Source organism: Melanotaenia boesemani, chromosome 2, assembly GCF_017639745.1.
Source record: "Melanotaenia boesemani isolate fMelBoe1 chromosome 2, fMelBoe1.pri, whole genome shotgun sequence".
Classification (NCBI taxonomy): Eukaryota; Metazoa; Chordata; class Actinopteri; order Atheriniformes; family Melanotaeniidae; genus Melanotaenia; species Melanotaenia boesemani.
The window spans coordinates 34079458-34189217 of NC_055683.1; the positions used below are offsets into that span (position 1 = coordinate 34079458).

General features: G+C 38.9%; 1 protein-coding gene across 2 annotated transcripts; it reads right to left on the bottom strand.

The window, feature by feature from the left end:
• Positions 1 to 35635: 35635 nt before the first annotated feature.
• mybpc2a (myosin binding protein Ca) lies at positions 35636 to 107992 on the bottom strand. Of its 2 annotated transcripts, none has more exons than XM_041970422.1 (29): positions 107884 to 107992; positions 90731 to 90766; positions 90540 to 90545; positions 80599 to 80682; positions 80322 to 80470; positions 78925 to 79042; positions 78637 to 78685; positions 70423 to 70479; positions 70176 to 70345; positions 69783 to 69915; positions 62367 to 62491; positions 58881 to 58986; positions 55795 to 55964; positions 52809 to 52974; positions 52211 to 52317; positions 52075 to 52104; positions 51787 to 51923; positions 51383 to 51542; positions 50194 to 50298; positions 49866 to 50054; positions 49592 to 49726; positions 49167 to 49334; positions 45014 to 45102; positions 44100 to 44295; positions 42667 to 42806; positions 40139 to 40298; positions 37204 to 37340; positions 36293 to 36479; positions 35636 to 36016 (listed from the first exon to the last, which is right to left on the bottom strand). In XM_041970422.1, exons 1-29 carry the CDS (start codon positions 107903 to 107905, stop codon positions 35982 to 35984), a joined length of 3366 nt encoding a protein of 1121 aa, XP_041826356.1. In that variant the 5' UTR covers positions 107906 to 107992; the 3' UTR covers positions 35636 to 35981. The 2 variants fall into 2 exon arrangements, with proteins under 2 accessions (XP_041826356.1, XP_041826365.1); XM_041970431.1 differs by having other exon boundaries at positions 90731 to 90763; positions 107884 to 107936.
• Between the last annotated feature and the right edge of the window lie 1768 nt (positions 107993 to 109760).

The following is a 109760-nucleotide window of genomic DNA, read 5'->3' on the forward strand; positions in this document are numbered from 1 at the left end:
AACAAAATAGCCACCGTGACTGCTCTTCGTAAAGACACATGCAGACAACTGGCATCTGTGGAGCGAAGACGATAACGTGGAAAAGTGTTTGGGTACATTTATTTTGGTCTCGACTTTTTCTTGTAGCCACAGAAGGTGTTTTCCTTCTCATTCAAATAAACAGGGTCATTTGAGGTGAAAAATCTTTATGATCTGCTGCAAAAACATGGCATACGGCTACAGCTTCTCGTCTTTTGGTACACAGTGGCACTGCGGTATCAATGATAATGATCATAATGATCATAATGATAACAAACATAGCTTTATTTGTCACAATCATTATTTAATGATCAACTCTATGTTCCAATACTTTGCTGTAAATTTGCTAATTTCACAAGCTAATTAAGCAAAATATCTCAAATCTAGATTTCCTGAAACATTCATTTTCAACCAATTTCCGATCTTGATAATGATGATGATGTGACACACTATTGTTATTGCGTTATCATTATTATCATTCATATGACTATTATTGTTACTAGTGCCTACAGATAACTGAGAAGTCATATTTTCCATTTGTATATGACTAACAAAGAGCCGTGGGATGGATTTAATGTGCCACTAAATGACTCCACATCCATCAGCAGGAAATAACCCGGCCCTCAAAATGGCTTCCTCAAGTTCAACCCTCACCGACTCCTCTGATGTCTCAAGTAGTCAGGGACACTTGTTTTATCAGGCACTAAAGACAGGACATGAACCTTTGACGAAGACTGCACCTTTGCAGAGGATTATTTCACAACTGTATCTCAGTGTTATCATGTATGAGTGGATTTGATGGCAGCAGGGAGCTAAATGGACAACAGGCAATGCTGAGCATTTTTAAAGGTAAGCAACACAGTACGGTGAAGAAGGTGGAATATAGTACAGTAGAAGCTGGTGGGTGGTGTTTTTTTTTAAAAAGAAAAAGGACACTGAAATGAAAAAATATAAAACCTTATAGAGCTCTTTTAAAAAAAGAAAAAAAAACCCAAACTATTAAATGTTTTTCCTTTTTTGTTTATATCTAGTTTTATTTTTTGTTTGTTTTGTTCTTTTTTAAATCACGTGTTATCTTTATTGTAATATTGTTATTGTTATTATAATTAGCTAATTACACTGGTTATAATTATGAAAGATGTTCTGTTAGCAGAGGTCACTATGAAAATAAAAAAAGAAAATCATTTAAAAAATGGCACATAAAATGGCAGTGGAAGTCTGTGAAACTTGGTGGATCCCTCCCCCTTTCTGTTATGATCACCTTTAATTGTAGTCTCACTGTTTGTATCCCTCTGGCTCCGCTTGAGACAAGACATAGCGAATGTGAAATGGTCAGCACCAGATCCTTTCTTTTTCTTTCTTTTTTTTTCTGGCACAGGGGGATAGGAAGGACCTTGCTCTGGTTTACAAGCTCACTCACACTCGCTGTGTACTTTTTGTGAATGTCATTGCCATCACAGTGCTCAGTGTGTCAACGCCTCGTTGCCATGACTACACACTCAGACTAATCAGCGTCTCGCGAGGCACCCCTCTGCCCCCTGTCAGTTGCGTTCTTCTGAGGTGCCGTATCTCAAGGAGCCGGCCAATGTTCCTTCAGTGGTAGCAAATCAACCTGATCATTGTAACCGTGTTCTCACATAAAACTCCCCCCACTTCATCTTCCACCTCCCCAACCCTCAGCATCCTGCCATCAGGTTTCCCTGGCAACTGTTGCTGCTGCGACAATGCTTAAAAGGCAATGCAATGAATGCTAAACAGATGAGAACAGACAATATGGAACTTTATCTGTAATTTTTCCCGTTTCGCCAGGTAATTTGCCCCCATAATGTTCCCCATTTGATTTGTGTTTTTCATGCCAACAGCTATATTTCTCACAGGACTAACTTTCTGTCACCAAATCATGCCATTTGCATGCCCCCCCCCCATGTCCCCTATGTATTTAATTTGCATAGACCCCACACCACCACTAAACACTTTTATGCACCTTACTCTTGTGATTAACACTCACACTGTGCATCACTCATTAACATATTCTTCTCCCAGCACAAGGGATCCATATTCCCCTCGCAAGTTATTTACATATTCATCTGCCTCTGTGTGTGCAAATAACAGAAATTATCATGTGGGCATGCTTGTGGGTAAGACTGCAATGTGTCTGTGTGTGTGGTTGTGTATTAGTTTTAGTGTACATCACTGGCTGAAAGCAAGGACTGTTACAAAAGCTATTTACCCCTAACTCCTCAGACACTGCACACCCTGCCTATTGCCTGTAGTAGCTCATTGCTTCGGAAAGCGTTGTGTAGCCCCTATGGCACCTGTGAAGTGGCACAAACCAGAGGCCATGTTATTGAGGCTTGGTGTAAGAGAGAGCAGCGGTTGAGCTGAAGACACACAGTCACAGTGCTGCAGTGTCTGAGTCACAGAGCAGTGAACACGCTCCCAACAATCTAATGGAAATGCTGTGTTTACTGTGCAGGAAGGGACCCACTCACTCAACCATTCAGGGAACAGGTGAGAAATCACCAGAATGTGTGTGTGTGTGATGTTTTATTGCATATACAGCTTTGGATTATATAAAAAAGTGATAAATATAAATTTAAAAAATGGAAAAGAGCACCTGTTGTACAAGGCAACAAAATCAATACTTTTTAAGCTCTTTATGGCTAAAGATGGTCAGCATTTGTTGATGCAATTCAGCTTATTTTACATGTGTGTGTGCATGTGTTGTAGTGTTCAGGTAGGCTTCTGCCAGCTTGGTTGCATAAGGAGGGTGAGCAGGAGGAGGGGCGGTCAAACCTCCATTTTAAAATCCCCAGCTCTGTCTATCTCCCTCAGCTTCAGGCTACTTTTATGATCCTCTAACTGACACTTTAAATAAAAGCAGAATTCTTTTTTGTAAGTATCTGCTACTTCTTTGCTGTCTTTTTCTCCATATTAAGCTAAATCCAATCCATGAAATGTCTGTTCAATCAAGCCCACCCCTGCTTTTCACAAAAGGTCAAGGGCACAACAAATTAGGGGTCAAGGGTCAAATCCAGTGATAGCTTTTGCTTCCCTACCACCTTTAGCCAGCTAACCAAGGTTAGTTCTTCATACTATGCCATTTATTGCCATTATTTTGACCTTCCTTAGCTGTATAAGAGAACAGCACCTGTTGGTGAAGCTTAAGTGATTTTTAATGCGCTTTTTCACAGGCTGCATTTGTGGTTAATCACCTTAGCGGTGATGTGACTTTTAGTAATAACGATGCACATGAAATGATTTGGGGGCTTCTCTCTGATGGTGAGCGAAGCTCATGTAGTCTCAGACATGAGCGCATTCCTGGTGCAATCTGCTGCTCGTCGTGGCCAGCCGTTTTTAAAGCCACAGCCATATTTACACTGCTCCCCGAGGGAAGAACTGCACACTTTAACCTTAGCGTTACAAGCCCTGTGTGAGCTCCATACTGCTTAATTTCTTTTCTGTCACCCCTCCTTTTAAAAATAGCAGTGAAGCGATAGCAGGGCGTAATGCATTATTGATACATATGGTGTCAATGATGCATGTGCTAAGGCACCAGTGCTAATTTTTTCCACATTGCTGAGGCCAAGTACATCAAACGGGTTGTAATTTATACTCGTTGCGACTGCCATTATTTTTCGCGTAGCCATCAGGACGGCCCATGAGAGCCAAATGTTGCAGCTTGTCTTCTCACATGATGGCTGCTGTGATTCTGTTAAGTGCAGCAGTGTTTATGTGCCACTGTGTCACCAAGTCCTCCCTCCTCACCCAGCAGCAGCAGCAGCATCCCTCTCTCACAGAGCTTTGTTATGCCTCAATTGTGGGATGTTTGGCAGTCAGGGACCAGTTTCATCACCATCACACTGGTCTAAGGCAGACTTGATGACACCGGTCCTTTACTGCCCTGGTCATCCTGTTCAGTCACATTATGAGAAAATGAAGAACTTCTGTTTGTCAGCTGTGCATGGACATTGTGTGTGTCATCACTGTGAAAGTGAAAAACCCTGCCCCGAGCCACCTAACAATCTGACCACACACTCGTATGTGTACGTATGAGAGCTGCACACACACACACGCACACACACACAGGCTCTCTGACACTGAATGACTGAGTGATTTATTGATTGAGGGGGAGCTTTTTTTCCCCCTACAGTTTGCAGCAGAGTGCAGTAGAGGTTAATGCAAACCTCTCAACCGCTACCATTGTGCTTCAGTTCACACGTGCTTGCTTTATATCCTGTGAAGGTGTCCTTAATTTGAGAATGGCCAGGACATTAGCACATGGCTTATTTCCTTGTTGCCTTGGAAACCATGTCTCTGGTCACAAGATGTCCATTTTGGTTGCCTTGTAAGCTCTGAGAGACGTGGAGACGGGAAGCGCTGTAGATGCGTGGGGCCTCTGACGTGAGAGTGATGAGTGGTGCTTCATCCCAGATGAGTATCTCCTCCGTGTCACTCAGCTGTGGGTCAGGGGGCCTCTGAACTGCAGCTCAGAAGAAAAGATGGAAATTCCACAGCCACTAAAATAGTAAAATGGGACACGCTCACAGCCCATGTAATTGTAATATAGTGCTTAATGGGGGTAGTGGAGCTGGAGCACTGCTTATCACAGAGTTTCTCATGAATGCTTTATAAAGTGGAATATCATTGTAGCCATGTACAAATCTTGTAACTCCAATTTTCCCCTCTTTTTTTCAACTTTTGCTGGGACTGAGCAGCCGTTTGTGCTAGTGAAACTACTTCAGAATTCTACGGGGGGAAAAAATCTTGGTGTGACAAGTTAGAAAAAAAAGAAAAAAAAAAAGCTTGCTTTTCTTAGATCTTGAAAAGCTGACATTGGGGGCTGTTTTCACCCGACAGCCTCCATATTGTGTTTTCAAAATAGAGATTTGTGTTTCAAAAACAATCTGGGATGTTGCAGCTCATGTTGGGATTTGGAAACGTACTTTTGGAGCGACTTCATGCCCGGGAGCTGCGGAAAGCTCCCCTCCGGTTTTGTGATATGTGTGAACTCTGGGACATGAATTGGAATGTTCTGAACCAGCCTTAGCTATTAAAGGATGTGCTGACCCAGCAACTGTGCTCCTCTCAGAGGAGTTTCCACACTCCCTGTTATCTATCCATACTGTTTATGAGAATATTGGCTCTGCATCACAATCATTCTCTGCAATGCCTGATTTTTGTCACCTTTTAATGCTTTGACTGTAAATTTAGGTCTGGTTTGACAGCATACAGGATGGGCATATGTTCTGTATACAAGCTGGTGCTTTCATAATAGAGCTGTCTAACTCTTATCTGTCTGTTAAGGTGGCAGAAGCCCCAGAGGACATGAGGTCAAACTTCTGCTGGCCATCAAGTGCACAGGTCAGAAGCTGTCTAGTCTCAGAAAAGTGAAACTAGAGCAGAAATTAGACCTGACCCAGATAAGCCTCCCCAGCTGAGCTCTGAATCAGAGCTGCAGCCTTTTCTTAGTAAAACAAGTTTTCACAACACAGGAAACAGTTGTAAACCGTCATCAATATGAAATAAACTTTTACTTACAATATTGATTTTTCTTGGCCCTTTTTTACACCTGCACATGTCAGCTAGAGACGGATGCCACACTTCTCATTGTTGCTTTTTTTAAAATCCAGTCTGCCCCTTAGTAGCCTCATTTCATGTCTGTGAACATAGCTAAATATATATATTTTTTCTACCCTAAATGACTCACCACACATGGCGGTCCGCTTTCTAATGTCCTAGAGCCTGCCTACCATGCAACAGCTTCTGTCACCTCTGGCTTCCCCACCCTCTGAGCCTGGAGAAAATAGAGTGACAAGGGAGGATGGGCTGGCAGACATGAAGATGGAAAAAGGAAAGACAGACTGAAAAGAGAGGGAAATGACAGGAAATATGTAAGATGGCACATAAAGAAATTTTGTCACTCTGTATCTTTACAGTTATTTTTTTACATGTAGTTTGTGTCCTTGGATGTGCGTAACACACGCATTAGACCTGACTGTGCAAGGTTTGTTCTTTTGCCATAAGTTACATAAGTATGGATATTTACATATATCTGAGTGGGTCTCCTGTGCACTGTATATGTGTTTGTGTGTCTGAGTGTGGCAGAGATAAAGACATGAAGGAAGAAGGGCCACCGTGGTGCTTATATGTCACCCAGCACCAGAGGGGAAATGAGTCCTCTCTGTCCCCGACCCAGGGGAGCCAGAGAAAAAGCACGGCTGACTACTCCTGCTTCTTTGCCTTTTTCTCACCCTCTCCCTTAAAAATGTAGCTAAAGCCTCAGTAACAACCTCTACTTTTCTGTCTGAGTCACACACACACACATACACACACACAGGCATAGTCTTATGCTCACTTGCTCACAGGAGTACGTCTTGTATTATCCCCCTTTCCTCCTCCCATGCATCTCAACCCCTTCTGTTCTCCTCCTCCACTCCTCTCTATCTACCTCATGCTTCCTGTTTAACCCCTCCTACCTCCTCCTTCTGCCATTTTTCACCCCCCTGCAGCTAGATGTCAAGTTATGATTCTCATCCACACAAACACACACACATATCCACACTCCCCCCATGTTCCCGTTAGCCCCCTGCACCACTGCGATCCTCTCTCAGGAAAACAGAAAACAAACCAAGGCCTCTGATATTTCCTTCCCTCTGTTCAATTAAACATGGCCTCCATCTGCTTCTTTGTTTCACTTTGCCATTTTTTTTTATTCTGCAATATTGACTATGGTTGTTTTTGTGATTTGTTCTTAAGACTGTGTTTTAACCTGTTATAATCACAGATGTGCATATTAACACTGGAGGAACATGTCACAGGGGTGTGTCTCTTTGTGTGTCAGCTTGAAGGAAGGAGGATTTGTTCTGCTTCAAGGTTCTGTGCCAAATCTTTTTCAGAACATTCAATCTCTGTTCATGTGCCATACTGAGAAATTTATGAAATAAAAATACTGTTTTTTTTTCACAAATGTTGAAGTGAGATTGTGTTACTTATTTTTGACTGCAGAAAACAAGCCCAACAAGTCTCGTCTCTGCAGGTGACTTTGTCTTCAACGAGCGTTAATGAATCCGTGAATTCATGTGTTGTCCCATGTGACTTTGTTTATTTGAGTGTCCTCGTCCTTCAGTCTGCAGCAGCTCTGTTGCAGGACATGCATATGTGTGTGTTTTGAAGGGAGTGTGTTAGAGCCTAGTTTGACACTGAGGGTGCGGACCGGCTGGCTGCAGGATGCTTATTGTGACCCAAGCCGCTGACCTACGCCTTCGCCCTACGTCTGCTCGTGTGTGTCTTTGTGTTCATGTGGGTGCATGTCTGTCAGTGTTGTTTCGTGGGATGTTGTTTAGCCTGCGGTGAACACTTAGCTTGTGCTGGCTGGGGGTTTGCCAAGAGGTCAACTTCTGAATGGTTCTGACTCAGGGTTGCAATTATTGGCTTACAGCATGTGTGTGAGTGTATTATTATTATATGTGTGTGTGTGGATGCAGGGCTAGGTTCTAGGGATGTGTTAACATTGATCCCTTTTTTTCAAACACTGATTCTCCGTTAATATTTTGGGTATATGTTGATTCAAGAGACTATTTTGACATCATAGCTCGGCTGGTTATCTGTCTGTCTGTTGACAACAAGGCATTGAGCTTTGAAAGAGAGAGATTTTTGCTCAATAAAGTGCTTTTCCAAACATACTGTATGTCTAAACTTAGCTGCAAACATGCTGACAGCTGAAAACAACTAATGATAGAATGCACACAATATGTGAGAGTTTACCATCATAAAGAGAGCGCAGTGTCCTTACTGGGCCAGACTGTAGTACTGTACATGTCCAGGATGAAACTAATAATGGAATCTAGAATAAAGCATAATCAGTCATTAATTACCAGGAGTGACTTTCATTGGAGGATGTAAAATAACTACACATTGCACAAAGATTAGGAAGATGATCAAATGTGAACAGGATGAAAAAAGCTAAATAAGCTATAAATCTCATTACCCATTTTTTACTTACAATACAACATATAAAACAAATGTAGACTATTTCATGAAAAATACTAGCACATTTTATTTGATGGCAGCAACACCAACAACACAAACAAAAAACAGTTTGGAAAGGAAAGTGGTGGCTGGAGAAACGTGTCAGGTCAGTTGGCAACAGGTCAGTAGCATGAACGAGTGTAAGAAGAGCACCTAAGAGAGGCAGAGTTTCTCAAAAGTAGAGATGGGCAGAGGGTTAATCTACAAAATAACTTGTCCACAACCTGAGGAACAATTTCAGAACAATGTTCTTTACAAAATGGAGAGGATGCTAAATATTGAATCGATCGGATTTTCAGCCATGTGAAAAAGGGACATGACCGACAGTCAGCATTCAGGAAGCAGTGCATCATAAACAGGTTTGGTTCTGTCATGGAAATCACTGCATGGACTTAGGAACACTTAAATAAATCAGTGTCTGTGGGCACAGTTCAACATGCCAATCCCAAGTGCAGATTAAAGCTCTATTATGTAAAGAAGGATCTGTAAATGAACATGCTCCTGGAACACCACGTCTTCTTTGGACCAAAGTTAATTTAAAATGAAATATTCTTCATCAGATGAATAGACATTTTTAATTATTTTTGGAAGTCATGGATCCAGGGGAACCCTGTAATCGGTGTTCAGTTCTAAAGCCTGTATCTCTGATTGGTTTGAAGATGCCTTAGTGTCTTTAAAAGGTTAACATCTGGAAAAGAGCCATTAATGCTGAAAGGTGTACACATCTTTTAGAGCAACATATGCTCCCATTCAGACAATGACCGTTTGCAGGGAATACCTTACATACTGTATGTCAGCAAGACAATGTTAATCTGCAAACTGCATCTATTACGACAACGTGGCTTTGTGGAAGAGTCACAAAACAAAAAGATACAACAAAAAAGACCCAGAACTGCTGAGTAGCTAGAATCCTTTATGGCTGCTAGAATGGGACAAATTTCCTCTCCCAGAAGTCCTGCTGTTGGTCTCCTGCTGGGAAGAAGACGGGATGGTTAATGTAGCTCTGTTGGGATTGTTTTGGAGATATTGCTGCCATCAAATTCACGATGTGCTATTGCTTTTTTTGTTTGTCTCTATATATATAAAATAGTAAAACTGAAACACTTTATATGTGCAATTGTGAATTAAATATAAGTTTATAACATTTCAAAATGATTGCATATTGTTATTATTTACATTTTTCACAGTTTTCCAACTCTTTGGAACATAAGCTGGAGATATGCAAGATAAGACATATTTGGAGATACATTTTTATTAAATATTTCTTTTTTTATTCTTCTACCACTCTGTAAGATTTCAAATTGGCATATATTCTTTTTTCTCCACCAAATTATTTGAAAGGTTACAAGCTTCTCATAAGATAAGCGATTTTACTACATAAATATTACACCGGTCTTTTAAAATCCAACATGATTTTGAATATTAAACTTCGGTTTGCAAGTGATTTAAAAGATATATATCAAATATCTTGTTAACGGGTCCAGTGAATTTTCCCTCTCAACTTCTCACAATGCTTTTTATTTCCAATAAACATTGAAATGATTCAATGTCTCATCAAAACTTTAAAGATGAGAGTAAAAGTCCAAAAACTAAAAACAGAGTTTTGTGTCAGAACTTTGTCTTTGCCTCTTATCTCTTACATTAAATACATCTCAACTCTTCAGATTTATTTGGTTTTCCTGTATGTGAAACTTTGCATCACAAAGTTGTGGCTAGCTCTGCCACCAGCAGCTACAACAGAAACATACTGCTTACGCTGTTGATGCTTCAGAGTAAATAATGTAACAGACTTCACTGGTATGCCCATGTTAATGCTTGTGTACTTGGAGGTTTTTATTATGCAGGACTTTTACTTGTAGTCAAGAAAAATATTTTATTATGAAGTAAATGTTTTACAGTGTTTGGGCCTATTCGAGAGGATAGCATGGCTTTCTCTGTGCTGATATCTAGCTACATTCAAGGCACGTTCACACCAGAATGTTCTGCATCTAGGATAGTCCAACCAGGAAATGACTATGTGTGGTGTTATTGATCCACAGATGGAATCTATGTTGTTCTCAGTCTTATGTCTCACAAGGTCCCATGTTTGAAAAGTGGAGCATTTAGCTACTCAATCTAAGCACCTCTCCTTTCTACTCATCTGGACTTTACGGCTTGTTAAATGATAGACTTGACAATGTCATCTCCTCTGATGTGGAAATGCTTAAATGACACATTTCCCTCACCGCTTGCAGAGGATGTATTTTACTGGCTGAAATTATGAGCATATCTAAGCATGTGAACAAATGACAGTTGTTACCATTATAGTTAGAGGACTTGTTGCAGAGAACTTAAAATAAATGAAGAAATCAGAGTATGTTCTTACCATATGGGACTGTGCAAAATAATTGATGTGATCAAATTGGTGTAAATTATCTATGATGTATCACAGGTCCTTGTTCAACTAACGTCATGCCACCAACCTCTCTGTTAGCTAGTGTAGCAACTGTCTATACAATTATTTTTAAACACAGTTTTGCCAATAATGAAAGTTAAAAACACACAGTTTTATGTAATATACAGTTTCATATATGTACTTTTCTTTAGTTTTTTTAATTTTTTGGTTGTGGTTAATGGACTGTACTTCTATAGCACTTTATCTACTCTTACATTACATGTCACATTCACCATTCACACACAAACTCATACTGCACTTCTATTGTTATACACTAAGTATTTTCTACTATCACACATTCTTACACCAATAGGCACATCAGAAGGCAACGTGGGGTTCAGTGCCTTGCCCAAGGACACTTCGACATGTAGTAAGGGGAAGCCTGTTGAAAGGTGAAGGCTCTTCCTCCTGAGCTACAGCCGCCCAAACAAACTGAAATATCTGGAAAAACTGAATAACTTTTAATTGACACAGTGAAACAAGGAAGAGAAAGTTATGACTAGAAAGGGGGCAGCATTAAATAAGTAATTAATTTATCCTGCTTCTGTTTTGATGGTTGATATAATTATATTGAATTAATTTTTTTTTTCTTATCTTTGTATGTATGTGTTACTTTTGTCTTTACTTATTTCTTTTTTATTTTATTGATTTAATCAAGTTGTTTGATTTTAGAAATTTGTCTTTTCTGATAGTTTTATTTGTTATTTATTGTTATAAATTTATTTTATATTTATTTTATTTTTTTTCCAATTTTTTTTTACTGTATTTATTTTGTTTAGATATAGTATAAATTCAGGCGTTGTTTTGGACTCTGCTGCTTTAACCAACCTGTTCCTCCACAAACATCATTAACATGTAAATCTTCCAAAGCTGCTACAACTTTTTTTTTTTTTTTTGCCAAAAATTCTGTAATCAGATTATTGTAATCCAGTTACACATTATGTATTTCTCCTCCAGCCCTTGTGTGGGTGTGTGCATGAGAAATACCAGTGGGGGACAAGCTTCTTCTTTTTTCCATATCTGTGCACAATCCCTGTTAAAATGTACAAATGTGAACCATCGTGCAATTTCTAGCACCGTATCAAAATTTGTGCTCTGTCCACGTGTGCATGAACCTATGTGCATGATAGAAGATTATCATTATTGACTCTTTTTACAGAATTCATTTGTTGGAAGTTCAAAATGCTGATGCAACACCACCTCCATTATATATATGCTATCAAGGGTGCAGCACAGTTGCACTGAATAGATTATCCAAAACCACCTCATAGTTCTCATTTTCACCAACACTAGCATCTATATGACTCAGGGGTAGACAGGCAACTATGTATAAGATTAGAACAGACCTCATGAAATTCAGGGCAATTTAGATGTGACAAACATTGAGGCTGAAGCATGCAACTCAGTTGCGAGGCTTTATTCCTCTCTCAGCTCTAGTTAGGTTAGAATAGTTGTGACGGAAGGGAAGGGGAGCTGGGATTGGAATAAAATAGAAGCTGATGGGAGGACAGGGGTGATGATTTGAGGTAAAATAAATAAATAGGATAGGAGTCTAACAATGAGCAAGAAACAAGATTTCCTGTTGTCTTTTTTATGCACAGGCCAAATCCTGCAGTTGGCTGAAATGTAAGTGATACCCCCCCTTCAGGGGCCTGTCACCTGCCACTCTCCCCCTCTTTGCTGCCATTTGTTTCTGGTTTTCTGCTCTGGTGCGCATGTTATGTCAGCGCTGCTGGCACGTTTACTGCAAAAGGTGAGTGTTGTGTGGAGGTCAAGGCTACCGTTAGTCCTGGCTGTGAAGGTCAGAGAAGGAAAAAAGGTGCCTCTGTCTTCTTTAATTTAGTCTCATATGATGAACAGCCTATGTCACCCTCCCACCACCCCCAAACACCCTCCTTCTGCCATCAACACTGTCCCACTCTGCAGTGATACAGTTGTAAAGTGTAACCTTGGAGACAGGGGCTAATCATCCATCCCATAGCCACCCTTTTAATCTGTCTCCCTCCACCTCACCTCATCTCTTTACTCCACTCCTCTCATCCACCTCCCACGTCTTCTTCACCTTTCGCCAACTCTTCACTGCAACAGGCTATTTAGACATTTCCCTGGTTTTTACAGTATTTATCAATTATCTGCTTACCATTTAACCTCCCCTTCTTCCCTTCTTCCCCATCATCTTCCCCTCTTTTTTGTTTGTCCTGTGGAAGGACATTTGTTTTCCTGTGAGTGTAGAGAGGGATCGACATCCACAGATGAGTTATTGATTAGAAAGAAGGTTGCTGGAGCGAGGTAACGCGACTCAGAGAGAGTGAGAGAAGGAAGACAGGATGACACATGCAACCTATGACACATTCTGCATAGTGTATCAAAGCACAGTACTCATGCATGCCAATGTAACATATGTGCAACGTGTTGTTTACACACTGTTACATGCATACAAGGTTAACAGTGACACAGATTAAGTGGATTCAGCAACTAGGTGGACTCTTAAAAATTTGTATTTACTCTTGATCTTAGGTTGTAATAAAGTCTTACAGATTAATCAGGTATTTTTCTTCTATTGGTTTTGGGATTGGGAATAAACATTATTAATAAAAGTATTGCATTTTACACCCTACATAATTCTTTATCTTATAGCTTTCAGAGAGAGTAACCCAGGTTAAAGCTCAAGTTTACACATTGCTTGTCATTCACACCAAAGGCAGACACAAAAATTTATTTAACGTTTTCAAGATGCATGAAGCCTGTGTTTGTGCAAGCATTAAAGACACTCACTGATCTGAATAGAAAAGAAATATAAGGATGAACTTGCTGATTAAGGGTCAGCTAGACTTTTATACGTGGTGTGGCTGGAGCAACAAGACTTTATCCGGTGCTTCATGTAGGAAAAATAAATTATTCTGTTCCTCTCTTTAAAACACACACTCACATACACTAATGTGATGACAGTGGTTACATCCTCAGGATCCCAGTGATAGTCCTGCAAAGTTTAAAAAAAAAGTAAACGATTGGTTGTTGAGAAAAGTAAGGAACACATGTATGTGCACACTATTTTTTGATGGGATCTTTATGTGCTCTGAAGTAGAGATGCTCTGAGTTGGTGTTCTGTTCCACCTTAAAATTCCAGTGCAACTAGTTTTATTATCATTTAAACCACTTTCTGTAATTTGCTGATTTGTTTGGCTCTTCGCTGCCAGGCTCAGTCGGCTCTCAGTGGACATTTTCTAGAGTAAAATCTTGGTGCAAAAAGTGGAATCATTGATTTGGGCTTTGCAAGGTTCTAGATGTTGGTCAAGCTGAAAATAAAGCAATTTATTTTTTATTCTTGAAAGGCAGTAAACAGGAGATCCCATTTTCTATGTGAATGTGACATATCTTAAATGCACTGTTAAACACACCATAATGAAATGAAAAACACACACATTTTGGGCCACATGTCTCACATAGCAGCCCAGGTATGTCAAAGGCAGTTTGCGGTTAGATAGAGCAGAGAATATGTCATCCCAGGAGGAGGTCAAAACATGCAGCAAAAAACACAAGATGTAATTTATAACAAAGATCTACCAAGAGACAATATTTCATGCACAGCTATCCATGAAGAGATGTCTTTTTTTTTTTTTTTTTTTTCCTGAGAGCAAGCATATGTTCTGTCAGACACCGGTAGAAACATCAACTCGAAGCCGCTGTGTGTGAATGTGTGCATTAAACACAACTCTTTAAAGAGGTGGCGGAACTGCCTCTGCGGTGCTTCAGGTTTGCAGCATGTTGACTTGTGATGCGACACCTTCACAGTCTCCAATCTGAGCAGTAGCAGTGGGGCTCATGTCCACACACTTGTTTCCACAGAGTTGGCATCAAACAGGACTCTGGCAAAAGAGATGAGAACAGATGAGAGGGAGGAGTATCTTGGACCATTTTATCTGAAATTCAACTTTCCAGAATGCATCACTATCTAACACAAAATGTCTTGCAACCCTGCAGATGAATAGTCTTCTCAGGTTTCTATCGAAGATGACTGGCATGCGCACAACATGGAGTAGAGTCAGCTTTGTCTCACCCCTCCCACCCTCACCCCTTAGCTTGCTCTGACTCTACTCCTCGTCTCCTGGTTACATAAAATTGCTGTGTTTGTTTCCCCCAAGGTGAATTGACTGGCTTTGAGGTGCACAGTGCAATGTGAGCGTGCTCTTGTACATTCTTTTAATGCAACTTTCTTTCTGCACGTGGTCATTGCTGCCACCGCCTCCCTTCCTCCCAATGCTGCAGCACTAAATGATTCAAGTAGTTGCAGTAATCACTTGAGGCTAAGAGGCAATAGTTGAGGTGAATCTCTCTCTCTCATTTTCTCAAAGTCTCTTCAGTGTCCTCATTCCATTGATTAGCCACAGAGGAGTACTGACAGGCAGCTGCCACTGCAGTCCTGCAAGACTGCTTCTGTATGCTTGTGTGTGTGCTCTCTGGCATGTAAGTGTGAAAAGACAGTAGGCACGAGGGCATAGCCTGCAGTAGTGCGCGCCTACAGATAGGAGTGAACCGTTCTTATTTACTCTACTACCTAGTTTATAGAGTAAGCTCCTTCAGTGAGTCTGTGAAGCAGCTAGCTGTCTGTCTCCCCAGCTTGGCTGCCTCGAAGCCAGAGAGCATACTTGCTTTTCAGTGTAATAGATCTTTTTCATGGCAGAAATAGAAAATACAGACTGCACTCCACTTAGAGGAAGTTAAGTTTTTCTACATATTCTACAGCTAAATAAACATGCAGGGGAGCAGAATTGAAATGCACCTATTGTTAATACACCTGAGCTGCTTCTACTACTTTAAGTCTAAATGCCTGCTGTGAAAAAGGTCTGTTGTTTACTTTGAACGACTCTTGTTATCGGATTCCTCTAGTGGGCCCACCAGCAAACTCAGACCATGCAGAACTTCAGAATTCGCAGAATGTAAATGAAGCTGGTTATAAAAATAACAGTAAATAAGAGTGGTCGTCCTATAGCCCAAGGATTGCCGGTTTGATCCCGGCCCGGTCAAGCTCATGTCGAGGTGTCCCTAAGCAAGACACCAAACCCCAAATTGCTCCTGGTGGGTCATGGTTGAGCACCTTGCATGGCAGCTTCCGCCATCAGTGTGTGAATGTGTGTGTGAATGGATGAATGTGGCATACATGTAAAGCGCTTTGGATAAAAGCGCTATATAAGTACAGACCATTGACTATTGACCAAAGGACAAAGGATATAGAAAACAATCACATTGAAAAATAAGTGTATGAGCTTCACCATCCCCACAAGAAGATTAGGGAATTAGTGGGTATAGACACACTTATTAACAGTTTTGTTACCAATTAACCCACCTGAAAAAATCTTACCAGATATGATATCCTGATGTTCCCAGGAATGAAAGTAATTCCCGAACAGCAATACAGGAGGTGACGCTGCTGTGAGATATTTAAAAAAGATTTAAAAAAAAAAAAAAACATAGCATAGATAATAGAAAAAAGCTCTGACTGCTGACCTTTCCTTGTGCTCTTGCTTGAAAATAAAAGAACAGATACACAAAAATATTAACTATTAACTGTCTTTTCTCTACTCTCCTTCTTATTTCTCTTCACGCTTTTTCTGTAATTCAAAATAAATTTATAAACAATAATTTCAATAAAAAATATGATTATCAAGAGGAGCCTTATACCCATAAAGCACCCTTGGCAAAGCAAATTTGTTCGGCACGACACAGCAGCCAGACCATCATTCGACTTGTTGAGATGCTGAACAGGACAAGTTAAAAAAAAAAAAAAGATTTGTTTTGCTTGTGAATGGAAACCCAACGAATGGACATGTTTATGTAATGATCATAGCAGCCGAACAACAGCTGCGACAAAAATAAACAACACTGGATGTTTGGTCATATCTGACCATACATATCCTCTATTATTCACCTATTTTTTTCCCCTATTTCTTCCAGCTTGTGTACATTTAACATAAATTTCTGAGACCCAGCACAACCAATCGGTGAATAAATGCAGGCTATATAAGGTATCCATCATAAACACCTGTATGAATAAAAAGCTAATATAATCTTGGCCTGAGTCACCAGACTTTACAAGCATTTCTACCCCCCTCCCTTCCCACAAAAGCACAAACTTTTAACATATGCAAGGGATGTTGACCATGCAGGGGCACGCCACCTCTGCTCCTGCCCTGCACATACCGGACCTGTTTACGCATAGACCGTTGGCGGCAGCCACGGTGCCTAATGAGACAACATTATTTATAGTCTGGTGTGACAGCAGTGGCCTCACCATTAGACTGATAATGAGTCACTGGGATATTGATGGATGCTTGTCTATATTGGTATTCACCAAGGAACCAGTGGCACTTCTCCGGGTTGCTGTGGATACCAACGTTGCCTGCTAAATGACCCAATAATAATAATGATAACAATGACAGCAGTATGGGGAGATAGAGTTTTAAAACCACAGGGAAAAAAGGATGCCGGCCCGAGTGTGAGAGTAATGAAAAAGGAAAGGGAGCTTTTCAGATGAAAAGAGGAAAAGAAATGTGGGGATGGTGAAGATGAGTTGGTGTGGCTGTGTGTCAGAGGTTTGGATCGGGGGGTGGGGGTTGGGGAGAAGGGGGAAGAACGCTCAATCGATGATCAGTGAAGCAGCATTAACGTTGTTCACACATCCCCAGCCTAACCACCACCCCAACCCCTCCACCCAAACACCCCCACCACCTCTTTTCCTCTTGCCGCCTCCCTTCCTTTCTTGCTGCAGCGTTGCCATGGTGACCAAGAAATGTGGGAATACCTCTGTCCTTCAGAGAAAAAAGAAGAGAGAAGGTAGAAATGGAAAGAGACAAAGGGCAAGTGGAAGGAAGGATGGAAGGAAGGAAGGAAGGGAAGAGGAGGAGGACTAAAGATGCGGGGGAGCAAGTAGGAAGAGGAGCAGACATCGCTCACTGGCTGGGCGTGCATTAAAAGCCTTGTTTAGCCCTTGAAGGAGCAGCAAAAGTATGAAACATTGTGATCTCACACACTCGTGTACACACATAAACAAATGTGCGTCAGAGTCGGCGCTCCACTAAAGCATTCAGCTCCCATCGCTGCCTCCAGTTCCCTGAAAGAGAGTTAGTGGAAAGTGGTTTTGCCAGTCTGTGTGTGCAAACATACATACACATACACACTTTCTCAGCAACACATGGAAGGTATAAAAAGGGACGAAACTAATAAAAAAAAAGGCATGTTTTAAACAGATAAATCTATTGACACACATTCTCTCTTCCTACGCACACACAGTAGTGATTGTGATCACACATATGTTTATCAGTAGAAAGCCAGGCTCCTATGTATTTACCTGCTCTCTGCTTTGTGAGGCCATGGTTACTATGACAACCCATCCAGACCGAAACAGCCTCAGTGCTTTTTGCTTTCCATTGCGTGGTATGTTTTTTCTCACCTTGTTTACCCCAAATTTTCTACAAAACCCTCCCTGTCGCCCACTCACACAAGTTGCCGATGTAGCAGCAAAAGTGGTCTCCCTGCTTCCTTTCCTCCCCTTTTCTTCCACCCCTAACTCTGCTGCCACTCCTGTTGCACCCTTCTCCCACATTGCTCTCACCTTCATGCCAACCTGCTGCAAAGATCCCCCTCAAATTCATTTTATTGGCAGCTAGCATTTCCATGGAAACATCTCAAAACCATGGTAACTATTTAAACGGAGCCAAACGCTTTTAAAACTGCTGCACTCATCCCCTCACTCTACCGCTTCTTTCCCTCATACTGTTTTTACCCTTCTCCTTTTTCTCCACCTCAGTATACCTGCATTCACATATGTACATTATCTGTACATGTGTTTGTGTTTGTTTGTGTGATGTAAAGTCCCACTCTTTCTGCAGCTCAACATGCAAAGATGGTGCACCTGCCTGAGCTTTGATGGTTTTTGGCTGTGCTGTTCATGTGAGCCGATTGCCTTCATGTGTGCTTGTGAATGTTTTGCAACCTGTCCATGTGGACTCTGCAAGAAACTTACATGATTACGGGTGAGTGCCTATTGCCTAGGCTTCCTCTCTTTTTTCACTGCTTACCTTGAGCTTGTCCTTTCAAGTGTTCCAGAGGCGTGCCTGCCTGTCAAACTTCTGACTCCTCCCGTGGGATGCAGCCTGATGATGTGAACTGGAGTAAAACCAAATTCACTGCACCAGTCACAACAGCAGCCCACTCCTGACTAACATGATAGACTCAACAAACATCAGGCCAGATATTGACAAAAACAAAACAAAGAATGGTTTGATTTCTAAAAAGCTTCAGAACTTAAACCAAAGTGTGCCTGAAAAGAGCAATTCCATTGATAATTCTTACTCATTTGGCACCTATTTTAACACCAGAACACGTAAATTCATCATTTAAAAGTGTAAGACTTTGCATTTAATGAGAGAGGTGTACTCCCCCCCGAGGGAATCTGTTCAATGTGTTTTGGTACCAGAACACCTAGTGGCCAACGGTAGAATTACACTTTTAGGCACATGTCTCAGCTTCATGTCTGACCATGGATAACTGTCCATTTTTTCTTTTTTTATGCAGTCAATGGTTTCTAGTGATTAGATAGAGGAAATTTAACCTCCTCTGTTGAAATGAGGCTGGAAAACAGAGTTTAACCTTTGAAAACCAACTGGAAGGAAATTCATAACAGACTAACAGTTTTCAGCAAACAGTCAACATCTCAAGGTAAAAAAGAGCATCAGGAAAAAGTTAAGTCGCTACTGTAAAAATCATCAGTTCTCTCAAACTTTGACAGCAGAAAACATGTTGGCCTGGTGGTAAAACTGATGAACTTGGGATACTGTTCAGGTTTAGAATGATTCGATTTTAGTTTTGTGACACCGAATACTCTGGAAAGATTAAAACACAGACAGACTACCTTTATAACAGCGAAGCACATAAAGTGATTAACCTGAGATGCCTTTCTATCAATGACTAAAGTATAATGCATAAAAAAATCAAGTCAGTTTAACCTTGTTAACATAATGGCTATGGCTGAGGATTTCTGCTCCGAATCTGCAGAGCACCACTCAAAGTCTCATAAAGGAGAGGTTGGACAGTTCATATATTCTATGCAGAACGTTAACAGTAACTGGATGGTGCTTTGTGACTAATGACATAATTATAACAGGCTATGTGTAAAAGTTAGCACAAACAAAGTGGGGAAAACATGAGAGGAAAGCTGGGTGAGTAGCTGTGGGAACCAGTAGCTAGCCAGAAAAGGTTAGCTCATGGCCATCCAGGAGATGGGAGCTTGCTTGCTTGATAATTTAATATAGTATCATTCTGACACTTCCACTTGCAGATATCGTTGTTTTAGCTTTTTCTTGTTGAGAATAGCTCTTTGGTTTAGATTCTGGTTTAAATGCCTCTGATTTAATACTGGGGTCATTCAACCAATCATCCAACTGTAATATTTTAATACTATTTTGCATTCTTCCTGGCCATATAGTACACAGGGCACATGGCAGGCAGAGCCCTCAGCTGGTGGATGGAGACATGGGTGAGACCTAAATCAATGGGGGAAAACAATGGGCCACACCTGAAAAAGAAAAACCCTTTGTAACTTAAAAAAAAAAAAAAAAAAATCCTATATATGAATATATTGGAGATTCAAATGTGCTGGAGTTAAATTTCATGTGCAGTATTTGCTGATTCATTACCAGCTGTTATGTCCCTATTCACAAACAACATAAAGTGTCATGCATCTTTTATTATGATGCAGCTTTTGTAAAAAAAAAAAAAAAAATTAAAAAAAAATAATTCTAACAGTTTTTATTTAGTTTCCAAAAGAGAGCTTGACTGAACCCCCTGACGTCTGGATCTGACTTATCTTTTTTTTTTTTTTTTTTTTAGATAAATATCAGAGTTGTTTCTGTAAGAGTGGGGCTTTGAAAGTGACACTGATGAGTGAGCCAAGAGATGTGAAGAAAGCATTTGGGCAGAAAAACAACTAATAACACTTTGTGTTATTTCTCTTGTGTGCCAAAAAGGGACGGAAAAAAAAAGGAGCTATAACTGTGAAATTTAATCTGTCCTATTTTTTATGTTTTGGTAATAATTTATATCTCACCAGAGCTCTGATGAGTCAGTAGGCTTTGATTTTATCTGAAAGATCTTATTGTAGGGCTGTGGTCATACAAGCATGGGGAAACTAAAAGCATCACTCTCAACATGAAACTGCGCAGACAGAATAATTTAATGATAAAGGAGGAAACGCAGATGTAGGGGAAGAAATCTCTTTATTTTTTAAAAATTGAGCTGCCCATAATGTTTTCATCAAAGAAAGCCATGAGACATGTACAAAGCATAATGAGCTTCCTCTCTTTTCCTACTTTACCCTTTAGTTGTTACAGTATGTACTTATTTTCTCTGCTTGCAGAATTTTCCAACGTTAGATTCCTTACAATAAAGCATTGCATATTTTTCTTTTGCAAGTAAAGTAAAATTAGCGTAATTGTTTTAATGAAAAGGCCCAGAGGCATTCTTTTTTGTCTTTGATAGCAGATGAGTCCCTCTCACCTCAAGCACAAGACTGTCCCTGAATTCAGTGTGGAAGAAAAAAGCAGAGAAACGTAACATATTGTACAACAAAAAAGGACAAAAAACAATATTCTGAAATAATAAAACAATTACAAAACATAATGCAGATGAAAGCATAGTCATATACATGAGTCTGTTCCCTTAAGACCTGCTCAGGATTTGCTCAGTGGGAAAAAAAACAATTACAGTGCCATGAAATGAATATAAGGTATACTCAGTTATCCGAGTCCTTTGAAGATGTCTGAGTACGAGTAAGCAAATCTAATTCAACAGCGAGGGTTTGTTGCAGAGAAGCCTATGAGGGGAAGAAAAATCTCCCAAAGTGCAGAGATTAGTAGGCTGTACTGCCAATTTCTTCTTCACTGGGGAATCATGTGTGTGCATGTGTGTGAGTGTGTGTGAGAGGTGGATTGCAACAGACCAATATGGTCTGTGACAGTCAGAGGAGACAAACTTCCACATTTGCAGGATTCCTGGGAGCTAATGATGAGGAGCCAGCAGAAGTGAGGACATTACGATCAAATGCATGCAGAGAGAACATAATGAACAAATTCAGGGGGTTGACAAAAAAAAGAGGGAAACACCCTGACAATATGTGAATATCAAGCAGCTAATAGGAAGGACGACCACAGCTGGTTTCCTTCATGACAACCCCAGTCTTCCCTGTGATGTTTTCTGCTATTTGCTAGGCCACATGCGGTAGGATCGTGGAACTTGTTTACAAGGGGCAAGAAAGGCAAAAAAACATGAGGAAATCGTCAAAGATCTGCTGACTTTGCTGCTTTTCAAAACATTTTCAGAAAGAAAAAATGCACAAAATGCTTTTTTTTTCTGAGAAACATTATGTCTGTGAATTATTCTACATTTTTTAGTGAACCTTTAACTTGTTTTTACATTTCTTGGCTTTTTTTAGTGCTTCTTTCTGTCCCCTACCCTCTAACTTATCTGAGAATCAGTTTTATCAATGCCACAAGTAATTTGTGAGCCCAATCAAAATCATCTTAAAATCATTTACACTTCTTGTTTTGTTTCTATTTTAAAAGTAGTCAAAGTTTCACTTTCATAAGCAGAGGCAGATTTTAACATTTAACATTTCTAGCTGACATTTGTTTGATTGGTATTGTTAAACATTTAGTTATTTTTTTAGCCATTTTGCAACCACAGGCACTTTGTTGTGCCACCAACACAGAAGTCCATTTTGGATTTGTTAGAAACTGGTTGGCGCTGTACTGTGTTGGATTATTTTGCAGTTTACTGCACTTACACTTTCATACTCACTGTTTCCTCCATGCAGTAGAAGAGTGTTGCAAACATGGTCACGTCCTGTTTACAAGCATCTAACAGGACTATGATGTCAGACCATGTAAACTAAGCTGATGATGACATACTTACAAGCTGGTCAAAACTCAGTGCAGAAAGAGTTTGATGAAAGAGTTTCCCAAAAGTAGATTTTCATGGACAGGGACACTTTTTTTTTTCTTTTTTTTTTGCAAGAAGCCTGACTATGCAAAACACATACATGTGCATTCAGTCTTCAATCATAATATTCAGCGAGTGTACTTAAAGACTTCACATTTATCTTCATATTAATGCAATGATTCATTAATGCTGAATGTAAAAAGCTTATGTACCAAACAGACATGCTCATAACATGCTTTGTTAAGACTTTGCAGACCCCAGCCTGGCTTTAGGTGAAGGTTTCTTTAGGCTGGAGTCAGATTCCAGGTGCAGTCCGTTTTGGGTGAGTTTAGACTGCTTTCGACTGTTTTCATGCATGCACTGTCCATGTGTTGTATGCCCACACAGGAATTGCCTGAAAGGTGTGTACATGGGAGGGATCAACTTCTGCAGACAGTTGTACTCTGTTGAACCTGTTTTCCTGCCAGCAGCATGATAAATGACATAAAAGACAGCTGGAGCTTAATGTATTTATTTCTTACTGATGGTTTTATAAAGTATTTTCATGAAAACATAATTCAGTTCATTTAGATTTTCACACTGGCACTGAAAAAACTTTATAAAGATGCGCAAAGAGTACTCAGCCGTAAGTTACTTAGCGTTGACTAAACCAGAGCTACATGATCCAGTTTATATAAACACAAGACAAAAGCCGCTAGTTTATTTTAAAGTAAGCTACAGCATCAAAATGTGGAGAACATAACCTGTCTTATTTTGTACAGGAAGATTTAAGAATGATAGAAAGGGAGATATTTCTGTTTTCTTTGTAAAGATTGAAGTCACAGGTAAGGCTGAGTTAGACCCCAGCCATCTCCCAACATGGAGGTAGCAACACAAGTCGTTGTGGTCAGACACATGGATCCAGTCCACCACTACTAACAAGCTATTGATCCCCCTACTACCACATCAAGAGCCACATACTTCACCCAAAACAACCAATTGTAATTGTAAACATTTCCGCTTGGTGATCCAGATTATCAGTGTAAAGATTTTTTATTTCTCATTTCTCTGCAATGTAACCACAGTTGTCACAGCAGTGCATGTAAGTGTGAGTGTGTGGTGCCCTCTGGCCACTCCATGTATAAATGTCTAGCTCTACCACTGGTGCAGAGACTCATTCCTCTCAGGTTTCCATGTTTAAGCAGTGATTCAGACTAGCTTGAGTTGGCTTTGAAAATGAGTCACTTTATCATAGCAGAGGATGAACCGAATTCTGATTGGTCCATTATTTACAAAAACTGTAAAACATTTTTTAAGGCAAATTTGTTGTCTTTTGGTGTCATTATCAGCTACAGTATGTAATCACACCTGCAGAATGTCAGAGTGGAAAAACATAGAATCAAGCTAATGATGCTTTATTTTTTATTATATGAAACTTTAATCTATTTTTTCCCCTCTCTGCAATATAGAGAAGTTATTGCCTTCCAGGAACAGCTGCTGCTCTTTTCGCCAATACATGTGGACAAGGGCTGAGAGTCACTGGCACATCAACATCACTTTGCTGTATGACCATTTATGGGTTGTCGTACAGTCTGCTGGAAGGCAGACCACAAAGACTTTACTAGGAGAAAAATACATCAAGCAGGCAAATTTTTCTTGAGTTGTGAGGCATATAAGTCTTGTCATCTGTTTGCCCTGTGTCTCTTAGGGAGTGTAGAAATATCCAGATAGAGCAGCATTAGAACCTAAAGCAGCATCTGCTGTGAGAAATTTGTTGTGTGTAACGTGCCTGAGCATATCCCCAATGCCTGTGCATGACTGACAGTAGATACTATTGCAGATCCACCATTATGTCTTACATCTGACAGATTTGACAACCACAGAAAATCTTTTTGTTTATGTTGTGCATGAATCTTTTCTATTCTGAAGATCTGCAAAGCTCCATGTCTCGTTCAGATCTTAAATAGATACTTACTGGGTAATTTTAGGCTGTAGTGTTTTTAATTATGTGCCAGCCGTCCTATTAACTGCCTGTCTCAAACACTGTTTGTCTTTATCAGTGCAGTTTTACCTTGTTTTGCATATGTTTTCATGATTTGCAGACTGTTATCTTTTTCACACTATGCAGATGGATTTACATACACAATATGTGACTCATTTGTGTGTGCCAACACATTAAACACCTCCACACGTACGCATGCATGTGTGCGCCCACACATGTTACTTATGAGAACCTTCTGTTGGTTATATTTATTACCAGAACCTCACATTGCAGCCTAATTCAAAAATAACATCCTAAACCCAATCCTTTAAATTTTACATCCTTTTCCATTTTTTTTTTTTGTCAGTTACTTAACTGTTAATTTTTTTTAAAAGACTGTGAAAACAGCTTGGTAAACAGAGCTAGAGCAGTGTACAATGAAAAAAAAGTGAGTTTTAATTTTATTTATCATTAAGTAACCAATTTTATGATCTAATGGCTGCATCTCTGCTCCCACAGTTCATACAGAAGATTCCCCTTCTAGGGCAAAAACATAATGAATATAGGGTACTATTGCAGATAAAGTGAAAAAAGAAAACACAGAAATGTAGTCAGAGGACCTTGTCCACACAGCTAATGATTTGTCTTGCTATCTTGCAGGGCCCCAGTAAGACTATGTAGTTCTAAAATCTTTGAACTAAGTGAATTTTTGTATGTGGCATTTAGGTTAATAATCTAGTGATACATTTGCACACATTCATCAGTGGACTAATCAGACCTGACTGAGAGTTATCAGGTCCCAGTTTCTAACAAATAAGCTTAAGACAGTGGCTTGTCCCTGAATCCTGTGCAGTGATTTCTCCCCTCTTGAGCTCTACCAAGATCACTTGTTTTGTTATTTCAGAGCTTAGCACAATGCCAGGTCTAAGGGTCGTGACTGCAGTGCTCCCTGGCAGTCATAGTTATTTACCAATGTCCACTCTCATCTTCCAGTCACCTGCTGTGCCCAGGAGGCCTACCTGGGGTTTAGGCTGAGGACTTGGACTTTCACCTGTCCTCACAAATGCTATGTCACACCTCAGTGATTGGAGGTGTTTGTTTTGGTCTGTGGTACTGCAAATGGCAACCATCTACAGCAGGGGTGCATAATATGTCAATTGCGATCTACTGGTCAATCGTAAAGGAAGTGTGGTTAGATCACATGACTTTAAAACAATTGAGGATGGATGATACGTTATCATCAATCCGCACTATTACATTTGTCACTTGACTGACATACAGGGCAGCCAATCTGACATTTGATTACTTTTTGACACACGGGTTGCCACTTGTTTAACCGCATAAGCTTCTGCACAACTTTAGAAAGCTACCCTCCATTTTATTTAAACTAAATATAAGAAAAGGTATAAAAATTAATGCCATAGCTGGACCAAGTAAGAAGCCTTAAACCTACCACTTCCATATAGAATGGGAGGAGGATTTTTTTTTTTTTTTTTCACTATGTCATATTGTAAATGTGTTTGCCTTCTCTGTCAGTTCTTTGCTATTCGGAGGAAAGGAAATGTGGAGCGGCATATTCGGACTGTTCACACAAACTACTACACTGACTTCCGTCCGAAAAGATAGCCGAGAAAGAAATATGTTGTCTGGACAGCAGTAATTTTTTTCACATTTGACCACAAAAGTTAAATCAGCCACCAAACCATCATTCCGGGGGGAGTTCACTTAATTATTAATTACAAGAACTCCTTCCAGACAGAGAAATGATAAAACAGGCATTCGTTGAAGCAGATGAAGTTGTATTGTGCAACATGGGTTCTTGCATCAAGGAACTCCAAGATGTATTTTTAAATTAAATTCAAATTCAGTTAAACAAATACTTTATTTATCCTAAAATTAAATTAATAATAATAATGACAATAATATTCAATATGAATTAATAATAATTTAAATTCTAATAATATAAAATAAACAAATTTGTACGTTTGTATGTTTGCATTTTTAACCTATCTGGCCTTAATGGGTGGAGCTTGACATGTTGCAGCCCAGTGACTGATTGAAAGAATTGTTACGTCCCATGCGAATCGGGACATGCCAAGAAGAACACAACTGCTTTATTGCATTATTGCTATGTCTGTGGTTGTCTACTTTACTCTTTCATGGCCTAGATTATTTGTAGGAGACCAGTCTATATTGTCTAACTGGTAAAAATTACCAGCACATCCTGATGAATGAAGCAACAGCTAAAGCTATAGCTTTTCATAACCCCATGAACTTTTATTCATCCCAACATAAGATTTGCAAGCTACTTTTCTTGTCATGTTTTTGTAAATATTTGGCTTGCTCTCCTTTATTTATGACTTCACAAGGAACAATGACATAACCTCATTCCGTTTCATGAGCTGAACAAACAGCCAAAATGCAGACGTCATTGGCAATGTGCATCCCACACACTCTGACCTGCAATCAGCCAGGTTGATCACCACTTCATTTTACACGAAACTAATAAGATAGTCGTAGCATCATGAGAAGATAAACAATATGCTTGTGAGCTCAACACAAACCAGAACAGTTTAGATTACAACACAGAGGGAAGGTGATTGTGTTCTCTGGCACGAAGGCCATTGCACCAGCCGGTCTGTACATGGAAAACAGGTGTTTCCTTTGTTTCTTTTGAATTAAGGCTGACAATATTGCATATTTACCTTCAAAGACATCTTATGAAGCTCTATGGAGGCTTCTGGACATTTTCAAAAATGGGATGATCCACACAACAATGAAGGGATTGTTATTTAGAAAAAATACATTGGCTTGCTTGCTTCCCAAGTGACCTATACAATGTTGAGTACCAAAAAAAAAGAAGCCAAATAGCCGACCTAAGGGTGCTAAGGGTTCGATTTAAATAGGCTCTGAATCATATCAGCTTTTTGCTTCTGAACTCTAATTGTGCTGAACCTGACAAACATCTTGACAAAAACTTTCCTCTCCAGACATTCAACAACACTAAACCACCGTTAGCGTCAACAGAACCATCAGACACAAGCAGTCATGAAGTTATCACTGTGAAATGTGAGGGCAGTACTCTCCTTTAAGACCTCCACTTCCCTGCAGATACATTGAGCTCATTATATGGGTCGTGAGTCCAGGGAGGGTTTTGGCTCTTTAATCAATGAATACAATGACACAGGGTATAAGTCACACTGGCTACCAATAGAGCATAGTATGCCAACTAAAAGGAGAGATGAAGACTAAATGTTCATGTGTGCAATGGTTTGGATGTAGATGTTTTGAGGTGAACATGTAGAGTCTAATTAGTGATTCACTTTATCCACTTCATTCACATCTTAAATCAAGAAGGCATTTTCACTGGGTTCACAGTTTTTAAATAGCTTCATTTTAATTGGCCTAACAGTATCTGATGTCTATATACATCAGACACACAATATCCTTTTATTTGTTCCAGGATTTTTGACATTGGATGTAGGTCATTTCGGTTTGGAAAAACCTTTCCTGATTTGAGATATCTAGCCTACTTTTGTTGCTATAAATTCATTACAGATTAATTGTAGACATCTGATATTGAATTAATTAATATTTGGTCTCTTGTTGCTCCGTTCAGAACTTGACATGGCTGCTTGAGCTTTCTGTTTCTACATATTTCTGTTTATTGTTGTGTAATGTTCTTTAACCTGTCACTTCACAAGTGTCTGTCCCTGGGAATTCAGATTTAGAATCAAGCTACTGTACGCTGTGTGTAGATCAGATGAAATAAGTGTATGGTCCAATATAAAATGTGTGTGTTCTCCCTCCGTTTCATTTAGTTCCGATACTGTAATTACACAGATGAGACTCACTGCAAGGCTCTTTCCCTCCAGTGGTCTCTTTTTCACTACAAGTCTGTCATTTCATGTATAATTACTCACATAATTATAGTTCCCTCAATCCTACTGTTTCAGGAGGTCTGTTTCTGTCTCTCTGGTGTTTCTTGTCTTTCTCTTTCATGAACATTCACACATCTGCACGCACAGATATGACAGTACTTCCACCCTCATGAATCTGTCCTGCTTTGGCTTATACCATTTGCCAGGCAGTTAAAAAAAACTCTTGTCACTTTTCTTTGTTTTCATCTTCATCTCAGGCACGCCTGTTCTAACACCGAAAAAAAAGGCAGCACAGCAGATACAGTGCAGAAGAAGAAGTCAGCAGTTTATTCCTGAGCTGCCATGCTTCCTCATTAATTATTCAGTAAGACATCACAAACTTAAAGATCCTTAAGGTGTGTCGCAGGGAATGAGGGGAAACAAAATGCTCTATTAATATTATTATTATTTTTTAGCTCTGTTTTTTTTTCTTAAATTGTTCTGAACTGTGTGAAAAGAAACGGCACACACACATACACAGTGACAGCAACACTGTAAAGCAACACCTTCTCATGTTTTAAAAGTTTATAAAGGCTTGCGGATGATGCCAGTAGATACAATTAATATGATTGCTTAGCAACTGAGCGTCACTGGTGAGTAAGGGAGGAGAGGGTAGAGCTCAGGTGGAGTATTGAGGTTACAGGCTCCCTTTCTGAAGGATGTTTTCCCCAAAACCTAACATGCTGCGTATCTTCAGTGCAGCTTTCATGTGTCAATCAACAGAGTAACAGATCACGCTGCGACTCGGGCTAACTGACAATAAGATTATATCAACATTCTCACGTACACAGGCCTGTTGAGTCATTTACTGCACAGCAGAGTTTAAATTTTAGGCTTTGTACAGCACTGCAGGTTTGCCGAGCATCCAATCATGACCTACTTTTAGGTGTCTGGAGGATTTCCCTGCTTTATCTGACCATGTAGGCCCTGTCTTATGGAACTTTAACAGTGACAGTTCATTTTGGTATTAAAATAAAATTAGACTTAGAAAAATTCAAATTTAAAATAAAAGAGAAAAACTGGTATTGGTAGTAAAAAAGGGTTTTGAGACAAAAAAAAAATGCATTGAAAAATAAAGCAAAGACATTAAAGGTGCAACATGTAACAAAATCAAAGGTCAGTAACAGAAATTTTAAATGTAACATTAAAAACTGTGTTTTTATTGGGATCTTATTTCTTTACTACAATAACTGTCTACTTGCCTTGGGTCCACATTCATGGAAGTTGCCATATGTGCCATCATTTTTACTACAGTTTGGGATATGTAATACTTTAAAAAGCACATAAAAGAAGACATGTAGTACACATGTAGTTACCTGTTGCACAGTCATTGCTGCACCTGAGGCCACTAGATCCACTCAGATTAAAACATGTTTCTGTCTGAAAGGATTTGGCCATTGATGGCCACCGTCTATTTACAACTGCGCTTGACATTTGAAGTAATTTCTATGCTCATTGTTCAGTCAAGGTGATTTTCAAAGATGGGAGGGGGTTTGCAAGGCACTCTACTTTAAAATAATCTGCATATAATCTGCAAATAGCAGTGAGTTTCTTTCTTTCCATGCACAAAACCCATAGTGCTAAACTTTTTTTTTTTTTAGTTATGTTATATTTTCATCGATATTGACATTTTAAGAAGTCAATTGATCAAAACTTCTTTCATGGAGGCTGTTTCCTGGATTCTTTCTCAGTTTCCTCAATTCTTCCTTACAAACCACTCCATTAAGGTCTAAAACAATATCTACCATTTATTACCTTGTGATTATACCAAAATATTATAATGTGGATTTCTGCTTCTGGGTATCTATTAGGGGACAGAAGACAAGTACGTTCAACAGGATTTTGAGCAAAGTTTATATAATAAATCGAAGCAAAATGTCTCAGAAACTGTATGTAACAAATATGTCATGCCAGGTTCTTATGGTTCAAAAAAGTGTCCATGGTTGAAAGAAACTGGTGGCAGCTCTTTCAGATGTAGATGGTTATACAAGAAGACTAATTTACAGTGTTTCATGTGCTGGGAAAACCCTCATGTACATTGTTCCACTCAACAGGACCTTGATCTTACTCCACTGCCCTCTGATGCAACTGAGTTTAAAAATATGCCAAAGGCTTAATGCCAAGTCTACAGTGAGAGCATGCCTCTGCATATCCTAGCTATCACTGTCAAGGGTTGCATGGATGGAGTGGGCAGCTGGTGAACCTTAAAGCCTGTTAGGCTTGTCCTTTAGAGGTTCTTCTGACCCACACAGGATTGGTTCTTCATCTTTCTGCCGTGGCAGGACTTCATCTCTTCTCCAGTAGCTGGATCCGAACCCCGTTTGGTTCATCTGCTGGCGTTCATTGGAACCCTCTTACCAGTGGATTGTACCTTAGCATATCTGCGTATGCTAAGGTCGGCGCAGCTGACATAGATGAAATGTGCTCTTACACTTAAGCGTATGGTTTTACATTTTCTATTTTGCAGTAACGACACACATTCAGCAAGAAACTCCAGAAATCCAAAAACATGTAATTACAAACCGAACAATTACAATCGCTAGCAAACAAGACCTTTATTCTCAACGTCTTCACGTTCAGGGACTTGGATTTTCTATTTGTGACTGAAACCTGGATAAATGCTGTTAAGTTAAGCACACTCTCTGAACTTGTCCCTCCTGTATGTAACTTCTTAAATTCTCCATGTAAAGGTGGTCGGGTTGGATTGTTTAGGTTCTGTTTATAAAAATAGTTTTAACTGCCCGCAGCTATCAACAGAGGCTTACTCCAGCTTTGAACTGCAAACAATTCAGACTGATCTCTTACCTCCAGTGCTGTGCACACTGGTTTATCAACCTCCTAAATTTAACAAAGATTTTATCCAAGACTTCCGAATTTTCTTGTTTGAAATTATGCCGAGATATGACAGAGCTTTAATTGTCTGGGAACTGTCCCTATTAATCTGAAATGTGCAATTGTTCAGCCTTTTATTGAAAAGCCAACCCTGGACCCTATGGTCCTTACCAATTTTAGACCCATCTCAGAATTGCCCTGAATTTTAGAAAAAAATGTTAGAGAAAGTTGCTCTTAACCAGCTCCAGAAGTATCTAACTAATAACAATCTAAGTTTTTCAGTCTGGTTTTAAAGCATTTCACAGCACTGAGTCTACATTCGTAAAGGTTTTTAATGACCCTTTATTCGTTTTGGATGCTGTTGACTCATCCATTTTAGTTCTTTTAGATCTCAGTGCTGCCTTTGATACCATTCACCATTCATTCATTCATTCATTCTCTGTATCGCTAAGTCCATTACGGGTTGCAGGTAAGCTGTAGCCATTCCCAGCATTAACAGGTGAGAGGCAGGGTAAACCCTGGACAGGTCACCAGTCCATCTCAGGGCCAACACATAGGGACAAACAACCATTCACACTCGCACTCACTCCTAGGGAGAATTTAGAGTAACCACTTAACCTAACAAGCATGTCTTTGGATAATGGGAGGAAGCCGGAGTACCCGGAGAGAACCCATGCATATACGGGGGGAACATGCAAACTCCACACAAAAAGGCCACCGCCCTCAAGGTTCAAACCTCCCCCCATACCGTTCACCATAGTATCCTTATTTCTAGACTGGAGCACTCTGTTTGCATAAAGGGGACTACTTTAAAATGGTTTAAATCATATTTAAGTGACAGGTGTTTTTCTGTTAAGTTAGGAGAGTTTTCCTCCTCTTCAGCTGCCCTCACCTGTGGGGTCCCCCAGGGGTCCATCCTTGGTCCAGTCCTCTTTTTGCTGTACATTACACTGTTAGGTTCTATCCTTAAGAAACATGGGGTCTTTTTTCACTGCTATACAGATGATTCTCAAATTTATGTTCCCCTAAAGCATAACACCTGATCACCACTAGAAGTTTTATTGGGCTGCCTAAGCTTGGATGGCACAAAATTTCCCGAAGCTAAAAGAAAATGAAACTGAAGTCCTGTTATTTGGGCCTTCTAACCCCCATCTTAATCAGATCATCCGCCTTGTACCCCTGTAACCATACAAAAGAACACCAGTTAAAAACTTAGGAGGGATTTTTGATCATATGTTTTTATTTTATAAACAGATTAATTCAGTCATCAGAGTCAGCTTCTTTCAGCTAATGCTAGGTACACACATAAAGATTATCAGGCTGTTTTTGTCCCGATTTTGCCTCTTCCCAACCAAGGATGGCAAAAACCCGATTATCTTAAGTCTTAAAAGATTTTCCTATAAAATTGTCATTTGGTCTGAGGTGTGTTACGAGCGAATTCGTCCCAACAATTGGCTCTGAAAAGGGTCGTGGCAGGCAATCGGAAGTATTGAACATGTTTAATACAGCAAAATATCTTCCATGTGTGTAGAAAGCCAACGACTCCTGAGTTGTGACTGTGTAGATTGTGAGCGAGCTGACTAGGGAACAAGGAAACATAAATAGACTACTGTAATAGTCTTTCTTCAGGTATAAGTCGGTCTGTGTTGTCTCACCTGCAGCTTGTTCAAAATGCAGCTGCTCGACTTTTAATTGAGACACGTTGATGTGATCATATCACACCATTTTTAGCTTCTCTGCTCCGGCTTCCAGCCCCTTTTAGAGTGGATTTTTATATTTTATTGTTTCTTTTCAAGTGTTTAAATGGGCCAGCCCCTCCTATTTTTTCAACCTTTTAACACTACCCACTCCTTGCAGAACCTTGAGATCTGCTGATGAGATGCTTCTGGCTGTCCCAAGGTCCAGGTTAAAACCAGGGATGACAGAGCTTTTTCTGTTCTTGGCCTGAGACTGAGGAATCGCCTTCCCCTTCACATCAGGACCTCACCAACAGTGGATGTTTTGAAAACTAATTTAAAAACCCATTTTTATTCTTTGGCTTTTAACTCAGACTGAACATTTGACATTTTGTCTGTTGTGTTGTTTTTCTGGTATTTGTCTGTATCTGCTTTTGTGTTGTTTTACTTGTTGTTTTCAAATTGTACAGCACTTCGGCCAACATGTTTTTAAACGTGCTTCTAAATAAACTTGACTGTTGTGAATGTTTGTATTATTGACTGTTTATACACAGACCTGGTATAGACCTAAGTGCCTGGTATCAGACTGAAGGATGAAGATCAAGATGTGAGCCTGGGACCCAAGAAATACTACAAAATCAAGATTAAGAAGGACATTGTAGTATCAAAGCAACACTCAAAAATGTCTGCCCTTATAGTCATGCATTGGCCTACTGGACAAGGACACAAACCCTGTCTTTTATCAGAGAGCAAATTTAGAAATAAATGTGTGATTTGAAAACCACTGTTAGAAAAAATGCCTGGACAACACATTTGATATTCACTAGTAAGAGCCTTCACAAATTAAATAACTTTTTTTTTTTTGTTTTTTTTTTTGATAACCCTATTGCAGAGTATTTAACATTGGGTTCAGGACCTCAAACATTTTCTGACATGCTGTAATACTCAATGTTTTCCACAGGCAACCAGCAATTTTATGTGCTGTAACAGAGCGTGTGACCTTTTTTGTTGTGTAAATGAAAAGCATTGTTACAAAATTAAATACTGAGTTAAATAAAAGACTGTTTCACTTTTGAAAGGATGTCAGTAAATAGATTTGAGTATGTCTTATGATATGACAATTTAAATATTTAAAAATTTTCAAAACTAAAAATAATTTATGTCATTTGGAATACAAGTGCCCCCCCATTTGGAGGAATAAACATTTCTGCCCCATATATACGTATATATAAAACTTACTATAACTATATAATAAATAACTATGTAACGTACTACACTCATAACATCACAGATGTGATGATGTAGAAAAAAAAACACATTTACTGTTAAACCAAAAGCAAAATATCTGCCCTCTTTCATCCAAATGACCTGTTTATCCATATCTCTCTCTCTTGCTTTTCTCCCTTCGATGCGTTCAGTAAAACCTGATTGCAGTTCTTCTTCTTCTTTATATTTTTTTGGCAGATGGTAAACGATTGGTGCATTACTGCCACCAAGTGGTCTGGAGTGTGGACCATAATGTTTCCAATAGCCCAAGTTGTCAAAACTTTAGTTTCTGTGCTACATTTCCCAATTCCATGCGCCTACCCCCTGTCATGTTGCCATGCACTCCCCCCCCCCCCCCCCCCCCCCCCCAGTTTGAGAACCACTGCCTTAACCCATCTTTAACTACATGCTGCAATGTAATGGAGGGTTGGGGGAGTTGTGCTCAGAGGTGCTGAGTGTTTCAGTCTGAGTGCTGGCACAGTTTAGAGACCTCCTGGTTCAGTTTGACTCAATGGTGCATCAGTAATATAACAACTCTTGGAAAGCTGCCACTCACAGTTACAGCGCAGACCCTAATGATGGTCAGTTGTGGTCTGTGTCACTGTGCTCTTACCCCCTCTGCTGGAGAGACATGAGAGACCAGGACCTGATGCACTCAGTGGAACAGGTCTGGACTGTGAATAAGTCTCACATCTTTGCAAGAGATGGCAAGACCACAATATTATTATAGGAAATTCTCATTTTTTACTTGATCTGTTTTCACATCTTCCTCCATCAGATGGTCGAGGTGAGGTGTTTGAGTGCGCGAGGGAACTCTGGTTCACTTGGGACACCAGTCTGGGTTGCAGCACATTGCTGAGGCTTTAATTTGGTGTGTGAGGTGAGCTGCAGAGGACTCTCCCAGCAGAGATGGTGCTGTGTTTGTTTTGCGGGTGTGTAAATTAGCGGTAATTCGTTTGCTCAGTAATGACGTGGGAGAGCTAATTAGGGCAATGTTGATGGGTGCATTAATTAGTCTCTAGTGTGTGATGCTAATGAGACCCTGATTTGGAGTGTGTGTTTGTGTTTGGAAGAGTGTAAGCCATGTATCTGTAAAGGCCTACCACTATAGGTCATGCCATGAGGAATGTAGTATTAGAGCATGTGGGAATGCAATACAAAGAGATTGTGTCTGTGTGTCAACACACTCCATGTGTGTGTGGAACTGGCATTAGGGCTATGTCTGTGTATAAGAGCCTCTTTAATCCCAGTTACTCCATGATGTCTTCCATGCCTGGCTGAATATTGATCCCTCCACTGAACCGTCACAGAGCCAAGACGGGCCTCCGGCTCACACATCACACTTGTAACAACACAGTGAGGAAGCAGAGGTGTGCAGTCGGTCAGTCACACTGCGGCAGTTTCAGCGCTACAGCTGCATCACAATCATAAATTCATACTAAAGCTATAAAAACGTCCAGGACACACAGAGAAAGAACAGACAACACAGGGAGTCGTAATGGATGAGAGGCTGTTTTATAAGTGTGTTCAGTGACAAGTCCACTTCACAGATAAGAAGGATCCATCTGTGTGTGGTCACAGCAGGGGAGTACTACTACACCACTTGTGTGGCTTCTCTCAGTAAGGATGTGACAAGGTGGCAGCTTGCTGGAAAAAAATTATGGCATATTCCTGGTGTGGCATTTGTCATAGCAACAATGAAAGACAAGAATATATGGAGGGAAGGAGGAAGGGGGTGGCTTTAGAGCCTCACCAGTGATCTATTCTAATCATATTTATTCATGACTATCCCGTTATACATAATCCATTACAATTCCTGTTCAGCTGCATCGTCTGCTGTTTCGTGCTGTTGCTCATTTCTTCGCTTCCTCTCCTTTCTCCTGTAGCACTGTGAAGAAGAAGAGAAATTTAAATCAGCACGAGAGGCCAGTAGATCATCCTGTTTAAAGAAGCCGCATCACGCAGTCATCTGTGGGTCTGGAGCTTTAACTGCCAAATGCAATACGGTGATTTAAATTTAGAGCAGGATACGGCTCTGATGAAGTTTCGTAAGAGGAGCTCAGGGAAAAGGAAAAGGAAATACAGATTTGACATTCTGAGCTTCATTGAGACTTTTCTTGCTAACTACCATGGTGCAAAAAGAAGTAAAGTTCAGGCAGCACACCTCGAACCACCAGCTTGCACTCCACCTCGTCTTCCCCAAGTTCGTTGACAGCCTTGCAGGTGTACTTCCCCCCATCAAACAGGCTAGGCTTGCGGATATTCAGAGTCAACACACCCTGGTTGTTCTGCATCAGGAACTTGGGGTCACCTTCAATCATTATATTGTTCTTCATCCAAATGATCTTTGGCTAAGGAACAGTGTGTTGGAGGAGGAGAAAATTGGCGGGATGTAGGAGTAGGGAGGAGAGGGATGGGGAGGAGGCGGGAGCGCATAAACAGAGCGAGAGATGCAGGGAGGGGAGCGAAGGCAGGAGGGAAGAGGAAGAGGTGAAATTAGGTCAACATTTGGGCTCGACAAATCTTTGCCGATTCGGTGGGATAAAAAAGAAATGTGTCTCCAAAGATCTTTCAGCTCCGCCTCTTGTTCTAGCTTCAAACATAAAAATACATTCCTGCTGCAAAGGCATCAAAATCCTCTCATTGTTCTACACTCACTGTTTGACACTTAAAACTTGTACGCTCGCTCTAAAAAACACAAAGCATGAAATCTGAGGCGTACCCTTGCAGCATAGCTACCAGGGGCCAATACAGGTAGTATGTGCAGGATGGAGTTATAGTGCTGTAGTGGGCTGCATGCTTATTTGCAAGGCACAGTTTAGGCATTTTTTTCACTTTGGGCTTCTCCTTCTATGTAATCAACAATGACAGGAATGTGCATCATACTTTTCCTGCCTTACTCTCATGTGACTCTCATTTTACCCCATATTTACTTAACATTTAACTAGAGATGCTCAGAGGCAAGTAAATAATTTATATACGTTTTAAACAAATGTTTCTGTTTGAAATCTAGAGTAGCTTGAAGTGAAACATTAACCCTTAATGAGAGGGGCAAAAAGTGGGTAAGTTAAATACCTTCGGGTTGCCACGAACGGCACAGCTGATAGCGGTGGTGTAACCTGCAATCACACTTCTGTCCACCAGGGGAGCAGTGAATTTCGGGGAGCTGCTCATATCCTTCTCTTTGTAAGGTGAGCGGTTATGAATCAGGCCTGCAATAGAGGAGAAGTCTTTGAGAACACAGATGCTGCAGGATGCAAACCCCTGTGTACTGCAATGCCAGTAAATGAAAATAAAATGAGTTACACAACCCCTTTTGCACAGAACACTGAGCTTTATGTGCTGTGCTTTAGGGCTGCTTTTCATTACACTAACCTATGCTCCCTCAAATCATCTCATTTTCCCTTGACCCAGAAATTGTTTTCCTTTACAGCATCTGTGAGGATGTTCAAGTCCTTTAAATAAACACTGAGAGAACCAAGGAGAGAAGAGGCTTCTGAAGGAGCTCAGTACAAGGAAGCAAGTGAATTTTATGGGGTGTGCTACTTCTCCTGCAGCCTCAAATTGCTTCTTCACATCCTTACTGGGATTAGCTATAATATGAAAAAGACAATAGAATGAAGGAAGAAGCACCCACAGTCTAATATGATGAATATGTGAGTGGAGGAACATAAAATTAGCCTCTTTGCTCCAACACTGGATAGTCAACCTTATTAGTTATTCATATGTTGAAATAAAATGTATTTCCTAGAGAATATTGTAAAAGATAAAGTCCAGATTGCTAATAATTAATGCTGTACTGGAAAAAAAATAGTTATGTATTTTAGTTTTTATGTCTCAAATTCAACCTCTTCTGTACAAGTAATTTTTTCACATGCTGGGAAGCACCAATCCTAACATGTAGAATACCAAATTAACAGGGAGAAAGTCAGCTCTCTACCAACCTTTGCCATCCAGATGAAACACACTTTAAACCCCAAGCAATAATACGGGCTTGTAAACATGAAAACAGTCTATGTTTGACAAAGGTGTCAATCATGAAAGTACTTTAGCTGCTAGTTAAAAGCTCCTAAAATGTCACTTTAACTTTAGGTCTATTCATTTTGGCCAGAGATATTTTCTATTTCTTTTACTACTGTTTTGAATTTAAATACAATTAAATGTAGACATTACTAGAGCTTGAATTTACAATATCAATGTCTGTGTCTATTATTTGATTCAGTCGCCCATTAAAATCTGTTTAAATAAAATTGTGCTTTTTGGCGCAACTATTGTTATGCGATTAAAATTTGATTAATCGAGATTAATTAATTACAAAGCCTCTAATTAATTAGATTTTTTTTAATCAAGTCCCACCCCTAACAACTGGTTTTCCATGGTACTTGAGAAATGTTAGAAGGCACATTTGGGCACATTTATTGAAACACATATTTTTAGCTTCTACTTTAGAGTGGATATTAGGTTGGTAATTAGTTACTAGATAAACTGGCTACTATCCTATGATTCAAAGGTTATTTTTACTCTACATATAATGAAGGGGGGGGGGGGTCTAGGCAGTGATAAAAAAAAAATATTTTGTACTGTGGCCCAGGTGAATTTACTCTGACACAGTAAAGACTCATTTATGCTCTACACTAAAGGCGAATTCAGAGCCTTTTGTGTGTATTTTGGTACGTTTGTAAGCCAGCATGTGGATGCGATGCAGCAAACGGAGTAGTACCACCAGAAACCATGGGGGCAGTGTCAAGCAGCATAAAAGGAACAAAAACACGTAGGCACAAAATGTTTAATGGCTAAGCAGACAACTGCTTTAAATCTCTTTCGGAGAATGTACATGATCACGATCTCCTCCAACGTTACCATGTTTGTTATTGTCCAAACTTGGAGGTGAACTCTCAACTCTACACTCCCTTCTGGTGGATCTACTATCTAACAACCATGCCAGGACACATGGGAGTATGAGAGTAACATCTGAAACAAAGGTATTTATATCTCGTTTCTGATACTTTTGTAGTAATCTCACATTTCTTGGCTTTCTTTTGAGACTAAGATTCTTCGTGCAGCCCATGTAGTTGTGAAAAGTGATACTTCATTTATTTTGGGTACGATTCTTGACATGGATCTTATGTTTCATTGTATTTAATGGTGAATTATTAGTAGGAACAGAAAATCTTTGCAATCTGAGCTTTGAGCAAGAGCACCACAAACAGCAACCACTTAACAGCTGCAATGTAATGTGGCAGGGCAAATGTAAAAAAAAAAAAAAAACATTAAATTCTTGCTTTGCTAACATGGTTTGGATCTCGACTGCAGTACTGCTAAAGGGAAAATTTACTTAATTAATCCAACTTTTCTATCCGATCTATGGTCACACACCAAGTTAGATTTGTACAAGGAATGTCTAAAGCTTAATTAGTGGCCTCATATAATCATTCGCTGCTGTTGTTTTGGGGTTGTTTTGCCTTCAACATCTTTACCACATCCCACCACATTGGTAATTTATCACAATCAGCAGAATATCCTTCAAATTATCGAGGCAGGGAACCGACTTTTGTTTTATCCTGAGGTTATGTGGGCACTGTGATCAACGATTATCAGACTGTTGTCGAGAACACAAAAGAAACTGGCTGGTGGGCTGCAAAATTTTCTGGTAGAGTAAGCAAATGCAACAAACACAAAAACAGCGGCAACATTTGGCTGGTGGCAGGTGTTAATTTCCCAGCCTGGTTGCTTTCATAATCTGCAGCCAGTATTAGATGCTTTTTAACACATTGTCAAATAATCCTTCTTTTCAGTATAACAAGTGAGAGGTGATTTACCTTTTATGTACGTGTTGCAGCTCGTTCTATTCTTCTTAGTTTGTTTTGTACTTTTGTATCATGTCCAATAGTTTTCACTTCATGTTTAAGCTGAATACAGTGTGGCCTGCTGCTCTGCATGCGTTAGATGTTCCTTGGAATCAAAAACAGTGTGTGTTACAGTGTGAAGTGGTCTTCTGGGATTTCCTCACCTGTTTTGGTAATGACAGCGGTGTTCTTGCTAATGCCAGGATCGTCGCTGAGGCCGCAGATGTTTTCGCTGAACACTCGAAAGAAATACTCGTTCCCCATGACCAGGTCGGACACAGTGCAGCTGGGCCTGTGGTTGTGCTCATACACCGTGAACCACTCCTGATGTGAGAAAGACAGAGACAGAGAGGATAAGGAGAGGTTCAAAGAGGGTTATAGCTGAGGCTGACATCTAGAAATTTAAGAAATCTCCAACCCCCCAGCTTTTGTGTTTTTCAAGTCCACATTCCTGTTGAGTCGGCCGGTGTATTATGTCCACTTTGCTAGAACCAGGTTAGACCCACGTTTTCCTTCAGAACTGCTTTAATTCTTGGTGTCATAGATTCAGCAAAGTGTTGGAAACCTTCCTCAGTGGTTTTGCTCCATATTGACATGACAGCATCCCACAGTTGCTGCAGGTTTGTCAACTGCATCCATGATGAGAATCTTCCGTTCCACCACATCCCAAAGGTCCTCTTCTGGATAGATATCTGGTGACTGTGGAGGCTGTTGGAGTACAGTGAACTCATTGTCATGTTCAAGAAAGCAGTTGAGATGATTTGAGCTTTGTGAAATGCTGGAAGTAGCCATCAGAAGCTGCTACACTGTGGTCATAAAGGGATGGACATGGTCAGCAACAATACTCAGGTAGGCTGTGGTGGTTAAACCAGGCCACGCTGGTCAAATAAGAGACCCAAAGTGGGCCAAGAAAATATCCCCCAGACCATGACACCACCAGCAGCCTGAAGCATTGATCCAAGGAAGGATGGATCCATGTTTTCATGATGTTTCCACCAAATTCTGAGCCTGCCATCTGAATGTGGCACTGAAATGGAGACGTGTTAGACCAGCAGCGTTTTTCCATTTTCTATTGTCCAGTGTTGGTGAGTGTGTGTCAATTATAGCCTCAGTTTCCTGTTCTTAGCTGACAGGAGGAACCTGGTGTGGTCTTCTGCTGCTGTAGCCCATCTGCTTCAAGGTTGGATGTGTTGTGTGTTCAGAGATGCTATTCTGCATACCTTGGTTGTAACCAGTGCTTATTTGACTTCCTGTTACCTTTCTATCACCTCCAACCTGCCCATTCTCCTCTGACCTCTGACAACAACAAGACATTTTGGTCCAGACAACTGCTGCTCACTGGATATTTTCTCTTTTTCAGACCATTCTCTGTAAACCCTAGAGATGGTTGTGTGTGAAAATCATAGTAAATCAGCAGTTTCTGCAATACAACCATACCATGTTCAAAGTCATTTAAATCTCCTTTCTTCCTTGTTCTGAAGCTCAGTTTGAACTTCAGCAGGTCGTCTTCTAAGTGTGATTGGCTGATTGGACATTTGTCTGCCAATAACAGTGGTTTTGTCAATATTTTGGTGAACGCAAGTAAAAGTAAAATGTCACAATCAACCAATTCCTCAGAAATGTCTTCACCAACTAACACTGTACCTGTGTATGTGTATTTAGATGCTGAGCAGGTAAAGCAAGTTTTTAAAAGGCACGTGGCTGAAAACAGCTGCCTACTATAGCCAAAATAATGCAGAGAAACATTAAAGAAAAACTTTTAAAACATGAACATGAACTACAGTTACAATCAGTTACAGCCGTTTTATCTACACAAACTGATGATCATAACTTAAATATTTTAATCTATATGACATCTGTCTGAATTCAGACAGTCCTATGTGTTCCAGCGGGGTTGTTGTAAAATGCACCATTTATTTCACCCAGTTCATGTGTCTGACCAAGCAGCAAACCCAAACAGCAATTGCCTCAGCTGGCAGAAATATCAGCCAACATTCGCACCTCTACTGTCAAACTGACTGCCCCTAAATTTGGAAAGCGTCCATATTGTAAACTTTATGTTAAATTCTACTAAGACAGCAGAAAGCAATCAGAGCAATCGGCTCTGTCATTCCCTCCACTTTACATAGACAGTTGTTTCATCTTTTTTGAAGAGAAGGTATTAAAAAAAAACAAAAAAACATCAACTGAGTGAGTTAGCACCAATTTACATTTATGAAAGTCCACTTCAAGTGGCTAGTTGGACTGCAAAGATGCAAACATTGGCTGACTTTTCAGTCCTCTACAGGGCTGCCAGCCTCAGTGTGATAATGTGCTGACTTATCATTATCCAGATCAATATCTGGATTTGGCAAGTATATAGCCACTTCTAAGACTTCTCAGTGCTCTGAATTTTTCACACATTGAAGCACATTAAAGCATTTGTTTCTTTAACACTTTTGACAGACCAGTTTCTCTTTTTTTTGTCTTGTCTATTATCAGATTTTTCTCATTCAGTATTATCTGCTGTGTCTGATCCTTCAAAAAAAAAAAAAAAAAAAAAAACATTCCTGCATGGAAGAAGAGGAAGGCAGAGCCCTGTGGGTGTCAAAATCAAAACTCAAAAAGTAAAAAGGTCAAAGTTTTTGGATGAGTTTTCCATATTACCAACATGGCTGTTTGTGGTACCACTTGTTTCCTCCTTAATGCATACCTTAGTCTTCTTGTCAGATTTCTGAACGGTGTAGCCGATAATCTCACAGTTCCCATCATCTTTGGGTGGCTTCCACTCCAGTGCAGCGTTGAAGCCCCAGACATCTGTGACATGCACAGCAATGGGCGGCCCGGGCTTTTCTGGTAGGATTTTAGAAAGATAGAGTTAGAGGATTTTCTATGAAACTAGACAGGTTTGTTAGAATGCGCGGCTCAATTGTAATGAAAAGAGTGTTCAACGCACGCCAAGCCAGCTGAGATAACTCATCCCTGCCTAGATATAAATGCAGCTGAGAGGCTCTTAGACGTAGAGAGGGAGGGAGAAAGGTACAAACAGATCTGGAGCAGGGAAATCCCACAGAGAGAAAGAAATCAACACTCGAAGCAGAAGAGATTTGACAGATTAGAAAGATTGACAGATTAGCAGAGCAAAAGACAAAGGATGAAGGAAAGCTGGTGAATGCATTACTAGAAAAACAGTTGGCACAGAACTGACAAGGAAACTACGCTTTGTATGGTTGGATGGGAGAGAAGAAGATTCTTCTGTGTGGTCTACATGATTCACAGCGAAGCACAGAAATACTGTACAACATAGTGAAGTATTTGTCATCAATCTTGCTCTGCGCTCTCCTCTACGGAGTACCAACACTGAGAAGTACAGTTTCATCCCTTCTGCTCAAACAGTACGGGGACGGATAAACTGAAAGAGGTGGGGGGTGATCAGAGCCTCTCATTAGCTCAACCTTCTCAGCAGAGTAAGTGACAGAATGGCCCTCAAAATCCAAACCTAATCCAAGTCTACATGCAAATAATCTCAGCAGAGCCCCGTTAAATAATCCACCCAAAACTCCCCGACCCACAGAGAGGGAGCCGTAAGCTGAGGAATGAGTTGGCGGCCGCAGTGGCAGTGCAGGAGCCAGGATTATGTGCGAGAGAGGACTGAGCTCTTTGATGATTTGCTACTTTGAGTCGCAGATCCCCATGGTGTATGAAACGAGGAATTATCATCAAATTTAAGAAAAAATCTTGGCATGTCACAGATTTAAGCCCAAACCATCATCTTCTTCCAAACAGGTTATTAACCATGTACCTTTTGAAGTCCAAGAACACGCGTGGTCTTCTAATCTTTACTAGAGAACATGCAACAGGATTCTCTTTAAGTGAGGCCGGTTCATGGTTTCTGCAACCGCAGCTTATACAGGTAAAGTCGGCTAATTCCATGCATGGGATTTATGAAGCGGAACTGGAAACTTCAGGGGATAAGGTGACTCTCCCCCAACCACCTTTTCCACAAATAAGGCCTCACACATGAAAACATCATTCACTAACAACTGCTTCTAATGTCCTGGCCTATTAACATGCTTAATATCCAGACAGTCCACATGGTCACAAATTTTGCACAGCACACCAAAACCATGAATTTGTGGGACTGACCTACAATCTGGATGTCTAAGTCAGCACTGTCGGACATGTTCTCGATCTGAACAGTCAGAGTGTATTTTCCAGAGTGTGTTCTTTCTGCAGAGCGAATGAAGAGGATGGTGTCCACCTCACTGGTACGAGTTCCCACACTTTTGTCCTCGAGGAGAACATCATCCTTATACCAGGTCACCACAGGACGAGGCTTTCCCTGAAGGTGGAAGGAGAAAGGAGACATGGTCAACAAAAAAATTCAATAGCCCGCTAAGATAACAGAGCAACACCTAGCTACATTTTTTCCCTCACAACCAGCATTTCACCTTCTTTTTCCCGAGGTAGCTCACTTTCTTCTTGTCTGTTTTTATCTACAACAAGGGGTTCCCCTTTGCTGCTTGTGGTTAGCTTCTTTTCAACAGTGCCATAATTTGCAAGTTGCTGTCAGATGCTATACTTCTCCCCGTGCCCTTTAAGCGCTCGCTCTCTGTGTTAAGAACAACATTTAGAGAGCTGATTTGAATTCCAGTAGAAAAGAAAATGCTCTGTCAGATTGCAGCCATCGGGGGATTCTTAAAGGGATTCTTGCTCTATCTAAGACACACAAACAAAATTCATTTGGACGTGCTATACAAATATAAGCAACAAAAAACTGGCTATCTGTTGTTTTTGTGCCCAGTTGAAATTTTACCTGACATTAACCATGTTTTCTCCATGTTTTTTGTAAGCCGATGTAATCTCTTGTTTTATGTGATGGATGAAGTGGCTTATAAGCGTCAATTTAACCGTTTCTAATATATTAGGTGTAGGTGAGTGTGATTTAACCACCTAGTACAAGGTCAACATGAAAAGCACCTCTAAACATCGTGTATTGTTCACACTCCTCCTGTAAGTATAGAACATAAAATAAAAACAAAAGCCATACTTGGACTCACCTGGAATGGAATCACCAAGTTCACCTTCTCGCCCACAAGTTTGATGAGTTTAGATCTCAGATTACGAGGAAGGCGGATCTTTGGATTCTCTGTGTGGTAGACAGAGAAGGACAAAGAAAGGATTAGTCCAATTTATGAAAGAGTTGGTGATACGATTGTTTATGTTTATGTTATTGCTTGAGATATGAATTATCATCATATGGAAATACACAGTTTATTCTTTCTTAGACTAAAAAGGGGACCCAGCAGGTCTTTGAATTATCTATAATGTAGTCTATGCTACAAAACTGCCTTGTTTCCTTACTGATTATGAACAATTCAAGCTGATTTCACATTTACAGAGAATACTGAATATGCTACTTTTAATTTGGCTGATGGAAAATATCTGAATTGGAAAACTGAATGTGATGTAATTAAGTTTATTCACCACTTGAAATTAAATCCATTCAAATGGTACCAGACAATACTAATGACAACAGCCAACTAGTTGCGGGTCATAACACCCATGAAGCACCTTCACACTGGTTGCACCCCTTCGTAAAACACACAATAAAGTGAAACTGGGTGGCTTCAAAAGAGTCTAAGGTGTAATTTTGACAAAATAATTTCATGTTTCTAATTTGAACAGAATTAAATAGTTTTCAATTTGCATTAAACGTCACACTTATTATTTGTTTTTATGTTAAGATAACATGATTCAATCTAGCCAGACTGTGGTCATAGGTCTTTATTACAGGCGGCCTCATGATTTGTGGATTTTATGCATAATTTTTAACCATCTTGGAGAAATGGTGGCAAAGAACCAAGCAAATTCAGTTCTCGTCTGTCTAAATGAAAGCTAATTTACATGCATAAAGTCATCCTCCATTTGTCTGTTATTGTCAGCAATTTTTGTTAATAAGCAGGCTGTTGCAGCCATATTAGCTGTCTAACACATACAAATGGAAACATTTAATCTACTAAATAGACTTTGAATAACCAGAAAAAATTCAGACAAAAAAAAAAAAAATCAGTGTAATTAAATGCTTTGTTTTAGAATTAAGTAGCATTGATGGAGTAACCTAATTTACATCAGTGGAACATTTTATTATTATTATTATTATTATTATTATTATTATTATTATTATTATTATTATTGTTATTATTTAACATAGTTGTTTTATTGTAAAATTAGTTAGATCATCTCTATTAAATCAAGTTAGGAACAAATATAGTACATTAGTTAAAAACAACCTACTGAATTGAGTTAAACCAAAACAATTTAAAATTGGACCAAAGAAAATAAATCAAATTGGATAAATCAGGAGTACATAAGTTGAATCATGATTAATTAAGTTAGTTTAAAGCTGGTAATATACTGGCACACAGAGTAAAACAAATACAATCTCAAAATATTATTTCATCAGTTTTTGATATAGACAAACATCTTGTTTTGAACAAAAGAGACATAAATTCTAAATTTAGGCAGTTTTATCAAGAATTGTAAACATCTCAGGGTGGGACAGACAAAAAAAAAATTTGAAAGTTTCTTTTCCTCAAGTGAAATCCCAGCTTTGACACAGGATGGGAGAGCACTTTTGGAGGATGACATCTCTAAAAATTAAATTTAAAAAGCAACCAGAAGCCCCAGGACAGAAGAGGCTCCTGGAAACAATGGGTTTTATAGTAGATTCCTTAGAGGATCAGGCCCCTAGATTACAAATAGGTAGGCTACCTGAAAGCAAGAAGACAGTGGTTATCACGCTTTTGCATAAAAAGGGAAGAGTTCCACAGCAGTGTGGTAATTATTACCCTATATCTTCAGTTAATATGGATGAGAAAATTCTCACTAAAATCTTGGCAACTAGAAGTGGTCCCATTTCTAAATCATCAGGTGGGGTTTATTGGGGGCAGGAACTCTGCAGGTAACCTTTGAAGACTATTGCACTTTATGTGGCTGATAAGAAATGATGACACATCAACTGCTGCCTTTTTATTAGACGCTAACAAGACGTTTCATACTTATGGAGTTAATTTTTTTTTTTTTTTTTTTTTAATGCTAGAAAAAAAATTGGATTTGGCCCAATATTAAAGCAGAGGGTGCAATTAATGTATAGGGATCCATTAGCCACAGTCCTAACTAATGGGGTTATGTCACCTCAAATCAGGCTTATCCATAGCATCCGACAAGGATCTCCTTTGTCTCCTCTAGTCTTTGCCATATTTCTTGAATCCCTGGCCATAGCCCTGCGAGCTAATTCAAATATTCAGGGTGTGAAGGCAGGTCAGGGAGAACATAAGCTTTTACTGTATGTGGATGATGTTTTTATTAGTATCCAGTGACCATAAATCCTCAGTTCTGCTAATTTGCTCAGTTATAAATCTGTTTTCAGACATCTGGATACACTGTCAACTAGTCAAAATTAGAAGCCATGCCATTATCCAAAATGTGCCCCACAGATATCAGACAAAATTTTAAAATGCAGAAGGATGCCAGAAGGATTAACATATTTGGGCATCATTTAAACAGGCTCAATTTAGCAAAAATTATTTCAACACCCAAGATGAATTGCATCACTTCCATGCTACTGCTATATTTGCCTTCCTCACTACTTCAAACATACAATAGGATGATAGAAAAGTTTATCTGGGCAGGGAAAAAACCATGTTTAATCAGACCAAGTTATAGTTAAAAAGACAGGCCAGTTTTCTCCCAAGACCCGGTACTGGCTTTTGCCAGAGAGTTGTGGAAAGTTGCACATCAAATAACAAAAACCAATCCATATTTATCACATCCTCCATATGGTATAATAAAAAAACAGTTAATAGATAAGAAGAGTTTCTTTTGGGATAAATGGATTAAGTCTGGTAATCACATTCTTGAGGACGTGATGGAAGATCCTGGATTCAGATCCTCCGATGAAGTTAAAAATAAATATAATCCGTGTAATTCCAAATTTTGGAGGTCTCTACAAATCAGACATTGCATTCTCTCAAAAAAAGTACATATTCAGCACGGTATGACTGAAAACCAGGAGATTTCTCATAAAATAAGAGATTAAAATAGGGGAGCTTAAAAATTTTATGAATTTATTGAAAGTACACAAGTAGCAAAGCTTGACGGCCTAAAAGTTTGACCTGGCTCAGGAGATTCCAGGAGATGATTGGAAAAAGCTATGTGCTTTGTGGTACTGTTACTCACATGAAACACAGTCTCAACTCATTTGCTGTAAAATATTAAATAGATCCTATTTGACTACCCAAATTGGAAGGACTGAAACTCAGAAATAGTGATAGATGTTGGAGATATAATGAAAGGTGGGAACTCTGGTGCATATGTTATACGAGTGTGGCAAAATAATTGACATGTGGAATGCAATAATTCTGTTCTAAAATAAAATGTTGGGTACACACTTGATCAAAACTCCCTCATTATGTCCTCTGGGTTTACGACCACATAATATCCAAATGCCAGAATGTTGAAAATCGTGTGTGTTTAGCTATGACATCAGGGTGCAGGTTAATTTTACATCAATGAAAATCCCTGACTTTGTCTACATTTAAGGAATGGATAGAGGTTTTAAGCTCAAGGACAAGTTATGAATGGGTCACCTACAGAGTGGCTGGAAGGGAAAATATATTTATATGGGGCCTATTCCTAGCTCTGTTGTTGGATATGAAAGAACGACACTACCTACCTCTGCATAACCTTGTACTTGGTTCAAATACAGGATGTGTAATACTATGCTGAACTGCTTAGGCAGGTTGTTCTTTTGTTTTTGCTTTGTGATCGATGTTTTGTGCTGTAGGTCTGGCTTGATTTGGACATTTTTGCTGGACTGTAAATTCCTTTAATTTTTTTTATTTTTTTTATTTTACGTTTTTGTTTGTGAAAAAGAAAAAGACTGGGCAGATACTGAACAGTCATTTCTTTGTTTGTTTGTTTGACCGAAACGTTAATTAAAAAAAATAATAATAATCAAGTAAGTTTGACCCAAGTGCATTAAGCTGGAATAACAGAATTGCTTAATGTCAAAATAACACAAATGAATCGTGTAAAAATCCTATCAATGATTATTTTGTGTTCATTCAAAGATTATTTTTTTAAGTGTAGTTGCAGAATTTCCTTATAAAAACAATAATTTTTCCTGCACAGTTAACATTATTCTCTGACCAGTTATCTCTCTGATAGTGACGGCCTGAGAAAGAGTGGCATGGGGGCTTTGTCCAGCGATGTTAACAGCTGCAACTCTGAACAGCATCTTCTCCCCAGCTGGAAGACCCTTAACCCTGTACTGGTTCTTTGTCACTAGTTCCTCATTAGCTCGCACCCACTGGTCACCTACAGGAGCAAGAGATCAGAAAATCAAGAACAGTCTCTGCTAAGGTAATCAGGGTTTAGGTAAAAATAGCTAATTGCTACCGTTGCCATGCTCACCAAGCTAAAAGCTTACACAGTCTTAAACTGCATGTGGCTGAAAAAAGCTGTGGTTTTCTGCTCAGAATATGATTTAATAATGATCTAATACTAGTATTTACAACTCATAAATCTGCTATAATGCGTTTAAATAAAAGAATATCCACTTTACAGATATTTACTTTCTTCTACGCAGTACTCAATGATGTAACCATCGATGCCGCCTGCTCCAATTTTCTCCGGAGGTCGCCACTTGAGTGCACAGGTAGTGTCTGTCACATCTTCCACCATGAGACGAGTGGGCTCGCTGGTGGGGGCTGGGAGAGTAAGAGATAATTAATATGTTAATACCCGGTATAAATGGGATGGGAAGCTAGGTTAAGCTGCCTAAAAATGAGCATTGTGTGAAAAGCCTCTGTTAATTAATCATTCTGCTAATGACATATGGCAATGCACCAATGGGCATGAAGGGCTTGGAGTTTGCAGTGGGCTGAGAGATGCCGATGCCGTTGACCGCATACACTCTCATTTCATAAAGCACGCCTTCAATCATCTTCTTAGCTTCATATGTGGTGGACTCATAAACATCAAAGTTTAGCTTTGTCCATCTGGATGAGCCAGTCTTCTTCCTCTCCATCAGATATCCTGCAGGACACACACAACGCAGTAAAAATGTCTCATGTGAAAATATTAATATGTTATAAACAAAGACTAAAACTGCTGTTTCCTCCTGGGAGGGAAGACATCAGATGTGAGCTTTAGATGCTGCGTGTTTCAATTGTACCTTTAACGGGAACTCCACCGTCAAATGAAGGAGGGTCCCATGTGATCACAGCAGAGTCCTCGCCAACTGATGCGCATTTGACATTCTCGGGAGGGTTTGGCACATCTGGAGAGGCAGGTTACAGTTGGAAATGGAAAGTGAGAAAGAATGAAGCACATAGACAAAAATGAGAGCAAATATTGCTCTGAGAGTGTGAGGAAGTGTTCTTAAATTAAAGAGCAAGAAGATGTGATTTAAATAGTCACCATTGCATGAACAGTCCAACTGTTTGTAACAATGTTTGGATATGAAATTCCATTGGCCACCCCTGTGGCCATCACAAATCTGATAGGTAGCTTGTTAAGTTTATTAACATGGACACCAAGGTAAATGCATATTGTCTTGCTTTTATTATCATCTATATTATTTTTTTTGTTATATGCAATTTTTAAGTATTTTAAGTATATGTTTTCTTTTTTTTAACTTGTCCTGTCCAGCATGGTAGCAGCAGAGGGATGGTCTAGCTGCTGTGTTGTGCTGAACAAACTTGCTTTGCCAAGGGGAGCTTTATGGGTATAAGGCTCATCTTGATAATCTGATTTTTGCATTTAAATTAAAGTTTATTTTTTTTATTTATTTTGAATTACAGAATTTAAATAGTATTGCAGGACCTGACTGGAGGGGACAGAAGAACAAAGAAGAAGCATGAACAGAAATGAAAAGGAGAGTAGAGATAAGAAAGAGAGATAGAAAAGTTAGAAGACAACGACGCTTCAATCCACCATTGTTTTTTTATAATTCTATTTCAGCTATTATTGTTGGGTCTTTTTGTGGTCTTTTGTGCTCTGTAAACCACTTTGGGTTGCTCTTACACGTTTGATAAAGTCCTATATAAAATCTAAGAATTTCATAAAATAAAATGGAAATAATGATAAAAGGAGACATCAAATGTTGTAGATGTATTTGTTCAGTAGAGCCAGGGTTATATGGCTTACCAGTGTGTGAACTATGGGCGGACCCAGTATGATAGAGATGGGGTTTTAGGGTTTGGTTTATAGCCACACCCTTTGTGAAATCTGTTGTCTGGCCACCTCACACTATCTTCTGTCTTATCTTGGCCAGCCCATTAAAAGTTTCCTAACTACGCCAATGGAAAAAGAAAAAGAAGTGAAAGGAGAAGAAAAGGTAAAAGTGAGAAAAAGCCACTGACCCACAATCTTGACAAAAAGTTCAGCCTTGTCCTCGCCAGCAGGGTTAGTCACGGTGATAGTGTAGTAGCCCTCATCTACTTTCTCTGCCCCCTCTATCACGAAGCTGCTCAGGGTCTTCCTCGTCTCCAGACGGACTCGTCCCTCAAGCTCAGACACCACCTACCATAGAAGGCACGACAGAATGGAAGGACATTGCTGAAAGGGATGGTTTCACATTACGAAAGCTACAGCAATGATTCAGGTGATTCAACCCTCCCACTGCACAGAGAAGAATATCTTTCATTTTTCCTTGTGCCTTTCAGTCACTAAAAGCTGGATGGTCTTACTGACGCACACACATGGACAGTATCTGACGTGTGTTTGTCAGAGGTGAATAATGAGAACCCTCTTCAATCTTTCTCACTTCGTCTCCTTTCATCCAGCAGACAACCGGGGCCGGCTCTCCTGTGATCTCAACGTCAAGTCGAAGTTTGTTTCCTGCCACCACGGTGATGGTGTTCTTGCTGCCAGTGCCGGTGTCCAGGTGGATTTTGGGAGGATCTTTCAAGGGATAAAGAGAAAGATAATTTAAAACTAATTTTCCAGGAATCAGGAGTAAAGCTGATATCCAGCTACAGATTATAGAACAATGTCAGCACATTCAAATAACATTTATTCTCATTAAAGAGGATAAATAATCAAATACATTTACCTTGTCTGGGAACATATTCAATCTTTATTTCTATGGAGAACAACACACAAACAAGTCTGTTTTAATTGTTGTTGCAATAAGTTAATGATCAAAAAACACTCAAATGTTTAAGATTTTGTTTGTGCATTACTCTCACCCAGGAAGTTGAGTTTGGCAGAAAGAGAAATTGCATAGCCATCCGGGACAAAGGTATAATCTCCTGCGTCTGAAGGCTTTACGTCATCAATCGTCAGCTTATGGGTCCTGGAGACATAACCAGATGTTACCAAGGAGACAACGCTAGTAACTGTATGACCTGCATTTATGTAAAAGACAGTTGCCCGGCAACATACTCCATGAGGTAATATTGCAGACTGAGGAATACACTAAATAGTTTTCACCTTGTGTGACAGCAGTCGCCTTGGCTTATCTCCTGCCACAGGCCATTCTGATGGAGGGATTACTGAGAGAAACTCCAAACCCTTGGGATGTGTCCACTGTATGTGAGTGTGTTTGTAAGTGTGTGTTTAGAGGTTAGAGCCTTACAGATTGCAGCCTAGTCAAAAAAATAAAAAAATGAGTCAAACAAGTAAGAAAACCCTCTGGTAATGGTTTGCCAAGCCATGTGGCAGACAGTGTTTATGACTGTATGTGTGTTCAAATGTGTGCAACTGTGCGTGACGGATGGAGGGCTTAAAACAGCAGCTTTACGAAATACAAACACAAACCCACCGCAGGCTGATGAGTGGTAATACCTTCCAATGTGCGTCATTTTGATGCGATCGCTGGCTTGGACTTCAACGTCGTCCTTAAACCATTTTCCTGTCACTTTTTCATCAGAAACCTCACACTTGAATACAGCCTGTTCAGCTGCCTTCACCGTCAGATCAGCAATGCTCTGCAGAACCTCCAGCTCCTTATCTGGACAGATATGCAACATATATAGCAACCTTGGCTTGCAAATATGTCACAATACAGCTTATTTACATTATTCTTAAATGCCAATGTATGCAGGATAAAAAATAGTTTAGTAGAAATCAAAAGATTTAAAATCAAATTTTAATCATTTATTAATTAATTAATAAATCTGAGGTGTGTTCTTTTTCACTTTCATTCTCACGTCACTCTCACTCTTTATCACATGAAAAAGGCTGCATCATCTACATACAGTGAATAGTGACCAATATAAGCAAATTGTCTTGAGTGTTATAATGACCATTATAGTAGGTAACTTAGTCCTTATCACCTCTGAATGTAGGCAACGATTCTTCTAAACAGTCTTGGTGATGATTTAATTTATGAACCGGAGAGGTTGTGCATTGGCTGGGGCAACATTCTTTCAGATTGAGTTTGCGTTACTGAAACAAATCGGACCTTTTACAAATTGGTGCGTTCCAGCGGAGCCATGGCTTTGTTACGACCTCCGCGGCAGGTCAATTCACACCAGGATCGTGTCAGACACAGAGCGCCCCCGAGTGCAGTCCGCCTAACTGGATCCGCGAGATCATGAAATCATAGGGGAGTTAGAGAATCTTCTGATTCTCCACTGCCAGGATAAATGTCTCATCCTCTATGATGAAAAAAAAAACAAAAAAAGACTGAGACACCCTGACTGAATAATAACGTAATGTTTACATAGTTCAGCTAGTGCAAATCTGCGTGGGGGCTGTTACTTTGAAAATTACCGGAACCTTTTACACTGCTCCTGTGTTTGATTTCCTATCTGGCCCTACCTGAACAGCTGAGCTTGACATGTTCCAGACGCGTCATCATAAATAGACTCGGCACGTATGTTAACCAGAAAGCCACAACAAGGCGCTTCTGGAAAGCTTCTGACACTCAGTGCAGCGCACCCGGTGTAAACCAAACCAGTGACTAAAACGGCTGCAAATATGGAGGCCGCACCACAGCCGTAACGCTGCAGACACACACCCAGCGGAAATAGGCCTCAAGACTCCACACCGAGATGGAGCTAATGTAGTTTTAAAAAGGTTTCTCATAAAGACGGAATCACTTCAACACGTGTGTCCACAAAAAACATAGTACAGCATACATACAGCATAGTCTTTTCGGACATGATGAAAGTCTTCTTAAAACAGTGGTTCTCGGTTATTAAGTGTGATTTAATAGAGGTACAAAACTAAATCAGCCAACCACATGATTTTTATAACAGATATGTGGTTTTTGCACAGTTTTGAATTTCAATCAACAAGAAGTATTGTGTTTCTTTCAGACATGTACTGGTCATGTTAGCATCCTAGTGCTTTTCTGTAGTGATTTGTTACAACAATTTTATTGAGTCAGGTCTAGCGCCATTTATATTTCATTTTCAGCCAATCTGAACTGCATTTTATCACATTAACTAACAGACTCACAAGTGATATTGGTCTTGATTTGGCCACATTATCTGTTTCTCAAAGGAATTTGACAAACAACAATATTTTTTCTATTTGATACTTTTCTAACATTTTTTCTACATTATCTGTAGTTACATACACAGATACCACCGGATCACTTGCACGACTAGGCACAACTGAGTCTAGTTAAGCTTACACATGTTGCAGTTAATCAAGCTCCAACTGCATTATATTGTGTCCATTTTACTTTGCCTTGCATGATTTTGGTTGGACTATCATGTTTGCACGCATTTTAAAATCCATATTAACATAATAAAAGACATACACACTAGACGAGAATGAAGAAACTGTCCCAAGATGGAGTGAAGGATAACATCTTTTTTAGAAGAGATAACAACCATATTCATAACAAAAAATATTTCAAATATGAGATAGAAGTCAATCAGCAATTCAACAAGGTCAAACATGAAGAAAAGTAAAGAAAAGTTTCAGTTATTTTTGTCACGTTTTTAGTGGTGTTACTCAGATTATCTATTTATTATTGCTTAGGATGGATTTAAAGCTAACTGGCTTTTGATGATGATTTGAAATGACCATACAGACAGGAGAGCAGAATCACCCTTTGAACTCACCAAGCTTTCAACATGACATAAAATTAGCATATTTAAGAAAAAAAAAGCAGAAACAATTCTTTTAAAGAAAGTTTTCATGGCTTCCGCAATCTCATTTAGATGGACAACATGCTGTCAGATTATTTAACTATACAGCCCCAATTTCACATTTCTGTTTATTGGATTCACAGTGAATGTGACTAGGCACTATGTCCTCTGTAATCTTATCATTTAAGGAGGAGGACAGACAGACATTTTCTTACACTATAATCAATTAGGAGACTCATCTGGCTTTCGAGTATGCAGCAACTTAGACAGCTTGATAGCTGAAGCCAGATATATTAGTGTTGGAGGTGTAGAAGAAAATTAGTATGACGATGTGCGATGAACTTCTGATACAAGGGATTAATGAAGTAATATTAATTATGACATGAGTAATGACTAATTTATTGCTTTTCACGCTTGTCAAAATGGAAAACATCAACATGTATTCATTAAATTTTCTTTAAGTTTCTAACTAGAGAGAGAGAATTTCATTTTAGTAAATTTTAACCTGATTACCCACAAATTGCTGCTGTCACTGCTGCAGTTTGAGTTTACAGTGCCAGCTAAAAGCTGTCATTTAAAGACAGTTAACATTACTTATTGAGGCATACAGCATTTATATCAAGTGATAACTTTCCAAGTCTTTTTTGTTTGTTTTATGTGCTTCCCAATACATTTGTAATTAACCTTGTTACCTAAAAAAGAGTCCATGCCAAAGGGAAAAGTACCTTCAACCTCCAATTCTGCCTTTGACTCTCCCCCGTTGGTAAAGGCGTAGTACATTCCAATATCCTCTTTAGTTGCTTCATTTATGATCAAAACGTGCCTCTTTCCATCCTTTTTGAACCTATACTTTGAACCTGCTGTTTCTCTATTCAGCTCAACTCCATCTTTCATCCTGTAGAGAAAAACACGCACGTATCAGTTACACTTCACAAAGAAAAAAGGAAGAGCTACTGATTGACATGTCAGCAATATTCTGCATGCCGTCAGATTAGTGAGGTGTGTTGAGCTAGAGTTTTACATGCCAAGAGGCTGTTCTGTTTTAAAACTGGCAAGAGCGTCATGACTGTTCCTGCAGAACCTTCTCCAGAGATTATGTTGACAGTTTTGGTTCAAATTGGCAACAAAAAGTGCTGCACTTTTGCTTATTATTTTCATAAAGGCAAACATATTGATCCATATTGCCATTGCATTAGGTTGCATAGTTACAGCAACACAAACTGTATTATATTACCACAGAGACATTATGGATTCAGCTGATGAAGCAGAAAATGTATATCTCATAGATTGTTGTGGTCCTGATACGCGGCCACGATGCTGTTGCTTCTAGAACACAGAACAGAGGACTGATTAGTCTACTGGTATCACAGATAAAATTCAATGAGCTGAATTAATTTCACCAAGAAGCGATTTCTACATATCTTCCATTAATGTGCAGTGTCAGACTTTAATTAACTTATATTTTTATGGATAAAGTTCAAGTGGTCTAATGTGCAGTTGTAATGTTACAATTAACTGGCAGGCTCTGACAGTGCACTGATTGTTAGCCTATATTAACTTTATTATTTGCACAATTAAGAATTTTCTGCCAACACTTTTCTCTTGCCGTGTTTGCAGCATAAGTGCTGCTTTTTGCTGTAATAACTTTATTTATATCCTGAACAGCTCTCCTTTACAGCAACCTCTTCTCTTCTGGAGTACACCACACCTGACTGATTCATTTTACACAGAAAAAAAAGAAGGTAGCAGCCATATAAATCAATGTCAATTAAAGATATGCAGTTACAACTATAATGTGCAAGTAGAAGTATTAGTTACAATCTTGACTACCCTCAAGGCTGAAAGCATCTTTAGCTTCTTGATTATTAGTAATGTTATCCAAACTAAACAGTGCACAAACACATTCTTTTAAACCAATTTTTTTTATTTATTTATTTATTTATTTTTATTTTTTTAATGAACATGTTTTGTTAAAATATCTTTTGAATATTGGGTCCATAGGAGAAGGTCAACCAACTCAGCCGTGTGCATGTCTGATTAGGCCAGTTAGAACGAAGAGAGTCCGATTATTAATAAAAGAAAAAAAAAAACTGAATTCGTTGCACATGTTTCAGGGATGTGAGGCGTTTTGTACTAATAAAAATGATGCAGTGGATAAGTATTTTGTCAAATATTACCTTGGGCACTGCATTCAGAATAAATGTAAGAATAAAAACATTTTTAATGTAACAGAATTTTCCATTTGAAAAAGAAAAATGTGCTTGTAGACACATCTGTGCCATATGTTCATAAAAAGATGAAGATGCTTTCCAGTCAACATGATCTGCCGTCAGCATGGCTGGAATTACAGGGGAGCTAAGGGGAGCTCGACTTCCCTGAAAGGCAGACGAGCTCCCTTTAAAACACTCACCTGAGACACTTAAAAGCTCTGAAAAATGGCCCACCTTCCGGTTTTACTTGATTTTATCTTTCACAAGAATCTTGATGGTGCTTAAAGAATAGAATTAATTTGTCAGCGCTGTGTTGATTCATTCATTAAATTAGATTTCCAGAACATATTTCTTTCCTATTTGAGGTGATTTTGCATTGATCCTCTCTGTGACTGCTCATGCTTGGCAGCGCTGTATTGGAATTATTGGATTTACGTAGCCAACCGTACTACTCATTTGTGGTAGTTATTGAATGGATCAGTGAGTTTCTAACTGTGGAAAACTCTGCTATGAGCCACGCAACCAGCATTCACTTAATTTGCTTGCTTTTCAAGGTCGTTAAAATAACTTTCCGACCCATTTTCAATTTTTGCTGCAATCGTTGAGGAAAAAAATAAGAGCAAAATTAAAAGTTAATGACAATAAACAGCAAAGCAACAGAGAAGAATACATGGCGAAGGCTGCAGATAGCTTTATTTGACTGTGTGCTTTATTTAAGTTAGTTAATTATTGTTCACCTGTTTAATTCAAGTGATTTGTGGTCCTTGAAGCTTTGTGTATAATAAGGCAGAAATTGTTAGACTACATGTATATGAGCTCTGTTGCTTTTTGCTTGCTGTAATTTAAACTACTGAAATTCTTGTTTGATTTTTTATCAATATATGTTTCTGAGCGTATCAACTGCATCCAATAGAAGCAGAAAGTTTTTTGCAGTAAACCTGTTTTTGTGGAACAAGACTGCAAGTAAACACTAAACTTTCACCAAATGTAGATACTTTTAAATCCAGGTTAAAACATTTTTCCCATGTGCCTTTGCATTATATCTGCACTGACTTATCTAGATTGCTGTTTGCTTTTAATAATTTTAATTTAGCTATTTTATATGATTTAAACAGTTTTATTATGATTTTACACATCCTTTTAATTTTGCCCCAGTATGATTTGGATTTTTTTTTGCTGTTTAAATTTCACTTTATATGTTTTTTTTTATTTAAAGCACATTGAATTGCTTTTATGAATGAAATGTGCTATATAAACAAAATTGCCTAACTTTTGTTTGTGTTGCTGTGTACTAATATATGCATGTGCATGCAAAAGCTATTTTGTAATTTGAACCTTATAATAATAATTGTTAAAATAACATGAAGCATTAACTTTGCATATTTGTCAAACCTTTATTTTGTAAAATGTTGGCCGCACTTTTTAATGTTTTTCTTTTTCAATATACACCAAAAAGTTTTTTTTTTTTCTTTTTTTGATGTTTTGTAAAAAGGGTTATTTGTAGGCTGCATGTTAAAGTTTCACCATCAGACTTGTGATTTTGAATTTCACACTTATATGACTAATATCACTGAACCTACTGTATCAGCACATCAGCTCACCATTTGACGCTGGCTCCTTCCTCAGACACCTCCACTTCAAACTCCACCTTCTCACCCACCACAGTAAGAACATCATCCAGCAGTTTGGTGATGGTGACTGGAGGCTCTGAGGACAAACAAATAGATCCGAGTCATTCATTAAAAATTCACAAATTTGTTAATCTGGTGCATGAAAAATCTTCATTTCCACTAAGAAACAACATCCCCAGAGTTGGGGGAGAATTTAGCTAAATATTTGCGTTCTTTAAGTGATGTTGACATTAGTCGTGTGTTCCACCCTTCAGTTTTAATGTTCCCATAAGGATAATGTAAAGAACATGGAAACCTTAATTTGCACTTGAATAACATCACAATATACTCCTCAAGTCTTTATCAAATCCTCCAAACACATCTGTCTTGTGGAGGTGGAAGGTACCTCCAGTCTCCTGAGGTGGTGGGAGTCATATTGTGTAACCACATGGTGTGACGCTTGATGCTTTGCTAGCCTCAGCTATTTGTCATCGTCAGCATCCAGTCCCCCCTCCAGACATCTCTATTCCCTCAGCTGGTGAGCCCACAAACTACGAGCCACAGTCACAGCACCACGAAAACATGAACAATATGACTGCAGGCCTTGCAAAGGTTTTATGCAATGAGTTTGATGTCTTCTGTGCAACTTAGGGTTTGTTCATTTGAAAATCAAAATATTTATTTTGGAAATGCAGACAGCGTATGCATGCAACCAGTTCGGAGCTGAGGGTATGCTACATGTTAAATTTTGATCAGTGGAAAAATGACTTGAAAGAGAAACAACTTTATCATGCTGGGTCAAAACACTGGGTAGTCAGGGGTACTGTAAACACACTGATTGCTCATGTTGGGGTGTGTTGTCAGTGGTTGAAACTTAATGTGTGGGTTGCTTCGGCTTAGTTTCTTGCTTGTTATTTCCCCAGAAAAGAACGGTTGTAACTTTTGTAATATGTGTAAAGAGATTATATTTCATCTCATTATATCTTTGCATAATACTGTAAGTTTTGATTGGTTTTAACAGTTTTAATAATAATCAAGGCTATCAAAAAAAAGTGTGTTAATATTTCCTGTCAGAGCTTCACATCACGTCATAAAAAGACTCACTTAAAGAATGCTAATCTCTATAAGTTCTGTAATAAAACTGACTGATTATTGTTTGTACACAAATTTCACATGCACTTATGTGTCACTTATTTCACAAAGCTCTGTTAAGTGTCACCTTTGATGCTGTGTTTGTGGGAAACTTGTTCACCAGAGAATCACTTCATACCACAATGAAACACATTGTGATTGCTAGTTTTGACTGGCTGTCATCTGCCAAACTCCCCACTGCCCTCACTAATGTCAAGATGAATCAGCAGTGAAAGGCACTGCTGTACGTGTTTGCAAACAGTTGCATGAATGATATTTTTATGGACACAAATACATGGACACACAATTTAGCTGCATGGGATTGGTGTCTGTGCTGAACATCCTACCCTCAAGTTCAGTTTCTGAAAAAAGTAGAGTGGGCAGTAGTAAGCACTCAGAGTAAAGCTCGAGATTAAAATAGAACTAGAAGACCCAATTACATCTCTTAAAACAGAACAAACACTGAAGAGACATGACAGACATGAAGCAATTAGCTTGATTACATAGGCCCTGCTCAGTCTGATAAAATAAAATAAAATAAAATAAAATAAAATAAAATAAAAATAAATGCATATATCAGAAGCTACTAACATATTCTACAAGAAACCCTAACTATTTTTTAAATCTTAGTTTAAACTATAACCTAAATTCCAGAAAAGTTTGAATGTTTCCTAAATTTGAACAGAATAAAAACTAAAAGACCTTCAAATCACATGAGCCAGTGTTTAATTCACAACAGAACACGCATAAGAAAACTAAACTAAAGTGTCTGTGTAAACTGATAAATTTGACAATTTTATGCACAAAATAAGCTCAGTCAAATCTGATGCTTGCTACAGGTCTAAAAACAGTTGAAAAGGGCGCATGTTTAACATGGTGTAGCATCTCCTTCTCTTTTCAGAACAGTTTTAAGACATCTGGGCATCAAGGTTGTGACTTCCCGGAGCTTCCGTGTTGGAATTTAGTCCCATTCTTGGCTGATAAAGTTTCCAGCTGCTATTTAATGATGTGCCAAATGTTCTCAGTAGGTGAAAGATCTGGACTGCAGTCTGCTATAGTAGCTGCATGACACAAGGTCTTCCCTAAGAATAGACATAGTCTGGACAGGAACAAATGTTGCTCTAAAACCTTTATTTACTTTTCAGCATTCATAGTTTCTTCTCAAACATGCAAGCTGTCCATACCGTATGCACTTATGCACCTCCATACCAACCGAGATGCTGGCCTTTCAACTTTACCATGATAACACACTGGAAGACCTTCCTCCTCTTCAGCCCAGAGGATGAGGTGTCAATGATTACCAACAAGAATGTCAAATTTGGACTCATAACACTTTCCCACTCTGAAACAGAATCTTAGCCCGCCGGTCACAACGGCGCTTCTGGACAAATATGCTGTGCTGTGGTTTTGGGACGTATTCCTGGGTCCATTTAGTGATTTCAGTGACACTAATCGTGCCAATGAGTGATCTGAGGTCTGAGGGCCCGAAGACCACGGGCATCCAATAAAGGTCTTCAGCCTTATCTCATATGCACAGAGGAATCTCCAGATGATGAGGGTTGCAAAGCCTTTGCAATTTGACATTGACAAACATTGTTTTTGAAGTATTCCACAATCTTTTTATGTATGGTTTCACAGATTGGAGAGCCTCTGCCCATCTTTACTTCAGAGAGGCTCTCGACATCCCTTTTATAGGTAATAATCCTACAGACCTGATTCCAATTAACTTTATTACTTACTAGATGCTCTCCCAACTGAATCTTTTTTTTTTTTTACCTTTCTTGCTTTTTCAGCCATTTGTTGCTACTGTAACAACTATTTTTAGACCTGTAGCAAGCATCACATTTGGCAAAAGCTCACTTTGTGCCTTAAATTGTCAAATTTCTCAGTTTAGAAATTTTTTATGTTATACATTCTGTTGTATATATGTACATGTATATGTATATAAAATATTGGTGGATGTGATTCGAAGGTCTTTTAGTTTTCATTTTGTTTAAACTTAAAAAACATTTGGGTTACAATGAAGTAATTAAAAACGACATAAATCACTCAAAGTCTATGTATGTCAGCACATTTGTACTGTATATCCAGCAAAGGTACATGAAAATAAACATTTACTAATTCCCTTGCCATGCTCCCATTAAAAATGAGTGAGCAGACAACAGAATGCTGCATGTTGCTGTGGTTGACATATAAAGCTCTGATATAAACAGACAACACCACAGACACATAAGGGAACAGAGCTGACAAGTCTCTCAGCACACAAATGACAGTATTTGCTAAGCAGAGCAGAAAAACCTCTCCCTCCAGAAAGACGGATTCCTCCAAAGACAGTGACTCATATACCTTTGACAAAAACCTCAGTGAAGCACTTCTCCTCCCCAACCACGCACTCGTATGCTGCGTCATCCGACAGGTTGCACTTGTTGATAGTGAGTGACCGCTTGTTGCCCACGCTCTCAAACACATACCTGTACACACAGGGATGATGGGGGTAGATTATACAAGGAGAATAGACAACAATGAAAGAAGAGCGAGAGAGAGAAAGAGAGGAAAAGGTGAAAAAAGACTGCATAATAAAACACTGAATACAGCAAATAGGACAAAATCAGACGCACGTTGCCTGACGACAACAGTGACTAAGCCTTTACACTAAGCATCCACACTTTTTTGTGAAGGACCTTCAGAGTTGCGCAAACACAAACTCCCACGCATATACATTTAGTTTCCTGTGTAAACATAGCAATGCTGCCATGTTACCCAATGGAGGACAGTGATGGATAAAAATTACCATGGTAACAAGCTGTGAGCATAACTTGCAGGAATAATTACAAAGTTTAGGCGCTGTAGGATTAAATCTTTTTAATAAATGTGGGACTTTTTTTTTAGAAAGGATTGTAAGGACTTAACAAAAAGTTGATTCAAGAGTTTAACCTACTCAGTTATTATGTTAATTATCTTGTTAGTTTGCATTTTGGTGCAATCATACATATTTTCAAATCATCTCATAAAAAAATCCCCTTGGTAACTGTTTCTTCCTTCTTTCTCAGATTTTCTTCTAACATTTGTGTAATTTAAAGGATACAAAACCCAACAACTGTTCTTTCTTTTATTTCTGTGGTACATCACTTGAGTGTTGGTTTATTAATCTCAAATGGTCGCGTCAAAATCCTTGATATTTTTTGTGTATTTGATGAGTAAAAATACATTTTTGGCCTAGTTTTGGTTTCTATCAGCAGTTTGTTTGAAATACTGCAAAGAAAACTAGGGTTGTATGGGAAATATCCTAATCCCAGTGACTTTTAGTCTTGTTAGAGCTCAACGGTCTAAGCGCAAAGCCTGGAAAGACCTCCTTAGAGGCTCAGTTCAAGCTAAATAAAAGTCTCCTCTGCCATACTAACACCCTTAATCATAACAGGAAGGGGACTGCATTACTTTTTATGAACAGCACGAAGATTCTCAAAATAGCAGATGGTGGAGACACTGAAAAAATACCACTGGCAACAGCTGTACCTTCTTCAATAAAACACCAAAAGAAGTCTTTGAAGGAGGAGGGGGAAAAAGAACATAGCAGAAGGCGATGCAGAAACTGGATAAAGCCCAGTGGGCTAAAGGGCCTCAAAACTAACATAAATCTCATGTTAGATATGTACCACAGTCTGAGCTGTTCCAATAAAGTTTAAATTTAACCCTTTATCAAACCATCGGTGCACAATATCTTGCTGGAACTATGCTTTAATGAGTAGCCACTGTCATAAAATGTACTCTAATGATTTAACAGTTGCTCTTGATCAATCTGCCCTCCTATGCACTTTATTCCAGAATACATAATCTACAATATTCCAGAAAACATGCAGAAGGGATTTTCTAATAAGGAATCCAAAGTAATCTGATGCTCATATGCTAAATGACAGGACATTGTTCGTGCAAAATATGTTCACATTACCATAGCAGATATTTCATTTGCTATTAAACAGTTTCATTAATTTCAACTGTCAACTATATTGGAAAGGAACAGAGCGACTGGGCCCATTTACATGACCATCAAAATCTGATAAATGGGAGTAATCACAAAACTGTGGTAATCAGATCTGACGGGTCTACATGCACTTCAGAAATATGACGTTCTGAATACCCTGATCTACATTTTTCAAACCATTATCAGATTTATTTCAGAGCATGTGTATGTGTTGATATAAAATTCAAACTTCCTGTGATTTTGAACACATCTGTTGAATATGGTTTTAGCATTAGCTGGACTAGTTTTTTCTACAGTCCGACAGTTTAAGAGCGAATAAACCTTTGTGTAACATTGTGTTTTTCTTTTGTGTTCCACTCACATTGTGACCACATTGCTTCTGTCTGTCTTTTTAATGTCTTCCATTAAAAGCACAATTTTTGTACATGCAAAAAAAAAGCAGGTGGAAAAAAATAATAAATCAGATATACATGTATTCATGCACAAAGACATCAAAGTATTGGGGAGAAATCTAAGTGTGTTCATCTGATTTCTCTTAAATTAGATAAATGCCATTATCTGATAAAGCATATCAGATTATGCTGTCTACAGTAGTAGCGGTTTAAAAGTTCCCATCCAAGCTGAAAGCCAGCCGAATACCTGCCGGCTTCCAGCCCAGTTCCATTCCAGTTCCAGCCAGCTGCCTTCCAACTTCCAGCCGCCAGAGAGGCCCCCTCCTTCTCCTGGGAGTGTCGATGTTTTAATCAAACTCCACCCATTCCTTGTAATATAGGGTAGACCCAGAAGATGGCGCTTCTCTCACAGACTTCTCATCGCCCGTAGTCTGTCAGATTTTATCTGAATTTACACTGACCGGCAGAGGCGCCACTCAAAGCACCTCTGATGGCCAGTCACAATTCATAAAAATGCATAAAACTTAATACATAATCATCGTTTGACGTGGAATGTGAAATTGTAACATGCTTGTGCGCTGCCAATTGTTTTATTCAGAAATGAATGCTAGTAGGTTAATAAAACCTTTCAAATACTGGATCACAGCCCCTAGCTCTATTCTCAATAGGATGTATTTATCATACTGATTAATCTTTTAATATTAGCATTATTAACATAGACAAATCAGATTTGGATCAAGCAACACAGAATCTGTTTGAGGTAGCTAGGAAGGGTTATTTTATTCTCATATTATTTATTTCACCTCCATAAGAAGACAGGGCGACAGATAAAAGCCCCACGCAGGATCGGAGATAATTTCTTCCACTTCAATGTGTCTAATCACGGGGGGACATCCAACACTCGCTGTGCTGCGACTTCCTGCTCGCCGGGAATCCCGATTACGTCACCCCTCCAGGTGGGCTATTCCCCGACACGCTCTGATTACCATTCCAAAAGGTACTGTATGCAGCCCCCAACTTGAACATGCGCCTTCTTCAACATTCGCACTTGCTCCAGAAAATTACCATCTCTTAGGCTCCTCCACCACCACTTTGACTGTGGATTGATACGTAAATGAGCCGCAATGAGGCAGCTGAACAAGTGACCCAGTTTTGTGATTGTTGCACATTGGGTAAGAGTGGTCAAACGAGTCCAGTTTGTGTTGTCATGCTACCAGAAATTCAGTAGGCTAGTCGGTCCTAATGCAGTGAATTTCCATGTTAATGTTGCCAAATTCAATAGCATAGCAAGAGATGAAAAAAGAAACAACGATATTTCTTCAACATGTTAACCAAAATATTTACCTCTTAAAGCATAAACCAAGTATTTACAACAAGCAGTGTGCTTTTTAACGTTAACGTGTGCCATAGCCTACTGCACCGCTGTTCCTCCTTCCAAGTCTTCTTTTTTATTATATTGTTGTTTTATCATCTGAATATACTACAACAACACAGAGAAAATATATGAAAGTTTATTTTACGCTGGTATTTGCGCAGCAGAGTTTTCTGCCGCCGGATTTGTAGTCCAGGAACGGAGAACACAGCTGCTGCCAGGAAAGGTGGATTACATTTTGTTAAAGCACAGCAATCTCCGAGTAGCCTATTATAAATACCCTCTCAGTGGCAAAATAAAACACACTGGTCTGGTTTAGTCTTCACTCTGAAATGGTTCAGTCAGAGGAATATAAAGCTGTTTTAAAAATGTTGAGCAAGCTTAAAATAAACATTCATAGGCTATCTATGTGTTTTAGATTAACACAATGATAAAACAACAATAGGCTATAATAATGGAAAAGAAGCAGTGCAGCATGGCAATGATGCGTTAATGGCTCGGGTCGCGGGTTAAACATCAGTCTGGTTCGGATTTAAATGGAATAAATACATTGGTGACGAGTCGGGTTCGGGAGTCATTCTAACGGGTTAGAGCAGGTATGCGTAGCAAAACAGAACCGTGCAGGACTCTGCTCTAAGTAGTTCGGACTTGGTTGACCTGGAACCATTTGACAATAAAATCTGGAGCCATCCTGCAACGCGCTCGCTTAGGCGTCCAGTTAAACCGTGTTTATTCAACCAGTCCCTACTTCCTTGCATTCATTCTTTCCTCATAGCCTACGTGCACATTTTTTTCAAGATTGTTTATGTCAGTTTTGTTTTGGAAAATGAAAAAGGAGTCTTTGCGCAGAACTTATAACATTATTCTAATCTTGCCACTTGCCTATTTTATTATTGTGTATTTTTGTAATAACATGTAAATTCACTGCATAGGAACCAACTAGTCTACTGAATTTTGTGTGACAACACTAACAGAACTGTTTTGACAATGCAACAATTACAAAACTGCGGCTCATTTACTTATCAATCCATAGTCAAAGTGGTGGTGGAGGAGCCTTGGAGATGGTAATTTTATGGAGCAAGTGCGAATGTTGAGGAATTTAGCCTTTGTTCAAGTTGTGGGCTGCATATATGCAGCCCACAACTTGGTATACCTTTCAGAATGATAATAAACAGAACAAGACACACCAAACCAGGAGCTAAGACCACGAAGTTCAGCATCATGCTTATCTATCTTTGGCGTTTTTACACCAACATTTTTATACACTGGATAATGATAATAATTATCGATTAAAGTCACGGATAAAACTGCTGTTGTTAAAACACACCCATCTCTTACAAAATCTAAAATGTAAAACAAAAAAAACAACAAACAAAAAATCTGGATCACTGTAGAAAAATCTTTATTCATTGCTGATCATCTGGCCATTGAAGCGTTTTTATTTGGAATTGGGAACAAATATTTTCCACCCTGTTATATTCTGTTCCACTCTGTTATGTTCCATTCCACCCTGTTAGTAAGGTGTTTTTTAAATTTTTTTTTTTTTACTAAAAACATTGAGGACTGTGAACCTTGTTGCACCATATTAGGAAGTGAGGAACATTAAATTGATTTTGCTTTTCTGTTCCCAGGTCAAAAGGAATGTAATTATCTCTCATTTGAAATACTTGATTATGCTTTCCTTCTTGCCTTTGTGGAAACAGAAACGTGATAATCTCTCACTTGAAAGCAAGCTGGGCGTACAATAGTGTGATGACGATGAAAACTCACATGACCAATGCTCAATAAAGGGTACATGAAAATGTGAGAAATGGTCAAAAGCACAAATACCGTTTGTGGTGAGTGAAACTATACAACACAGTCCACAAGGCTCTTTTCAAGCACACTCCTCCCCCCAAGGAGTATGCTTGAACAGCTAACGGCAGGTAATGGCTGTGTTTACAAATGTAAAGGTGCTAATTGTTGGCCATTGAATTGTTAATTTCAAACCGGGCAGCCTTTTGGTTGTACTCTGGGCATGGTAGAGGGATAAGAAATCTCTGGGTTTTCTAGTGTTAAACACTGGAAGCGCCGCCAGCGGTCTTTTGATGACCGCCAGTCATGCTATCATGCTTATAGTGTATTAAAAACTAAACGGCTGAACCTGGTATTTTAGGACTTTTATTATATAGTTGTTGTCTATAGTTTTACCTGCTTACTTGTTTGGAAAAGTAAACACATCAATATTTACGAGCAGTTTAGCACGTCTAAACTTCCACAGAGCCGCTCAGGGAGACTCTTTCTCAGCCAAACTGTCGTATATAACAAGGCTACGGACTTGTAATAAATGCCCGCCCTACTCTGCTTCTGATTGGCTGTAAGATCACAAACCCTGTGTGATGATAGGCTGCTGGTTCCTGTCATTCCTACCAGCCTTTGCGCATGTGCCTGCTTCAGACAGCAGGCAGGCAGCTGTCCCACCGCTGAGACACAGTTGTATGACGTTTTATCACGTTTTATCACTAGATCGCTATGAATAAAATCCAGGGACACTTCATTTCACAGTATAAACCATTTATTTACTTATCTACTTAGGATAATAGCACTTTGAGGCCTAATTCAGAATATAGGTTGGGCTGGGTCCGGACTTTTGTGATCCCTACTTTACACATTATCAGTATTATGTTATTTTTACCTGCCGATATTACGTTATGATTTTGTCAATATTCAGTTATGCAGCAGCTGTATCAACCCCCACTGTGAATAACTTACGTTGCAGTCAAATGACCGCTGGCAGCGCTCCTCGGGATGTTTAGAAAGCTCGCTGCTAGTGACATTCACCACTTAGCCGACTTGAGGAGGTTGTGCTTTGCCTCATAACACCATTAGCTACACATGTCGGCTTTTTTGATACATTTATTTGACGCCATTTTCAAATCAAATCATTTTTTAAATGTTGGCAAAAATGCAACAAATGAGCGACACAGCTCATTATAAACTGTTTAGAGAGCAGCAAGATCAAATCACTGCTCCTCCCCGTGGACAAAAGAGGGATTGCAGCTGTTTTTTTACTTGGGCTGCTTAGGGGCAGAGCCTCGCTGACGACGTCATTGCGGGGGATTACATTACCCCCACAGACCTGTGAAGGATCGGCCAAGGATCAGTCAAGGACCAGTCAAGGACCAGTCAAGAACCAGTCAAGGACCCATCATGGAAACAGGGGAACTTTTAAACCGCTACTACTGTACATAATCACTTGAATAATCTGGTAATTCTAGAAATTAGAGAATGGATGTTTGTTATGCATGTAAATGGTCTCACTGGACGCCACAGTGATCACCATATCAGCCTTTTTGGACTTGGAAGTGTTGAGAAGATGAAAATGAAAAGTGCTGACACCCCGCTTGTCCAAACTGTGTGTCTTTGAGGCCATTTATCTATCAAATTTGGCCATTAATATTTTTTAATTGGCCACCAACAAAATGATAAAATGACTGAATTTACCAAAAACAAACCTAGTAATATGCTAAAAACATATTGGCACTCAATTTCATGAGAAATTTTTTTTTTTTTTTATTAAGAGTCTATTATTTTTATTTCTCCTCTATTTGACCACATAGAAAAAAAAACTCATTGATATTAGAAATCTCTTTTTCAAGAGTGACCTGGCCCAAAAGAGACACCATACTTTGGAATAAGCCCCTAGCAGCTGCCAGTGGTGTTCCACTTACTTTTATACACTGTCTAGCAGTCCTACATTTACTGCTTGCTGTACCTTTACTTACTTATAAGCACATTTCAGAAAATAACAGACATAAATGCAGCACAAAATGTCATAAGGACAGTGTAAATTTTTATACCTTGTCAAAGGGAAGTAAAGCCCCAGAAATGTTCAATTAATAAAGTATAAATGTCACCAGCTTTATTCACCATTTGTGGTCTGTCTGTTTCTTTTCTCATGATGTAAGCAAACAGACTGAATAAACCTGCCATCCCCTCAGTATTATTCATGTACATACAGACAGTATGCAGTGGCTCACTTGGCAGACGGTTTGATTTCCTGTCCATTTTTAAGCCACTTGATAGGAGTGTTGGGGTCAGCCACTTCCACTGTGAGCTGGATCTTTTTGCCCTTGTCCACTGAGTAGGCTGGATCCAACTTCATCAGGAAAGCTGAGAAGAAAGTTACATGTTAGAGTTTGAGCAACCTCGCTTTAACAGCCGCATAATCCATGAGAGCTAACCGGCTGCAATCATATGCTGCTATACATTCCACCTGTCGTCCCCGCTGTAAAACTTCTCCCCTGAGGCATTTATATGCTGCTAGTATTTACAGCCTGCTGCATAAAAGATCTCATTTCCTCTTGGCTGTCTCACTCCTTGTGCCCAGTTTTGCCTTGTAACATCTCTGTTACCTCTACCATGCTCCTCACCCTCACTCTTCTTCTCCTCCGCCTTCATCTTCTTCAGTCTCTTCAGCATGCCCCTCAGGTCTGTGATACCATACTGAAAGGCAATCTTCTCGTAGTCGCAGGGCTTGGCAGCCTTTAATATTTCCCATACATCCACCTCCTCTTTTGGCCCTTCTGCTTTCTTCTCCTTTCTAAGTGTTAAACCGGACAAAGAATCAAATTTGAGACAAAAGAAGTTAGAAAAGTGTGTCTCTGGAAGGTGCCTTACCTTTTCTTGAGCAGTGCACTGAAGTCCAGGTCACCAGCATCCTCCCCTGCATCTCCACTGGAGTTAAAAAAAAAAAAAAGATATAAAAGCATTTATATTTCTTCTGTCTATTTTACTGAATTCAGTAATAAAAATGATGATTAATACAGTACCACAAACTGTAAAAAGATAGATATTTTAAACACATTAACAACAAAAGAAAATGAATAAACACAGATGAACACACCAATAAATTTGTCTCTACTTACAGCTTACCCCTTTTTCATCCTGTGCTCAGGCAGATGCAAAAATGGCATGAGTAAGAACATAGAGCAGACGCGTTTGATGAGGACTACAAGCTACCATCATGCCCTAAATTTAAGTGACAGACAAAAATCACAACAGACAAGCAACACATAAACAGCAGACATGACAGAAATAAACGACTGTAAAAGCAGCATAAACATAATTACCATCTCGCTGCAGGAGGAGCAAAACAAAACAGTTTAGTAAGAGGGAAACAAAGGAGACAGATGCTTTGTCATAAAGGCCGCTGATTAAGCAAATAAAATTTTATTATAGTACATAACATTCATCAGCCACAAGAATGATTTAGTTACTTAATTTCATTCATTTATTTACGCTGCTGAAATTTTAATGAAATGGAGAATGATGATGAAACTTCTACATTTTGGCTTGTAACAAACACACTGGTGTTGAAGAAGCTGTCCTATTTTTCTCTTTTTAAACCAAGCTTTATTTTCCTCTGTAATTGCGAGGGAAATATTGATGGGCACGAAAATCTTTGCAATCATACTGAAGAAGACCAGCAACCGCTAAAGAGTGGTTGAGAGAGATCAATGCACTCTGGTTTAGGAAAACACGTGAAAACTGCATGAATATACTGCAATATAAGTCAAATAATGTGTTTGACACCACATGCACTGGAAATACTGGAATACAGCAACAAAAAAATGAGCAACAAGCAACATAAACAAATCTTTTTTAAAGCACAAAAAAGTGACAAATCGGACTGGATGCATTTTTTTCTGCAACAGTTTGTGACATCTAAAGTTATTTAAGTTGACTTCTTATTAGTAATGTAGCAAAATTAAGTTTAATGTAATTAGCTGCTTCTTTTTGTTTAATCAACAAATGAAGGTGATGACACAAGTGAGGTTAAAAGAACTGAAACACAGTCAAAAAATTCTAACTACTCAATATTCTTATGTTAGACAACATGGGGAGTAATGAGCTGATTGACTGGCTCCATGTGGGATTGATCACTAGTTCCAGCTTGACACACATCTATTGGGATCACATTTGGTTTCCCATTTGTTTGTTAAACCCAAATGGCCTTTGTTTGTTTTGTCCATTTGGAACATATGCCCATTTTTCTATTAGTGATCCACCAAGAACCTACATAAAGAGCCCACTTGGTTTATTCCATGTAGGCCCTGTGTAGTTCACAGTAGCAGGGCTTAAACATTTAATCAAGCGTATCCCATGTTACAAGTCCCGCAAGGGCCATACTTTCTAAAATATCAAACAATCTGACATTGTGCGTTGCAAAATCAAGCACTTTTAGTGGAATTGGCCTGATGTGTTGCCTTTTAGCGGTTGCCAGCAAAGATGCTCTTGCTCAAAATAGCTCAAATCAGAGAGATTTTTGTGCCTACAGGGACTGGGTTGAGTTTTCCTTTAAGACAGATGTGCCTAAAAGTGAGATTACATGCAAGTCTGTGATATAATCATCAGTGAATGGTTTCACACACACATCAGAATAAAGTTTCTTGAGTAATATGTTGAGAGCAGCTAGGGGAAACTATGTCCTTGCAATATTCACTTATTATTACCCCTTATATGCACATTTGCAAGTAAAACATGATGAGAAAAACGGCACGTGGTGTTGAGTCATCCGTCATGTTTAACAAGGTGACAAGTATTGTGCATGGCACACACCAATGAACATCTACAGGATCAAGCACTTGTTTTCCACTGTGAATGCTTTCGGCTGCTCCTTCACAAGGTAGAGTGTGGCACGGCTGAGGTTCACTGATCTCCTTAGAGGCCGAGATAAGTGCCAATAAATTCAAAGCAACTCTGAGTGATCATGCTCGTTCCATGGATGAACGGGTCATCCAAGGATAACTTCCATCCAGGTCTTTCTGATGGGAGTAAATTCTCCCCGAGTGATAATGCCCTCATTCACAGGGTACACATGACCACCGAATGGTTGAGTGAGCGTGACAATAGTGTTTGTTGTGTACTGTGTCCACAACATTTGCAATTTATCAATCTACATGAGCACTTTCTAGACTTTCTGAAGCTCTGTGGCGGACAGCCGCCATCATTTAACATCAAATGATTGAAGCAACCCACTGTGGGATGTTTCATGAAGGTGCACAGTTAAATGGGGTCAGGCAGTTTAAAAGCGAAGCACAAAATTAGATGACAAAACTTTCAATGTGACAAATGCATTTTATCTAAATTTGGAGAGACAGAAAAGCACAAAGGGATTAAAATGTGTTCTCATCAGTGTAAAAGCAAACTTTGAAAGGAGAAAACACACAATGTATTGACTTTCACCTGGAAGAGGCTTTGACCCACCTAACAGCATCCATTTTTTATGTTGCAGAAATACAACCACAGCATGCTCCCTCCCTGGAATAAATGTAAATAAAGTTAATGATCAGATGATTTGAATTGCATTTTATTTTAGCCCAAACTATTTTGTCATTCTTTGTTATTTAATACTATCAGGACATGTAATCTTACTACTTAAATGATTAGAAACTTGTTAAGAATAAATGTAATGTGATATTGTAAGAATACAACCTGTAAATGTTACCAAAACCCCATCAAAACACTCCCAGAGCACAGTGTCAGCTTGCAGTATGTATTCCATAGGACATTTTCCCTTTCAAGTCCTTTCAGCTGGCCTACCAGTCAGTAAAGACACAACAGGAGGAGGAAAAAATAGCCTGATATGCCCCAGGCACAAAATGAGTAGCTTGGACTATTTTTGACTTGAAATATATGTGGAAAAAAACTGTAATGTTAAAAAAAAAAAAAGTAAGCTAGCTACACTGCTGACTGAGAAATTTCAGACTATAATATGGTTTAGATTTATGAGGGATTCAGTTACGCTTTTTCTAATGAATCTAAATTACACATTACATTTGATAAGACTATGTTTAAACAAACTATGTGGGGATCACAGCGGAGGCAGTGTGGGGTATCTTCCCCAAGTACACTTGGACATGTAAACTAGGGAAGCTAATCCCTAAACTAGACAGCTAATCAGTTTTCCATAATAACACCTTTTTTTGTTGTTGTTGTTGCTGTTTTTGTGGGGTTTTTTTTTGTTTGTTTGTTTTGCTTTGTTTTTTAGTGTTTAGTACATTTATTATTTGTACTTTATGTTTTTATTTGAAAGTTTATTTGACTGGGACCGTGCACAACAACAAACATTAAAGTCAGACCAGACTGAGTAGAGATGCACTGCACCAGATTACAACATACTAGCTAGTTTCCATCTGCTGTCCCTGTGGCAGCCCAAAGAGAAATTTAACCATTTAAAGATAGAAAAATAGAAAAAAATAAAAACATAAAAAAGATTAAAAACAGTTTAATGAACAACCTTACTTAATAGAAAGTTTTAATCTTACAAACAAGCACTTTTTGTATTTTATTATATTTTAAAGCAAATAGTCAACCCTGTTGAAGGAGAGAAATATTTCCTCCTTTAAACTGAAGTAAATCAATGACTGTCTCTAAATATCTTCCATCAGCACCACCATTGTTATACTTAGTGCTGTGTTAAGTTTAATCAAACTGCAAGTGTTACTTTAAAAGTCTATTTATGCACGATGCAGAAGAAGGAAATGCATTTGGTCCGTTTTCAGGAAGCTTCGCCATCCCTTGCTTGACGTAGGAGACGGAGCAATACCACAGGAAATCAGAATCAGACTCATGTGTCATTATACATGTGACGTGAGGGCAGTGCTGAGCGGAGTAGCTGACATGCGACCAGTGAAAGAAACAAACCAGAGAAGAAGAGGAGAAAGAGGGTGAAGACGAGCACAACTGTAGAAATTGTATGAGCTTTGGAAGAAAGACTATATGTGGGTGTTTAGGGTGTGTTGGGCAGTTAGAAAAAACTTTATAGAGATGCATTACCGCTACCAAATGGTGTTGGAAACTGACGCCAGATTACGGGAGTGAACTCTGAATTTAGCATCGCCCGCTAGTAGAGGAATTAACTTAACCATGGCAACGCAAAAGAAGCATTAAAGTATGAGGACGGCAACGTATGATAACTCTTGAAACCGACGTTACTATTTACGTACGTAAGGGAGCATAAATGGGCCTTAAGTGTTCTTGCTGTGTCTTATCAGAAGATGGGGGTTTGTTTTGCGACCTGTCATTTATTTGGCAAAAACACTTTGAAGTCCAAATGAAGAGATTATTCTAATAATTTAAAAGAGCTACATGTCTTACTATTAACATTTTCATACCTAAGCAGTCCTCAGCACAGGTATGTTTATACTGAAGGGAAGTTTTTCAAAAAATGCAGGAGTGGTGATTTGATGTTATTAAGGCACTGACAAAAGGATTTTTGATTGATATGGGAGCCACTGAAGAGTGATGTTGATCCTACATTTTGCAACTAAGTGAACAATAAAGCAAAATAATAATTTGCCATCACTTTGATTGTGGATACATAACCTCACAAAGAAGAATGACTGGATGTAGTGCAATAGATTTATGGATTTAGGGATTTATCTAAAGTCTTTGTGCTTTTTGCATCACGTTTTGCCTTCTGTGATTTAGACTGGTGGTTCCTAACTGATCCCCAATGGGGTCCCCAAAGAGCACAGGGGGTCTGCAAGGCTTTGACTGTCAAAACCCTGTTGGATTAAAGCCATGTCCTCACAGAGACGAGTTGAGGTGTGTCCACTTAAGTTTTTATTATATTCTATTTTATTTTATTCACATTCTCCTGAACATCTTCAATGACTATGTGTACAAACAGCTTTACATTAGTAAACACATTTTTAGCTATGTGCTAACATAGTCAAACCAAAGGCTGACATCATGTGTGTGTCTGCTATGTGGCTTCACGATGTGTCTGCACCAAGTTCTAAATCTATTTTCTTTTTATTTCTCCTCCGACTGGGCTACATGTGGAATCTCAACCCAGAAATTGTTTTATGTGTCAGCACACCCTTCAATGTGTCATCACAAGTGGCTCTGTGTATTTCACCCCATGACCGTGACAAGAGCCATCAAAACTCCAGAGTCACATTTCCATTTGTGTCATGTGAAAAACCCACAGCAAGTGGTCTCAACTTTAGAGACTCTCAAATTTAACTAAAATGAAATAATACAGTGGAGTAGAGCCAAATAGTCATAGAAAGCAGATACATGCAATGAATAAATAGGTAAATATTATTATCTGAACCTAATAACAGCTTCCCATAAACTCTTCATCTGCCAAACAAAGCCTTTTGTAAATTTTAGTCACTCCTGATTCACTAGATTTGCCTCACCTGGTTTAAAACAAAATCAAATCACCTGAATGTTGCTGGCTGGTCTGCAGACCATGCTTCCTTGCACAATGTTTAGAGCAACAGCAGAAATAAAAGGATTATTGTGATCCATCCATCTATGTTCTGCTGTTTATCTGGACCGGGTCCTGGCAGGTGACTAGCAGTTGGTTTCTGGGCAGAAATCCCTCACCATCTCTACCTGGAAGGCAGCAAGGCTTCCAAGCCAGGTGTGAGTTGTACTCTCTCTGGCAGGTTTTGGGTCTTCCTTAAATCATCTTTGGCAGATTTTCTTACTCCCTTGCTCAGCATTTGTCTTGCATCCTGTCTCTTTTCTCAGCTCTCTCCTGCCAGTAAAAGTCAGTCTGATATTGTCTCTTGTTATGTCACTTTCTCTTTTCGTTCACTCACTTCCTACCATAATGTCCTCTTATATTTTTTATTTATTTTCTTATTTTTGCTGAATCAGCCATGGTGCCCGCTAGTGTTGATTACAGTTGCTGCTGTTTGACCCAGTGCCACAAAGCAAAATGCAGCTGTCACATGAAGTCTAGGGCTGAAAAAAAAAAAAAAAGTTGTTAGGAGCGGTTTCTCAGCCTTGATACATTGCAGGGCAACGAATGCTCCAGGAACAAGCACAATTAATCTCATTGTGCCACCAAAAAGAGTCAGAAGCACAGAGGTTTAAGGTTGGAAACTTACAGTATGTAGTATTGCTTTAAAGACATCCCCTGGTATATGTCTAAAATTTTATCTCAGACGGACGTTCAGAAGGAATCCCAACCAGAAGTCCACCTTTTGATGTAGAGGAGCAAAGGCTCAGAGTTCCTCCCAGATAATCGAGTACCTCACCTAGTCCCTAAGGTTTAGCCCAGACACACTTCACTGAAGGCTTACTTCAGCTGCTTGTATTCATGAGCCCATCCTTTTTTTTCCACTTACTAAAGCTAAAAGCTATAGATCAGGGTTGGAATAAAGATTAACTGGTAAATCACTAGTTTCTTCTTTTTCCGCTTTGGATTATTTCACTGGAAAAACTCAGAGATGAAGAGATGAATTTTGCCAATATCCAAACTTTGATGTTTTAAGGGTAGATTAAATACAAGCTTGGCACATTTTTTACAAGCAAGCGTCAGCAACATTTTTACCTATGAGAGCTCTGTATTTCCCTGCATCCATCTTCCCCACTAACCTGGCTTATCTTCCAGCCACTCTTGCAAAAATACATACCCACAGAATGATGCTGCCATCACAATGCTCGACTTCGGTGATGGGAACTGTGTAAATTCCTAGTTATTATTTATAGTATCCTTGATCTGTTTGACCAAACTTCCTCCTGACAGTAATGGAGTGGGTGTTCTTTTGGGGTGAAATTTTTCTGTACCCTTTAATAAGTCTTTACCAGGACAGTCAAAGAACCATCAGGATGATTTTAGCTTTCCTTAAAGTTGCTCAGCTTTTGCTTTATTGGACCTGGTTTGATTGCACATTTTTTATTAACTAATTTTATGCAAATACCAACAGTGTTTGTTTTATTTGAGAATAGTTTATATCTTGATGAAATGAATGAAGCAGAGGACATGATGGTAATGGTAAATAAGCCAACAATAACTCTGCTGACCTCATAGTTTTCACCCCACATCAGCCATCTGTGAAACGTCAAGCAGTGTGTGCGTGCTTAGTCATGTCTCAAAATGCCTTGTCATTGTGGGGACTTGTGGGTGGACTGGTGATAAAAGAAGTTGATCTAAATACGGAGAGTGTGAAGCAACAAAATGTTGAAAATGTGTCTGAAAACTTTCACATCACGGCTGTGATAAGTTACAGAGGTGAGTCAATTCAAGAGTGCAGTCAGACTGCAGAGGATGCAGTTGTGTATTAAATAGGATCGTCTGCATGGTGGGATGAGCTGCGTGACCTCCAAATAATGATGTGTTTCACAGACTCATATTTTACGTCTCCAGCAACATATTCACATTTTAACCAACATCTCACTTTTCATTTATCACAGCAATCTCGTTCCTACACCCTCCCTCTGTCCCTCTCTCTCAGATCTGCGTATTTTAAATAAGCACACTGACATCCTGTCGAATGATGCTGTCTTTTTACATGTTGACTTTCTCATCTCACCTGTGCCCATCTGCTTGAGCTCTAATAAAGGAAGAAAATTATATTTTAAAAACAGACTATGGCACTATTATAGGGTCTAAGTGTGAAGGTGTCAGCTGCTTTGTAATTACACAGCAAACATACTTACAGCATACAAGCAAAGTAGACTTGAAATACATTTAAAACCTACACAGTTGCATGCATACACTAGACTCACTTCACACATGCAGAAGCAGAGATCGAAACAGAGAAAGAACCATTTGCATTATAAAAAACAGGTAAACCAATCCTAAGCGAGTGTTAATGGAACATGTGACAGTATACATTAGATCCTTGCCACGAGGGAGTCCAGGTGATGCAAAACAGTAAAGCAGCAGACGCATTGAGACGTGACAGAATGAGAGATATTGCAGACAGACTGACTGGAACAAAGTCAGCTACCAGTGAGGGATTGACACATGGACAGAGACACTCGTTAAGACTGACATATGCCCAGAGGCAGTGATTTACAGAGGGGCATATGGGAGACAGTGTGACAGGTGACATGTTGAGCAGACCCAACACTGACACTCACGATCGCTTAAAAGCTTCCAAGATGTTGTCCTGCTGGTCCTCTTGTACAGCTGAAACCAGACATCAGGAGAAGGGCTGGTGAGAGCCCAGCTAGGTTAATTCATTACACAGCAGTCGTGAGCACCGAAGGAATAATGGACTGATGACTTCGTGAGGCCACTAAATGATAGGACCTAATGTGCATCGCACTCACTGAGATATTGGCTGACAAAGTCAGTTACATAGTAATGGTGAACATGCCGAATGGAAAATGACAATGATGTGATTAAGTGTCTGTCTCCAGACCTACCCTGCACGGAGACTTCAAATGTGCAGCTGTCGCACTTGTCTTTGGAGGTGACCTCGCATCGGTAGCCACCTGCGTCTCCATCTACTACTTTGATGATGCTCATCTCGTAAGTGTAGATCTGACAGAGAGGGGATGATGTGCAACAGAAACACACAATTAAATGAACACCCAAGCGAACACACACACATACATGCACAGATGTGCAGTACTTGCTCACAAACACACTCTCAAGGGTTAGGGTTATAGAGAGAACCATCAGGATGATGTTAGCTTTCCTTAAAGTTACTCCGCTTTTGCTTATCGGGCCTGGTTTGACTGCACATCTTTTATTGACTAGTTTTATGCAAATACCAACAGTGTTTGTTTTATCTGAGAATAATTTATATCTTGATGAAATGAATGAAGCAGAGGACATGATGGTAATAGTAAATAAGCCAACAGCACTGCAGTCAGAGAGAAATATTTATTTCTAAGTTGAGCAGCACAGACAGTTATGTGCATTTTCTCAGACACAATCAGAAAACACACAAACAAGAGGAAAGTATTATTTACTTGTGCTATAGAGATAAACAGCTTCTTTAAATTTATATGTTATGTCATGGAATATCAGGTTTTACTTTAGTTGTCTTTGTTTTTGTACCGCTCTGCTTCCTATACAGCAGGTCCTTATGTATAATATAAATAATAATGACATATATATGGAATAAATGTAAGAAGTATCCTCATAAATTTTTTGCACAATAAATTGCACGACTTTGTTCTGTTTTTTTTTTTTTGTTGTTTGTTAGTTTTTTTCCATAATGCTATTTTTGTTAATTGAGGTAATCAATCTCTTCACTGAGGTTATCATTTATTATCCAACTGCTACTGACTTTAAAACATTTCTGGGATCCAACAGACCTACATTCACAGAGTCAAATGTCCAAGTCAATCAAATTTACCCTGCAAAAACATTATAGTACTATGCCATGAAGGTTTTAAATGTTTCCCTGCTTCAACTCATTTGGCTCAAACTTATGTTGAAAAGATTAATTTAGTTTGATTTAGATATGATGGAGCAGGGAAACATCTGAAACCTGCAGGGCAGTGGCCCCCAAGGACCAGAGCTGAAGAACACTGTCTTAGGGAACTGATGCACAGAATATCTTGTACACATCTCTGGGAAACAACTGAATACAATAAAATTGCAGTATTTGAAACCTTGAGAATGAAAATGGCTTGTTGAAGACGATGACAGTCTGTACAAATACTATAATATCAGATGTTAAGGCGTTTCATCATAAACAAAAGCAACTGATTTAAAGGGTGCCAATGACATCCTCAGGACCTTGCTAGCATAGCTAAACAGGCAAAGCAAGCAGAAGGATTAAATAAACACAAAGATAATAAACATTTACCTTGGTGTTCCTGTCATAAGACTCTTTAAACTGCAGGTGCTTTCCAGCTTTACTAGCCAGGTCAAGCCACTTCCCTTTCAGCCACTTCATGGCCGGCTTCCTAGTCAGGTTTGAAGAGTCCACTTTAGCTACAAACGTGATGTCCTTCCCTGCCACCAAGAAGCAGTGATTCATTTGGATGACCTGTCTGTAGTCCAACTAGCTTTTGGTGCAAAGTGGCCACACCTTTCATTGTGAATATAACTCAGGGGTTTTATGATCAGTCATATGGCCATACCTTTTGTAGCTGTGACACTCTCCGGCTTCAACACGAAGAGTCCAGTCATCTCAGACATCTGAGGACCCTCTCCTGGTGGAGTCTCTGTGATGGAAGTTGAACCACAGAAAAGGAATTAAAACAAGGCTGATCCTCTGATTAATAAAAGGACATTGACAACTACAACGGGTGACATAGGGATCAAGCAAACCACAAAAATATCTTTTTAAAGGGGGTTCTTGAAGCCTCAAACCACTGCATTCCTGTTGTCTAATCTTAGAGTTTTCGTTTCTTTTTTAAATGGGTGTTTCAGGTTGGAACTAAACAGCGGTCCAATTTCCCTTCAGCATGTGCCCATGCCTTTACTGTTACACTGCGTAAGTTATTTAGGACCCTCTGAAAAAATAACAGGTGACAAATGAACCCCTTGGATTAGATTGACCTACAGGGAATAAAGAAAATCCTCAGATCACCTCTGAAGACCTCATTTTAAGGTTGGCGCTATGCAAGCAATCATCTGCTACCTTGATACAAAGTAAGCAGAAGCAGTGCTTTCTTATCTTTGCAAGTAAAGTGTTTGCTTGTCAGTCGATACGCTTTACAGAGATGCTACATATTTATTTCTCTTACCATCGGGAGGCAACTCTGCACCGGAGGGGGAAAGAGAAAGAGAGAGCGATGAACACTGTGTCAGGGTGTGCAGAATCTGTGCTGTTCTGTTAACACACCCGTTAATTGGCCCAACCTTGACTTCAGGTGAGAAACACTCACTCATTAAATCAGCGTGCTCTCACATTCCAAAGAAGCTCACCTTTCTGTCTGTTTCCAACATAACATTAATATGTCCATAACACTCAACTTTAAAAGTCACTTTAGCTGTGCTTGATTTAGGAAGGTTAACTGTACATTATCTACGTAAACTGCTTTATTTCTGTCAGACACACCGTAAGTTTTAGGAAAGGTTTACAGACAAGCAACAAGATAAAAGCACACCGGACCACCAATCAAGGAGAGTGAGTGAGTAAGGCCCTGTGTGAACATCCATTGGATGAGGCCAGTTGCTGAGAGAATGGATCCAGGGTCACGTGTCAGATAAGGCCATGCACTTCCATAAATTCAGAGAGCCGCACTGTCTGCGCCTTTTCCTCTCTCTGCTTTTATGGGCTCAGTTAATTTGATCTTTTAATCAAAAGTACCCCTGAGGACAGATCCAAGTTCAGATGTTCAGGATGATTTAAAAGGTTTTAGTTAGAATGCTAAGTAGGAAGAACTGATCCTGGAATGGAACCCAGGGGACACTTTTGAATGTTTACACTCTTACACTGTTACATTGAATACTTGCTGCGTTTGCAATGGAGTTTCTAAGAGAAATTAATTCCGGATACTGTTCTTGGCATCAAGATCGGGGCTTTAAATGGAAAAATTCCTGCTGAGGCTTTTATAAATCCTGTTTATATTTTGATGAGGTTGTAGTACATAACACATCTGAAAAAGAAAAATCTGAAATGCTTTATTTCAGAGGTTAGGATTTTTTTTCACATGTTTTTAATCCTCTTTAAAAGCTCTCTCTGATGTAATTTAGCACCAATTTCAGCGAACATCATTCATCCTAAACAACAGAATATGTTCATTTTATAATTTGCTTCCAAATGACTTTCTTAGGGTGTAAAAAACAGCAGCAATCTTTACAGTTGGAGGTGATGAATATGATGGCTCATCACATCAGGCTTAACAACTAAAACACACATACTTGTTGCATCAGTTTTGAATCTGTGTAATCGTGTAGTTCTTTGACATTAATCCATAGTTTCAGGATTATCAGCATAATAGATTATGTCCATGCCTTATTATCCTTGTTGTCAGACAACTAAAGCTTTCACAATTTTATCCTCATCTTCAGTTTATTGTTCATTTAAGTCACTCAAGTAGTGACAACACTTTCACCTTTATGGGAAACAATAAGTAAATAAAATGTAGAACTCAGTTATTTTGACCCACTGAGGTCCAACGTCTAAAATTATATAAACTTTGCACAAAAATTATGGAAATTTGTGTTTGGTTTTTTTTTAACATTAACACCCATTAGGTAACAGATGCAGTGTACACAAGGCTTCTAGCCAAAGGCTAATTTACAGCCCCCATCTCTGGTTAGGCTTTTTGATCTAGATAAACAGAGTTAAAAGTTAACGACAAAGGTAAAAGTACAGTCCAGTTACAAGTTACATTTAAAGTAAAATACATGGATAGGAAAAACGTCCAGATTAGGTTTTCAGTGTTCACAGTGTTGCTGTTGTTTGAGCCAATGCTTCAGTTTTATAGAAAAGAGCCTCAAGTCTGACAGTGACTTTAGATCCTGTGGTAAAGTGTTCCATAACTGTGATCCTCTGACTGAGAACGATGATTGTCCCAGAGTGGTTCTGCACCTTTTGACTCTACAGTTCCCACTCACTCCAGCTCTTGTTCTCATGCCTTCATTATTATATTTGTGTATTAACTAACAAATCACATCAGGGGCACGGCCATTCATACACTTAAATATTGTTTTCACGAAAGAAAAATTAAGAAAATTTTCAAGATTCAGTAAGTGGTATTTTTTAAGAATTTGGCAATAATGCCACTTCGCTGGTTTCTGATCAAATACTTTTAGAGTTTGCTTATATAATGACATTAAAGACTTCCTTACAGATTTTGAGGCCTGGCCCCAGATGATAGAGCAGTACGACATATGTGATAATATCATTGCATGCATATACATTTGAGCTGCTTTGGTAGATATATAAGGCCTTATCATACAGAAACAGTTTATATTAGTCTTGATAGTTTTGGACATTTTCTTTTCCACTTTTAGAACATGTGCTAGCATCTTTTAACATATTTAAAACACTTAACATTATTATGTTCACATCATAGAATAAATTCACATTTCATCTAGTAAATAATGCTATCCTGCTAACACAGGTGATGTCTTAAAAAAAGCTCTAAAACTGCAAGACCCTCCGAATTCTCCCAGCTACCATATCCAGTTACATACCTGCCCAAAGATAAATGTTGTGTATACTTTTGCCTAACTAAATATCCATGAAAAAGATTTATTATTATTATTATTATTGTTATTATTATTATTATCATTATTATTATTATTATTATTATTATTATTATTATTATTTAGTTAAATCTTTTATGTGAACAAATTCTGTGCCCAATTACATATTTCTTCCATGGAACTGATTAGGAAATAATTAGGGATACTACATATGCTCTAGTTGACTAATACTGGTAATTTCACAGTTATTACTCATTCAGTGAATTGGCAGTTTATCATATGAGCACTGCCAAACTGAAAATCCCATAAATCTCAGCATGAAATTAAATTAACAGAACAGAAACTGTGCTAATTATTATTTTTGCATTGTAATATTCTTTCAGCAATAGTCTAAAAAAAAAAAGAAAAACCATGTCACACATACAGAAGTAACATATATCCATCTGAAATGCAGGAAGGATATACAACTTTTTATAAACTGGACCCTATGGGTTAATTTCACCTCTAAAACACTCAAACAGTCACTCGGATGCTTTGGTGGAAGCAATCTACTATATTTTAAAGCAACTTGAAAGCCTCTCTATTGTGAGATGTTGTCGAAAACTTCTCTCTTATCTGTTATATTTGTGTCTTATGTACTTATTTTACTGTCCGCTCCTTTCATGTGACAGTTTATCAGATGAATTTGCTGATAAACTGTCACACGAGCTGCTTTGAAGTTGTAACTTTGCATTAGTTTCATATTTCTGATCTGTTTGTTGTGGCACGTATTATTTCTGTGATTACTACAATACCAAATTTTCAGAAAATAATGAAGTCAAATATTCCTGGAAAGTCAAATGGATTTTTATGATAGAAATCCTACGTATTGAGTAAATATTAAAAAATCTTAAGCAGCAGCGATGGCCGTCACCAGAGCAATCCCAGGCTTTAGGGGAGGAAGAAATTCCATTTGATGTCTACTAGCTCAAAAAGGGGTTGACACAACGCAGGCACAAATAAACTGGAAAACACAAAGCAAGCTGGGATATATTGTCTCGTGTATTTTCCTTACCATCCCTAGGCTCATTGTCGTCTCAATAGAAAGAGACAGTTTGTACATGGAAATGAGTTGAGCAGAAAATGGGGGGTTAAAACATTTCCAACAACAAAGCCCCGTTGTCCTCATTCTGCAGAGACGTGTGTAAGTATGAATGAAAAAGCTGTTCAACAAAGATCAGATTAAAGACAGAGTACTGTTTAAGCCTATTTACTGAGACATCCACAATATCTTCAGTCAGGCTGGAGCTGCACACACACTAATAATGACAAAGCAAAGCGCTTACTTACAGTAGGCTGGACATCCATTAATAAAGAAAACACACAGATTAAGCAAATAAAAAGGAATAAATGAGTCATGATGCAGATATAATGTACTGTAAGCATTCTGTACATGAAAACACAAGCGTGACATTACAATGCTCTGCTTCATGAACCAGCCGTGCCTCTCTGATTTATGTTGCTTATTCTGTAGAAGTCAACCTTTTAATTTTACAGATAAGTACAGCTGCAATAAGTAAGCACAAAAACATGTATGAAACTAGCCCAGACAAGGCTCACCTCCTACAGATCATGTTTCAAAGAGAACAGGTGCCATTTTCAAAAGTTTGCCATGCACCACCTTCAAAACTCCTGTCACGAGAACAGATGTCACAACAGATGCTGCAGGTGCTGGAAATATGGGATTGTTGACATCAATATGTGGGAAGTGAAAGAGCAGCAAGCTTCTCAACATGCACGATCAGTGACCAGTTCTGATCAGATCTCATTTATTTATGGGTAAATCAGGGATCAATGTTTTGGTTGAACGCCACATTTTGAAGATCTTGCATGTTTTGTATTATTCATTCATTTATTTATTTATGAATTCACTGATTTTTGCCATGAATGGGTCCGGTTCTGTCAGGAATGAGATTTCAGCACAACTTTTAAGCTCCTTCGATCCGCTCATACCTAAACTGTAGTTGTTTATATGCAATGTTTGGGACTGTGAGCAGAGATTGCATTGGAATTAGCAATCCAGCCCATGACTGCCTCAGACTTTAATGTGAGCCATACACACATCACACATCCATCAATTTGTCCTGGTTGCATCCACATCTGGATCCAGCTGTGATCTGATTGCTTAAGACATTTGCTAACAGCAAGTGTGACCAAAGTTTTAGACCTTGAAGAGGCCCGAGTCATGCCATTCATCTTAATCATCTGATGTGATAAATGTGCTTTCAGTTTTATTGCTTTTAATTTTTTTTTAGATCATCTAGCTGAACCTGTTGCAACATCTAATCAAACAGTAACATCCAGCTTTTTTGCAAATGCATTAACACTCCCCAACTCCTTGAAAAAATGTGTAATGTCACTGCAGCAGAATCAAGCTTCACTGAGTTTTCACGTTATTTGGGACTACTCACAGCTGAGCATCCATCAAAACAGATCCAGCATTTTAGCTCTAACTGCAGCCAAACCCATAACCTGTAGTGTAGCCTCTGCTTTGTGACCCACCAACATTACATCATAAATGTTGGACTCAATTTATTTGATCTATATTGGGCTGCCATCACCAGAAGGCCAACAAGGTGGTCGAGTATTTTCCAAAAAACATCAACTAGAGGTAGGAAAAGCAATTTTTGAGAGTTAGTGTTCGAATTGGAATGAGAATATGGAGAGAAAATTGCTTATTTGTCTTAAGAGATGAGCAATAATAAAAAAAAAAACTGACAGGTTAAACAGAACATTAAGGAGTTCAGAGCAGACTAAAGCCATTCCTCAGGTCAAATCTTGTGTTGCCTTTCAGGATCTTTGCTTACAAAAGGCTCTTTTGGGGTATTAATGTAGGTTACTGAGTTCTCCTCACCGAAGACTGCAAATCACCACAAATGAGTTGTAGTGTTAATATAACTCGCTGCTCTGCTTCATCACTGCACATGTATGCGCACATTTAATCACTGTGTGAGCTGCAGAAAGTAATTCATTTTAAATGACTGTACACACCACAAACACACACATTCACACACAGGGAACAAAACATCATCGGCTTTCTTGCTCTTGCTAATGATTCCAGTCACTCTATAAAATGACATAACATTTAATCCACTGAGGTGAACTACAACTGTAAAACTTCAGCGCTCATGTGTCTGTATAGACAGTTAAAAGCCATTACCTCTCAGGGGACTTGTTATTTATTACTTATAATGTGCAGCTGGCAGAAGAAATTTCTTTGAAAATACATCTGACAAGAAAAAAAATCATGATTTTACCTGATATATGCATATATACCATTAAACACAGATCACAGTTTATGTCGCTGCTCTGCTGTCAGGCTACTCCACCCACACACCATAATTTCCCACTTTTAGTTGACTGTATTACCATCTGCTATGGATAACATTTGAAAGGTCAGGATTTGAAAACTAAAATGGGAGGAACAAGTTGCTTTTCTTAATCTGTCTGCTGTTCTTCAAAATGCCATCATCATGCAATCTGCAGAAAACTGCTGCTCAGTGACCGCTGATTTCATAAATAATGGAAGTAAGACACACGTACGAAGCACAACTAGTCTCAGAAACATACACTTTAGCTCTCCTGTACATCAGCGGTTGCAGGATCATTGCAGCTTCTTAAACACAGAGCAGACTACAGGGAGATTACAGGGAAATAAGATCTAGTTGATTTTCATTGGAATTAAATATTGATTGGTTGATCATAAATTATTGAAGACTCTATATAGCTACATCATAATATTGTTATCAGGATCTTCTGATCACCAATAACTACATTTATGTTCATGTTTTTTTCTTTGTCATTAATGTTTTTGTTGTTGTGATTCATGATTTTTTTCCAGCTTCTCTCTATTTTATAGGTGCTCACGATAATTGTCTGCTTTGTTTTTCTTGCAGATGCTTTACTTGAATTTGTTTTTTTTCCTCTTCAAGTGTAGTGGCTGGTTCTTCTGTTTTGATTTAACAGCTGATGTTGTTTTCTATTTTCTTCTATTGTTTTTGTTTTTTCTCTTCTGTCTGGTCAGGTCCAGCATTAATATGTAAATTCAGCAATAGACTTATTTAAAAATAGGAATAATACTTAAGCATCAGGAGGAGTCTTATATCCATAAAGCTCTTCTTGGCTAAGTAGCACAGCAGCCAGACCACAATTCTGCTACCTATGATGCTGGACAGGACAAGTTAAGAAAAAAAAGCTAATTAGGTCACATTGGCTTTGTGAAACGATCTTCTCCAGACTGTCATCAGGTTGTTTTGGTGCCTGGCTGTTCTGTAGTGAAAAGACTCAATCAAAAGACTTTTGCTGCATTTGGTGAACCCCAACATCTGGAAGCTGAACCATGACATTGCATGATCTTCAACATCCACACATTTGACACAGGGTGGGAAAAAAGTCTTGGCTGCCTTCATATTTGCTTTATTGTTTTAGTGTTGCAAACAAATGTCTCAAAACAGTTACGAGTCATGAGAAAAAAATGTTTTAACTTGGATCGAATGTAAAGATCTCAGTTTTTTTATTTTTATTTAAGTTCTCAGATGCCATAAAATCAACTATCCAGCAATGCTGTTTTCAAACCATTTTACCCACTTATTACGGGATAATTACTGTGTGGCATGGTGCATTAGCTTACACAGCGTAATATTGCTGCAGCTGGTGCATCAGGACAACAACCTTGTGTGTTTGTCTGTGATGCCACCAGCTTTGACAAAATGGCATTTGACGTCCACTGGGAGCTTTTTATGCACATCTTTTACATCATTCTATTGTTTACTAATATAGTTAATATTTATTTCGAATGCCTCCTTTTTAGGGACAATTGCAGGTTAGTTTCATTTCAACATACAGTTTTCCCTTTTTATCTTTTTTGCCAACGTATTTATTCTCAGAACTAGATTCAGGAATTACCAGCCAGCTGATCAGTTGCAGGATACAAGGTGGAGCCACCCAGATGTTCTGTTGAGAATATAGTGACTAAATAAATATGCTGTTGCAAAAGTGGCATGGTGTGAAATGATTTGTTGTAATTTTGGCTTGAACTGCTATGTTTTTTAGATTTCAGGTGTTTTAAATGGAAAAATTCATTCTTTTGTTGCCCACCTTGTGGGCATTTTACATTTAGTTGTCACATCAAGAAACCTGTTGATTCTCTAAACCAGTGGTTATATGCAAGACAATTTCAGGGGGTTGCCAGATAATTATAGCCTACATTTATCAAATAAATTTGAGATTTTGTTTTACTAGGGCTGTCAAAATTAAACCATTAATGAAGAGAAAAATGAGTACATTCATTTTTTAACACAATAATGCATAAACAACAAAGTTAGTATTAACAATCTGAATTTGACATTTCTGTGGAAGAAGCTGATTTGGGGCATGTAGGTGCTTTGTCACAGCAGTGAACCACCAAAAACCAGTTTATCCTCCATAATTATGAAGATTCTGACTGTTTTCCAGCCTTACATTTAAAGGATGCTGCAAAATGACATCACACAATTAATCAGTACGTTGTTAGGTGGGGGAGGGGGTTGCAATCACTAATGCATCTTATCTTGGGGTCGTGGCTCAAAAAGTTTGAAAACCACTTCTCTAACTAACTCTGACTGCTGTCTACTGCAGGTAAGACAGTAACTACTACTTTTATTTCTGAAGCTATTCAAAATGCATGGGAATCTCCATAATCTGACAAATCCCAGGGGTGTACAATGCCTCTGGCTGCATCTGCAACAATTTATCTGCAAACTAATTAGTGCCAAATGTCAGGCTCAGTGAAGATATAGGAAATTGTTTGAAAAATGATAACAAAGTGCTGTAGTCTAGAATAAAAATTGAGGCTGTGGCAGATGGCAGGCACTACTTTTCTCTTACAAAATAACAAAATGAGCCCACCTACCTCAAAGTGCTTCTACTTTTAAAGAAATACAGTCCTGATTATACACTTCAACTTCCATATGGGATTTTTGTGGCTTGTGAAAGCAGAAGTGTCATCATAAAGGAACTAATTGAAACACATGAAAGACCTGTGTCCTTTAATTTAAGTGTTTTAGCTGCACTGAATTGTGGTCAAGGCAATGCAGACTGCTTTTGACTTCACATTAAAAACACCTGAGCAATGACTTTTAGACTTCAGCTGATAATATTTCCATGTAATATCAATCCAAAAAGAAAATAAAACTTACTGTCCAAAAAAAAAAAAAACAGCTTGTTTATCAATCATTTTTACAAAGTTTGCCATACATTTTGTTTATATGATGAACACATCTTTGTAATTGCCTTTAATTCAACTGGGATTTGCATTGCTGAAAGTCTTCAGCTGTTATCTACACCCACATGATTTAACAATGCTCATTAGAAACTTCTACAGCGGTGGTTGAAGGACAAATGTGAAAGATAAATTTGCATTCACCGTATGCATTTAGCAGGATTAATATAGCAGAGCTAAAATAGTCAAGTCGTGTAAACAGACACACTCACAGAGTGCTTATATGCATACATAGAGTGTGGAATTTGCCCATAAATTAAACACCTTCTACTTTGCTCCCTCTTTTTTTATAGCTGATTTAATTTCTGGTTCTAAAAACAAACATTTAGTGCCAATAAAAGAATATATAGAACAATGAGCAGTAATGGCTACAGTGTGTGATCGTGTGTGTGCTTTTATGAGTATGTGTGTGATGCATTTAGCAGCAGCACAGTGGGGATCATGCATCTCCACACTCAGTCTAATCACCACAGAAGTTCACCCCTTCTGTGTTTGGGTCATTTTTCAATCTTACCATCTTCCTCTTCCGGCTTCTCTGAACGAGTGGAAAGAAACACCTCGTTTTGGTCTTGAGGGCGATAATGACAGAAATGACAATGACATCGAGTGTTTTGTCCTTACCCTTGTCTGCAAATGAGAGAAAGAAGGAAAATGCATCAGGAATTTGAACTTCCTCTATCTGAATATTAGTTTTCATTGGTCACTTGGATTGACCCTAAAATAGCTCATTACTCTTTGCATAATTCAAATTTCAACAGGCTCCTTGGATCACAGCTCATGGGGCTCAGATTCAATGTCATGAAGGTACTTACCAGCAGGGGCTGCTGCAGCGTCATCGCCCTTGGCTTCTGCAATTAAACAACAATTATGCAAATTAATTTGTACATCCTCATTATTTCATATCATGCAGCACCTGCAGCACAGTGTTTGCACCGTCACGGCTTTAAAAGGCTGAGACTCTGTAAACTGTTTAAAAAGCCACATCTTGTGATCTGAATCCTCAGGAGACAATAATTAATAATTTCTTTACATAACTGAACACATTTGTTTATTAGTAAATTTATCTAGAATACAGAATGCAAAGCAATTCCATATATATTCTCTCCTTTATGAATAATGTACCCTTTTATTGTGATGTGTACTCTCTCTATGTCACCACATATAGATACAGGAATCATTAAAAATGCATAAAAATATTTAAAAAAAAAAAAAAAAAACATTTTTAAAATAAACTGTTCAATTTGAATAACATAAACACACATTTACAAGATCCCGCAGAGGGGAAAACACATGAGGACAACCCTGTTTGGTGCACCTCTTTCTGATTTCTGCAGGGACTGCCTCTGGCTAAAGAGAATATTGGATTTCAACAAGGGAATGTCGTATAATAAGGTGCCAGGTTTACACAGACAGTGAGGCTGAGATAAATATAAGTAAGATTTTCAAAGATCATGAGGAATAATTGAGCTTTAAATTTTCTGAAAGGGGCAGCCTCAAGACAAATGTGCATTTGATAGGATAAGTACATCAAAGTTCCAGGATCCCAAATCTAGGTTACTTTCGAAGCTCCAGGGTGTCTAATGAGATGGTAGATTAGGCATGAATTTATTTCTGCTAGATAAACTAAAGCACACAGCTGCACAGTTATAATTTAGGTTTAGCAGCATTCACATCTGAACCATCTATTTCAATCATTCCACGTCTGCGCTGTCGTTGGGTCCATGTTAAAATGTAAAAAATGTTTCAGGTGCCTCACTTTGCCAGCGATGTAGAGTCAGAGCAGCAAAGCATATTAAAGGCTGAGACGCAAAATGGATGAGGACATTATCTTGACAGCTATCATCTCTCCACCAACAACAAGCCACAACTGAAGCTGCAGAGCGTCCCAGGAGTCTACTTAACTTTAGGTCTAAGATATCAAGGCTCGGCCTTGGCAGTCTTTTTGAGATCCGGGCCGGCAGACTATGTTTGGCTTACTGGTGGGCAGGCAACACTTCTATTTTGGATATGGTTTGTTTTTCAGGCTACAATTTCTTAATGCCCCTGTCAGCACTTCAATCCAAGAGAGGATCTGTGACCCACCGAGCTGTAAAAACTTTCTTTAGGTTCCTGCTGAACCATCTATTCCACGTCTTACTGTAAATGAGAGGACGGTCGCCGCAGAATAAATTTCTGATTGCTTTTCTGGTCCCCAAGTTTTTCAGGGCTGCTGATGCCAGTGCAAACGGGATTAGATGTCTTACTTGACATTACGTGGCAGAAGACAGGAGGAGGGTTTTTTTAAACAATCCTGATCCACCGAGGCAACTGGGACATTAAATAAATTTTATCAAATCACCATGGAAACTAACTCCCGCTGATTTCGGATGTGTTTGATTAATAATATAATCGTCTTTCCAAAGACATTTTGAAATACAAAAAGTATCCGCTACAGAGAAGTCCCACTGGTATCTCCTAATCCAAAAGGAATAAAACAGTCTGTGAGTAGAAAATTACATATCAAAGACAGCTCATAAATACTAATACAGCCCTTTAGCTTTATGTGAAAGTACAATAAAATATATCTACTCAAAGATCAGTCTCTTGTCTACAAAAGGCTGCTACCCCTGACTGAATCTCTTCATATTTTCAGTTTTTAAATTTTATTGAAAATAATTGTATAAGGTTATGAGGACATTTTAATCTCTTTCACTGAACACATCTTTTCATCTGCTGGCCAGCCCCAATGATACACTATTAAAAACCTGTATGAATAAGGAAAGGAGCTAAAAGATGAGTATGACATTACTTTCTTAGACAGTCCAGTTGTCATAATACCCTGCAAGGCTTTGCTTAGCATAAGTGGATCAGCTGCATGCCGGTACATGATTTCCAGTTAGAATTTTGATTTATTGGACCCAAAATATGACAGAAAGATGTCAGTGTTTGTGAAGTTTAAAAATGACTGAACCACTTTGAGAACAGATGGTGTCAAACTGTGCCAAAATGGCCATTGTGAAGACCTCACCTGAACTCCTGAACTGGGCTTTTCAGGGATAATGTTCACATACTGTTCTATGATTTAATAGAGGTTTAGAGCCTGGAAGTGTTTTTTTTTTTTTTTTTTGTTGTTTGTTTGTTTGTTTGGTTGGTTGGTTGGTTGGTTGGTTGGTTGGTTGGTTGGTTGGTTGGTTGGTTGGTCGGTTGGTCGGTTGGTTGGGATTTTTTTTGTTTGTTTATGTTTGTTTGTTTGTTTGGTTGGTTGGTTGGTTGGTTGGTTGGTTGGTTGGTTGGTCGGTCGGTCGGTTGGGACTTTTTTTGTTTGTTTTTGTTTGTTTGTTTGTTTGGTTGGTTGGTTGGTTGGTTGGTTGGTTGGTTGGTTGGTTGGTTGGTTGGTTGGTTGGTTGGTCGGTTGGTTGGGATTTTTTTTGTTTGTTTTTGTTTGTTTGTTTGTTTGGTTGGTTGGTTGGTTGGTTGGTTGGTTGGTTGGTTGGTTGGTTGGTTGGTTGGTTGGTTGGTTGGTTGGTCGGTTGGTTGGGATTTTTTTTGTTTGTTTTTGTTTGTTTGTTTGTTTGGTTGGTTGGTTGGTTGGTTGGTTGGTTGGTTGGTTGGTTGGTTGGTTGGTTGGTTGGTTGGTTGGTTGGTCGGTCGGTCGGTTGGTTGGGATTTTTTTTGTTTGTTTTTGTTTGTTTGTTTGTTTGTTTGTTTAAGGTGAGCTTGAAACTTTTTCATTTGTCTGTGTGCCATCTTTATTTATTCCTCACGAGTAACACATTTACAGATTTTAACACATCTTAAAAAATCACGCATGTTCCCTTTACTATAACTTGCAAAGTATTCAAATAGAGCTTGTGGTTGCAGAGATATACTCATTTCACAATTACTATGCAATTTTCAAGCCTAAAAAATAACCACAGGGCTCAAATGGTTAAACTTTGGTTTGGTTTGCAGAGAATAAGAAAGTACAGGACTAAACAGAAGTCATTTTGTCCTCACCAGGTTTCATTCAACCTAAGATAAACACTAACACGTTTTACATCATTTTTACATTACAAACTGAATCAAAACACAGAAGCAGAGTGTGGAAGGCTAAATATGCCCTTAGTTCTTCCAAAGGAATTATAAGGTAAGTAGCAGTCAATGCTAACCAAATGCACTTGAGTGATGATCAGCTAGTGTCTATAAGAAGATGTTTTTAGAATCTGTATGTTAACATGGAGCCAAGGAAGAAAGACATCAGCACTGCAGATAAATGTAACTTTTATACTTTAACTTTAAAATATTATATAGCTCAAATAGCTCAAAATGTAGCTTTTATACTTTAACTTTTATAATATTATATGGCAGTCTGAACAGCACAAATAAAAAATTTTTTAAATCCGACCCAGGCCACGTTCATTCCATTAGCCTCATTGCATAGTTGGTTAACTGTGGTATTTGTCTAACTTTTCTTTCTTAATTTTGCTGATTGACTGTGCATGTCAATATACCCAGGGGTGGATGACCCAGTATGTTTGGCCCAAAGTCAAACAGCCCAAGAGCAACATGTCAGACCTCTGTTAGCATCTTAAATATCAACATTTGTGACAGTAGAATCTCAAAAAGACTGAACAAGAATGGTTTGTTTGAAAGGGTTGCGACTAAAAGCTTCTTCTCTCTAAAAGGAGCATGGCAGCACAGCTTAGGTTTGCAAAGCTCCTAATACCAACTGATAGTCCATAATATGAAAACATGATGATAAATCATTGTAGACAGACCCAAAAAACAACCAAACAAAATAATAGAAGAGATCTTTACGCTATAGTTTGGTGCTGTCTAGCTGCAAAGGTGTAAGTTGGAGATTCTCTGCAATCATTGTGTATTTTCCTCCATTCCTCCAGCATTCTTTGTGCAATAAATTGAGTTCACACAAAAGAATTTCCAAACCGTCAAGGTCACTACTACCTCATCTAATTATGCAGGGGTTTTATACATGTTATCACTATCATTCTTTCATATCTAATTTATACGCTTTTCTGTGCTCTGCATTACCTATTTTTCTCCATTCAGGTAGTTTGCAGTGTCTAGAGGGTGATATAGACTTTTTGTTGTATGTCTTGGGTGGAATATTTTATGCAGGTGACCAAAGAGAAAATGCAAATTATTACATAACATCAAAAATATCACACAGAGAAAATATTTATAGCTGTTCGAGGCATATTTTAAGTTGGCAAGTCCAATTGGCAATGAGAGGTAGATGTTTGATAACATGATTATTTATGAGGTAAATGACAACTGGAGCTTATATTTTTAAACAAAAAGGGTGGCAAAGGCACAAAAGTAAAAAGTAAAACATCTTGTTGGGTAATACTTTGGAATAGGCTCTATGAAGCTTGTATCACTGTGAGTATGTACGTAGACACATGATGCTTTGTAGAGATGTTACATTTGCAATCTGATTCTTTTAACAGTTCTGTGGTACATGTGAAGCGAATCAAGGCTTCTACGACTTTCTTTTTAATGTTGATTGATGTTGGTGTCTAACAGAGAACTTCTTGCTACATGCTGCTGGCTTATGAATCACATTTTATCAGACAGGGCCCATTATTTTTTGGCATGCAGGGTCACAGGTTCCAACATCTGCATCCTGTCAAGTGAGGACTTTTAGAAAACAAAAAAGCCAAAATTTGGAGGTTTACGCCTCATTTCTTGTCCATCAGAGATAGACTTGCGGTTTTATCCTGGTGTACCAGATGGTGCAGAACCATATGAGAGCACATAATGAGAAACGGTTTAGAAAAGCTTCTTTTTTTAAACTTCTGTCTGACTTTAACTAACCAAATTAATGTTGTGAGGCCAGTTGGTAAAAATGACTGTTAAGGAGCCTGGAAAGACACATTCTTTTGCGTTCCTGATCTTGTAAGCATCAAGGTGACCAAAGCTGGAGGCCAGGCTAAAAGAAAAGGAGAGTTTCCTCTGATGAAGGAACAGAGCCAAGGAATCTTGCTCCTTCCAAATCGTCACTATTCTTGCAATGCTTTGAGCTGATTTCCAATGGTGTTATGCTAATGTTGTGGTGCAACTGGTATGCTGCAAATATGAACCCAATTCAAATGCATCTGATGTATCTGATGCATCAGTCTTTTTGCATTTACAGCAGGAATTCTCAATGTTCTGATGGCTATTGTCTGTTTAGGGAGTAAGCACATGATTGAGGGTCATAAGTGCAATTCTTCCATTAAAAATCCCCAAAAGCCACAAGGCACAAAACTTGTTTGTGTTTCATCATCAAAACTTTTCACAAGATATGCAGCAGGTTTTTATGGGTCATCCATCAGCTCATTTTGGCTGACATTAAACCTTTAAAGAAGAGAAACATCTAAAACATGAAAGGCCAGGGCCCCTAGGACCAGATTTGGGAAATGTAAAGCAACTAAAAAGCCATTTTTTACACATGAAGTCTTAAGAACATTTGGAGAATTCGGGCCTTCTCTTTTGTTGTCTGTTCACACCCACAAAAAACAGCAGGAGAGTCTCTTCATGAGATGAGTTCTCGCAGCTGGAAAAACTCAGAAGTGGCTCCTGGATGGAGTACACAGGAGGCAGAACTCCGTTGTTTATCTCCATCCTAATCTTCTTCTTTTTAAGCCTCATTTCAGATTGTTTTGAATTACAGTTTTTGGACACTGTCACATCAGTGGTTTTACTTTTATATAGCAAACTTTATTATTGTCTTTATCTGCCTTCCTTCCACCTGTAAACTTGCATTTTTTTTTCCTCTACTTGACATGAAAGGGTAAAGAATAAGAAGCAGCTGCTCTACTACAGTTAAACAAGTTTATATGGAGATTTTCTTTTAAACTGACCGGGTATCCTTGCAAAAAATCCAGAGCGTGTGCTTGGACATTTGTGGGGGTTTTTTTTAATGCAGCCCCTCTAGAAAATGTCTACAACATGTTTAGAAATAAATAAATAAATGGTGCATGCATCCATAATAATCTGGATATTTAAATCTGGACTAAAGAGATTGGTTTAATAATAGAGCAGTTTTTTAACAAAGCTTAACTCCAGCATAATTTATGTTAAGAAATTATGTAAGCTATGTTTAAGAAAATAAATATATGAATAACAAGATGAGCTTACTTGAGATAAATGCATTTATATTAAATGTGGACAGATATAGCACTCTGCAGCATCTCAATTAATGAGGGTCAGTGATGCACGAAGCTACAATTTATGATAAAGGTTGGTTAAATGTGTTTCAACAAATCAAAATAAAAATCAGTTTTGCTTTGTGCATCTGTTATAAAATATTTTTGACCTGTTTCTCCTTCAGCCCACTTTCTAAGATCTTCCTGTGGTTGTTTATTAGTGCTCCCTCCATCACTGCCTGCTCCTTCCTGCTCCTTTAAAGCTGAGTTCAAGCCGCTGAGTCACCAGCAGGACAAATGTGACCCTTGAACCCTCTGTGATGATGCTGGAGGTAAAGCACAGCAGATGAACACTCTGTCTGTGAGGATCCATCTCTTTTCTCATTACCGTTCACGCTTCATTGACAGTCTTCTCTGGCCTAAATAATTTCACTCAGCAGCCGTCTGTTTCCTTGTCTTCCAGGTATCTATTAAATGTGATAGTGTTTCTTCCTTTTTACTTAATGCAAATCCCTACTCTCAGCACTTTTGGTCCCACTGTTTCTTTGTCCTACTTTAATCTGATTTAACTCTTCTGAAGGAAAAATAGCTGAGCCAAATGGAGAGCAAAGAGGTAAAGACTAGGAAGAATAAAAGAACAATAAGTCAGGCCAACAGGGTTCAAGGAGCTGGAGGATTGGCTTCTTTAGTGGAAGAGATGAGATATAGGCTCCACCATTTATATTTAATAACTACTATGTGAGATGGTTGTTGATACAGAATTTCTTTACTCAGTTTTCCCTGACCGTTTGTCAATACATCCTTTTAAATACAGTCAATAATTTATACTCAGTGCATCAGTCATTTTAAAACCTTTTATAATTTCCAAAAGCTTATGACTGCCATAACTCTAGACTCCTGGGGGGCTGTAATATGGCTCTGGCCATAAACTGATTAAGTAATAATACTTGAGTCAAGACATAGGGTGAATATTTAAGCTTGGTTAACAGAGAAAAGCACCAACAGATAAAAGCAGCTGGCTCAGGGATTCCTCTCCCTCTGCTGATACTAAAAAATGTAAGCATACATATTTGATTCCTAATGTAGTTCAGCTTTAAGCTTCCGAATGGCATGCAATGTTCCATATGTTGCACATTATGCATGTTTTATTCATAGTTTTGCACTTTAAAGGAGTGTCATTTTCTGCTGTGTGTACTAAAAATGATATAAAACAAATGTAAGTATGTTTTCTTACAACTGAAGCCACTTGAATTCTTGATTTTTCCTCTTTTATTGGCAAACAATCACTTATTGACGGTTCCACTGCTCATTTAAGTAATTTCTCTTACAATTCAAATAGCTTAAATCAGAAATTATTTCATTTAGCTCAGATTTTTTTCTGTTTGCTTGAGATAAATATCTGCCTCTTTAGCTGTCGAATGCTCCACAGCATTCACCAAATGTATGATCCGAAAAATCATAAACTCTACAGAGCTCATGTAATATGCCGGATGAAACTTTTCTTCTCTATTTTTAGTTTTGAAAACAACATTTGGTACTCTAACCCTAACAGATTGTTCTTGAAAGCTCATTAATTCGGAAGTGTTTGCAGAGTTATGCCAAAGACAAAAAGGTACTGGTGGGCATCCTGGCAATAGTCTGGGCTTCCTAAAGACCCAGGTCGACAAGGCTCGGGGTGAGGAAGAGGTTCAAATAAGTGGGCAGGAAGAGTGACTGAGCAGAGCAGTGGGCCTCCAGCAGCAAAAAGCATCTGGGACAACTGTGCTCCATTGCATGATTACTTGGGGCAGACATCATCCAGATAGACTTCCAGTGGTCCAGTTACTGGTGTAGGCAGTCTATGATGTTCTGCTCAGCCCATTAAATCTTCATGTCTAGGAAAAGAGTGAAACATCTTCCTGCTCCCGTTGCTTTGGAAGAGGCTCCTTGGACCATCTTAGCAGCTGCCTAAAGGCTCTGTCAGACAGCCACTTTTGTTTCACCAGTTGTTGAAGACAGTAGCTGAGAGTTAAACCTCAGTCATCAGCACCGGCAGATGTCACTTTAAAATAGGTTGAATGCATGCTTGAAATGTTAGCTTCCATTTTAGCATCCATTGTTTATGCTAACATGTAAAACTATGTTTAAATGTCTGAAACCTTGTTTAAACACTTAAAAATCATTTAATTTTTTTAATTTCAATTCAAAGTGTAACTGCACCGCCTACCTTTTGCGTAACTCCACCTACTGCCAACTTTTGAAAAATGCCTAAAACTGCAAGGGTTGGGAGATGTGGGGTGATGAAGGGAGTGGAGAGTGGGTGGGTTGGGAAACGCAGGCAGAAATGATTGATAGACAGCAGCTCAGCTCACTAGCAAGATGAAAAGCGAGATTCACAAAAACCTACACCACAGAGCGGTATTTGAGGTGAAAGACATTTTACAGCTCAAAAAACACATTTTAGGGTGCACTATCCCTTTGCCTCTGTTGCTAATTCTGTCATTATAAAATATTCTACATTATATCATAAACTCTCATTTTGAACTCACTTTTATCATTAAAGACATCGTTTATATAAAAACCTACATGTGGTTTTACAGTTCTCTTAAAAGCAAATATCAGTAACTCTTTATAATTCAGAAAACAAGCAGATTAACATTCTGATTAACCCCTCTCTCTCTCTCTCTTGCTCTCTCTCTCTCTCGCTCTCTCTTTCTCGCTCTCTCTCTCGCTCTCTCTCTCTCTCTCTCTCTCTCCCCGTCTGCTTCTTCCTGTCACTCTTCTCCCGACTTGCTTTTGAAGTGTAACCTCTGTGGAATGTGCTTCGTTAATCTCTCTTGACATTTCCCTGTCTTCCTCTGCTGCGTACGTCTCTGGCTTGTTCAGGCAGTTAAGCCAAAGGAGTCAGGCCAAGCCAAACATTTGAATCTTGAAATCTTTTTCTCTCATCACTGAGCAAAGTTAAAAAGGGCACAAATTCTTCATGTGCATTAGTCTGAAGTTGCGTCTTGACGGCAGAAGCTGAACAGCTGTAGTTTTAAACTGAGACTGATCCGTCTACCGCTGCTGGAGAAGAAGGCACCTCTTTCTTGGTTTGGTTTCTGCTGGAGCTTGATGTTGAAGGACTGCTGGATACATTAGGCCACTTAAGCATGTCTACAACCGTGAGCTATGACAACAACAGACGTGTTAACTAGACACTTTTGGCCAACACGGCCTCCTCCTTTGGCTGAGCGCAACAGCAATTGGTTGTAGCATATTCCCGCTGCTTGTGCATTGTTAATGCAGCCTACTGCCCCAGTGATGCCTTTCCACATTTGACAGGGGTGTCAGTCATGGTAATATGTGTGTTTCATTGCAGTGTAAATGCATACACAACATATCTGTTGTTATTAATGAGCTCTTAGAGTCAGACTTGCTCTAAATAAAAAACTATCCACAGAGCAACAAGATCTGTCGTGATATATTACGGTGCATCAGCAAAGTCTTAAAAAAAAAAGTTGTAAATTATTAATTTTTTGCGACATATTTGTGAAATTTTGGTGTAAATATGAAGGCGAGAAGTTTAGAGCAAATCAGCAACTTCTACAATATTTAAATAAACTTAGAAAAATCTGGTAACATACTGTTACTGTAGGTTCTTTTCTATTCATATTTAGCTTACAAGTGCACCTGAAGGCTTGTCTTTTTTCCATTTTTATGCGGGTTTGGATGTTTTACCCTTGAGATAAAAGGCGTGGTATTATTACATAAAATTGTGTCTCAGACATACTAGGATCACACAAGATTGTTGAGCAGCCAGTACTGGGCAGTACGTGCTATAAAATATCTCTACTTGCAAGGAAAGTAGCATCTTTCCAATTTCACAAACTGTATATCAAACCATCTTATATGCTCATATTTGATAGTGTTTATGGTCTGGAAGTCAAATAAGCACTGGTTTCAACCAAGGTATGCAGAATAGCATCTCTGAACACACAACTCGTCCAACCTTGAAGCAGATGGGCTACAGCAGCAACATGGATCCGTCCTGTCTTGTAGCAACTGTTCAGGGTGCCTATGGTATAATGGTGTGGGGGAAATATTCTTAACCTACTCTTGGTCCTTTTAGTACCAATTAAAGGTTTAACCACTTATCTGAATATGTCCATCCCTTTATGACCACAGTGCAGCATCTTCTGATGGCTACTTCCAGCAGGATAATGCACCGTCACAAAGCTCAAATGATTTTTAACTGGTTTCTTGAGCAAGACATGAGTTAACTGTACTTCATTGACCTCCACAGCCACCAGATCCCCAATATTGTGACCCAAAAGAAAAAAAAAAAGTGAGGAATTTTGTAACAACTGGTGATTGTCTCACTATAGAGCCCAACTTTGTAAATTTTGGGACTTTTCAGCTTCAGTAGAGCCTGTGATTGGTTAAGTCCCGGCATTAGAATGGCGTGGTTAGAGAGATCCATCAAACCATGTGTACAGAGAACAACAGTCACTATAAAACTGTAGACAAACATTGCCATGAGACTGTATGACAGTATGAAAATGAGAAAAAATGGCCAAATTTAGGGATATACAATGTTTCTGCCTGACAGCAACAAAATGGGATTCACTGGGTAATGTAAAATTCAGACTTTCACACTTAACCCAACTGGTCCGATTACTTGTACTTCTTCAGTTTATACACTAATTTTAGAGTTACTCAACAGCAGGCCCCTGAATTCCCTTAATCACTCTTTAAAAGCAGCTCACTCCATTATCACACATCTTGAGCACATGTGCTGCTGTCACACTCACTAGATGGTTGAACTGAACATTTATATGGTGGCAACAAAATATATTATCCACATTAAAAAGGCAAATATTGGTGGAAGAGTCTATTTATAAATCCGAGTGTTTGGATGAGTATCAATGGTATTCTGAGCACTTGGCTGGCATCAACTCTGGAGGCAGAGTGTGACTGATGGAGTTTCACCATTTTATGATCAGGATGGAGAACGATGCTGGCGGCAGAATCGGGGTACACTTAAGCCTCCGTCCTCTCTATCACTCTATCATCGGCCAAGTTAATGTGACTGCTTTGGTGATCTTACCTACATCCGTGCAGTGAACTGAATTAAGAGTCATTTCATGAGCTGATCAGCTGCTTGGCATGCAGTCAGTAATGGATGTTGTAAAACATCAAAAAATAAATATTTGTATAATTATAGTGTTAAAAATAATAATGACATGCTGCAGTGCAGATTTCCATGGCGTAACTTCATAATTAGGTCATCTTGAATTTTTTAGGTAGGGTGATTTGTTGTGCAGGCAGACTGGGTGAAAAACAAGTGGCAACTTAAAACCAAACGTTATACTATCACAAGATGGTGAATTTATCCCAAAGGACTTTTTTTTTTTTTTTTTTTTTTTGCATAAAGTACAGAAACCACTTCCAGTAGTTGTTGAAATAGAGTGCTAAAACACCACTTTAGAAAGCAGGTTATCCTGCATGATAAACAGGAGCTCACATGAGAGGTCTCTGCAAATTCAACTGACCTACTTTTAGTTTTTGGCTGCTGTGCCAAAAGATTATTCTAAATATTTTTAAGGGCCTTTTTTTTCTCTTGAACCTGTGTCAGATCTCGCAAAATTGCTTTAGGAAATAACTGCATAACATTTACCGCCCAATCCATCCCCTCTATCTCATGTGGATTAAACTTCTTAATTTTTGTTTATTTATAATTATAATTGCTTCATTAATAAGAAAGAGCTAGATCCATTACAGAGGACAGTAGCTCATTTAGGGAAGGTTTGGAGGTGTTTAGATGATAAATCATGAGGAAACAAGCTCTTTATGGAGGGATTCTGCAATCTGTGCAATAATAGTTGACAAATGTGGCTAAATAAATCTGCCAAAAGCCTCTTAGATCTTCATCTGGGTCGAGGATGTAGTCTTGAAACGGTCTTTTTTAGTAAACTTTGATTTACATTTTCATTTATTAGAAACCAGTTAAATTGTATATTTCCTTCTTATTGTTTATTCTATCTTAATATCAGAAGGCAAAATTTAGACCTCTAGCTACGCTTTACTAGTTAATAACTCTTTATAGGTGCAAAGATTCCTGTGTTATATAGTGTTTATGCATGTAAAGGTCATCCATTAAGCCTGTTGTGCGTGTAGATGGAGGGATTAGACACACCAGCATGTGGTAGGACTGTGAGAGATGAGATGGCTGTATATAACACTGGGTCATAGAGATGATGAAAAGAATTATGACTTGTTTGAATTCCTCTGGTGATGTCTTTCTCCCCCTTCCCTCTACTCTGTGGCACACATGAGGAAGAAGATTTATGGCTGATTGAGGGAGGGGAAAGAGGCAGGATTTGGTAATGGGGTTGAAAGGGGAATAAAGGAGGTGTGAAACTGAAGGTTACATTTTATAGCACTGCTGTAAACATTTTTTGACAATTTGAATAAATGGTCATTATGGAAATAAAGCTGGCTAAGAAAACAAGTGCTAAATGCACCTCGGCTTCAGGGAGGAGGAATGTGTAGTGTTCAGTAAACAAGGGCGGCTTTCAGATTCGTATTAAGCTGTCATGCTACTTCCGTTTGTCTTCCAGCTCGCATCAGCATCGCCTGTTCTCCAATTAGGCCAAGACCTCTTTCAGATCACAGACACAGCTTTAAGAAAAGGGGATCGATTCCGGGAGTGTATTCACTACACATCACACTGCTCAGGCTGTGTTTAAAGAGTCTTTGTTAATGATATATCAGTTAACTTTTCAGTCTCTTGTTGGATCTCATGGCACAGTTACTTGACTCTGCATCTGTCTGTAATCCATCATGCAGCGGGTGCATACCTGTGGGAACTTGATGATGGCCTTGGTATGAGGTAATGCTACACTGGACCAGTTGTGATATGGGCTTCCTTCTACCCTGCAGCCTATAGTTTAACCTTTCACTAAACAACTGCTACGCTGCAAAAACAAGAAGAAGGACTTTTAGATCCCCAAAAGTGTTGGAGCCATTGGTAGAAGTCTAAATTTATCCATTGCATCTATTTATGGCTGCTCTTGACTATATTAAGTAGAACATATTTGCATAGAATTTTGGCATTATGGGTAATAGTACAATATCATCCCCTATCACTGTTGCCTTTTGGAAAAGCTGTTACAATGATGTCTTCCATTAGGATAAAACATAACATTTCAGTCAGATGAGGTGCTCCTGCTAACTCCTCAAACGTGAAATGGAAAACCTAAAAGTTCACACACTTTATGTCCTCTTTTCTGTCTTTTGGTGATTCTACAGACTTTGCCCAGTCTAACACAGAGCCATATTTTCATGGTGGTGAGTAATGAGCGAGTAATGAGAGCACAGTTAGATGTTGAAAACGCACAGCAGGGAGGACGATTGTTTTCATTTGTCCTAGTAGTTTCTCTCATAATAGGAGAGATGAGCAGGAGTTGGGGGTTGGATGTTGTTACCCAGTCTGCCAGGTCTTTAAAGTATTGAGAATAACCATGAAAACAGAAAACAATTAAGCCTGTTGAGAAGCAGACAGCTTCATGTAACAGAAGCATTTGTGTGCAGTACATAGATGTGAATAAAACCCTTTAAAAAGTTAAATAATTCACATTAAATCAGCTGTCAGTGCATCAGCTCCAAGTTACACTGAAGGGTGTCTGCTCTTTATTGCACAGCTTTGCAGAAATATCTGGGAAGCTGTTCAGCCGTCCTTCAGCCACTCTTCCGCTGTTTTTGATGCTCTACTAAAGGGTCTAATGGTTTTACACTAAGTGCCAGTTTTTTGTCTTATTTTACAGGTGTGCTTTGAATAGTGCTGGACTTTTCCTTTTTCGCCAAATTTGTGGAAGCTGTGAGTCATCTTGTCAGCCAGCCTTTAAGTACATCCTTGGTCATTCATAAGGCCATCTATAAATGTCATCCACTCAACACATTTCGGACTCACACTTTGCAGCCCAACAGCGGTACACTGCCACCACTTTGCTCCACTGTAGGAGCTATTCATTACGTGATTGCATTACAACAGGATATCATTAAAGGCTCGAGTTATTGCATATTGGTTTTGTGTAGTATTCTGTACCATGCACATGACAGAAATTGTGCATGGAGCACTTGATGGTTTTTCAGAGCTAGATAATGCTGATAGTCCTCTTTCAGTGAATTCATTTAAGGAGTCTGACTGCTACAACACTAATTAATGGTAATATGGCTCATTCTACAAGCCCTACTCACTGCCCCAACTGTGTTTACTTTGATTTTTAGCTGGTTAACAATCTTCTTGTATCCTTTTTGGAAATTACAAATATGCAAATAAACAAATCCTGAAGGTCAAAAACAAAGAAAGATATGGTACGCATATGCAGTTTATGTTCACTTTTGTTTTAGTGATTACATTTAGCTTTTGTGTCAGTTCAGTCTTTTTAAAGGGTTTATTTTTGCTCTGCCTATTAACTTAGAAATAATGAAATCATTGTGATGTGATACTTCTCACTTCTCTTGTTTACTTTGTCTACCTGAGGGCTCCTCATTAGTCAAATCTAAGTCAAAGTCTGCCTGTATGAATGCGGCCCCTGTTCTGCCCCATACGAACAGAGGAGGGAGGGGTGTGTGAGTGGAGATGCTGACCTCTGGCAGTGTGACTGATAATTAAAAATTAGGTTGTTATTTCTGCAGCGCCAGCAAAGCACCACCCTGCAACTATCAGAATCGGCTCTTGTGCATAAGGTCTAATTATGCCGTGACTGGCTTGTTCTAGTACACCCATCATTTTGTCAGATAAAACATTTCATAGTTTTCAAGAGAAACAGTGATTCTAGCTGGGTTTTTTTTTTTGTCTGTTTGTTTGTTTTTTTTATGTGGACATTTTCTCTCCTTCTTTGGGTTAGCCAGGGTCAAATCAAGCACCCATACCCCCGTCCACATTCAGACGTCGCTCCCTTGGATTTGCAGGGCCACAGCCGTCACCCTTACACTTGAGAACTATTCTTGTGGCTGTTTATTAGGATGCATGCCTCATCCGGCTTCTAGCGTCCCGGACAGCTTTTTCTGTGCGGAGCAAGACGCCGCCGGGAAAGCCACATGAGCTGTAACCAGCTGATCGACAGGGGCAGAGGGGTTCAAGAGTATGATGAAGTTCAAGACAGGGGCAACGATTTGGGATGGGTGGATACACAAGAACAAGAAGAGCCTGAGAGAAGTTAGTAATGTGGTGTTAGGAATATAATATGTGTGATGTCAGGACACTGGACTGGCAACATGTTGGTAAGATATAATGAAATGCTGGGATGGAATTACTGCGTGATAGGAGCATAAATAGGGAAAGGCTGTAAGCTCTTCTGGAGGGGAGAGATATCTAATCAAATGCATTTTATCACTTATCACTGCTGACTTTCACCTCTAAATATGGACTATTTGTTTTCAGCAACATACCTTTTTTGGCTTCATCCATTTTACTTTGATGGAGCTCAGTATGTAAACCAAGATAAAAGATTAAAAAAGATTTCTGAGTTTTTATCAACTCAAGCTGGAGAATCTGAAATCCACAAAAATGGGTGTTCTGGCTTTCTCACACAATAACAATGATAGGGTGAACTGCATGCAGATTGGCAAGCAGAGATGGATGCCAGCTGGGGAGACTGTAACAGAAAGAGGGAGGCAATCAGGGTCAGATAGATTAGGTGTCTGAGGTGCAGAGATACGACGCAAGGTAGTTACACCTGACTTGGCAGAGGTCTCTCTAACAAATCATCCCGCTCATCTCTTCGCTTTTATCTGCCACCTCCTCCTTCCCTCCTGCCCTGCTTCCCACCTTTGCTCATGCTTGCTCTCATTCCTTGCGTTTCAAGCCACCAGATGATTTATGAGACTTTGAGGTTGCTGTTGACAAAGGCAGCAGAGCATATTTCAGACCCTATGACTGATAGAAACATTACAGCCAGTACAGTTTAATGTCACATACCACAGCACTGTGGTCAGTTAATGTTTCAGTGCAGAGGTTATTGAATGTTTAGGTGCATGTATTGCATTATTACACTACATTACTTGACTCACACAAATTGAGTTTATGGTGCAATGAAAGTTATTATAATTTCTGATGGAGCTTAATTTTATTTTTTATTTTTTATTTTAACATTTTTTTCCTACAATGTAGCCTGCATACTTTGTATTTGTGTAAAACATTAAATTATTGCAAAAAGCAATAAATATCGTCAGTTTTAACCTCACACCAGACATTACTGTAAGTGTTCTGACTTTTAACCAATCCCCATTCCCGCTTCCCTTCATATAATGAAGTTCAATTACTGGAAAAGATTCCCCTTCAAACAATACATTTCTCCTAATAAAAGCCTGCAAGATCCATTATAACTTCCATTTGTGACTCCCCTCTTAAACATTTCTTTTCACTTCTTATCATTTTGGCTCATTTTATTATTGATTACCTAAATTTAGGTGCATAGAAGCTGCAAACAATAACCAATACAATCAATCTTACTATGTTTCGCCCTGCAAATGTTTTAAATGTTTGCTGTTAAGACAGACGAGTTAAACTCATGAATATTAATGTGCTGCTTTCGCTGTGAAGTGTTACTCTTTTTTTGCTTATTTAAAAAAAAAATAGCAGTTTGCCTTCATAAAACTGTAGTTCAAGAACATTGTCAGGGAAAGAGAAAGAAGAAATGAGTTCCCCCGCCCCCAAAAAAAATCTTGATATTACCTTCTGGCTTGTTTGTGGACTTAATGAGAAAAAGTACCAGGGTGCAATTTCCTGCATTTTTTTCCCACATCTAAACATTTACACTGATCCAGAAACTTCCTGTTTCTGATCAGTGGAGTTTCCTATCATAATCCCACACAATTGACCACCTTACCTGGCTTCTGAGGCTCGGGCATGTCTGTGTCTGTTTATAGAGATTCCTATGAAAGCGTCCTCCTTTCTGCTTCTCAGTGGAACTGCCTGCATGTCTCTTCATCCCTTTTTATGACCTTCCTCGCCTCCCTCCCACCACCACCACCACTGTCGTCCTCCCCCCTACAAGAACAAGAAAGGAGGAAAGCGACAGAATGGCTGTCACCCGAAACCTTGGCAGGAGCCCCAAGGCTTTGAGGAAGAGGAGGAAGACACCATGAGTGGTAAAAGAGGTTCAGAGTCATTAAGAAAAGTCCAGCCCTGAGGAAAACCTGCCAGGTGATTAACTCATTAGGCCCTGAAGGCAGAACATTAACAGGCTGACTGATGCTTATCAACGCTTCGCAGTTTGACTGAGTGGTGCTACAGTGACCTGACAGCACAGACATGTTTCCTCTTATTAGTGGAGAATGTGCAAAAATAAAAGAGGAAGAGAGGAAGTCTTTTAATGTTTTTAACCCCAACGGCTATCATCCGTAAATCACTTTTTGGGAAGAAAATACTGAGCTGATGCAGCAAAGTAGAGTAAAAACATTCAGGTTGCATGAATCATAAATACTATTTAAAGTAGTGATTCTGTTTCAGGGTTTTTAGTTTCTCACAGGTCTAATATGTCCGTTTGGAGAAACAATAAATCTGGATCTAAATGTATCATGTCAAGTTAACTGAATGCCTCATGCATGTTCAGCACAAATACATGTTTGCTTGCTATCTGTTGGCTGAAAAACAAAGAGCGGCTTGGCAAGAGTTAATTCTGCTGCTAATGTGCGATTTGGGCACTGTAAATGTTCCAATAATGTATTTGAAATCTGGCTGGAGTTGAAAGATTGGTAGAAAAAGTGTGCCAATGTTTTTCTTTTTGGTGTCAGTGGAAGAGTCCAGTCAAAAATCATTAATCCTGGGAGGATGTTGTGACCCTGAAAAGTCAAACAAAGTTTAACCCTCCTTCCCAGCCTGGCAGACCTAATTTTTAAACAAGTAAAGACAGCTGAGAAGGTGGAAAAAGAGGGAAAATCAATGAGAGCAAAGCAGGGTAAGCCAAGCAAGCCTATAGAAGAACACTGTCAGCTATCAACAGGGTGCAGTTTATAAGACAGCCTGCCTTCGCTCAGAGATGTGAGAAACAAGGTCTTTGACATTAGAGGGACGTCACTGAAGTCATGAGATACCAGAGATGTATAAACTTCCTGAAGCATGGCTGTGTGCCTCCTCTGGGGTTTGTACCGTGAACCAGAGGGGTGTACCATGTAGCAAGCTCAGCACAGCCAGGCCTTCTCTGTGTCAGCTGTGTTAAAGCTCCAACCACTGCAGTTATGATCTTTTTTATTAGGGATGTTACTTCACACTGGATCATTCGAATGGAGAAATGTGAATAGCAATGCTATTAGTGAAGTCAAAACAAAAGAGAACTGGCGGAAGGAAGTTTTCAAAAATCCATCATACTACATCAAAATATTCCATGTTTATGTCTAACAAACATGTGCACATGTGGCTTTTATACTTCAAATATGATGCCGGAGGGGCGTTAAGTACTGTCTCTGTCCAGTCATGACCAGTAGTTTCCAAGCAAATCAAAAAGGATCTTGCTAATTGAATGTTATATTACAGCTAGTATCATCAGTGTAAAATACAACTACAAATACAAAAGATTAAAAAATAAAGTGGTGATGCTGCTATGAATAAAACAGAATGCAATGATTTCATCAACCCATATTTTAATCCCAGTCGATTCACACTAGACATCAGACGATCCTCTCTTCTTTTAATCATTGTCTGTAAATGTCTGGGAAGTGAGGAGACCAAATATTGGAGTTTTAGGACAGGAGTGTTGTCCCATTC

Bases quoted from the DNA above. Each gene is read 5' to 3' on its own strand.
- mybpc2a (XM_041970422.1), bottom strand. From the start codon at position 107,905: ATGCCCGAGCCTCAGAAGCCAG. The intron at 42,807-44,099 runs GTCAGTCCCACA...AAATCCTACCAG, and splicing joins CTTAGACATCCAGATTGTAG to AAAAGCCCGGGCCGCCCATT. The intron at 36,480-37,203 runs GTATTTAACTTA...ACTGTTCCTTAG, and splicing joins CCGTTCGTGGCAACCCGAAG to CCAAAGATCATTTGGATGAA.